General features: G+C 38.1%; 2 protein-coding genes and 1 pseudogene across 2 annotated transcripts; all 3 read right to left on the bottom strand.

The window, feature by feature from the left end:
• Positions 1 to 29952: 29952 nt before the first annotated feature.
• Positions 29953 to 50968, bottom strand: Coq2 (coenzyme Q2, polyprenyltransferase). Its single transcript, XM_046457638.2, has 7 exons — positions 50688 to 50968; positions 45137 to 45303; positions 42321 to 42442; positions 40925 to 41010; positions 38632 to 38765; positions 36207 to 36395; positions 29953 to 34136 (listed from the first exon to the last, which is right to left on the bottom strand). Exons 1-7 carry the CDS (start codon positions 50938 to 50940, stop codon positions 33972 to 33974), a joined length of 1116 nt encoding a protein of 371 aa, XP_046313594.1. The 5' UTR covers positions 50941 to 50968; the 3' UTR covers positions 29953 to 33971.
• Positions 50969 to 62857: 11889 nt separating this feature from the next.
• LOC124101611 (heterogeneous nuclear ribonucleoprotein A1-like) lies at positions 62858 to 63766 on the bottom strand (annotated as a pseudogene).
• On the bottom strand, positions 62858 to 101859 carry Hpse (heparanase). Its single transcript, XM_046457683.2, has 12 exons — positions 101546 to 101859; positions 94528 to 94673; positions 91909 to 92034; positions 80914 to 81087; positions 79542 to 79710; positions 78966 to 79013; positions 78343 to 78436; positions 77769 to 77875; positions 76543 to 76657; positions 74083 to 74201; positions 72685 to 72831; positions 62858 to 67086 (listed from the first exon to the last, which is right to left on the bottom strand). The coding sequence occupies exons 1-12, from the start codon at positions 101758 to 101760 to the stop codon at positions 66927 to 66929; spliced, it is 1620 nt and encodes a 539-aa protein (XP_046313639.1). The 5' UTR covers positions 101761 to 101859; the 3' UTR covers positions 62858 to 66926.
• Positions 101860 to 103482: the final 1623 nt, after the last annotated feature.

Below are 103482 nucleotides of genomic sequence, written 5' to 3'. Positions count from 1 at the left end.
AAAGTTTATGACTGCTTTGCCTTTGTTCGAAGCCCAAGCACTGCGATGAATCTCAGTTCAATTAGTTTGACCTGCCCCCAGAGAAAAAGTCAGATTTAATCGAAGTCTGTGTACTTTGTGCAAACATTTGGTAATGTTCATGCACTATTTTATAGTACCGGCATTCATTTTCTAAGCTCAGTTTTCAACTTTGCTATATGGAGTATTTGGAAGATATTTTGTTCCCATTTGATCCCACAGATCTGTGCTTACATTTGTAAGAATTCTGTACGTGATTTAAAAACAAAAACAAAAACAAAAAAGCCTTGAAACCTTCTATACAATCTGTTAAAAATAAAATGCGGGATTTTATTTATTGGTAGTACTGTTGTGTATTTTTTTTTTTTTGGTGGTACAGGGGTGCTCTACCACTAAGCTACCTCCCAGACCTTTTTTCCCTTTTTATTTTTATTTTGAGACAGAGTCTCATGAAGTTGTTCAGGCCAGCCTCGAATTTATGATCCTCCTGTCTTAGCCTCCCAAATTGCTGGGATTACAGGTGTGTGTCACCATTCCTGGATTAAAGTGCAGTATTTTTATCCCATGGTGTTTTCACCCTCTTTCTTCAGTGTATGGTAGAGACTTTCAAGAATATATTTTTTAAAATTGTGATCATAACATAAAATCTACATCTTGAACATTTTAAGATAGTTCAGTAGCGTCAAGTATTTTTAACATTTTATTGTGTCACCGATCTCCAGACCTTTCCTATCTTACAAAACTGAAAGGCTGTACCCATTAAGCAACAACTCCCATTTCTTCCTCCTTCTAACCTCCGTCGACAGTTTTGATGGTTACTTGTTTTTCTCGTGGTGGTAATGGAGATTGAACCGAGGTCTATGCACATATTAGGTGAGCACTCTACCACTGAGCTACATCCCTAGCCATTTTCAGTTTGAGACAGGGTCTTGCTAAGCTGCTGAGACTGGCCTTGAACTTGAGGTCCTTCTGCCTCAGCCTCCCTAGTCTCTATGATTACAGATGTGTGCCATGGTGCCAGGCTTGGTTTCATATTTTTATTGGACTGGGTTCTAGAAACTCCACCTGGGTGGGTGACCTTAACACATTTCTGGGAAGTCTGAATCCATTGTCACTACATACCCCTACATACTCATAGAAATTGGGGTGGTCATTTGGCTAAACCACAGAATCAGTGATATGATATAATCTTAATCAAAGAAGAAACAAAATTTAGGAGTGTATTCATAAACATCAAAAGACAGTAAAGCAATTGAATTCTCAGACATTAGTTACTTGCCTATGTATAGAAGTTCAGAAGTTAGAGGAAATATAAAGATGATTTATGTCAGGCAGTCATTTGTTCAGGAAATATGTATTAAATATGCCTGAGCCAACCCTGGCTCAGATTTGGCAATTGAGAAAAATAGACCAGAATTCCAGGCTTTAAGGCACTTTGTAGTCAAGGAGTCTAGCAAGATGAAGCTGATCATCAACACATGTTTATTCACTGAAACGTCCTTGATTTCCTGCATGCTTAGGGAGGTCCTTTTTCCTACTTGAGGATGTCCTCAGATATAATGACTTTGGAAGGCAAAGATGTGGTGACTGTATCTTCAATTGTTGAATGACTCATTTTCTACCATATGGTTCTTTCATATTATTAATTACAAAACATTTACCGTGTAAGGAATTTGGTTGATGAACACAATGTCTATTGAGCACTTATGAGTCCCTACTCTCATTTCCTCTGAGGAAAACTTTATCCTCTTCATTTTGTAGATGACAAAGTAGAAGCTCAGAAAGAGTGAGCAACTTTTCCAAAGTCAGGAGGGGACTCAAATGTTCTGGGTAAATTCAGGAGTCCTTTTTACTTGGCTGTATGTTAATCATGGACTAAAAGGTTGTCAGTCACTAAGGCACACTTTCATTGAGCACTCAGTGTACAAGGCAATTGGGCCACCGGAGTGTATTCCAAGAAAATTAGTCCCTTCCTGAACTGACACTATAGTAGGGAAGACAGATATCACAAACAACCACACAACTGCAAATGTGCTGTTTGGCAAAGGGGTGCTTTGGGAGATTAAGACCCAAGAATCCTTCCCAGGCTGCCATTGGGGGTAGGGGTCAGGGAGTGTGACAGATAAGCATTTTCTTTCTGAAAAACAAAGCTTCAGGACCCTGACTTAATTGCTGTAGCCAGACACTGTTCAAGTTTGCTTTGTTCTGTGGGAGGGTTTGGTTACTTCACAGATGGGTTCAACTGAATTGTGGGTAGAAATTCTGATCCCCACCCAGACCAGCTAAAACCGGTTTTGATATTTGCACAACCTGTGAAATACACACTCTATGCAGTTTCTGTTTAAATATACTCTGTTTGGAGCAAAAATTAGAATTAACACCTGGGCAGAGAAGCAATACTTGACCTATAACTTATTCTGTTGGGGCTACTTAAAGAAAAGGAAAGTATTGTCATCTTTATGATTAAAAAAAAATGTTTGACAGGAAGCAAATATTGTGAAAAATGACTTTTAATTTGTTCTTTCCCCCTAAATTGACACAATAATGGGAAAAAAATAACAAGAAAGTACTAAGAAGACACAATTGCAAAAATTAAAACCAACAGGGAAATAAACCCATCTCTCCATTAAAGCAAAATGAATTTAGTTTGTTTGTTTTGTTTTTTGGTACCAGGGATTGAACTCAGGGGCACTCAGCCACTAAGCCATATCCCCAGTCCTTTTTTATATTATATTTAGAGACAAGGTCTCACTGAGTTGCTTAGGGCCTTGCTAAGTTAGTAAGGCTGGCTTTGAACTTGCAATCCTCCTGCCTCAGCCTCTCAAGCCACTGAAATTGCAGGCATGCACCACTGCGCCTGGCTTCAATGTAGTTTTGATTTGCATTTCCCTGATTGCTAGGGATGTTGAACACTTTTCATATATTTGTTGGACATTTGTATTTCTTCCTTTGAGAAATGTTTGCTTAGTTCTTTTGCCCACTTACTGATTAGGTTACTATTATTTTGAGGAGTTAAGCTTTTTGAATTCTTTATATAGTTTGTATATTAATCCCCTGTCAGAGGATTGGCTAGTGAATATTTTCTCTCATTCTGTAGGCTCTCTTCATGGTCTTAATTGTTTCCTTTGCTACACAGAAACTTATTAATTCTTGGTTTTATTTCTTCAGCTTCAGGAATCTTGTTAAGGAAGTTGGTGACTGCACCAATATGCTGCAATTATAGCATCTGCATAATTGGATGTAAAGATCATCATGCTAAGTGAAATAAGTCAAACTCAGAAAATCAAGAGTCAAATGTTTTCTCTCATATGTAGGAGCTAGAGCAAAATAAGGGGAAAAGAAGAGGGGTTCAGATATCATAAGGATATAGGGAAGATGGGTAGAGTAGAGAAAATCTTCACCAGGCTCTCTTCACACTCTTGTTTCTTTTGCTATACAGAAGAGGATCTTCACCAGAACCTGACCAAGCTGGCACCTGGATCACAGACTTCTAGCTTCCAGAACTGTTGTGAAATAAATTTGTGGCTTCAGCTTCCAAAAAAGAAGTGAAAATGGTGGAATTTATGTCATACATATTTTAACACACACATGTGTGCACATGCATGGTCACACACAAAATTCCTGAACGACACCCCTAGGGATCTCAATTCTGTAAATCTGGGACCTGGGAATCTGCATTTTGTCATATAATTAAGGTGATTTTGAAAGGGATAAATGAGAAATTAGAGAAATAGGAAGATTAAACTGTTACCCATACTTTGGGAATGCTCTCGGGAAGTCAAATCACCTTGTGAAATCCTAGGTGACTGAGGGAAACTTCCTGGTGCCCTGCTAGGCTATTCATTAGCCACTTGGTTGATTACTGCGGTTGGGTCACTTGGGACAAAAGGTGCTGTGTTGGGCTCTGGGTGGGGATGCAAATGCTGGTTATAATCTCATAGGAGATGTCAACACAAAGAAGCATAGGGGCTCTTAGTAACTTCTAGTAGTTCAATTTTTCATTTCCTCCCCTGTGCAGAGGACCATGATGCCCAGCTCACAGAGCTGTTGTGGAGACAAAGTAAGATAAAAGAGGTGTTTTTAACTTTTTAAAATGAAAATGACTTTTACTCTTCAGCAGAAATCAGTTGATGTACTGATTTATTCCAGAGAGAAAACTACATCAGGCACAGCAGTTACACTGGAAGTTACTGCACTCTATAAAGTATCAGGGCAAAAGTTTACATCCCTGAAGACACATGAACATTATTACCTGGGAAGATTTTTTAAAATATACACACTGACCCTCTCCCTGAGGAGATTCTCAGTCAGATGGTCTGGGCAGACAAGCATTTTTAGAAAAGCTCTCAGGGTTTTCAACTGGTAGCCAAGGTTTCTAACTACCTGACGAACGTTAATTTTACCTGGTAGGATGGGAGAGGCTTCATCGAGAAGATCTTGTTTGAACTAGACCTTTGAAGGACATGTAGGACTTGGAAAATAATATTTTTGAACTAGGTAATATGCATATACTATTTTTATTTTTTTAATATTTATTTTTTAGTTATAGATGGACACAATCTTTTATTTTTGAGGTGCTGAGGATCGAACCCAGTGCCTCACGCATGCCAGGCAAATGCTCTACGTCTGAGCCACAACCCCAGCCCCTACACTATTTTTTAACTAGATAATATGTATAAAATTCAGAAGTCAAAAAGGATTTACCATGAAAAATATATCTTCCTCTTTTTCCTGGCTCCCTCCCTTGATCTCTCTGGAAGCAACATCTATTATTAGTTCTTATTTATACCAGCAGACTCTTGCCAGTTCTTGTTTATAGAACCTTCCAGGTGCTGCTGTAGTTTGAATGTGTTTCCCAAATGTTCACGTGTGGGAAGCTTAATCCACACATACCTACGTTAGTGATATTTGGAGGTGCCACCTTGGGGAGGTGATTTGAACTAGATAGGGACGTGAAGTGCATCCCTAGTGGTGACATTCATGACTTTATAAGAGGAGGAAAAGACGTGAGCCAATCTGCTTGTTGTTTCACCATGTGATGCCCTCTGTCATGTTATGATGCAAGAAGGTCTTCACCAGATGCCTGTACCTTGATAATGACCTTGCCATCTCCAGCGCTACAGAGAAAATAAACCTCTATTCTTCCTAAGTCACCCCACTCGTGCTATTTAGTTATAGCAATAGAAAATGGACTAAGGCAATTGCTATCAAGGATCTTCTCAGATTGGTCAGGGGACAAAACAAGAAAGGAGCAGGCATTATTTCTGTACCATGAGCTTCCACAAAGTACAGAATCTACACAGGTTTGGCATAGGAAATAAATTCTACCTAAGGAAAAAAAAAAGCAAAAAGTAGACTTTAATGATAGGACTTCTCTCTCTCTCTCTCTTTTCTTATTATTAGTTCTTGTTACAGTAAATTCTGAGCATTTAAAAAAATAAACTTTTTAATTAAGATCATCATAGAGTCACATGTAGTTGTAAGAAATAATAGCAGGAGGTCCCATGTGACTTTTGCCAGAGGAACTTCATTTAAATTTCAGTGCTAATATAGATACTTGAAATCAAATGCTTGGGTATCAGTTTGAAAAACTACTACCCTGAAATTGAGAGTGAAATGGAATGGGAGTGGGGCTGTGGAGGAAGAAATACTTTCAGTTTCCCTCATGGTTTCTGGGAAATCGAAACTTAAATCCTCGTGTGGCGGTGGCACATTTCCAGCTGGGTCTTATTTCTTTGTGGCCTCCTCCCTGGATACTTTTCCCTCTATGTGCTGGGGAGGACAAGCAAGGGAGACCATCTGGGGGAGGGACTTTCTCTAGTGGGTTGAACCCAAAGTTTCTACCTGTGTCTCCAGGTCGAAAAATGAGTGGCGGCCCTGCCCATTCCAAAGCCTGCCTTCCTGGCCTCCCCACTCACAGAACAAACAAACGGAGGCAGCAGGTTTCCAGCTGCCTCTGAATTGTTCCTGGATTCCTCAACAGCATGCGCCTCTGTTAAAAGGGTTTCACAAACAGATCACTTGATAATGCTGTAACTGTAAACTTATTTCTTCCCTGCTTATTAATTTTGGTACTGTGTTGGCAGAAAGGAACACCTGGTCAGAAGCAGGTGGCTGGAAAGGGACTTTAATCTTTCTCCAATGCAATTCATCTCCCACTATTTACCTATGAACGGCATGACAGGTGTCCTGCTGATTGAAAATGCAAACCACCAGGCTTGACGTTCTCTCTGAGAAGTTTTCTAGGTTACGTGTTCCCTCCCTGTGGACAATTTTGGTCTAGCATCTGCTTCTAATGCTAATGTTATTTGTATTAATACATCTATCTAGATACAATAATACATGGTATATTAAAACTTGGGGTTTTTGGCGGGGGCGTGAAGACAGACACATTGGGCTTCATCATGTATGTGATTTAAGGTATTTAAGGCATTCACCAGGAAAGAAAGAATAAAACCCAACTATTGATAGAGATGATTCCAGAGCTCTGTAATTACATGAAATAGAAAACTGCATTATGAGTGAGATTCAGTCACATTATTTTCTCTATTATAATAATTACTTTTTATTAATATAATCTGGGCAGAATGTTAATGTTGTATATGTTCAGTCTCATCTGTGACACATGTGTTATTGTCTCCATTTTATTGTTGGAGTAACTGGTGTTTCTAAAGGTGAAGTTCTTGCATAAGGTCCACATGGCTGGTGGGTGAGACAAAGTTTGAATCCAGATCTGTTTGGCACTGAGTGACTCTAGCTATTTATGCTATGTATAACTGAAAACTTTGGACTCTTCAGAATAATATTTTTATTTTTGTGGTGCTAGGGATCCAACTCAGGGAATCATGCATGCAGGCGTGTGCTGTGCTATTGAGCTACATCCTCAGCCTCAGAATAATGTTTTTAAATTAAAACAAAACAAAGGGAACTACCCTCCTCCAAAGAAATTCTACAGAAATCCATTTATCAATTGTGGCAGGTCATTTTGAAGGTGGGCCCCAGTGGACTTTTCCCTGGGTACCTGTGTTCAAATTTTGAGTTTGTGCTGGACATGGTGACTCCCTTCTGAGGGACAGAATATAGCAGAAATAATAGGATGTCACTTCTGAGATTAGGTTACAAAAACCCTGAATTCTTGGGTTCTTTCTCTTGCTGTCTTTTGGGTTGGTCACACTGGGCAAGACCCTGCCGTGTCCCAAGGCAGGTCTATGGAGAGGTCCACGTGGTAAAAAACTGAGGCCTGTTGACAACCACAAGAGTGAACTCAGAAGTAGATCCTCTCCCTGTGCAGGTGACATCTCGATTACAGCTGCACAAGAGAACTTGACCCTGAACTACTTGGCTAAGCTGCATTTGGATTCTTGACCTACACATAAAAATGTTGTTTTCAATCACTAGTTTTGGGTTATTTGTTATGCAGCAGTAAAAAAACTAATACATAAATACTAAAACATATTAAAATAAAACGAGTTTGGGATATACACATGGTACTTAGGAGTGAGAAAGTATGTTTAAAATATAGGCAATAGTAGAGGATAGGAAAGGTAGTAGAATACAACAGTTACTAATATGGCATTATGTAAAAATGTGGATGTGTAACCGATGTGATTCTGCAATCTGTATTTGGGGTAAAAATGGGAGTTCATAACCCACTTGAATCTAATGTATGAAATATGATATGTCAAGAGCTTTGTAATGTTTTGAACAACCAATAAAAAAAAGAAAAGAAAAAATATATATAGGCAAATTAAAGTTTGAGTTTATATCTTAAGACATGTTGCATGTCATTCTTTTGCAGATATTCTCTGTATCATTCTAATTTTAGCACTTGTGATGTCAAAGTGAGACCCATACTTTCTGGTCTCTGTATTTGATGCTTTGATATCTGGGGCCATGTGAGAGACACTGTCCCTTCTTGGCCTTGCCAGTTACATAGAAATAATAAATGAGTCATCTGGTCACCTAGGAGTGTGACTTTCTTATACAAACCAACCTATCCAGAGCACATACCCCAATTACCTCCTTTATTGGTTTTATACATTGGGCCACTGTCTGTCCAAATCACTCCAGGATGTGTTATCAGATAACAAGGGACAGCCCCTTCTTCCGAGAGCCTGCTGAAATTAAACAAACTGGCTAATCCTGAGCTTGCTTATTCTGCCTTCTCTGTCATGTGTTGTCCCCGTCCCCACCCCAACCATAGAAATAAAAGCCTCTTGCCTACATTTCCACCTGGCTCCCTCTGTCTTCTGAACTACTCCAGTGCTTCTGCATGTCACACACACTCCGGAACTTCCACATGTCACCCCTTTACCCCCTAACCCATGGCATGGTGTTTCCCTTCTCTTGGGATCTGTGAGTGTAACCAACTAACTTATCAATGACAATCATCTGCTCTGTTGGTCTAAATAATATTAAGACCTATATTTTATTGCTTTATTTATTTTACTGATTTATTTTTTGTGGTATTGGGAACAGAATTCAGGAGTGCTCTACTTCTGAGCTACATCCTCAGCCATTTTTTAAAATCTTATTTTGAAACAGGGTCTCACTAAGTTGACTATGCTGATCTCAGACTTGTTATTCTTCTGCCTCAGCCTCCTGAGTAACTAGGATTGCATGTCTATAATACTGCTCCTGGCTAAAACCTACATTTAAAAACAAGGCAATCTGCACATCATAATAGACTTTCAATTTATTTTGATTTGAAACAAGGGTTAAGAATCTGATTTCACAAAGAGGTATTGTTGCAAAAGAAATGACAATTTCCATCCATACATGTCATGTCAACAGCCCAATTGCAGAAAAGCCAAAGAAAGTGCCTGGAGATGGCATGTGAGATGTGTGACTTATTGGGGAAAGCTTACAAGAGATCAGAGACTGTTCCAAGAAGAGTTTAGTAGTGCTAGGCTGAGCAGATAGCACCCACGTCCCTCACTGTGTTCTTCCAAGCAGTGCCTCCTGTTCCTCAAGGTTTTATCCAGTGACAGCTGTTAGTCTGCAGAAGCAGTGATGTCATCAGCATTAGCATGCTCAGTTTGCTTGTATGACTAACATCCCAAGGAGCACTGTCAATTTCTACAGAAAACACTAACTTTCCCTAAATCCCGGAGTTCATAGGAGAAAGTCAGTGTCCTTTGAGATATATGTTACATGGACTTTCTGGCTCTCATTGTTCCCTTAAGGTTAGGTTTTGGGGAACAGAAAGGGGGCATTCAGGGACATAGGTTTTATTGTTCTCCTTTTCTTTAGGGATGATACATACTCATTTTACCAGGTAAACACAGGCTTTTCTGAAGGAATGCCAGAATTATCCAAGACTTTCAAAATTCAGCTCCAATTGAAATACGTATTTTTATCCAAATAACAATAAAGCGATTTCTTCAATATAACATATTAAAAAATTGCCAATTTGGCTGGTCATGGTGATGCACACTTTGTAATCCCAGTGATTTGGAAGCCTGAGGCAGGAGGATCGCAAGTTCAAAGGCAGCCTCAGCAACTTAAGGAAGTGTTAAGCTACTTTGTGAGACTTTGTCTCAAAATAATAAATAAAAAGGATGTCTCAGTGCCTAAGTACCCCTAGGTTCAATCCCCAGTACAAAAAAAATGTAAATTTGTCCAGGTACGGTAGCAAACTTCCAGTCACGCAGAAGGCTGAGGCAGGAAGATCCCAAATTCAAAGCCAGCCTCAACAACTTAGTAAGACCCTGTCTCAAAATAAAAGAAAAAGGATTGAGGACATAGCTCAGGTAAAGGAACTCTGGTTCAATCCCCAGTATCTACCCCCACCCCCCCAAAAAAAGTAAATTCAGGTTCAACTTTGATACTATTACAATAGAAATGAATTCTAAGAGTTTGCAGTTTTCTCTTTTCAAATAAATAGACAGAGATTTTTGTAGATATGAAATAACAGAGAAACAATGTGTATCTATGGGTGAGCAATGTGGAGCATGGGCTATCTAGGCTCCCAGATATAGATATGATGTGCATGTATATGTTGCTCTGTAGCATCAGTGCACAAGAAGACTGCATATGGTCTCTCAGGGGTCTAAAATCCTCAGTAAGTATAAGTAACAAGTGACAAGATACTTCAAGATATTTCCAATAACTTAATTTGGTATAAAAATATTTGTGATTTTTACTGGTTAAAAAAAATCTCATGGGAAAGGCAGCAGAGCACAACAGACACTAGTATGGCAATTTGTAAATCAATGGATGTGTAACTGATGTGAATCTGCAATCTGTGTATGGGGTGAAGGTGGGAGTTCATAACCCACTTGAATCAAAGTGTGGAATATGATATGTCAAGAAATTTGTAATGTTTTGAACAACCCACAATAAAAAATTAAAAAAAAAAATCTCATGGGTTTTGATGGCATCACCAGGGTTTCTTGCTTACATTCATAACTGAAAGTAATGCTAAATTTTATTTTAAAGTTAGTGAAAATAAAGATAGATTTTTCCCATCCAAGTTTCTGGACCAGATTGGAGCCCTATCCTGGAGCTGTGTTCAGCCATTGCCCTTCCTCCCTTTTCCATGGTTAGGAACTAAGACAATAGCAAACTCACCTGTGAGCTTCGTTCTCACGGAAGGACCTAACCATGGCAACACCATGGGAAATATACAAGTCCGACAAAGGATGCAATGAAGGGAAATTAGATATTCTCCTAGACTGGTGGCTTCTCCAGTAGTTTCAGAGCTCACAGGGGGGTCATACCAGGATGAACCTGAGCTGGGGCCAGCAAAAGGAAGATGCTTGGTGGTGATAGAGGGTCACACATGGCCAGTGCCCCATTAAGACCAGGGAGACCTCGAACACCAAAGACCCTATTTAATATATTCCCCTCTTCCCCTATTGTGTAATTAAATATAAAAATATACCAAATCATCAAATAAGTGTATGGTAGTGAGATGAAACTTTGATTTTTCCCCCCTAAGGTGCCAAATTTGATACTTTAGAAAACTATTTAGTTGCATTACAAAAATAATTTTCAGATGCCCCTGCTTTATTACTGGTGTTAAAGTAAATGAAAATAAAGAATAGGACTGAAGAATCCCTGAGCAGACAAAGCTAGTTAAGTCATGGCGGCAACTTTGCCTTGCTTAATTCACAAATAGAAGTGAAACTTGGGCTATTTCTTATAAATGCCTATTTTAAGGTAAAAAGAAACTTAAATTCAACCAATCAGAAGCTACCAACTAATGATGGTTACATAACTAGGAGATTTCCCACCAGGGTAAATCAAATAAGGTACTGTATAAACTGTACCCAAATATTTTCTTTGCTTTTTTCCCATGTTCACCCTGTGAAAGCCTTCCACTTTCATTCCCTCAGGGGACTGCCAAACCGTCTTTAGTTTGGTGCTCCCTGACTCATGCATGAATTGCTCTTTGCTCAAATAAATTCTCTTTTTTGGTGGGGTGGGTATTAGGGATTGAATCCAAGGGTGATTAACCACTGAGCCACATCCCCAACCGTTTTTAATTTTTTTTATTTTGAGACAGGGTTTTGTTAAGTTGCTTAGGGCCTTGCTAATTAATGAGGCTGGCCTCAAACTTGCAATCCTCCTTCCTTAGCCTCCTGGGTTACTGGGATTACAGGCATGGGCCTGTAAACTCTTTAACATTTTGTGCCTTGGTTTACCTTTTAAAAGTGGTCAGAATGCATACTTTGTCTGACTCAGATAATTTGGCAATGGTTAAGGCATCCTAAGTGAAGGCAACACGTGTTCATCTTGGAACCAAATGAAACTCCCCTGCCCAAAGGTGCAGATGGCCCTCAGGACGGGTACCTTGCTAGAATATGTACTCATGGTGAGTCCATGATCTGTTAGGTTTCCAGGAGAAGGAGGGCTGATCCAGGCCCAGCACACAGAGTGAGGTGGCATTTGTGAGATAACAAGGACAACAGATGCCTGCATCATCTAGTGGATATTGAAGAGTGGAAAATCATAGAAACTGATAAATGGTACTTACATCAAAGATTGAAGAACTGCATTAAGAAAGGCCAAGAATAATGTGCAAGTAGTAATAAGGACTATGAACAAGGAATCCCATCCCAGTGCATTTGGCAGGAGCCCAGAATAGCTTGACAAATGCTTTCCTCAAAAGTAGGCATGGGGAGGGACCCAGAATTGGAATTGTGTGTACAAAAGAACAGAGTGATTCTTTCAGATGCTCTAGAAGAAAGGCTCCCACTGGTTCCTCATGGAAAGAATATAGATGTGAATTCTCCAGCTTGTGCTCCTCCCACTTTTCCACTGACATATCCTAAGGACAGAGAAGTGGAAAGCCCCTCTGGGAGGGCAGGTTCAAAGCTGCCTATTTTGAACTCCCTAAATTCAAAATTTCTTTGAAGTGACATGCTTGATTTTTTTTCCATTTTTCTCCACTAATATAACCACATTTGTTTCAGTCTAAAAATGTTTTTACATTGTGCACTACCATGTAGTCATTTCTATAAGATAGATGTGCACTTTACCCACCTTGGCCTCCGACTGCTTGTCTCAGGGGAGTATTTACCCCAGTTTGAGAAGCAGGACCTTGAGGTATTTATATATCATTTATATTAATGATTGAGATATACCTATATGTATTGATATATAAATACAATGTATATATTTATATATAAATTATATATACATTTAGAAATTCTCAACAAATCCTTTTGTTATTTTCATAAAAAAAAACTAGCTGAGCAAAGTCCTGTATGCTTGTAATCCCACTGATGCCAGAGGCTGATGTCAGCCTTAGCAACTTAGCAAGACTGTCTCAAAATATCAAGAAAAAAAAAAGGAATAAGAAAAGAAAAGAAAGAAAGCAACCAGGCTTTACTATCTTGGGTGCATATATGATTACATGGCCAATGTAATTCTACATTATGTACAACCAGAAGAATGAGAAGTTATACTCCTTAGTATGTATAATATGTCAAAATACATTCTACTATCATGTATAACTAATAAGAACAAATAAAATGTATCAAAATAATAATAAATTTATTTAAAAAATATTTTAAAAATAAAAATAAAATAGAGACAATCTTTTTACTAAAGAGAAGAAAAAAGAAAAAAACTGAAGATCTCTAGGATTTGTCTCTCTTGGTTTGGGTGCTATAAAAGTAATGTAGATTGGGTGATTTACAAGCAACAAAAATTTGTTTCTCAGTTGTGGTTGCTAGAAGTATGAGATCAGGGGCCAGAAGGTAGGGTTCTGTTAAGGGTCTTCTCCTTAGTTGTAGACTGACAAATTCTTTTTTCTTTTTCCTCACATGTCAGAAAGAGGGCAGGAGAGTTCTCTGGGGTCCCTTTTCTTTTCTGCTTTCTTTTTGATACTGGAAATTGAACCCAGGGGTGATTTACCACTGATATATATATATATATATATATATATATATATATATATATATATATATATATATATAGATTGATATATAGATATATATACACACACATATATAAATATATATACTTTTAATAAATTAAAATACATATACTTCATATATAAATATATATTAAAAGTGTATATATTTATATATTAAATATATATTTTTAAATTTTAAATATTTACATTTTAATTTTAAGACAGGTTCTTACAAATTGCTGAGGTTGGCCTCAAACTTGACATCCTCCTGCCTCAGTCTCCTGTGTAACTGGGATTACAGGCATATGCCACTGCACATGGCTGAGGTCCCTTTGCTAAGTACACTAATCCCATTCATGAGGGCTCTACTCTGATGACCTCATCACCTCCCACTTTGGTATACCATAATATTGAGGATTAGGATTTCTTTCTTTTTTCTTTTTTGGTAATATTTATTTATTTATTTATTTTTGCATTACAATTCTTAATATACCATTATATCATAATTTATCATCTCTCTGATTATATAAGGTATTTTAACATATCAATTTTGGAGTGATACAAATATGCAATCCATCTCTCTCTCTCTCTCTCTCTGCCCCACCCTCATCTTTTTACATTATAAGATTACACAGATTCCAGAGCTGGGCACAAATGATTGATAATTACAATGAAGAGTTTCACATCCCTACAAGGGAAGCAGTGCCCTGCACAGGATGTTTTCTAAAGGTGGTTTGAAGATATGTCTACAAATATTCTGATATTCTTCTCTTCGAAAGTAAGCCTAGTTCATCTCCCTTTAAATGCAGGTCAAATTTGGTGACTGGCGTTAGTTTTAGGTGGATACATTAGTTTGTTTTTATGTGGCGCCGAGGATTGAACCCAGTGCCTCATGCATGGTAGGTGAGTGTTCTAAACTGGATAGTGAAGTTGGATAAGGTGGCGCTTGCCTGTGATCCCAGCTATTTGGGAGAATAAGACAGGAGAATCTCAAGTTCAAGGCCAGCCTGAGCAACTTAGCGAGACCCTGTTTCAAAGTAAAAATTTTAAAAAAGAGCGGGAGATGTAGCTCAGCAGGGTAACACCTGCCTAGTATGCACCCTGAGTTCTATCCCCAATATTACAAATGAAACAAGATAATGACAACAACAACAACAACAAAATTTAAAGGGATAGTGAGTGACCAAGCTCAGTTATTACTTCTTCCATCTTGCTGTCCTGAATGTGTTCTCTGGGGTGATTGAGTTGCCCTGTTGCAAGGGCACTCCAGCAGCCTGTGGAAATGCCCATGGGGAGATGCTGTTCTCAACAGCCAGTGCTAGTGAGCTGAGTATGGGAATAAATCATCCTCCCAGATTCCCTGCAGGTCAACAGGCCCAGGAAAGCCTTCAGATGACTGCAGCCCTACTCAATATACTGACTGTAAGGGGCTTTGCAGCTGTGAAATAGAATGGAAAATAATACGGAATGCTTTCCAGATTGCACTGTTAAGTGAAAAAAGCAAGTTCAGAAGAGTGTGTCTAGTATGCTATAGCATCTGTAAGAAAAAAGGGGAAATTATGTAATACACACACACACTCACACACACACACACCCCTTTGCAAAACTAAATGAAGAAAGGATAAACCACAAACTAATAAAAATGGTTACTTATGGGGATGAGAGAGGGGGAATGAGAGGGAGATGGCTCAAAGTATATCTTTTTGTATAGTTGTGATTTTTGAACTGTGTAAATGTTTTACATATGCTATAATACAATTAAATAAAAAGAGATAAAGATCAAACTCTAACATTAAATACAACAAATACATGAACCCTAGCTGTATTTGTTGTATTTAATGAGAACATAGTATTATTTCAAGCAACTTTTTAATATTCTAATTGTCTATATACTTAGTGGAATATAGTCTTGGGATTAAAAGAACTACAAAAATTCTTATATGTCTTTTGCTATATATGTGTGTTATTAGTAATAATGATATTATAATTTTGGACTTATTTTATGGACATTATAAAATAATATTGTTACTTAAATAAAATAAAGAAAATAAGTAAATATATTAATGTTTTTAGGAAAAAATTTAATATAAGAGAAAAACAAATATAAACATTAAATAAAATCAGTCAAGAAAAAAATTCTTTGGATTTAAAATTGACTTTAAAATGTCAATATGAACTTACTAATTTTAAAAAATGCTGGGGCGGGTGTGTAGGTCAGGAGTAGATTTTGTACTCAGAATGCATGAGGCCCTGAGTTTAATCTCAAGGTGGAAAATATCCCAGCTCAGTTCACTAAAAGGGTTGAGAGTCTTCTTTCAGGCTAAGCCAATCTCTTTTGGGTAAATGTTCAATCTTTCAGGCATTTTCCTATTCTTCCTCCTACTCTACCAAAGGTGGCATCTGGGAGGGAGAAAATTTGTGCACTCACCTGAGTCCTGCCTGACCAGTCTGCTTCCTCCTATGGCTCTGCATGGTACGATGTGTTCCCTCCTCTTGGAAATAGTAAATTACAAACCATCCTCTCAATGGCCAGAGCCTCCTCTTCTGTTTGCCTCACCACATTTGGGTAATACAACCTGGATATAAGAACAATTGTTAGGTTCTTTCTGAAAGATGTTGAAGGCCTCCAAAAACTAAAGGTAGGTAAGGGCTTTATGTTGTTGCCCCAACATTTGCTAAAAGTTGGCATGTTACTCTGGTATATGGCCTCAGCCTGAATTCTGCTGTGCCTGTCCTTATTAGCAAGCAGGTATCCTGCTCTTACAAGCCCAGCTCAGTCCATTAAGTACTGGATCAATCAAGAGAAGTCAAATCTGCTGTAACAAAGAGACCCAACAATACTACATTGGTTTAAAGTAAAAGTCCAAAATTAATATCTCAAGTTGGCAGGTAACTCTGCTTCAAATACTCAAGGACTAGGTTCTTTCTGACATGATTTTCCACCCTAAACCCTGGGTCTTTTGCTGTCCGCACATTAAGGATTCTTGTAATTCAGATGATGAGAAGGCAAAGAGAACGCATTCTCATGATTTTAAGATGCAGGGCCCCAAAATATAGGTATATACTCTTTTTGTTTTTGCAGTACTAGGGATTGAACCAGGGCTTCACGCATGCTAGGCAAGTATTCTACCACTGAGTTATACCTCCAGCCAAAGGACACATTCTATTACTAACATAGTCTTAGATGAAACTAACATGACCATAACTCTCTATTAGGTGGGCTGGAATTTCTTTTCTTTACTTCTTTTTGACACAATACCTTTATTTTATTTGTTTTTATGTGGTGCTGAGGATGGAACCCAGTGCCTCACATGTTCTAGGCAAGTGCTCTACCATTGAACTATAACCCCAACCCTGGAAATGTTTCATAACCATGTACCTAGGAAGAAAAATCCACCCCTTCCCCTATGCTAGGGATTGAACTCAGGGCCTCACACATGCTAGGCAAGTGCTTTATCTCTGAGCCACATGCCCAGCCCAGGTAACAGAATCTTCATATTCAAGTTAGAGCCTGAGCTAAGAAAACCACTCTGAAAGATATATACAGGCTGCTGGGCTCATACACTCATATACTTCTATACAAATAAGGGTACAGAGCCTCTACAGTATTGCTAATTAATCCATGTAGCTTGAACACCACATGGTTTTCCAGTTAAAAATGATTTCCACCATTCTTAGGCATATTAACAACTAGCATAATGAGGTAGCAGTAGTTGAACCACTTATAGTAGGTCCTCTGGAACATAGAGACTTAAGAAAAACATTTCAGCTACACCCTGAAGAGTATATTCCTAATTAGGGGACTTTAAATGCTAATTTACCATCTCTAGATTAAAATTAACACACACATATCACATTGTACCACTAACAGAACTTGAAAACATTTACACACACACACACACACACACACACACACACACACACGAGCACATACATTGGAAATACAGAAGATGCGGCACCAGCATTGAGATGGGGGTCCATGCCACCTGGTAACATGCAGCTATCACTGTATAAATATTCTTAAGGGCTTCTATAATTTAGGATTTTGAGAAGAAAACAAAAGAAATGAAGAATGACCGAACCCATCCTGTATCTTACAATTCTAGGTCCTAACATCAATTTCCATTTCTCCTCACTAAGGAACTGGCAATCAAGGTTAACCTCTGTGGCCTAAGGAGTGTTTTCCAGATGGCCTGGATCCTGTTTCATATTCTTACACTGCTCTTATCCCACGCTATTTGGGGATGTCTACTTCTGTGTCTGGGTCTGTATTATAAATGAGAAAGTTCTTTTTTGTCTTGACCCTGGTTCAAAATATCATCCTGAACTACTGAGTCCTTATTAACTCCTGTATATCTGATTGCATTGTTCTTTGTGAAAGGGCAATAAAACTGAGAGTGACAAACACTTTTAGTTTCCTCATCTGAAAACTGAGTTGATAGATACCAAGTGCTGAGAACAGCACCTGGCACTCAGTAACACTCTATGGGTGTCGTCAGATCCATAGACTGGGACTTTGAATCATCTCCACTTTATTTTGCTGTAATAACTAAACCACTAGCAAATACTTCTATACTTTAAAGATCACTCTGGGCACATTGCATGTGCTGCCTTCCTTTAGGTAATTGCCAGGGCAAGGTCATATGGCTGCTGGGATTGTTTTGAATCTTGACATTAGTGAGCCTGTGATTCCAGGATCAGAAACATTACTTTTCTCTTGCCCTTTATCTGTTGTCTGCTTTTTAGACATGAAATTGACTTTTACATGAAGTAATAAATGGGTTAGAAAAGGAGAACTGAAATAATTTCTTTTTAAAGAACAAAAGTTCAGTGGGCAGCTGTTGAAAGTTTGAGAGTTCCCCATCTTCCTGCCTTAAATTTATCTGCCTACTATCTGTTCCCCTTAATAACTATAGATTTTTTTTGCTGGTTTTAAAATGTTCTGAAAATTCAGAGAAAATATTTTAAACTTGTTTATTAAAAAAATGGGACTGGGTGGTACAGAATAGAGGACACAGAAACCAATCCACAAAACTACAACTATCTTATATTTGATAAAGGGGCTAAAAGCATGCAATGGAGGAAGGATAGCATCTTCAACAAATGGTGCTGGGAAAACTGGAAATCCATATGCAACAAAATGAAACTGAATCCCTTTCTCTCGCCATGCACAAAAGTGAATTCAAAATGGATCAAGGAGCTTGATATCAAATCAGAGACGCGCCGTCTGATAGAAGAAAAAGTTGGCTACGATCTACAGTCGGTGGGGTCGGGCTCCAAATTCCTCAATAGGACACCCATAGCACAAAAGTTAATAACTAGAATCAACAAATGGGACTTACTCAAACTAAAAAGTTTTTTCTCAGCCAAAGAAACAATAAGAGAGGTAAATAGGGAGCCTACACCCTGGGAACAAATCTTTACTCCTCACACTTCAGATAGAGCCCTAATATCCAGAGTATACAAAGAACTCAAAAAATTAGACAATAAGAGAACAAACAACCCAATCAACAAATGGGCCAAGGACCTGAACAGACACTTCTCAGAGGAGGACATACAGTCAATCAACAAGTACATGAAAAAATGCTCAACATCTCTAGCTGTCAGAGAAATGCAAATCAAAACCACCCTAAGATACCATCTCACTCCAGTAAGATTGGCAGCCATTATGAAGTCAAACAACAACAAGTGCTGGCGAGGATGTGGGGAAAAGGGTACACTTGTACATTGCTGGTGGGACTGCAGATTGGTGCAGCCAATTTAGAAAGCAGTATGGAGATTTCTTGGAAAGCTGGGAATGGAGCCACCATTTGACCCAGCTATTCCCCTTCTCGGTCTATTCCCTAAAGACCTAAAAAGAGCATGCTACAGGGACACTGCTACATCGATGTTCATAGCAGCACAGTTCACAATAGCAAGACTGTGGAACCAACCTAGATGCCCTTCAATAGACGAATGGATAAAAAAAATGTGGCATTTATACACAACGGATATTACTCTGCATTAAAAAATGACAAAATCATAGAATTTACAGGGAAATGGATGGCATTAGAGCAGATTATGCTAAGTGAAGCTAGCCAATCCCTAAAAAACAAATGCCAAATGTCTTCTTTGATATAAGGAGAGTAACTAAGATCAGAGTAGGGACGAAGAGCAGGAGAAGAAGATTAACATTTAACAGGGATGAGAGGTGGGAGGGAAAGGGAGAGTGAAGGGAAATTGCATGGTAATGGAAGGAGACCATCAGGGTTATACAGTGGAGGGGGTAGAGAGAGAGGAGGGGAGGGGAGGGGAGAGGTGGGGAGGGGGGAGGGGGGAGGATGGGAAAGGCAGCGGAGCACAACAGACACTAGTATGGCAATATGTAAATCAATGGATGTGTAACTGATGTGATTCTGCAATCTGTGTATGGGGTGAAGGTGGGAGTTCATAACCCACTTGAATCAAAGTGTGGAATATGATATGTCAAGAAATTTGTAATGTTTTGAACAACCCACAATAAAAAATTAAAAAAAAAATGGGACTGAGGATGTAAATCAGTGGTTGGACACAAGGCCCTGGGTTCTATCTCCAGAATGGGGGAAAACAATGTATGACAGACCTTATGTAATTCTGGCTGTGAGGTTGTGTCACATTAACTATCCATCCATTGAGCTTATGGTAAATATTCTATCATCATCTGATGGGAACTGATAGTAATGGCTAAAAGATATGTAAAACTGAAAGTATAATTTATCAACAAAAATTATATATACATTAATATAACTGATTGTATCCTAAAGTAAAAACTCTCCTTAGTAGGTTTAAAATAGATTTAAATAGTAAAAATTAAATCTGAGAAAACTGTTTCCTTATCCTTCCAGACAATGTAGTTGCTGGGATAGTGACTAGATTGTTAGATTCTGGGGGTCCTGGTTTGCCTGAAATTTTCCTAGTGGTATTACAAAAAGTCCCATGTCCCAGGAAACACCTCAGTCCTGGGCAAACTAGGAGGTTTAGTTGTCCTAGCTAGGAGGAAAGGGGGCCTTACACGCCAAACTAGAAAGGCTCATTGACATAGCAGCCCCACGAACAGAAGGACACCAGGCACCATCTACCATGTTCTGTGGCTTCCTAGGAACCTCTTCTTTCAGAGGAAAAAAGAGAAGCCATAATCATTCCACCTCCCATCCCCCAAACACACCAAATCTAGTGTTTAGCATCTAGATCATCTTGTGTATTCCTCAATGCCATCCAGACCATGGTTGAGGAGTGTATCACCTTGTCCCCTTAAGGAGATAAAATATAGTAATAGTTAAGATGGGGTAGCGGGGCTGGGGATGTGGCTCAAACGGTAGCGCGCTCGCCTGGCATGCGTGCGGCCCAGGTTCAATCCTCAGCACCACATACAAACAAAGATGTTGTGTCCACTGAAAACTAAAAAAATAAATATTAAAATTATCTCTCTCTCTTTAAAAAAATAAATAAAATGATTTATTAAAAAAAAAAAAAGATGGGGTAGGAAGGTTGAGGCTTCACACTGCCTATAGTCACATCCCTGCTCTGCCCCTTCCTAGGTGTGACAACTTTATAATGAGTCAACTTGGCTAGAATGAATGTTTTCTGGGGTTATCCTGCCTGTGTGGCTCTAGGTAGGGAGGCCACCAAACATATTCTTTAATCAAGGACCTCTGTGTCTGTAAATTCACTTAGGTCTGAAACCTGGGTAAAAGGCTATGACTTTTCATTATGATGATTCAAGCAGGTTTTTGGCTACCAGTCCTAAGAGTTTTTCCATAATATAACTCAAGCAATATGCTAGACTGCCTGACTACTTTGTTCCCAGGGACACCATGATCAATTAGCCACTGTCAAAGATCTTTGTGAGCCAAGGGAAAAGATTGGCAATATGACACTGCCACCTGTACTGCAGGTGTGCCCACACATCTAGTCTTGGTGGTTACATATTGCAACTTTGGGGGCTGGGGTTGTGGTTCCACAGCAGAGTGCGCGCGTAGCATGTGCAAGGCCCTGGGTTCGATCCTCAGCACCACATAAAAATAAATAAATAAAATAAAGGTATTGTGTCCAACTACAACAAAAAAATAAATATTAAAAAAATGTAACTTTGCTTCCGCTGCTCTGGGATTCTGTAACCCCCATGCAAATCAGGTAACCCTTCTCAATGGTGACATCTTTTACAATCATACCTAGCTTACAAAGGTGACAACCACAGTTTCAAGACTGAAAGTGCCTTGGTGAAAGACTTGTCTTCTGGGTCTTCTCCTGAAACATGGTTCAGGAGAAGTGTGCAGGTTGCATGTGATTAACCTAGTCCAATATTTCTGTCTCCCAAAGACTTTGGTATCCTTCCATATGGCGATAGTGAAGCTCTCTAGTAAGTACACCCCAGTGAATGAACTTGGCCTGATCTAGTGTTATATTCCACTCTTCGTTCCCTAACATTTTTAGAATGTATGCCTTCATGTTTCCCTGATTTATGGGGCTATATGTAATCTAAAAGTGTAGCACTAGTTATGGATCTGATGGCAATTAGGGTGACTGTGGTAGATTTTGAAAATGAGTAACCCTTTTCTAGGTGTATGCTTCTGATGAGATTATCAGAGGTATTTAAGCAAAGAAAGTTTAGTTTTCCACAGAGTGCAGCTACTCCACAGGAGAGGGAAACTCCAAAACTATAAATTCAATATTGCTGTAATCCGGAAACCTGTACTGTTAAATTGTAGGTTTAATTTTCAGCAATATCAGTCCTTTGGTTACAAGAAATAACAGATGTTTGGAAGACTGTCATGGAAGCTCTCTGGTTCTCCAACAATGACTTGAGCTGAGAGTTAGATTTGAGTTTGTTATTTCTTTTCTATAAGTACTCAAGTGTGCTCAGAAAAATCTCATTCTACTTTTTTTATAGTCCTCATTTAATAGCATTGACAGTATAGCAGCCAATTGGGTCCTTAAGACCGTTTATTGGGTTGGCACTCTATTATAATTAAGCACGTGATAGTTTGATTGTGCTGTCCTTGCATTCCATTTCCCCTTGGCAAGGACCTTAGCACTGTGCTCAAATCCAAGGATATGACCAACAAATCCCATCTTGTAAGTATATCTCCTGGAGTTTCTCCCATGCCAGTTCTGTATCAGTAAGACTTGGTACTAGACCAGAGTCCAAGCATAATTTGAACAGTGAATTTAATATAAAGAATTAACTATAATAAAGGAATGACTATAAGGAGCGGGAACTCTTAAGAATATTATAGGGCTAATAAAAGAACCCAAGGAAGAAAGATACTAGGAAGGGTCTCCTCAAGCTGGGATTCAAAACTTCTTGGAGATGTAGTTGTACCCACTGGATGGTAAACAAATTTGGGAAATTGACCCAGCCCAGAGCTTATCTATAGTTACTGAACGAGCAGGAAACACCCTCTTAGGGACCAAGAGGACTGACACTGGCCAGGAAACCATGATCAAGACTGGTAAATAGGAAACACCCTTTCAAGGCACACAGGCAAGGCTGGCAAATATTCCATAGTATAGAGGAGCAATACTGGTGGGTGGGCCTGTGTAGGGACTCAGATATCAAGGTCTCATTTGCTAACTGGGTGCCTTGAAGCTGGGTGTTACGAGAAAAAAGTAGTCAATGGGCTAGGCTGGGGCTGAGAGCTGGCCAAGGGATTGCCTTGTATGTGCATAGCTGATGCATTAGCCTCCTAGGGCTGCCATAACAAAGTACTACAGACCCAGTGGCCTGAACAACAGAAATTTCCTTCCTTACAATCTGGAGGCTGGAAGTCTCATATCAAGTGTTGGCAGGATCAGTTTCCTCGGAGGGTCTCTTTCCTAGTCTGGTAGTTGGCCTTTTTTACCCAGTGCCTTCACATATGCGTGTGTATGTACAATTCTATGAGTTTTGGGAAACGAACACATACGATTATATAAAACTACTGCAATCAAGATATAAAACATTATATACCAGATTTCCTCACACCCTTTTGTAGTTAGTCACCACTCTTTGGCAGTCACTGATCTGTTTCCTTGTTCCTATACTTTTACCTTTTCTGGAATGTCATATAAGTGAAATCATATAGTACATAGTTTTTTTGAGTCTTGCTTTTTTCACCTGGCTTAATGTACTTGAGATTCTTGCATGTTTTGCATGTTGCTCCATGTATCATCCAAGGTTTGTTCCTTTTTTATTTCTGAGTAGTATTCCATCTTATATTTATGTATAAATATACGTATCACAGTGTATTTATTGTTTATCTATTGAAAGATATTTGTGCTTTCCAGTTTAGAGTGATTATGATTCAAACTACTATCAATATTCGTGGACAGGCTTTGTGTGAATATAAGTTTTCCTCTCTCTTGGGTGAATATTGAAGTGTGATATCCTGAGTCACATAGCCAGTACATAGTTAACTAAAGGAAAGTGCCAAACTCTTCTCCAAAGTGAATACCATTTTGCATGCTCACCATCAATACTTAAGATTTCTAATTTCTCTACATCTTTCCCATCTCTTATTATAATGTGGTATGGCTATAGACTATGAAAACAAGATCAGAAATCTGGTCTTCTTGTTGTTCCTTGAATCTACTCAGTCCATCCCTCTTTCAGCCTTATGTCCTTGCTGTTCCTTCTTCCTTGGAACTTACATGGGGTAGTATAGCCTCCACAGCATTTCATTTTAAAGGAACACTTATCTACACACATATGAAGATCTGCTAAAAACAGAATGAATGAATGAGAAATTATAAAATTGTATATCTTTCCCCTGCATTCTTCCATGTATCCTGAGATCTTAAGTTTTCTATTATTAACTAATTGATCTGTGCTAAAGACTTTCTTATTTGTAATCTAAGTGGCTTTGTTTAGGATATTCAGAGTGTGTATTTTTACTTACCAGAAACCATCATGTATAACCAGAGAAATGAAAAGTTGTGCTCCATTTGTGTATAATGAATCAAAATGCATTCTGCTATCATGTATAACTAATTAGAACAAATTAAAAATAAATAGCTCTATATGTGTAATAAGAATTGTAATGCATTCCAATGTCATATATAAATAAAAAATTAATTAAAAAATAAATAAAAAGAAATAAACACAAAAGATGAGAAAAAAAATACTTACCGGATAGATAAATGTACTCTGGATTTTGAAATTTTAACATTATCTTTATCTTTCTTTGAGAAAATAGTATAAACTGAAAGCAATTTGTTTATGAAGCAGTTCCACAATAGAACCTGACCTCTAGAGCCAGTAGCTCTCTTTCTAGATACAGTGAAATATAAACAAAGTGAGAGTCATGATAATTTACTTTGTTACAGTGGTGCTTAAGGAAACTTAATTGTTAGATTTAATCTTTAAAAGAACAAGTTCAAGTTTTAAATTAGCAAATAAACAAATAGAAATCTAGTTAATATTTGCCTGCATTACTTTCTATTTATTTACATTAAATTTATGCTTTATTAGTAGGTAGGGCAACCCTTTTAAAGTTCAAGGTAATTTTGGCAAGTTCTTCATTTTCTGTTCTATGTTTCCCAAACCTTACTAAATTAAAACAATTTAAGAAACTCAGGCTCCAAAAGTGAATGTTAAAATTGTTTTCTTAAAATAAACCCTAAAAAATCAGCTCTCTCTTAAGCAAATAATTCTTCACAAATTGCTTATGGCAAAGGAAATTGTTCAGAGAGGGGGAAAAATGCTGAAAATGTCTATAAACAATGATAGTATTTACTGGGCACAGATTGTGCTGTTAAGTTTTATATACATGATTCACTCAACAAATATTTATTGAAAGATTATGTGCTAGGCATTATTCCAGGCATTGGAGATAAAGTATTAATCAAAATAGAAAACATCTGTGTCATAATGGAGCTTAAATTCTAGTTGGTGAGGGTAGATAAAAAAGAAAATGAGGTAAACAAATTCTATGTATTAATATGGAGAAAAATACAGCAGGAACAGAAGAAATAAGTTCATGCCTGGTGTGTGTGAAGTTTCAGAAAATGAAGACAGAGGTTTCACTGAGATGGTGATCTTTGTGTTAAGACTGAAGAGGGAGCAACCATGGCAGTATCTGAGGAAGTGGGGGGGGGGGGGGCTGGCCATAGCAGTGCTGGTGGAGGGGAGAGTGAGGGATGAGCCAGCAGGTAACAGGACTGGGCCAGCCATGCTGAGGACTTGGGCTCACACAGGAAGCTGCTGGGAGGTGCTGAGCAGAGGCATGACGTGCACAGGCTTAGGTTAGAGCAGGATCAGTCTGGTTCCTGTGTGAGAACATAGTGAAAGGGGGCAAGGAGGAGGAGGGAGTCCAATTAGGAAGCTATAGCCTGGATTCTGGATGGAAGATGATGACTTGGACCAGGATGACAACCATAGAGAAGGGAAGAAAGGGGATTCTGCATAGATTTTGAAGATAGAGCTTTTCTAATGTTTTGGATAGGGAGTGAGAGAAGGAGAGGAGTCATGGCTGACTGCAAGGTTTTGGCCAGAGAAAGGAAGAATGGATGATGCCACTGCTAAGATGGCAAGGAGACAGGGATGAGAAAGTTTGAGGAATAAGATCAGGAGTTTAGTTTTGGACATATGAAGCTGGAGGTATTTGGCAGTGAAGTAGGTCAGGTTCAAGGAGGAGGTTTAGGCTGGAGGTACACATTTGGCAGTAACTGATGTGCAGAAGACAGTCAGGACTCTGGATGAGATCATTTTCTTATATAATTCCTACATCACCACCATGACAGAGATATTATTTAACCCATTTAGATAAACAAACTGAAGCTAGAGAGGTTTGAATAGTTTGCTCCAAGTTGTATAATAGGTAACCATGTGTATTAAATGTTCATTCTTTTATAATTCTCATGTAGCAATAACTTCTTCTGATTATGAGTAAATTATTTCTCTAGCTTTAGTTTTTTATATGCAAGATCATGAGATAAACAGTTTTCTTTTTCTTTTGGTACCAGGGATTGAACCCAGGGGTACTTAGTTACTGACTCAGATCCCCAGCCCTTTTTATTTTTTATTTTGAGACAGGGTCTCACTAAGTTGCTTAGGGCCTCAGCAAGTTGCTGAGGCTGGCTTTGACCTTGTGGTCCCCCTGCCTCAGCCTCCCGGAGCTGCTGGGATTACAGGCGTACACCACTACACCCGGATAGGAGATCACTGTTTTTCTAAGTGGGCTCTGTGAATCTTAAAAGAAAGAGAGGCTCAGAAGGCAGGTTTCAGCATTTCCACCCAGCCCGAGGGAAATGTCTCTGCCTTTCACCTGTACTTACAATGCTTGGACTTTATGTGAGAATGTACTTGGAAAAAAATTTCCACCTTTTTATCAAAAGTTAGAAAAATTTGCTAGACTAGGTGGTGACCTCTATTACTCTACCAGTTTCATGTTTTTCTTCAATAAGCAACTGGCGCCTGCTTCTGCTTGTCTATACACTGTGCTCTGTTCTTAGTATTCCACTCAATGTTGAGAAGGGAAGGAGGGATAGGGATTTTTCCCATTTTATGATTAAAATGTCAGGAGACAAGAAGCAACTGTATGTCTATGGAGCCATTGTTTGCTTGCTTATCCATGCATCTGTCCATGCATCCATTCATCATCTATCATCTATTTTCACCATCCACCTCTCAATGTATTCATAAAACTGAATCTAGTTAGGAAATATTGATAGTAGCATAAAACTTAAAAGCATGACATACTAGTCTGTTTTGTTCTTATATGGCTGATTACCTTTCAAATCATAGGAGTGTGGGGAGAAAGAACAGTTTTTGAGGTGTGTTGGTTTGGCATAGTGAATTTTAATGTCTCCCCTAAGGGGGAGGAGACATTGCACTACCCACTTTTGATGATATCCCAAGAGATGTCTTGCACTTAGGTACAGAAAGGATTTGATCCAGTCTTGTCCTGGCTTAGAATATAGATAGGCATATATTGATGGTGCCTCAAATTGTTTTGGGTGAGGATGGGGCAGAAGGTGGACAGGGAAGATGTTTGAGAGCCATGGTAAGGGTATGGGTTTAAGAGCTTGATGACTAAGGTAGTTGGTTCCAGGCAGCAAGGGCCTCAAGAGCAGCCTGCACCTTCAGGCTGAGTAGCCACTGCTGTGGCAGCCTCTATATGCCTATTCACAAGCTTCCGGCTCAAACCATAGCTGGATCTCTCTGGGTCCCCTCTGTGAGGTCACTGGCCTGGATGATGTACCTGCTGAGGGGGATGTGGGTCTCCCTGGATGGTCCCAAGGAGGCTTCAGCCTGGTTCATATGTCCTCTTGTGGTCCTCAAGGCACAATGCAAGCCCTGGTAGTGCTCTTAAAATCAAAATTAACATTAAAATTCACTGTGCCAAACAAACATACCTCAAAAACTATTCTTTCTCCCTACACTACTATGATTTGAAAGGTAATCTGCCATGTAAGAACAAAACAGACTAGTATGTCATGCTTTTAAGGTTTATTCTACCATCAATATTTCCTAACTAGATTCTAATTTATGAATACATTGAGAGGTGGTAGATGCTCTCTGGCGCCTGCAGCATCTTCACCCTGACCAGATGGAAGCTCTGCCTAAATGTGGAATCAAATCTTGGATTAGCCGCAGCTACATACCACCTGGTTTATCTTGAATTCTCTCTGGGCTGGGTGCACGAGGAGGATTGCGACTTAAGAAGCCCCCTGTGTCGTCCCAGCTGTCTGCTGCAGGCAGAGAGGCCAGTTTTTGAGGTTTTATTTTGTGTCAAGAAGTTTGTTTAACTTTTTCCTCATGACAATTAAGTGAAATATTATTCCCTATATTTAGCAGATAAGGAAACTAAGGCTTTGAATGTAACTTGGCTGTGGTCACTCAGCAGATTTTCACATCAAGATCTGTCCCACCCTAAAGCCAGTACCTGTGTATCAGTGCTATCAACAGCTTGCAACTAAGTCACAAAAGCTTTCTGTTTGCCAAACTTCATTAAGGTTTCTTTGAATTCGAGAAATTACATTCCTTTCACCTTCTAATTTATAGTTTTATGGTTTTGATTATGCATTGCCACACTGCTTTTCAAGATGCTGTCCTTTATTGCCAATACTAAAGTACAGACAGATCCACTTTACTACATCCTTGCCACCACTGGGTACTGTCATTTGAAAACTTTTTAAAAAAACTTACCTGAATCAAATGTGGTGATGCACACCTGTAATCCCAGCTACTCAGGAGGCTGAGGCAGGAGGACTTCAAATTCAAGATCAGTCAGAGCAACTTAGTGAGACCCTATCTCAAAATAAAAGATAAAAAGGACTGGGGATGTGGCTCAGTGGTGCAGAACCTCTGGGTTGAATCCCCTGCACTAACAAAACAACCAAAAAAACCTTCAGTTGGTTGCTTTAATTTTCAGAACATTGTCTTTTAAATTAATTTGAACATTTCTTCGTGTTTGCTAGCTTGTTACCTTTCACCTGTATAATTCCAAATGAGAAGACACATGTAAGAGTGTTGAAAATGGTGAAAAAATATAAAAACCTACTTGTTAAATGAGTGATTAAATTATACTACATAGATATGGTAATAGCCTAGGTAGCCAATAAATACTGATATTTTTAAAGAATGATTAAAGATATGAGAAAATATTAAGTAAAAAATGTATATACACACACACATATATTGAAAATGCAGTAATTCTTATTTTTTTAAGATAGAAGAGAAGAAAGCTATAGATAACTTTCTGCTTCTTGTCCTGAAGATAAGTAAGGCAATATTGCTATTCTTGGTCATGTTCCTGATAATGAGCAAGGTGTGGCAATTATTATTCAACCTTACAGGAAGCTCTGATATCATTGGTTAAGAAAATGTGTTGCTTCTATTGTGAGGTGGGATTATGACTGTTTTACAATGTGACTTCTTGGCAGCACAAGGATGGTCTAACTTTAGTGCTCTATTGGGGTTTATCTTTTCTTAGAAATGTAATTTCAGATGTTGTCCAAGGATTGATTATGCTCAAAGGAAGACAGGGAAGTCTGGGGCTAGTTAAATGTCTTCCTCTGGTCCTCAATCCTATTCTTTATTTTGGGAAGAATTTATGAAAATGGTAATTTTCTTGCCTTTGTATTTGTGAGGACTACACATAGGTTATCTTGCAAATATTAAAAACTACAAATTATACTGGATTAGCTTAAACATGAAATTTAGAACTAACACCTTTCCAATTTTATTATAAAACCACATTTTAATAATCTGTTACCTAAGATATAACTTTTTGCTTCTTTCATCTTCTTTACCTATACTTTTACATAGTTTTGATCATGTATACACGAAATTATTTTTACTATGGTGCCTCTGTTATAAACTTTAGATGACATTAATGATTTCTAATGGTTGAGCAGGGGATGTAGCTCAGTGACAGAGGGCTTGTCTAGCATATGCAAGGCTCTGGGTTCAATCCCCAGCAACACTAACACATATCTGTCTAATGGTTACAGCTAACAACAGGTCTGGCAAGTGGCTCAAATGTTAGCTCACTTGATGTACAATAAATATTTGAGTGCTTATGGTGTGGTGTATTGGGGACATTTCAGAAAATAAGACAAAGTCCCAGTTGTCATAAAATTTTTATTCTAACAGGGGGAGACAAAAATTTTAAACTCATGTGAAAAGGTATTTATTATCACCCCTATTTGAGCATCTGAACCTCAGAGATCAGAGAATTTGCTCAAGATCATCCCACTAGTAGGTATTAAAGCAATGATTCCAACCCAAGCAGCTGTGGCCAGGACTTGAATTTTTAGCTACTGCTCCACTGGTACTAAGTGCTCTGGGAATTCAGAGGACAGGTCAGTGAGAGCTGGAATAGTTGTATTGGTTTCTTGCGCCTGCTATAATAAATTACCATAAATGTAGTGACTTAAAAGGACACAAACTTATTATCTTATGGTTCTGGAGATCAGAAGTCCAAAAATCAGCTCCATTGGGTTAAAGTCAAGGTGTCTGCAGGGCTGACTCCTTCTTGTATGCTGAAGGATGTGCCGGTTTCCTTTTTCAGCTTCCAAAGGCCACCTTCATTCCTTGGCTCATAATGCCTTTCTCCCATCATTCCAATTTCTTGCTTCTGCTATCACATCTCATACCACAGCCTTTTTGTGTGTGTGTGTGTGTGGGGGGCAGGTAGCAGGGATTTAACCAATGGCTTTCTACCATTAAGACACATCCCTAACACCTTGTTTTTCTTTTATGAGACAGGGTCTTGCTAAGTTGTTTAGGGCCTTGTTAAGTTACTAAGGCTGGCTTTGAACTTGTGATCCTCCTGCCTCAGTTTCCAAAGTTTCTGGGATTATAGGCAAACGTGTGTGACCATGCCTGGCTTATCACTACCTTTGACTTTCCTGCCTTTTTTTAAGAACTGGTGATTATGCTGCACCCCTACATAAACTGATAATTTCTGTATCTCAAGAGCCTTAACTCAGTCATCTGTGAAGTGCCTTTTACCATGTAACATATTTGCCAGTTCTGGTGATTATAATGTGGACATCTTTGGGAGGGTTTTATTTAGCCAACTATAGTTGTGGACACTGGAAGGGCCAAAATTTGTGCTTTGGGACAAAAAGGAAGAATTGCAGGAAAATGAGAGTGTTTCTGTGAATTCCCTTTGTAGATGGCTTTCCTATGCCAGGCTCAGGGCTTCCTGTTAGTTTTATAGGACTGCCATTACAAACTACTACAGATTAGGTGACTTAAAAAGCAAATTTGTTTTCTCACAGTTCTGGATATAAAATGGCTGAGATCAAAGTGCTAGCAGGTTTGTTTTTTCCTGAGGCCTCTATCCTTTGCTTGCAGATGCCAGCTACCTTCTTGCAGTGTGTGTGTGCATGGTCTCTATGCATTCATTTGTCTAGTGTCTAGTCTAGATTTCCTTCTTACAAGGACATCAATCACACTGGATTAGTATACACCCTAAAGATCTCATTTTAACTCAATCACTTCTTTAAAGATCTTATCTGCAAATACAGACAAGGGGTATTTTGAGATACAAGGGGTTAGAACTTCAATATATGAAGTTTTCTGGGGCATAAAAGTCAGTCCATAACTCAAACATATCCCAAATTAGTTAAATGTTAATGATAGCTCAGTTTGGCAGATGAGGACATGGTGCCAGAGGGGTCCTAGCTGAAGACTGCCAGAGTACTCACACCTGGGCCTATTACTCCAGGGGCCTCACCATACTATCTGCTGGCAGAACAGTTGTAATGACAGAGAAGGGCGTGAGTGTGATCTGAAGATAGTGAAGAGAGGCCCTGAGGGTTGAGGTTTGAGGCTGAGTTGGGAAATGGTAGGGTGGGACCTGATTGTGAAGGCCTTTCTAATCTAGGCATTGAGCAAAGTAGCAAAGAAATTCAGGAAGAGGGAGAGGCAGCACATGTGATATCATAAATTTAAGCAAGATGATTGTCCACAATTTATAGAACTCTTTCACTCATTTCTCTATACAGACTCACAGAATCCAAAGTAGATGTCTAGAGCAAGGACTCTATCCATTTAATAGATTTCCCAAGACTGGTGACTCCCACTGTCATTTTATGTCTGGCAATACCCCTCATAATTATACACGGTACAGACAATCTTCACTGTAGATGGATGACAATTGTTCTTTCTGAGCCTGAATTGTTTTGAGTCCTTGATTCTAGAGGCTAATATCCTACTTCATCTTTTTTTTCCTATCTTACTCTTACCCATTTATATTGTTTTTTTTTTTCTGCTTGTCTACTGGAAGACAAAAACAGAAATGTGAAAGAACTAAAATGATCCAGTTAAGTTTTAGCAGCTTTTGAGAGCAAGTGAATCTATGAATTAACTTTCTCTTCTCCTGCCCCGATTCTTCACAAATGGCTGCAAGATTTTTATTGATTCCAAAATTTCTTTCAATTTTTTTCAACTTAGGAAAATGAAACCAATGCCATTCATCCTCCTTTTAACTGAAGTCAATGATAACGGGTTAAGATGGTTAAGCATTTTAAAATATAACATGATATTATTAAGAAAACAAATCAATAGATTTAAATTCTATCTTTTTTTTTTTTAAAGATAGAGAGAGAGAGAATTTTTTTAATATTTTTTTTTTAGTTTTTGGCAGACACAACATCTTTGTTTGTATGTGGTGCTGAGGATCGAACCCGGGCCGTACGCATGCCAGGCGAGTGTGCTACCGCTTAAGCCACATCCCCAGCCCTTAAATTCTATCTTGATCAGTGTAAGAATTAGGTAAAATTAAAGGCAATCATATTTAATTAAAAGTAGGGTACCATGTTCCTCCTTCTTCCTCCTTCAATTCACTGCTACTACAGCAAAGTTACAGCTGCTACTTCTGTCCTAAGTCTTAACACTTTCAATGTTTCATTATTTGCTGGAAAAAGTTAAACAATTTTTCCTATGCTTATTGATCAGTGATGGGAATATGTAAGTGCTCAGTCAGTTGCATTACTGTCACTGTCATCAATATTATACAAGTTAACATTTGTTGCTGCCCACAACCCACATATACAAGTGATTGCCTCTTCATTTCATTGTCCATGATAGTCACTTAAATCAAGTAAAAGGTATTTTAGGTTAACAATAAGTGCTGCAAGAAAAAAGCAACGAAGAGCTTTTTAGAGACAGGAAGTATGGGTAATATCTGTATAAATTTTAGAAACAGTGACTAAGAAAAGCCTCTTTGAGAAGGTGAGGTTCAAGAAAAGACTGGAAGCCAGGTGCAGTAGTGCGTGCTTATATTCCAGTGACTTGGGAGGTGGATGCAGGAAGATCACAATTCAGTGAGAGAAAAGAAGGAAGAAAGGATGGGTAGGGGGGAGGGAAGCGGGGAAGAGAAAAAGACCTGCAGTAAAGGAGTAAGACCTAGTTTTCACTCAAGCAAAGTGAATAGTATATGAAAAGGCCCTAGGGTAGGAGTCTGCCTACACTGACTGAGAACAGTAAGGCACACAGCATGGCTGGAGCAGGTTTGAGTATGAAGAGTAATGAGAGATGAAGCCAGATCATGAAACTCTAGCAGGTAACAGGATTCTGAGTTTGTACTGAGCGACCAGGGGAGATCCTGGAGGGTTCTGGGCAGAGGAATGACATGACCTTACTTAGGTCACTTAAGAGAATTACTCTGGTTGCTGTGTTGGAAACATTCTGAAGGGGTACGGAGAAGAATGATACATTCAAACATGTTTCTAGTTTATAAATTATAATTAGATAATATAAAAAATAAATAGAAACTATATTTTCCTACAGAGACATTCATTTTGATGAGATACACATCAGGGTTTTTCTAAAGTGCCAAAACTCTCATGATTTCCATAACTTCAGATGAGAATTATAATGGGCAGAAGAATGCATCAACTTAAATATCAAGGTCATCTCAAATCTTAAAAGAGTCCCTGGTTTCTGTGACAGGGGAATAATTCTGCTAGCAAATAGATGAATTAAAACCCAGGTAAATATGATATAAATCTTCATCTTTTGGTTCTTACTTCTTTAACATATTGCACCAGATTGCTTATTTTACCTAATTATGTGCTTGCAAGGCCTGAGGGTGTTTTGTCAAAATTTGTTTTCCTAATTCCTAAACTTTATTTGCTACTTTTCTATTTTACTATCTTTATTTGCCTTTGTTTCATCTATCTTCTTTTCTTTCCACAAGTTCCCAAGGACAATCCCTAAAAAAATGATTATTCCTATTGTTCGGTTGGAGGTAAATTTATCCCAACAATCCTCAGGTCTGTGGATGTCTAGGGTGTAAATCTGTAAGAGAAGAACATAATACTGCATTGGTATCTAGTCAGGGTTTTGTAATATAACAAAGAAACAAATCAATACAGAGGAAATAGTAGTCACTGAATTTTAAGTAATGGGAAATACTGTATCCCAAATTGTTTCCCAATGTGGAAAAATCTATCATTATTTTTCACTGAGAATCATCCAAGCTGTGTCCTAAAAACTTCTGGTAAGGGGTGTGTGAATGCTTTGAGAGGTAACTCATACTATTCTTAGTTCTGACTATAGATTGAGCATCCCTAAACCGAATATCTGAAATGCTCCAAACTCCAAAACTGACACCACAGCAGACTTGACATCACAAGTGGAAAATTTGACACTTGGCGTCATTTAACAAACTGCAGTCAAAATGCAGACATATTAAAAACATTTTATAGAATTGTCTTCAGGTTATGTGAATAAGATGTACATGAAACAAAAATGAACTTAGTTTTTAGATTTGGGTCCCATCCCCCATATGGATATGCAAATATTCCAAAACTCTCAAGTATTTCTTGTCTCAAGCATTTCAGATCAAAAGTGTTCCCTATACTCAGAAAGCTCTTCCTTACACAGAGTGATCTGAAGTTGGTTTCCTTGCAACTCTCATCCTCTGGTTCAAACTTTACTCTCAACCAAGGACAAGTCACATTTGGGCAGGACAATTCTATTGTGCAGGGCTGTTTGGTGCACTGAAACAGTTAATACTCTTGGCTCTCAGTGACTAAATGTATGAGAGAACCAGGGATGTCCCTATACATTTCTAAACATTCTTCCCATCCCTACATGGAGAAGGGGATATAGAGAACCTAGAACACAACATACTTTCCCCTCCATGGTAGCCCTGCAAATATGTCATGAAAGTCTCATGTTCTTGTTTTAGTCTTCCCTAGGCATAGGGAACTAGTTCTTCCTCATTATATGGTCTACAGATTTAACATCATGAGTTTCCTTTCTACTCAAATACTAGAAGATTATATCCATCTTAGAACACTGCATTAAGGACTAGACATATGCAGCTGCAAATGTAAAGTGGGTTCCACAGATTCCTTATATTTGTGGTTGTTCTCATAATTTTTGTGTTCCTCTTCCATCTAATATCCAGGTGCTTAAATATTCATGTATATCTATTATCCAGACCAGATAATCAATTGATGATGACAGCCCTCATAGAAATGAGTTATGGCCAGAAGGGGATGCTGAGAAATTCTAAAGAGGAAAATGGTGATATTCTAGAGAATTACCAATTCACATCTTTTAGCTTTCACAATGAAAAAACAATGCCGGAAAATCAGTACATTAGATTTCAGTTTCCTTCATACCATTCCTTGTTGTACAAGTCTTGCCTACACTGACCAGTAACTCATAACAATCTGCCTAAAATAGATCACCTAAGCAAAGGTTCACCAACATCTTGTCAATTCTATTCAAAGAAAAAAAAAAGAGAACACTGATACAAATAGCCAATTTATTAAATTAAAATTAGATTTAGTTCATTCATTTTATAAGTCAATAATGCAGACTTTCACTATAAGCTTGTAGGGACTTGCGATGTGGTGCTGGGTGAATATTTTGAAATTATAATTTCCTTCTTTCTAGGCAGAACCTAGACATGTTTACATGTCATGTCTTACCTGGCACTGGTCTCAATGTCAGTGAAACCAAAACTTCTGAATGATTAGTCTACTAATCATCAATAGAAACTAAGATTTTTTTTTTTTTTTTTTTTTTTTTTAAGTTTGGTTTATCAGTTTGCTTTTAGAGTAATTCAACTCAATCCACAAGTTTCACACACTGCTGAAATTTTCCCAGATGCAGCAGAAGTAATTCCAGGAAAATCAAAGGGGAAAATCCAAGCTTAGGTTTATAATATTTCTCTAAAATAACTTAGCCAAATATTTAATATGACAACTTGGGGCAGGGGAAGGGGCAATTCAAGGTAATACAAATCAACTGGTTGTTTAAGAAGTTCCTTGCTAAACATAGAGGGCACTTTGTTTAAATAATTTTTATAATTTATACCAAGGAAAAATGAGAGAAAAAAGAAAAAGTTCAAACCTGGTGAGCTAGATGGGCTCCGACGGTGGCCAGAGCAGCATAGTATGGTACAGTTTGATCACTATTTACTCCCACTAGGCTCAGCGCCCCCATCATGGCAACACTGAAGCCAGTTAGCCACTGCTTGGTGTTTTCTTGGAACCGCAGTGCTGTGGACTTAAGACCAATCAGAGCATCGTCTCTTTTGTCCTAATATCAGAAAATAATAAGAAATTGTTTTGGGGGGGATTTAACTATATACACAAATTTCATATTTCAAAATGTATAATTTAGCAGTTTTAAATATATTCCCAAGGTTATTCAATTATCGCTAACTTTTAGCTATAGAAGAAAAGTCTTTTAAAGAGCATGCTGATATATCACGACCTGTAAGAGAAGACACTAACATAGAAATATAGACTAATCATAATGAATATGCAGACTGAACCAAATTTACATGCAATACTAAAATCATCAGCCAGCTCTATTCCCATGTATTTTATTTCTTATAACCAACCATAAAATGATTTAAATTATATCACATTACTATATCATGATTAAAACTCTAATTCTTCACATAGCTCCTTTCTACCTCAAAGTTCTCAAATCTCAATAATTTCTTACGTATTTTAATACAGGTAAAATGCTCACTCACCACATAATCACATCCATCCCCTATACTTGTAGCCCAATTCCTTGGCTTTCCCATCAAGTCTTTTCTGTTTATGCACATCTAGCTGTGTGGTCTCCCCCAGTAATTGTATGTTGTAATTAGGGTCACATGATATCAGTGGCTGCATGCTGAACTGTATACTCACCTGCGGACAGTCAGCTACCCGACAGGCTATCTTTTAGGGACCAAATCTAAACTACAGTTAAGTATGGGATTAACCTATTTCTTTTTCTTTCATACTGTAATCACATTCAGGGTAAAAACTGCCTAATTATGTGAATCATAAGTCTCAGTGAGTATGTGGTGTTTTACTAAAGAAGTCAATTTAATTGGAGTACAGTTATTCTAATCACTAGCTTAGTATCTCTCCTAAACTGTGAGTCAAATACTACTTCAGAAATAAGACTGATTACAGATCTGCTTCTCCATATGTAGCAGTAATAGAGTAAAAAGGATGAAATCTAGGTTGAAATACTACAAAAACAATTTTATTAAATCATGACATATTCTTTAAGCAAATAATTGAGAATATATAATCATAATTTCTAAGGAAAATGTTGTTAAAAAATTTTTAAAGTTTATAAACACCCTCACCACATGCGCAAACGGTAATTAATTGTAGTGATGAGTGTGTCAATTAATTTGATTATGGTAATCATTTCACAATGTATATGTATATCAAATTATCACATTATATATCTTGAAAATATAATTTTTTGTCAACTGCATCTCAAGGTAGAAAAAAGCATAAATGTACAAGGTCATAAATAAAAAAATTAAAAAAAGAAGTTTCTAAAATCAAAATTATGACAAAGCATTATCAAGAGCTATAAAAAAAGGGCTGGGGTTGTGGCTCAGTGGTAGAGCGCTTGCCTGGCATGCATGAAGCACTGGGTTCGATCCTCAGCACCACATAATAACAAAATAATGTGTCCACCTAAAACTAAAGATACATAAATAAATAAATATTTTTAAAAATTAAAAAAAGAGCTATAAAAGTGTATACCTTTAATTCTATAATACCATTCATAAAAATTTACCTGAAGACCTCATGTTCATGAACTATTAATGATTTATAATATTTATAAATACTATTTATAAATTGTAAAAACTCAGAAACTATAAATATTAATAGTATTTATAAATACTATTTATAAATTGTAAAAACTCAGAAACAGCTTAAATGGCCAAAATAGACATACTGTTAAATTTAAAATAACTATGGCATACCAAGTTAATGGATATTATGTAGTCTTAACGTGACAATGACAAAGAATCAGTAAAAATGTGCGACAATGCTATCTACCTGTACTAAGTAAAAAAAAAATGACCAATACAACGATTAAAGGTATATAGAGGGGAAGGATTGTATAACATTAAAAATGCAGATTCTGGAAACTGAGTTTGAATCTCAGCTCTGCCACCTACTGTGTGACATGGCCAAGTTATTTCATACATACTTCATACATCTGTAAAATGACAATAATAAAATTACCTTCCTTGCAGGCTATTGTGAACAATAAACTAGTATTTGAAAAGTGTTGAAAATAGTTCTTGAATATAGTAAAAATTACTTAAATTCTTGTAAACAAAACAGACTAGTCAAACTCTTTGGTTAACATACATAAATATGAAACAAGTATTTTGTTGGAGTTATGGAATTGTGCCTTTCTTTTTAGGAAAAAACAACTTTCTCCTTTATTTGGTTCTGATTTTAAGATTCTCTAAAAACAATATATAAACCAAAGTTAAGAAAAAATATTATTTCTTTACCTGATGAGCATATATAGTATCATATATCAGTGTCCACATAACTCCAGAAAAATAAAGAGGCAGGCACACAGATGGATCACAGGAACCCTTGATAGCAGACCATCCAAGTAATGCTCCCCAATTAAAAGTCAGCCCTATGATTGGTAAAACAGAGAGGGGGAAAAGTCAAGATGTACTTCAGAATTCCACATGGAAGGAGAGGGGCATCTGTATATACTAGGTGTTTGCTGTTTTAGGGTCTGAAGAGACTCCTATGTGTTCCTTCATTAAATTCTTTCAGCCGTCTATGGCACTTATTAGCTCAAAATTACCAAAAAGGAAAAAGGCTCAGAATTTAATTAAGAATTAAAATAACATAGCTAATAGAATAATATCACCCAATAAGGTAAATAGGTTTAATGAGAACATTCACCCTGCCTAATAAGGCACCTGGTGTAGTCAGTAAGCAGCAACTACTGGGGTCTGAACTTAGACCTGAAAAACGGAGTTCTTTCCAATACCACTCAACTTCTCCCGTAAATTATAGAAATAAGAGTAGAGATGGGAATACTCACCTATTCTACAAGCCCATCCTCCACGGTGAATGTGAACATAACAGCTCCTAAATCTCTATTTGTAAGTCTGATAACTTCCCTAAGCTTCAGACTAGACACTAACATTCTACTTAACATCTCTGCCTGTGACTCCCTCAGACACCTTAAATGCAACAATATTTTTTCTTAGAAACCCCTTTTCTCCTCTTTTATTGCCTATTTCTATTCAGAAAATGTCCTCAACTGTGGTTCTAGAGTATTCACACATGCTACACTGTACTACAAAGACCTGCTTATCTTTTGTCTTCTTCTCTACTTCCTTAAAGATGGTAAATGTGTTTTGATCATTTTTGACTTCCAAGTACCTAGGATAATTCCTGGCACAGGTAAAAGGAGTGTTTAATAAATGTTAGAAGCAAAGCAACAGCTTTTGAGTATTATCTTGTGGATAGGAAATGCTTAGGCTCCTTCTACCAAAAGACTCCCAGTTAGTTAAGAAGATAATTTTCTACTTTTTTTTTTTTAATAATGAAAATAAAGAGAGCATTCAATTAGAAATCTTAGAAGAAGATAAATAATTCTATCACAACAAGTCAGGCTTTCATCAATTGGCTGGAGTGCCCTTTTGCTCTATTATTTGTTGGAAGAATGGTCCCCAAACCTAGAATCACTCTTGGAATAATCTAGAACATTCTAGAAAAATAGAAAAGTCTAGGAGTAGATTTTTTTGCAATAGATTTTGACTTACTTATTAACATACCTATCTTTCTCTCTTTTCACCAACAAATAATCTACTGAAGACCTGCACTATGCCAAGTACTATATGTTAGATACTGCCATATGTAAAGCATGCCTTAACTTTTAGTTACTTACAATTTATTTTTTATTTTTTTTTAATATTTTATTTATTTTTTAGCTTTCGGTGGTCACAACATCTTTGTTTGTATGTGGTGCTAAGGATCGAACCCGGGCCACACGCATGCCAGGCAAGCGCGCTACTGCTTGAGCCACATCCCCAGCCCTCTTAAAATTTATTAATGGGGAAACATAGGAGGCTGTCAATATATTTTTGTTGAATTAATATTAAAATGAGTAAATGCCACAGTAGAGGGCTATGGAAGTCCAGAGATTAATGCCTTCTTGGGAAGTCTAAGAAAGCCTCACAGAATGGCTACTATCTAAGCTATCACACATACTTTTAATCCTTGTTCTTCTAGAATGCTTCCTATCTCATTCCCCAAATTTTTTAGGGCACCCATATCAATCATCTTTTTACAACATGCCTAGATTTGTCGGAGCGGGGTGGGGGGTGTTACTGAGGACTGTACCCAGGGGCACTCTACTATGAAGCTATATCCTCAGCCCTTTTTGAGATAGGGTCTGGCTAAGTGACCTTGAACTTGCAATCCTCCTCCTCAGCCTCCAGTGTAGCTGGGATTACAGGTGTATGTCACAGGGTCTGGAACAGGGGCAGGCTTTTTAAAAAGATTCCAGAAAATAATGATGATGAGGATGGGGATGATAATTAAATAAATATGCAAGATTTTCTTAGTCAATAGGAATGAATAAATGCCCTCTTTATAATATAAAAATTAATTTGGTTTGGAAAATTCATAACTGACTTGATATTTAATCTCTGTCTCTCTCTATATATATAAATAAATAAATAAATAAATAAATAAATATATATATATATATATATATATATATATATATATGTTGGGAGTATCAAAGGAAATACTTAGCTATTCCAAGCTCACCCAAGGCTAACTGAGGCCAGTATGTAATTCTCTTCATTAGTGGGTAGGTGATGACAAGAAGTAAGGATGCTGCTCCCAGAGCTATACTGAAAACAGGAAAAACAGGATTAATCATTAGAAACAACTAAGTATTTTAACGCATTAGTAATACTAAGTGGAAGATATTTTTATCTTAAGTAATATTTTCTGTTATGTAAAATTTTCTTCCTAAACTTTGACTTTTTCTATTAAAGGACTAATTAGAAAAATATTTTAAGTGTTATTACAAAACCCCAACAAAATAACAACTAATACACATAGTACTCTTATACTTGGCACTATTGTAGGTACTTTACATTTGTTAACTCATGAGAATCTTCACAATGACCCCAGGAGGCAGGAGGCTTTATTCTCATTCCTTTTTACAGATGAGAAAACTGTTACTTCTCAGGAAAAAGAAAGCAACTATGGAACCATAAGATGTTCTTAAATACCCAAATTTCAGCTGGGCATGGTGGCACACACCTGTAATCCCAGCAGCTCGGGAGGCTGAGGCAGGAGGACCACAAGTTCAAAGCCAGCCTCAGCAACAGGGAGGCGTTAAGCAATTCAGTGAGACCCTATCTCTAAAGAAAATACAAAATAGGGCTGGGGATGTGGCTCAGTGGTTGAGTGCCCTTGAGTTCAATCCCAGGTACCAAAAAACACCCAAAACAGAACAAAACAAAAAAACCCCAAGTTTCATCTAACACCATCCCTCCAGGAACAACCTTCCAAAAGTGCTTTTATGCTATCAGGGCAAGACATGTAATTAAGTCCAGTTTCTATAAAGTAATACTTATATGCTGAAACCTCTCCAACTCCAACACACACACACACACACACACACACACACAGCCTTGAGGTATTCTGTAACAGTCTTCTTATACACACATTGTGTCTCAGTTTAAGAGATCTAGGAGTCCTCCCACTTACTTCTTCTGTCATTCATTAGTTACATGAATCTGGGAAAGACACAATTCCTCTTACTGAAAATGATTCTAATCACTCCTGCTTCCATGTACTTCAGATAAAATTATCAGCATAAATCAAACTACATATACATGTGGGTGTATACACACTTATAAAACCCAACAAAGTACCTTGTGTTCCTCTGGGAACACATTGTACAAACAATGAAGGTGGTTCAGAACAAATTAAATGATGATCTCTTAACTCCTTTGGCTGAGAGCATCCTTGAAGCAGATTTTTTAATGTGTGGTGGTTTACTGTATTTATGCTTGCTAACTTACAGATGCTTGTCAGGTAGTCAATAAGCAACTTTGTGATAAAACTATTTCTATTTTACTTTTTTCTTACTTTTTTCATTTCAAAGAAGAGATTTTTATACATGATTATGAAAACACATTTAATATACCTGTAGTAATTCAAACACAGAAGAATACCCAGTGCCAAGGTCAGCTGTCCTCCAAGAAAAACAAAGGACTGAAAAATTGAAATGTCTCCAGCAGCTATCGGACGATTTGCTGTTCTTGTAACCTTAACACATAAAAATAGATATGTTAGCCTCATTTAATGACTCATTTATTTAAATAGTTAATCAAATGTTTGGCCTATGGTAGGCACCAAGGTACAAATATAAATAGAAAGAAAACAACATTTGAAGTACTGCCAAGAATTAGACTGCAACTTGAAACAGCTTTGAAAAGAGCTCAAGATTCCCATCCCCTATTTCCCATCTCCATCTTCATCAAACCAATCAAAGCAACTTCTTTATCTAGTTTTTTTTAGCTACTCAGCATAACAAATACACAAATTCAATTTCCATTAAAAAAAAAAGATGCACCATACTAATGAGAATTCTCAGGAAAGAGGAAACTGCAAGAGATATTAGAGAGGTTAATATCACATGAATGTTTTGAGCACAGGAAGCATTACCCTCAGAATTCAGACATGAGAAAGAAGACATATCTGGGCTCGTAAGGGGGGTGCTTTTGCCAGGTTACTTAAGAATGTGTCTATACATTCAATCAACTATACCCAAATGCTAAGGGCAAAACCACTCTGAAGAATGTGAATAGACAGAGCTGTTAAATAGACAAATTATATATACTAACTGTTCTTTTCCTTCAGGAAATGTGATTATCTTAAATTCAACCACAAATAAAGAATGTAACCAAAAATTTCAAAATTGCCAGAAGTTAAAAATTCAGAATCCGGGATGTAAGAACTCAGCATTTGAATCCATCACTTACTAGCTGGGTGAATTCTGGCAAATGACTTAAGCTCTTCTAGCCTTAGGTTACTTATCTATTAAAGGAAAAATAGGAAGAAATAATAATAGCACCACCTTATAGAGTAAATGCACTGAGGCATGTAAGTATGCAACAAATATTACCTATTGTTAACAACATATTTTTTTTATGACTGATATCAAAGGTTATGTTTTGTAGGGCAAATACAGTCTACTGCCTACCTCTGTGCAGCCAATGAGCTAAGAATGGTTTTTAACATTTTTTAAATGGCTGGAAATAATTTTTTTTAAAAAAAGTAATGTAAACATTAAAATAACATGAAATTCAAACCTCAATGTCTATAAATAAAGTTTTATTGAGAAACACAGCCATACTTTTTTATATATTATATATGTATGCTTTCACACTCTAACAAAGGATTGATTGTTTGCACCAAGGCAACTTGGCCTACAAAGCCTCAAGTATTTACTAACTAGTTCTTTATAGAAAAAGTCTGCCAATTAGATTTATATCATGTTTCATTATGCAATAAAGCAACTCATCCAAAACTGTAAAGATACATCCTAGTTAGAGTACCAGACTTGGATCTTTATTCCTGATATGGTTCTAAAGTTTGAAATTGGAAATAGTATTTGTTTTTGTATTTATTTCAAGATATTATCATTATTCTAACAAGTTAATGAGTGTTCACAATGTGCTACTATTCCAAGAGCCATATCTGCATCCTTTCACTCAATCCTCATAGTCATTCACAAGTTCTTGAAACTACTAATGTTAATGAAACTGAGGAAGAGGCTTTGTAACTTTCCAAGGTCACAGATGCTAAAGGATAGCAGTCAGTCCATCCTAATAACCACATCACTAACCACTAGATAAAGTAGTACAGAATTACCTAACTAAATTTGAAAGCTTCAAATAAACAAGACTCCATCAAGAATAGAGATGATATGACACATTGGTCAAAACATATTCTATGAAACCAGAACATGAAGAGCTTAAGTAACCAACTAGAAGAGCTTAAGTAATTTGCCAAAATTCACCCAGCCAGTAAGTGATGAATTCAAATACTGGGTTCTCAGATCCTAGATTCTGAATTTTGAACTTCACTGGATGCCTGAAACAGCAGAGAATACCAAACCCTAAGTATACTATTCCTTTATGTACATACTGTAGGTAGTTAATTTATAGATTAGATACAGTAGGATATTAACTACAACAATTAAAAATGAATAAAATCATAACAATATACCTTAATAAAAGAGAGTTCACCATTTTACTCAGAATGGTACACAATATAAAACTTACAAATTGTTTATTTCTGTGATTTTCCATTTAATGTTGTACTTGACGTTGGATAATTTAAACCTCAAAAGGCAAAACCAAGGATAAAGGGAACTCCTGTATAACCAATGCTTACGGGACAATTTAGATTAAGATTTGATAAATAAGCATAGTTAGGGCACCACATACATCTCAATGAAAGGGACAGCAGATCTTTTGGACACTAAAAGGTTCAGGAGGGATTTTTCACTTTTACTCCTACACTTTATCTCCTTTACCCTCAGTCTCCCAAATTCTTGTGAATTAGCTTTGCCAAAATGAAGTGCATGGGCTGGGGTTATGGCTTAGTGGTAAGTGCTTGTCTAGCAAGTGTGAAGCACTGGGTTCAATCCTTAGCACTATATACAAAATAAATAAATAAAATAAAGGTATTATGCCCATCTACAACTAAAAACTTTTTTTTTTTTTTTTTTGTAAAATGACGTACAGTTTGCCCCATGCTACTCTTGTGTTGAGGAAGAAAGTAAACTGCACTTTGCAATACCAACTTTTCAAGTGACACTGACATTTCTCATGCTGGCTTTTAGTGAGGACACTAATTGATCCTGTTGCTTTTTATGGCATTCAAAAGTAATGCCACCATGTTATTCTATAGAATTGAGAGAAGCCACTCTGTTATTTTTCAGGATAAAACTACCTTTTTATCGTAGTCATGGTCCCACATGTCATTAATAGTACAGCCTGCTCCACGCATCAGAATAGCTCCAGTGCCAAAGAGGGATAACATGTACCAATCTGGAAAACAACCTGGTTCAGCTGCCAAACCAATGCTCCAGGTACATGGCAAATACAGTAGCCAGGTTCCTAAGCAAAAAATATAAAGACAAAACAGGTACAAACACTCATCAGTTAACTGTTTTTATTTGTTTAAATGCTCATGCTACTGAAGTAAGGAGCACTATAAGCAAAGTAAAAAAATACACGACAGAACTGGGAAAACAAATATTATAAAGGATTGCTCTCCCTAATATGTAAAGAGCCCCTAGAAATGAAGAAGAAAGAGATCAGTAGTCCAACTAAAAATGAATAAAAGATGTAATAAAAGTTTGCACAAAAAGATATACAAATGGCTCTTATTCACAAGAAGAGACACTCAACTTTGAGAAACACATTAAAACTACATTGAGACAACATTTTTCACCTGTAAGACTGGCAAAACCCAAAGTCTGATGACATACCCTGGGAGTTAGACACTCATGTATTTCTGATGAGGTTATAAAATGGTCCTACCCTTATAGAGGATAACTTAAAAACTGTTATGCTATGAATTTGTATAAAACACATCTATGTATAAAACAAATACATATATGTGTTAGTATGTTCACATACTATGTCAGTAGGGGCACATTAGAAACATAATAATTGCTTCTGAAAAGGGGAACTGCATGAATAAGAGGGGTGGAAAACTTATTTTTCACTCTAGCCTGGCAACTTCTGAATTCTGTATCATTTGCACATAATAGCTGCTCAAAAAAGTTAACAGAAACCTCCTTTACAGTTAGTACAATACACTGAGATGGAGTTGGAGGAGAGGAGTTATTCGCATACAGCTATTTGTTATTTGTAACATATGTTACAACTACATGTACAAACAGAGTTAATTCTTAGTATTTAACCCACAAACTAGATGAAATTAAGCAAATAGATTGGGTTATTTGTTTTTTGGTGTTTAGCTTTTGAGTTCTTTATATACCCTAGAGATAGTGCTCTACTTGATGTGTGAGGGGTAAAAATTTGCTTCCGAGATGTAGGCTCTCTATTCACCTCACTGTTTCTTTTGCTGAGAAGAAGCTTTTTAGTTTGAATTCATCCCACTTATTGATTCTTGGTTTTAATTCTTATGCTATAGGAGTCTTATTAAGGAAGTTGGCGCCTAATCTGACATGATGAAGATTAGGGCCTACTTTTTCTTCTATTAGATGCAGAGTCTCTGGTTTAATTCCTAGGTCCTTGATCCACTTTGAGTTGAGTTTTGTGCATGGTGAGAGATAGGGGTTTAATTTCATTTTGTTACAAATGGATTTCCAGTTTCCCCAGCACTATTTGTTGAACAAGAGGATATCCAGTCAATCTACAAATATATGAAAAAATGTTCATCATCTCTAGCAATTAGAGAAATGCAAATCAAAACTACTCTAAGATATCATCTCACTCCAGTCAGAATGGCTGCTATTATGAAGACAAACAACAGTAAGTGTTGGTGAAGATGTGGGGAAAAAGGTACACTCACACATTGCTAGTGAGACTGCAAATTGGTGCAGCCATTATGGAAAGCAGTATGGAAATTCCTTGGAAAACCGGGAATGGAACCACCATTTGACCCAACTATCCCTCTCCTCGGTCTATACCTAAAGGACTTAAAAACAGCATATTACAGGAACACAGCAACATCAATGTTTCTAGTGGCATAATTCACAATAGCTAAACTGCGGAACCAACCTAGATACTCTTCAGTTGATGAATGGATAAAAAAAAATGTGGCATATATACACAATGGGTTATTACTCAGCAATAAAAGAGAATAAAATCATGGCATTTGCAGGTAAATGGATCGCATTGGTGAAGATAATGCTAACTGAAGTTAGCCAATCCTATAAAAACAAATGTTGAATGTTTTCTCCGATATAAGCTGACTGACTCAAAGTGGAGTAGGGAGGGGGAGCATGGGAGAAATAGATGAACTCTAGATAGGGCAGAGGGATGGGAGGGGAAGGGAAGGGGCAGGGGGTTAACAAGGATGGTGGAATGTGATGGACATCATTATCCAAAGTACATGTATGAAGACACGAATTTGTGTGAGCATACTTTATATACAACCAGAGATATGAAAAATTGTGCTGTATATGTGTAACAAGAATTGTAATGCATTCCACTGTCATTTATTTAAAAAGAATGAAAAAAGAAATTAAGCAAATAGATTATACAGATAAGACTTTACACATGAACTTCAATAGATATTCTACTTTAAAAAGAAAGCCTGTCAACTAATGTTTGGATATGGTGCCAATTAGATAAAACTCTGAGTTTTCTTCCCTTATTCAGGAACAAGAGAAAAAGGATTCTGGGATAAATGAAGATAAAATCCTGCAAAAAAAAAAAAAAAAAATGGCCAAATGACCAATGTTCCCATAATCATTTATGAATGTAAATTTATTCATTTATAAATATTTATGAAGCACACATTTGTGCTAGGAAACAGGAATACAATGGTGACCAATAAAGAGCTGCTTTCTGCCTTCATAATGCTTATAAATCAAAAGTAAGAAATTAGATGAAAGACTAATCCAACAACTATACAGGAACAAGGTGCTATAAAGGGATAAAATAGAACTACCCAAGTTATTTGGGGAGGAGGTGAAGAAGAATCAGGGAATCTTTTCCAGTGGGTGCTTAAACTCAGAGCAGAAAAGTCAAGGAGAGGCCTCAAGCTAAAACTTGCGACATGCCCAGTCCAGTACCTGAATTCAGATTGTCCTGGAGAGATTCATATTTAGTGTATCCCACCTAAAATAATAACATTAACATTTACTGAATGTTCACAAAATGTCAGGCAGTGTTTCAAATATTTTTTATACATAAACTCATCCAAACCTCAATAACATCCTCATAAAATAGGTTCTATTAGTAACTCTATCTTACAGATGAAAAAACAGGAAAACAGAGGTTAAGTAAAAGATAATAGGTTTGACTACTTCCTTTACCTTGGAGCCGCCAGTAGAATTTGCAAGGAATAGAGATATTGCTGACACTATCATCCTAGCCTAGAGAAGAAATAATTACTTCACAGCTATTATTTACTGGTGCAAGTAGAACTGAAGTTTCTAATAAAAAGAAAAAAAAATCGAGATCAGGTCTGAGAAGAGATGGGCAGACCAAAGTGCTTGTAAAAAGAGAGCCTAATATTCATTCACTACTTGTGGGTTAACTTTAAGAAAACATAATCACCCATAAATGCAGTAAAACAAAAAATTACACTGCCAATTTAGTGGAAAGAGCGCCACCTACTGAAACTTCTGTTGAAAGAGCGCCACCAACTGAAAAATGTTGATTGACCCATTTTAAAGAAGTTATTATAATATCTTCAAAAACAATGAAATCTACTGCTTTATGAAAGTATCAAAATGTAGCTCTAAAAAGTAAAATAATGCATACAAAATTTCCTTACAGGATAACTTAAATAAATAAATATTAAACCAGGAATTCTTTCAATTATTGTCCCTGGCATATGTAAGGGCTCAAAAATGTTTGTTGACTGAACTCTTTTTAAGTTTCCTGAAAAATTCTGTAATCATTTTATTTAGACTCAAAAGATGTATTGTAAGGATGGTATCTTAACGTACATGACCATAAACACAACTTTCTCTAATAATTACTTCTGGCTTATATTTCTTGAGTCCTTGTTATATGCCAGGCACTTCCTGATAACCTTATGAAATTGTTGTTAGTATCTTCACTTTATAGTTAAGAAATCTAGCCCAAAGAGGTAAAGTAGTTTAACTAAGGTCTCTCAAATGTGTGATGTAGAGATCCAAATCTAAGAGATCTGGCTCCAAAACTTGCTCATAAATTGTTTATAGACTCCGGTTACATGGCAAAATGTTCAGTCAGTAAGATAGAAGCCAGAGGTTTAATTATGGAAATAGTAATAATGGCAGCTATTGGTCTTTTTAGAATGTCTGTAAATCTCTCATATAGTTCTGTGATGCAGAATCCAAGAACAGAACTAACAGTGAAGCTTTAGATTAGAACTGGGCTTAGAAATTTATGCCTATAAACCTGAATCTGGCCCCCAAATGCAAGGGGGTCATTCCAACAATGACAGGGCTATACCTATTATTTAATATATTTTTTACTTTAATTGCTGTTATGATTCAGCTATCTGATTCCAAATAGGAGTACAAATCTAGACAAAACAAGCCCTAATTGGGGGTCTTGAATGGACAAAGGCCAAGTGAATACATGTAGGCATTCAAATGTGTTTCCATACCCTGATATGGCAAATGTCAACATCCACATTAGCTAGAATACAGCCTTATCCTCTTTCTCCTTGTTATTCATCTTCTTTAGTCCAGCCTTGTCTCCTGCAATTTTCTATACCCTCTTGGGAGTTGCAGGTGAGGCTCATACTCTTATTGCTCCAACACTCCACCCTTGGATCTTTGCAAAAATATTTCCCCCACCAAGACCTCTTTCCTCCTCTGCAAAATCAAAATATTCTTTGGAGTACAATTTCTTCTTAAAACTTTTTGAAGTTTCTTTTTTTTTTTCGAGACCCAAAGTAATTTCTCTATTTTTTTCTGCAGCACTGTACTACTCCTATTTGATCCCATACTTCCCATTTCATCAAGTATCTTTTCCAAACATACCAGATATCCTCGAAAGCAGGGAGTTTCCATAGCTCTTTCTAGCCCTATGGCTAGGGCGATGTGATAAGAACTTATTAATTCAGTTAATACTATTGCCAAAAATGTTCTAGAGAGTAGACAAGAGCTAAGTCCCAGGTATACGGAGCTTATATTACATTAGAGGAGTCAATAAAATAAGTGCATAGAGATAGTTAATGGTGAATGCTATTGGAAAAAAAAAAGAGGTAGAGAGTGAGGTGGTAGGTGTTGAATAGGAGGTCTGGGAAATCCTCTCAGCGGGCGATTATAAGGTCCAGAAGGGATGTACCAACTGCCTTCAAATGTACTAAATCTTTTGTTACGGATGACTGGGCGGGGGGGGGGGGGGGAGTAAGTTCAGCACTGAACCGCTAGGTTCTGGTCTGGGTCTGATGAGGACCCTTAGTTTCTTCAGTGTCTTTAGTATTTGCCTCACAGGATTGTGGAGAGGATCCATCTCTCTAGTAACTGCAGAAGTGCTTCAACACTGAAAAGTTGCAAATGCGGGGCCACGAGAACGCAATGCTTCGGTAGATTCACCATTTACACCAGTGGGATTTTTTTTCTTCTTGCCTGCCTCTGGGACTCAGGGTGAAAGTCGGCTGGTCCCTCCGGTGACCGTCCCGATCCTATAACGAGGTGACCCGTCCTAGAACACACGACACCGAGGCGCCAAGCCGGCTTTCTGGTGCTCATTTTCAATACGCCCGGGCGGGCCACCGCGGAGAGTTCCGAGGGGTACACTCGGAGACCCGCGGCCAGCAGAGCCCCGGGCCGCTCTTGCGCGCGCCCGGCAGCACTCACCAATGGGCTTGTCCAACCGCATGAGGCGCAGATAGGGCTGCACAGGGCGGGGCGCCGAGCTCACGACCGCAGCGGCCGAAAGGCTGAGCGGGCGCCGGTGTAGCTGCGGTGGGGCTGGGGACAGCCAGTCCCCTGCGCGGGGCGCGCCTGCTGTGTGCGCCACTGCCAGCGCACGGCAACTCGAGTCCCGCAGCCATGCCGACGCCACGACCCGCAGGCCCCGTGCAAGCACTGCTCCCCGAAAGCCCAGCATGGCGCTAGGGAGGCCGCGACGCCGGGCCACGTCATCTTCCAGCGTCGGCTCGTGGGCAGGCATGCGCGGTGGCGTCAGGGAAAACGACCGTCCCTCCTGAAGCAGGTGGGTGGCCTTCAGGGTCGCTTTACCTTGTGAAGGGGTGTGTGGTAGTACATTCCTGTTATCAGTTTTCTCAATGGATGTGAAAGGAAAATGTTCATTCACATGGAACAGTTGTACCCAGAGAAAAGTTGAGAAAAACTTACCAAGCTTGAAATTTTAATTTGCATCCAGATTCTTCCCTTTTAAATCTAAATGAGCACCAAGTAGCCAAATAAATCCAAGAATGTAAATTGAAACTGTAGTCAAGGTCAAGGGACGTTCATTCCAACAGCGAAAACCTTAAATTTGACAGTCGTCCAAAAGAACTCCTATAATGGGGAAGTAGTGAAAGTGTGTAATTCCAAGACCCTGAAGCTAGAACATCTGGTCGGCACACTTAATTGTGTAGTCTTCTACACTGATGGATGCAAGACAGTTTACGTGTGATCCCATTTAATCTCTCATTGAGTGACCCTAGGCAAGTCACTTATCTGGAATTTCCCATTGTCTGGAATTTGCACCAGGGTCTCTCTTGATTTAAAATTCAAGAAGCGTCATGAATGCTCTTTCCATCTTTGGGGGGAAAATGTGATAAAACAGTTATATTTTTATAATACCGTCAATCCTAAAATGCCAAACTCCAGGAACGAGGAAAGCTCTAAAATGTCAGCCCTTGCTGACTGCAGACACAGGGTGTAGGCCTTTTCTACCTCTCCTGCACCACGTAAAAATCAGTGTTTTGCTGGACAGTCTTTGCCATAGAGGCACAGGAGTTTCTGTAGCCCTATCTTACTAGGAAACAATCTGGAGCTCCTGAGGCTGCACTGGCCCTGAGATGAGAGTATTCTTTGGGGATTTGAGTCTTCATGGGGAATCCTGTGGGCTTGGGGGACAAGGACCAGCAGTGCTGGGGGATACCACCTGACGAGCTATCCACTCTTATCCATGTGTTTCAATTCCTCCTCCTCCTCCTTTTTTTTTTTTTTTTTTTTTTTTTGGTGCTGGGGTTTGAACCCAGGGCCTTGTACATGCAAGACAAGCATTCTATCAACTAAGATATATCCCCAGTGCCTTCTTCAAATGGCTTCTCAAACTCAATGAAGATGTTGCCTTGGCCTTTGGAAACATTCTTGCCTTTGGTAATTCTTGGCCTTTGGTAACACATTCTTTCTGTTAGTCCAGCAGCACTTAGATGATCCCCAAATGTGGGAAATATCCATGTAATATGATTCTAGTTAAGTTTCTTCAAAGCCTCCCATTTTCACAGATTTAGGGCAAAGGGTTCACCTTTCTCTTTCTTTTTCATCATTTTTAGGCAACTGATATTTGGAATGAGGTTGCTGTCTGTTGTCCTGTCACTGGTGAGTTGAAACTGGAGAAGATAGGAGGAAATAAGGACTTCTAGAGTGGCTAGGCTTTGTCCTTCAGCTTGATGCAGAAATGCTGGTCCCAGTTCCAGTCAACAGGAATGCCCTTACATGGGGCTAAGCCTCTTTGGTTTCCTTGGTGACTGCCTTATTTTATCTTATTTTTGTGGGGTACCAGGGGTTGAACTGAGGGGCACTTAACTACTGAGCCACATCCCAGCCCTTTTTTGTATTTATTTAGAGACAGGGTCTCACTGAGTTGCTTAGGGCCTCACTAAATTGCTTAGATTGGCTTTGAACTTGAAATCCTCCTGCCTCAGCCCCCTGAGTCACTGGGATTATAGGCGGTACCACCATATCCAGCCTAAGTGACTGCTTTATTGTGTGTGTGAGTGTGTGTGTGTGTGTGTGTGTGTGTGTGTGTTGTCAGATCAGGCGAGGCGGGCAGCGACCAAAGGAGGCAGATTTAAAAGGGCCGCTGAACAGGCTTTATTGAGACTCACTTCCCTGCGGAACTTCATCAGACCCACAGAGTGGACAGGGGAAGGGTCTGAGGAGAAACCGCGTGGAAGCTCGACCAGACTGGACTTTTATGGGGCTTACTGCAGGAAGGGAAGGGCTTGGGACAGGAAAAGGTGTTTTTAGGGTCCTTTGTCCCATTGGAGTTGGTCAGGGGAGTTGGCTGAACTCCAGGATTGGCCAGGGGGTCCTGCTGATTGACAGGCGTTCTGCCGGCACCTGATTGATGTTCTTTTCCTGCGGGGGGTGGGGGGGGCTGCTTTGTTCTAAGTCACCACTAAATCGACACTAAGTCGCCACCACTGACCTAACTTGTGTGTGTGTGTGTGTGTGTGTGTGTGTGTGAGAGAGAGAGAGAGAGAGAGAGAGAGAGAGAGAGAGAGAGAGAGAGAGAGAGAGTGCCTTATCTTTAGCACAGTCTTTACACTTGCCATCAGAGTGGCTTCTGTGTTTGGTAAGCCCCTAGAGTTGGATGATCTTGGAGGATTGAGGTGGTGGTTGAGTTTCTGAGTTTGCTATTTTGTGTGATTACACTGTACTACTGAAATTTACATGCAAGAGCAGCATCTTCCCATTCCCACTTCATGGGCCTTTGAGATTGTAAATAAAGCCCTTCAACTATAAAACATTTTTTCTCAAAATACTTATAAAACTTTATTTAATGGAATTTTTAAGTAATTTTCCTTTTGTATTTTAGTAATTTATAATATGTTTTTCTCATTTTGATTGAAAAATTCTTAAAGCCAGGGACTGTAAATAACTAAATATAATAAAATATTCAGAGCATTCTTATTTTATGAAAGCACTGTGTTTATTATATAGAGAATGAGTCTCAAGGAGCACAAAGACTAGAGAGGAAAACATTGTTTTGCCAACAATATTCTCAATTCTTTGATTATCTGTTACCAGCTGGCTGTCCTACAATTTAATTTGGACACTAACTGCCCAGAGTTATTAAGGTTCAATTCTACAAGACCATCCCTTACTTCAGACCCCAGCCACAAATGGGTCCCTATGTTACCTGCACTTCTGCCTGGCCAACTACAAATTTGGGGTTCCTGTGACCCTCACTCAAGGTTTGATAATTCTCTAGAAAGTACTACATTTATGTAGAAAGTACATTTATGATTATAGTTTACTATGAAGGATACAAATTAACAGACAGATAAAGAAGTACATAGGGAAAGGTTCAGAAGGACCCAAGCACAGGAACTTCTGTCCCCAAGAAATCAGAGTATACAAGCTTCCTGGTACATAAATATGGTCACCATCCATGAAGTTCTAGCCTCATTATTCAAACATTTTTTATTGGCGCTATATTATATAGGCATGATTGATTAAACCAATAGCCACTGGTGATTGAATTCAATTTCTAATCTCCACCTTGAGAATGAGGGGTGGGATTGAAATTTTTAAGCCTCTAATTTTGAGGATGACCAGGCAGGATGCATCTTGGGTAACCTTATTCGAATAAACTCAGGTATGGTAGAAAAGAGCTCCTTATAAATAATAAAGACTTTCTGATCGCTGGGGATATTCCAAGGATTTCTAAAGCTCTAAGCTAGGAATAAGAGACAAATACTGCTCCTAACCCAAATATATATACGTGTGTGTGTGTGTGTTTTGAATATTTCCATCTACCCATTCATTCATTCATCCACAACTCCCAAGGTACCAGGAAGACTGGAGCATAGCTCCGTAAGTATTGACATTTCAAGGAGGGGTGAGACTCAGAAGCATGCAAGTATCTCTAGATCACAAAAGCTGGACACAAATGGAAGTCTATCTTGCCCTAAAGAGATTTTATTTTTATTCCTAAAAAGTTAGCTTTGAGAGCCCAGAATTCTTTGGATCGCATCTCCAACAAGCAAAGGACTTTCCCTTTTTGTGAGGTGTGAGAAGAAAGCTACCTCTTTTTCCTGCATGCAAGCAGAGAACATCATATTTCTTCTCTCCTCACCTTTGGAAAAGACTTTCAAATTTGTACAGATACAACATTCAACCTGGTTTTGACTGCATTGCCCCAGGAGTGAGAAATATGGTATGGGGAATCATACAAGCAGTATTTGCTTTCTAATGTGAATAATAAATCTGTCTCATCTAAACATGTCATATTTACACTCAGGCTAAAATTAATAAATGTTTAAAATATAAGAGAGAACAAAAGCATGGCCTATTCTTAGACCCATAGTTATGACCTCTCGCCCACGTCCTGCGCAGGCGGTGAGAATGGGGTTCCCCTCAGTGGAATGAGTTGGCTGCGAAATAAAAGATAAGAAAAATGGAACAATGAAAAAAACCACAGCACACAGAAAATATTTTCAAAAAGTGGGGGCAGGTCGGGCAAGCCGACCACACCAATTGAACTTCTAGAATAAATGGCAAAATGGAGCCTGTGCTTGCTTTATTTATGTCAGGGAATATCAAAGCCCTCCCATAGAATGTTCTTCACCAAAAAAGGTTAAAGATGGGCTGTCCAGTTCCCAACATCTCCGGAGCTACTATGAAGGATCTTCCTAGTAGAGTGAAGATAAAGATCATGTGCCTTTGGCAATCTCTTGCATGGGAGAATCATGAATAATTACCAAAGTTATCCCTAAAATCTCCCTGGCTGCCATGAAGAGAAGACCCTTGAGTAATTCACAGGTGGCTTCCCACAATGATGTTTTTTCCTTTTTTTGTAGTGGGGATTGAACCAGGGGCATTTAACCACTGAGCCACATTCCCAGCCCGTTTTTATATTTTATTTAGAGATAGGACATCTCACTGAGATGCTTAGGGCCTCGCTAAATTGCTGAGGATGGCTTTGAACTCACAATCCTCCTGCCTCCAGAGCCACTGGGATTACAGGTGTGCACCACCATGCCCATCCTGTAGATATATTTCAAGAAGAGTGTTGAGGAGCAAGACACAGGAAGATTGTGAGTGTCTCACAAGAAATCCATCATATAAGGATAGGCAGAGAAATACAGAGAAGGGACAGCCAGAGAGAGAAGTAGAAAACTGGGAGAGGCTGTATCAAGGAAGCCAAGTGAGAAGATGATTTCAAGAAGGGAAAGTGGTCAACAGTGTCAAAGATAAGAATTGAAAAGTAACCACAGAGCATATCTGCACTGGGATGTCAAGCAGCAGCTGGCACAGGGCCTTTCACAAGGTAAGAGTCGATTCATTTATTCAAGTTGGGAGAACAAGGCCAGAATTATGAACTTCTGAATTTTAATTGTTATCAACACCATTGTAAATATGTATTACATATTCTATGAACCTGAATTTTTCCCATGACTACTGAGTAGAGCCTTTATATAGGAAGCTTTCCCAGCTCTCTTCTCTTGATATATTATGAACATTTTCTCTGTCACTATGTTTTCTTCCAAAAAATGGATGTTATTGGCTGCAAAATAGTCCTTTATTTGAATGTACCATGATTATTTAACCATTTTTTCCTTAATACTCAGGCATTTAGATGATTTTCATCTTTTACTACTATAGATAACTTTTCCCTTTGATTATATTCATAAGTAACTATCCAATCACACTATTGCCTTGGGCTATATTCCTAAATATAGCATCAAATATTTGTTTCTACTCAATTGTATGGCTGACTTTCATAAAAGCTTTAAGAATGCCCTAAACTACAGTGCCTTGGTAAAAGAGTTCAAAGCGCCATAAGAAAGCCACAGAGATGTTTAAAAAACTGACAGAGCATGAAGTCAGAGGTAAATCTGGCAGAGCAAATAGATGCTGGGTACACTGGCTGGATGTGAACCACAGACACAAAGGTCCAGTAACTCACTGTGTAGACAGCATCCAAAGACAGGACTGGTCAGGTAATTTTTTAAAAAAGAAAAATGAGTGCAACTACAAAATTGACAAGCTCTAAACACACAAAATTTCATAACTGGATTTGGCAATTCTCATTTTCACGGAGCCACAAAAGCCACGCTAAAAGACAGAATAATTTTGAGCCTATATGATATTTTGTAGAAAATAAATGTATAGGATTGGTTAAACAGAAACAGAAGGGTATAGGCTCAAAAAGTCTTACTGAGGGGCTGGGGCTATAGCTCAGTGGTGCTGGGAGCCATTAGCCAAGTAGGTATGACAATTTCCTTGCCAGCGTACCCCATGTTGCTGACATGTTGCAGTGACATTGAATGTACTTAACCTTGCTCAAGGACCAAGGCAGATTAGGGTGTTCCCGGTTTTAAGATAATCTTGTTTAGGGCGTTCCCAGTTTAGGTTCCAGGTTTAAGGTTTAAGATTATTCCTGCTGGGAATAGGGCGTATCCTGCTGCCTGAGTTCCCCTTGAGTTCTCACGGGATTCAGACAGTATATTTTGGAGATAGAAGCCCAGTGGAGGGGGATTTGGGAAGAGAACGTGGATTTCCCCAGAACGTGATTGTAGACGGCTGGTGTGAGTTCGGGAATAAAGAGTTGCTGTTTGAATCTACAAGCTGTGTGGTGGCTCGTGATTGTGTGCCCAGCCAGACTGCGGCATTTGTGCCCAGCCAGACTGTGGCATTTGGTGGCCCGTACGGGGAACTTCTGAATCTTAGAGGTAAGTGAAATTTCTCACCCTTGAGGAAGAGAGAAAGAATGGGTGAACATTTCAAAAAACAACGTGTTATTGTTTTGATTTATTTTGTTTTTATTTCAAGTTGCCTGTTCCTAGAACTTTCTCAGGCAAACTGGGGAAAATGGTTGACTCAAGGTTTGAAGTTATTCGCCTCCGAGGAAGAGAAATTGTTAGAGGAAGGAGGCACCCCAGTAAGACCAAGAACAATTAGGGCATATGTTGATACAATACAAAAATGTAGCCCATGGCTTTTTAAAGATGAGTTATTAAGTATATTAATGAGACCATCATGGTATCCTGTAGAAGGATTTTTCTTCAACAAGAAAGAGATGGCTAGTTCTGTTTACTACACTTGTCTAAGATCTTGGTTTTTACAGACATCTGATTAATTTACAAAGCTAAAGTGTTAAAATATCAACCACTAAATATGAAATCAAGTACTCTTTACTTATTAAGTTCCATAAGGTAATATATTTAAACATTATGTGTGTTTTCCTAAATTGGTAAATGGAAAAAGGTTTAATATTGCTTTGTGTCTGTGTCTTTGCTAAAACAAGGTTACTAAGTGTTAAGATTCTATCATGTGTAATTTATATACAAAGAGTAGAAAAATTTTCAGTTGGGTTTCAATTATAGTATTATAGTGTCATAAGAAACATGAAAGTCTTTCATCTTATTAAAGTGGAGTAATTTGTCTAAATCAGAAATTTTATAAGAGTTGTTTCAAAATGTGAATTTATAAAAAGGGTTAACGGTTAAAAAAGAGATAGAAAAAGATTCAAGATGTGGAAATATATTTTAATATAAAAGGTTAAAGGAAAAAGAAATGTTTCTAGATGAGATAATCTCTGTGTGGTAAAGTAAAAAGTTGTAAAATGCCATTTAAAAAGATTTTGAGGAAACTAGACTTACTTTAAAAGCTTGAGAAAGGAAGAAAGAAGAAAAAGGTATTTGTACATGGCAGATTGAGACAAAGCTTCTCAATGGAGTTAAAAAAAAAAGCCTTTGGTTGAAGGGCAGCCATGTAAACTAACATTGAAGCGATTTAAACAAAATCTAAGCCTCGTTTAAAAGAGTGAAGCTGTAGGTGGTGAAAAAGTACATTTAAAAGTACAGTATAGATGATAATTAAAAGGCTTTAAAAGGTTAAATTGAAGGTGGTTAAAATGCCTTCATGATGGAGGAAAGAAGCTTAATCTTAAAGGCATTACTTTAAAAAAAATGGGAAGATAATAGGATAAAAGATATTTAGATAAAGAAGATTAAAAATTTAAAGTGAAAAACTTTAAAGACAGAAGTATAGAAAGTTAAAAAGAAAAAAGATAAAGAAGATGTAGAAAGATAAAAAAATGTAGGAAGACAAGAATTTTAAACCCACAAAATAGGGAAAAGAAAAAAAACTAGGAGGAAAATAAGCAACTAAGGGTAAAAATACAAACCTTAAAAAAAAAAAAACTAGAAGATAGAAATAAGATAAAAAATGGTTGAAAATATCAAGTAAGGTATTACAGATAGAAAATGCAAAAAGCTAAGACAACTATTAGATACAGACATACTTATTAAAGCAAAAAGAGGGAATTGGAAGGGGGTATATATCCCCCAAAGATAAACTTAAAATAACGCTTTTTACACTAAACTTTTTAAATTTGGATTCATCAGGACTTAGTGCTGCGGAAAGACATATGTATCCAAAAAATGTACATAAGCCTAAGGTACTTTGGAAAGATATTCTAACAGGACAATGGAAAGGTCCTGACCCAGTGATTGTCTGGAGTCGGGGTTTGTTTGTGTTTTTCCACAGGGAGAACAGCAGCCCATTTGGATTCCAGAGAGATTAACTAAAACAGTTTCTACAGATCGAAAAGAAGATGATTTGACTCAAATCCATAACAGCTGATATCCAGAACTCCAGCTTGGCCATTCTTACATCTGCGACAGTGATTAACCAGGATGCTTTTTTCAATAGCTATTTTATTATTGCATTTTTCCACATCATAAGGTTCTATTTTTATTTTTTGAGCTCATACAAACCTAGGTTAATGTTTTTCTGATCAGTTTTATTTTTTGACTGTGGAGTTTTTAAACATTGCAATGGAGATTTCACCTAGGTAAAGCTACAAGGCCTTTACTATTTTCTTATGTGTTGTACGTTTGTGTACACTCTTGTGTTTTGTGTTGTATGTCTGTATGTGCGTATGTCCATATTTCTTATATGAGGAGCGCTCATGAAAAAATGGATCCGAATTATTATTATTTTTTTATTCACGTGATTTAAATGGTTTAATTTAAATTATGTAAACAGCTGTTAAGGATTGTTTTTAAAGGTGGTTAACAGATCTGTTTGTTTACTAATTTAAATTAGGTAAAAAGCTGTTAAGGATTGTTTTTAAAGTAGGTTAACAGATCTGTTTGTTTACTTTCACCTTTCCTTTTCATTATATTTAATAATTCTTTTCAGGATAATGTCTCTTTAGCATCATTGCCAGAATTCCTATCTCCATCCCAGTGCCGGTGAAGAACTCAACAAGTAATGCTCAATCAAAGAGTCAACTTACTTTGGGAGGAAACGGATTTTGGGAGGAAATGGACATATTGATAGATTCCTCTGCTTTGAACTGCTTGCAGAACTTGCCTGGACTATGTAACTATCGTTTGGTGCAGCGCAATTGTGGTAATGCTGGACATATCTTTGCTGATGGTGTCACCAGTGATGCAATTTTTCCCAAGGAGCCGTCAATTGGCTTGGTGTCGTGGCATTTCTGTATCCTCCTCCCTTCTGCTAGTGATGGTCTAAAATTTGGGGGCCAATGGCTTATGCTGGACCGGTAGTCAGTGACGGGTATGATCCAATTGCAGTGGTATCAACCTAAGACAGGAGGCTGACGCCTAAAGGTCAGTTTTCCGATGACGGGTAAGAACCATATGTTGAATTGGACAACCTACCAGGCACGGTCCATAAGCCACATTAACCTCACTCCCCCACTGGCACCAAGGCCAAATTTGGGGGCCAACAGAGGTGAGGCAAAGAACCTCACCCCCCCACTGGTGCATAGACCTATCCACAAGTATGGCTGTATGCTGGACCGGTAGTCAGTGACGGGTATGATTCAATTGCAGTGGTATCAACCTAAGACAGGAGGCTGACGCCTAAAGGTCAGTTTTTCCCATGACGGGTAAGAACCATATGTTGAATTGGACAACCTACCAGGCACGGTCCTTAAGCCACATTGCTTGTTGTTTAATTAATCAGAAGGGGGGAGATGCTGGGAGCCATTAGCCAAGTAGGTATGACAATTTCCTTGCCAGCGTACCCCATGTTGCTGACATGTTGCAGTGACATTGAATGTACTTAACCTTGCTCAAGGACCAAGGCAGATTAGGGTGTTCCCGGTTTTAAGATAATCTTGTTTAGGGCGTTCCCAGTTTAGGTTCCAGGTTTAAGGTTTAAGATTATTCCTGCTGGGAATAGGGCGTATCCTGCTGCCTGAGTTCCCCTTGAGTTCTCACGGGATTCAGACAGTATATTTTGGAGATAGAAGCCCAGTGGAGGTGGATTTGGGCAGAGAACGTGGATTTCCCCAGAACGTGATTGTAGACGGCTGGTGTGAGTTCGGGAATAAAGAGTTGCTGTTTGAATCTACAAGCTGTGTGGTGGCTCGTGATTGTGTGCCCAGCCAGACTGCGGCATTTGTGCCCAGCCAGACTGCGGCACAGTGGCAGAGCGCTTGCCTACCATGTGTGAAGCACTGGGTTCAATCCTTAGCACCATCTAAAAATTAAATAAAGGTATGCTGTCCATCTACAACTACCAAAAAAAAAAAAAGTCTCACTGACATGAGACAAATGGTTCCCCTGAGGAACCATTAAAGTTTAAGGAAACTTTAATATCATTACATTTAATATTCATTAATAACTGTAAGAATTTATTTATTCATAAAACTATCCACCATTCAAGGAGCTAGATATCAAATCAGAGACTCTGCACCTGATAGAAGAAAAAGTTGGCTCCGACCTACATATTGTGGGGTCGGGCTCCAAATTCCTGAATAGGACGCCCATAGCCCAAGAGTTAAATACAAGAATAAACAAATGGGACTTACTTAAACTAAAAAGTTTTTTCTCAGCAAGAGAAACAATAAGAGAGGTAAATAGGGAACCTACATCCTGGGAACAAATTTTTACTCCTCACACTTCAGATAGAGCCCTAATATCCAGAATATACAAAGAACTCAAAAAATTAAACAATAAGATAACAAATAACCCTATCAACAAATGGGCCAAGGACCTGAACAGACACTTCTCAGAGGAGGACATACAATCAATCAATAAGTACATGAAAAAATGCTCACCATCTCTAGCAGTCAGAGAAATGCAAATCAAAACCACCCTAAGATACCATCTCACTCCAGTAAGATTGGCAGCCATTATGAAGTCAAGCAACAATAAGTGCTGGAGAGGATGTGGGGAAAAGGGTACACTTGTACATTGCTGGTGGAACTGCAAATTGGTGTGGCCAATATGGAAAGCAGTATGGAGATTCCTGGGAAAGCTGGGAATGGAACCACCATTTGACCCAGCTATCGCCCTTTTCGGTCTATTCCCTGAGGACCTTAAAAGAGCATACTATAGGGATACTGCCACATCAATGATCATAGCAGCACAATTCACAATAGCTAGACTTTGGAATCAACCTAGATGCCCTTCAATAGATGAATGGATTAAAAAACTGTGGCATTTATACACAATGGAGTATTACTCAGCACTATAAAATGACAAAATCATGGATTTTGCAGGGAAATGGATGGCATTAGAGCAGATTATGCTAAGTGAAGCTAGCCAATCCTTAAAAAACAAATGCCAAATGTCTTCTTTGATATAAAGAGAGCAACTAAGATCAGAACAGGGAAGAAGAGCACGAGGAAAAGATTAACATTAAACAGAGACTAGTGGGGGGAGAGAAAGGGAGAGAGAGAGAAGGGAAACTATATGGAAATGGAAGGAGACCCTCATTGTTACACAAAATTACATATAAGAGTTTGTGAGGGGAAAGGGGAAAAAAAAACCAAGGGAGAGAATTAAACAACAGCAGATGGGGTAGAGAGGGAAGATGAGAGGGAAGGGGAGGGGGGATAGTAGGGGATAGGAAAGGTAGCAGAATACAACAGTCATTAATATGGTATTATGTAAGAATGTGGATGTGTAACCGATGTGATTCTGCAACTTGTATTTGGGGTAAAAAATGGGAGTTCATAACCCACTTGAATCAAATGTATGGAAGATGATATGTCATGAACTTCATAATGTTTTGAACAACCAATAAAAAAAAAAGGATTTGATAGAGTTAAAAAAAAAACTATCCACCATTGGTAATAGCTTGCTCAACAATAATCTTATAACTTTTACTTATTTTATTTTTAAAATAGACACATTTATTCAACATCATAATTAGACTATTACATTTAGCAATCAACAGTATGGGTGCAAAAAAAAATGAAGTCTACATTAAAACCTTTTGTTGGAATACTACACTTTCCACAGAACAGAAACTGAAATAACCTGCTATACAATTAGTTACAAATACAGTCCTCGAGTTTTTTGCCCATACACATGAGCATTGTCTAACTCATGTCTTCTTTGTGGCACAGAATCCCTGACATCACTATGCTTGGCTGAGTTCACAAATCTGTTGTAACCTATATGTTCCCTGTCATTTACCGGGCTCTTCTCTCTTGCTAATCTTTGTTTCCTGGCAGTATTAAAACCTTCTGCCACTGCTACAGCTACTGCTGCTGCTGGAATCTGCATAGCCACGTTGGTTTTGTAATTTAGCAAAGTATTGGACTCCACCACCATAAGGTCCAGAGTTTCTGCCTCCAAAGTTTCCACCCTTCTTGGGTCCAAAATTTTATGACTGGTGTAATTGTCAAAATCTTTGTTGCTTCTACCACCTCCAAAATTGCTTCCATCTTTACCAAATCCATTGTAGCCATTGCTACTGCCACCATATCTACCATGACCACTAAAGTTTACTCCATAACCAAAATTATCATTTCCACCAAAACCACCTCCAAGACCACCACCAAAGTTTTCAGAACCACTTTGATCTCTTTGGCTAGATGAAACACTAGCCATGTCTTACTTTGACAGGGCTTTCCTCACTTCACAGTCGTGGCCATTCACAGTATGGTATTTCCAAATGACAATCTCATCCACAGAGCCATGGTCATCAAAAGTTACTAAAGCAAAGCCCCGCTTCTTTCCGCTGCCTTGGTAAGTCATGATTTCAGTAACTTCTATTTTACCAAGCTGTTCAAAAGAATCTCGTAGTGATGTTTTTCAGTGTCTTCTTTAATGCCACCAACAAAAAGATCTTTTTCACAGTTAAGTGGGCCCCAGTCTTTGGAAATCTTGAGACAGCTCTCTTTGACTTTACAACTCTTCCATCACCTTGTGTGGTCCTGCATTCATGGCTGCATGCATTTCCTCCACAGTGACAAACCCAAAGCCCCTGGAGCACTAGTGTTTGGGTCTCATTACCACATAGTCCGTGAGTGTTCCCCATGGCTCAAAATGGCTTCTCAGTTCTCATCAGTTGTTTTGAAGCTCTGCCCTCTGATGAATAGCACCTGCAGCTGTTCAGGCTCTTTAGGTGACTCTGATTTAGATATGAGACTTTAATGAGGCTTGGCGTCATCCCTGGGCAGAAATAAGCTAACAAACATATCCTTAAAAGAATTTTAAAGAAGTAGTAAACACCACCTTCTTAGGTTTGAAATGTTAAATTTTCCTGAATATTCCAAATCAAAATACCATAGCTTCGTTTCAAACTTGAATGCTCTTTTATGTCATGAAGAAGTCATCTGATTGGTTACTGTGTGCTGGAAAATGTGCTAAGCACAGGAAATGCAAAGATGATGAAGATACTATAACTGTTTCTTGTAAGCTTCAAGTCAAATGAGACAGACTTATGGATACAATTAAAATGCATCATAAGTGCCATAAATGCTGTGAAAGCAAAGAAAAATGAAAGCTACCTGAATGACTGAGGTATTGAAATTGATGTCTGAGCTGGTCTTCATAAACATGAATGTTCGCTACCTGGAGAGGACATTAGAATAGTTAGGAAGAGAGAAAGAACAGCATAAATGATCTGGGAGCAAATATGCAAGAGTATGTGGGTTCAGACTTCTCAACTCATATCTGCTTGGAGAACAGAATTCATGAGGAGAGTGACAAGTGTTAGGACTGAAGAAATAGGCAGGTGCCAGGTTATGGAGTATCTTATGTGTGTGTAAGAAATAGGGAGCCATTTAAGAATTTTAGGTCAGGGTGAATAACTAGGTAATTCCTAGAATAAATTCAAGGCCTAATTTTTCACTTGTATTATGAAGTGGAAGAGGGGACAAGGAAAAGAAACAAGACTCTGCCTCAAAACAAAAAATAAAAATGACTGGGGATGTAACTCAGTGATAGAGAGCCCTAGGGTTCAATCATTAGTGGAAAAAAATAAAAATAAAAAAAGAGACAAGACCGGGCTTTGATCATGATTAAATACATATGATGAGATATGATGGGCCCTTCTTTTCAAAGTCAAGTACTTTGGTGTTGGGAAATGTGAAATGACTAATAAAGGCAGGAGTTATAAAGACAATGATGAAGAAAACAAGATTTTCAAATATAGGAATCTGTAGGCTTTAGCTTTATTTAAAGAATATTAAGATTATAAAAATTACTGTATTTCAAAGGTGAAAATATAAAAACCACTTACATATAAAATTTAAGAGTACTGAAGCATCCAAACTTTTTAAGTTCTAGCTTTATAAATTTACTTAAACTTTATTGAGGCAACATTCATAGACATAAATATAAAGAATAGTAATCCTTAAGAGGATTAAAATACAGGGGGAAATAATACATTTTGCCATTGATAAAAAGCACAGAACTATTTTGTGCAGTGCTGTGGACTCTTACAACCTTCTCCACTGCAAAGAGGACCATGCAGAGTCAATTCATGGTTATTGCCAGTGACTGGAGAAATGGCTACATGACCTATTCCTGACCAATAAGACATTAGCAGACACAAGGAAAAGTTTACTGGGAGAACCTCTGAGAAAGAGTTCTTCAACTCTTTACAGAAAAAAAACCTGTTTTTCTTCCTCTGGTTGCTACCAGATCTGAATGGATCCATGGAGGAGCTAGAGACATCGTGCTATAAGCCCAGGAACAAAGCTAACACTAAAGATGGCACAACAGAGAGAGGGAAAGGACCTGGATTCCTGACAGACTCTTCCCTACTTGAACTTGCTGTTGTATGGAATTGTCAATTTCCTTATTATCTAAGCCATTTGAATCATGGTTTCTCTGTTACTTGGAGCTCAAAGTCTCCCAACTGAAACAAAAACAGCTGAGAAAAAATAAAAATTAGCAAATGGTTATGATGTACTGGATGTTATCTAAAATTTTTCCTTTTAGAAAATCAATCTCATTTACAGTCATTTTAAAACTTCATTGGAAGTTTACATAACCCCTTAACCTCTGTATTGTTCAATACTTTGACACTCATATCTGACAATCTGTCCTCTCACAAATGATTGCTGACAAAGGCAAACAGAAGAGAAAAAGAGTAGCAGCTGAATCTATCTCTTGTTAAGGTGCAAATAGATAGTTTCTATTTTACAGATGACTGCAAGGTTGTGGCAGGAAACTCTTCCCCATGGGAGCCCACAGAGATGGCACATGAAGGAAAGAATGTGACAATCTTTTAACAGTCTTTAAAAATAAAAACAAGTTAACACTTTCTTAAAATGAATAATACATCCTTCACTTATTTGCCTCTTGGCCATATTAGGAACATTCATATACATTGGGGTTGGGGGTTAAAAGGGATTGAACTCAGGAGGCACTCGACCACTGAGCCACATCACCAGACCTATTTTGAATTTTATTTAGAGACAGGGTCTCACTGAGTTGCTTACTGCCTTGCTTTTGCTGAGGTTGGCTTTGAACTTGTGATCCTACTGCACAGCTAAAGTTATAGGTGTGTGCCACCACATCTGGCTATATTTTTTTAATAAACTTAAAAATAGTGCATGCAGTGTGCTAAATATAGTGTTTGGCACATGGTATTATTAGCTATTATTATTAGCAGTGCTCTACTTAGCGATCAAAATACTATGCTAAATGTAGCATAGTGTCCCAGTGTCTTTGGAGCTCCCACTCCAAATTACTTGATTTGTAATGAATCTTCTTGCTTCCTACAGTTTGAGCTTCGCTTTATTCATCAATGCACTTGATTTTTTGTTTGTTGTTTTGGTTTTTGGTGCTGGGACTTGTGCATGCTAGGCAAGTGCTCTACTGAGCTACTACTGAGCTACACCCCCAGCCCTTATCAATTACACTTGAAATATTTAACCTCAGGCCTAGAACCAGCTTTTCTTTTTTATATACAAGCAGCCACTTTAGCATTTCTTATCACAAAAAACCCATATGAGAAAGGTGGCAAGCCTAGGGAACTTCCTGGGCGGAGAGGTTTTTCTGTCAAAGCTGGCAGTGTTTGCGCATCCACCATCTTCAGAGTTTGACCATTGAGTTCAACAGTTCTGCAAAGAGGAAAGATATACCTGAGTTACCCAAGCTGTGCATGCCCTATAACCCCCTTCAAAACTTGTGCAATCCTTTTTAGACAATTTTTTTTTGTTTGTGGCAGCTTATGTTATATAACTTGTATTTCAACACTATGTCAGTGAGGTGTGATCTATCTTTTAATCACAGTGGTAGAGAAGAGTAGTTGGAACAAAGACCATATGACCTATAAAGCCTGAAATGCCATCTGTCCCTTTCCAGAAAATGAAACATACAAATCTATACTAGGCAATATAATGGAGGGATAAAATAAAAAATATGACATCATTTCTGGAGTTGTAGCAATTGTATCTCATGGAAAATAATTGATTTATATATATATATATATATGTGTGTGTGTGTGTGTGTATACTTTACATATGTATACATATATGATATTTCTTATATAAACATATGTATATATTTACACACACACACACACATATTTTAGGTACCAGGAATTGAACTCAGAGTACTTAATTACTGAGCCACATCCCCAGCCCTATTTTGTATTTTATTTAGAGACAGGGTCTCACTGAGTTGCTTAGTGCCTCACCATTGCTGAGGCTGGCTTTGAACTCACCATCCTCTTGCCTCAGCCTCCTGGACCACTGGGATTGCAGGGGTGAGCCACATAAAAAATGACAGTCAATAAAATTTCCTACTTGTAACTTTCATTTAACTGTATAATTCCCTTCTCTCCCCAGGAAGGATACATTCATTTTCTTAGGTATTTAGGTAGAATGTATTCTGCTATAGTGGAACAAAATCAATTTTATTTAAAATTTATGTTTTCTGTGTTTTTTACTATTGGAATTAAAATTTAAAACTGAGCCACATCTCCAGCACTTTGTATTTTTTAATTTTGAGACAGGGTCTCTCTAAGTTGCTTAGTGCATTGTTAAATTGATGAAGCTGGCTTTGAACTTGAGATCCTCCTGCATTAGCCTCCCCCGCCTAGCCATTGCGATTTCAGGCATGCACCATGGCACCTGGCCATACAGTATTAATGAATAAAATTTAGTCTATTTTAGTTCTACTTATAGTTACTTTCATAATTCTAAATTATGCTTATATCTGTATCTTTTTAAAATGCTTTTTTATTAGAAAAAAAATTAGCACTATTTATTTATTTTTTGCTGTGCTGAGGATTGAACACAGGGTCATGCTAGGCAAGCACTGTATCACTGAGTCACATTCTAGCTCAAGTTAGCACTTTTTATTGTTGAAAACTTAGAAGACTAATGTCAGAATTACATTTATATCATAAATGTAATGTATGTAATGTACCTAGAACACTTATAACTATATCTTGTATACAATGAGCACTATAAAATTATTATATATGATCATTATTCAGATAAATAAATATAACAAAAGTAACTTGCTAAAATGTACTTTTAATATTTTGATGTATATTTATTCCATATTTCTGTTTGTATATTCTCACATATTTTACGTAAGTAAAAATGATATAGTGTACATATTTTCTTAAAACTTGATTCTTTTCCCCTTCATCCATCCTCATATTTGTTGAAAATTTTAACATTCATTCAGTCATTTTATTGGATACACAGGATTCCATGATATTGGTACATTAATTTATTTATTTAATCCTCCACTGATATATATTTTCCTGTTTCCAAGTAGCATTACTATATATTTTTCATTATTAAAGATCTCTCACTCCCTGTCATTACTAAGGATCAAGGAGAAGAAAAAATGGTCTCTATATAACCTGGTTAGATGCTTAGCTCTGGATTCAGTAATTTAAGACATATCAGTAACACACTCAGGATTGTGCCCAACACTAACAAGCCTGCATTGTAGTTGAAGTCAGTTCACAGGTGTCAGTTTTTGTTTTTTAACATCTATATCATAACAATTTTTAGATGGGGGTAGGAGAGGAAATTTCATGACCATCATCAGGAAACCACAGATAAAAATAGGTCTTAAAAAATATTTCTAAATGATAGAAGTTAAGAGTCTGTTCTGCATGAAATGAAGGTCCTGGCATGCCTACTCACAAATGTTCCAGAAATGCTTTTGGTTATTCTAGACGTGCTTTTGGTGAAGGTAGTTTACTACCTCGGCTTAAAGGTAAACCTGATCATTGTGAATTAATACTGCTATAAGTTGAGGAACATAGCAAGATACTTATACCATCAGGTTATATTGTTTAATTAATTATACATATATCTAAAAGATGCTGTAAGTATACTCAGTGTAAGCCTAAAGTATGCTGATTATTTCCACATCAGGCTGGGCAAGGAGAATAGGTATTTATTTGGGGATAGCAGCTTGTTTCATATGCTCATTCATTTTTATTTATTTGGTTTTTGGTGTTTGGGGATTTGAACCCAGGGCCTCATGCATGCCAGACAAGCTCTTTACCACTGAGCCACATCCCCAGCTCCTGTTTCATATTTTGAGGATGGTAACATGAAGATAAGGTAATAGAAGACATATTTGTCAAGTTTCAGGAAAAATAAAGTAGGGAATGAGCAAGCAACAGATTTGACAAAACTGGGGATAACAGGAAAAAAATATGAGATAAATATAAAATACTGCTTTTATATTAAAAATATATTCATTCAAATATTAATTAAATACTTATAAGTCAGGACTCTCAATAGGAACTATACAAAGGTTGTTCAATTAAAAAAATTATTTTTTAGGGTTGTCATTGCTTAGCTCTCTGAGGTCATTAATATGAGCAAATATACTGCATACGCATCAAACTTATCTGGGGTATACTTTGTTTTTTCTTTTTCTTTTTGTGGTACTTGTGGTCAAACCCAGGGTCTCTACCATTCATTTTTAAATTTTATTTTGAGTCAGGATCTTGCAAAATTCCCCAGACTGATCTCAAACTTGTGATCCTCCTGCTTCAGTTTCCCAAATAGATGAGATTACACAATGCACCAGCTCTGGGATTCTTCTTGTAAAATATAAACAAAGAAAAGTGGAAGTAATATGTATTCATTAAATAAAAGTGAGGAGAACAAAAAATTTTCCATAATTTTACCAGTTTTCCAATTGAAAAGCATGAAATATGTGATCAGAATGCAACAGAGTCTGCTAAATACAACAACAACAACAAAAAATCACTTAAGAAATTGGGCATATTTAGCTTGGAGAGAAGACAATCCAATCATCCTTCAAACATGTGAGAGTTAACCTGGGGAACATTAGATATTTAGCATCACCCCAGATTATGGCTGACAAACTCAAATGAGCCCGGGGCCAAGGAGAGTATATATTCAAGACCAGCAGGACAGGCATAGGGCAACAGAGTCAGGAAGGGATAATGCAGAACTAAAAAGCCAAAAATAGACAACTAAATGATCCACCTAAATAGACAACTCTAATCCAACTCCAGCTAAGGGAGAAAACTAACACAGGGTTGCTGGAGTATTCATTTTTTAGGGGTTAGGGAGTACCGGGGATTAAACTCAGAGGTACTCAACCACTGAGCCATATCCCCAGCTCTATTTTGTATTTTATTTAGAGACAGGGTCTCACTAAGTTGCTTAGTGCCTTGCCATTGCTGAGGCTTCCTTTGAACTCATGATCCTCTTCCCTCAACCTCCCCAGCTGCTGGGATTACAGGCGTGCACCACGGTGCCCCACAAGTATCCATTTTAAAAGAAAAGCTAGAGGGAATGTAGCTCAGGAGTACAGTACTTGCTTAGCATGCACACGGGTCTGGGTTCTATCCCCAGCATTCACATACTTGTGTGTGCGTACAAACACACACACACACACACACACACACACACAAACCAGAAATTGATATATTTTAGTAATCGTCAATTCATAAATGTTGCAATTAACTTAAAAACAAAAATTAATAGAGTGCATGCCAACCTCCCCTACCAGAAAATGGTTGCATATGTGGGAATCCTCTACAGGCATAAGGTAGATTTTCCAACCTCTGTTCTAGGGAATAGAATTAAGAACAAAGTAAAGATACAGAACACAGCTGCCTTTAGGAGGTTGTGGGTTCCAACTGAACTCAAAGAACCAAACTGAGCTGAATGGCCTTGGATGAGTCTCCTAAGACACTTCCACCTCTACAACCATTAGTTATTTCAGAAAGCTTTTTCCTTATCAGCATCAGACATGAATATGCTAAAAAGGACTCATTTTGAAAGCATCTAAATGAAAATAGAGAAAAGTATTTGTTATCTAAATATGCATTATTTATTATTGGGGGAAAATGGTTTGAACAGTAGGAAAATGGTCAAGTAAACCATGGTATTTTATAAAACATGCAACCCATTAAATATATCTACAAAAACCATGTAGAAAGAGACTTGGGAGCTGGGTGCAATGATAAGCACCTATAATCCCAGCAACTCAAGAGGATGGAAGCTCAAGGCCAGCCTTGGCTCAAATAAAAAATAAAAAGGGCTGGGGACATAGCTCAGTAGTAGGGCTTCAATTCCCAGTATAAAACACACACACACACACACACGCACACACACACACACGGATATGGGAAAACCTGTAGATCTTATAGATCCTCTTTTTTCCTGTGAGAGGTTATATAATTATAGTATTTACAAAGGCATTGGGCGGGTGGGGGAGGCTGGGGTTGTAGCTCAGTGGTAGAGCACTTGCATAGCACATGTGAGGCACTGGGTTCAATCCCCAGCACCACATAAAAATAAATAAACAAAATAAAAGTATCATGTCCACCTACAACTAAAAATATATTTTTTTTTTAAAAAAAGCACTGGGGAAAATAATGGAATGCATGGTACCCAATGTAAATATTGCTTGTTTGTGAAGGATAGGATTTTGGAGAAAGTAGGCTTACTGTACTTTCTCATGTTCCATTGCTAATACTCACTGAAAACATCACACAGATAGCATTTGTGAAGATGGGAGATGATGGTAATATTACAAACTGTTCATTTTTTTTTTGTTCTCCACTATGAGAATAGTCACTATGAAAAGAGATCCTTCCAACACATACAAGACAGAATCTTAAAATGTTTGTATACCCAGCTCTGCAAGCCTCAGCCATTCTTTGGTACTCTGTTGAATATGTGCTTTTATAAGATGTATTGACTGGGTTTTAAAACCAATTCAAATAATCCGACTAGCAATACATTTCTAGCCATTTTGTCTTACTCTAACCAACAAAAAATTATTTTAATGCTGTAAGAGCATCACACCCAGCTCACATGGAATGGTATGATATTTTGTAGCAACCCACACATACTTAATAACAATTATATATAGGTATGTTTTGCTTTAGAGACTGTGTTACCAAGAATTATGTCATTTCAGAGGAAATAATCTAAATGCATTGAGTGGATTATGATTATCTAGTTATTCTGAAACACAAACTATCCTTTAAGATAACTGCTGGTTTGTGTTCAAATCTTTCACTTTGGACTCTCTGAGTAAGTTATGCTTGTATTTATAAGTATCCCTGAATATTAAGAACAGTTAGAATTTGAAATAGTTGACTTTTTATTTTTTGCCCCCTCTCAAAACTCTCTATTCTGATAAACACCAACAAGTTCATTAAAAGTCTGAAATGAACAAGGAAAATCACTCACTTGGAAAGTAATCCATCAGGTCCTGAAGGTTTTACAAGGTACTTATCCACTTGTTTGTTAAATAAGTTATATGGTAACTGCAAGCGCTTGGTGACGTTATAGAGGTTTAAGGCATACAGAGTTAAATCTCCTTCTTTATATCTTGGGCTAAAAAGCAAATAGGTTAATTTAATAAAAATATTTATCTAATTTAAGCAATTAAGAACTTGATTACAAATATGATCATGGATACTAAGTATCAGCATCCATAATGATGATGGGACTATTAGTATCTTCTTTTTATAATATTAGACCACACATGTGGTCCTTTTCTGAAAACATAATTAAAAATATTGCTCTTGGGAGCTGGGGGAGTAGCATGTGTGAGGCATTGGGTTTGGTCCCTCGGACAGAACAAAAACAGAAAAAATATTGCTCTTCATACTACCATTTTTGGAGCCAGACCTCTAAAATCTTTACTAATTTGTCAGACTAAGTTGTTGGAAAGCCAGATAGACCACCAATTTTTAAGTATAAGAAGGCTAAATGATAAAAAAGTAAATTTCATGAGTTCATATGAATTCAAATTACAAACTATATAAATAGCATCTCTTCCTATCTCTATGAAAAGAATGAAATAAACAGGAAAAATTAATCTATGGACACATTTCAGAATTCATCCATTCAAACCATTCCCTTACTACTTCCTAGTGGGGCCTCTACCCTCCACAGTATTTCCAGTCACAGAAAATGGGAAATGGAGGTGGATTTTTTTGCTAGAATTAGTATTAAAGTACCTTTCTATCAGGATGATAGATTGAAACTGAGAAGAGAAAATCCCTGGGATTTAGGAATATTGTTTGCTACCTAAAGCCCCACTGCAGGACTATAAAAGTCTTTCTAGGGCCTCTCAACTCTAGAAACTATGGTGGCAATTTTGAAATTAAGATTGTTGTTTTTATTGTTCCCTTTCTTTTGATTATTTTTCTTCTTCTTCCTTTGTGTTTCTTAGGTATGCTAGGAGATAAATACATTAAAATTGTTTATTCATATTAATTCTCACTTATATTTATACTCATACACCTTTAATGAATAATGCTTATACAAAAGTATTTATATTTTCTTATATTTTTACTATCCTTATATATTAAAACTTGGTATATTTCCATTATAGATTATGACAATTAAAATCATTATCTAAATTTTTATTGACTGTAAATGCCTACATTTAAGCAATTTTTTGAAGTTAGATTCTGATATCATATCACCATGAATGTAAAAAAAAACAAAGAATGAAAAGGACCAATGACACAGCTTCGACCCTCTGTGTAGACAGATAGCAACAGGGTGTTAGTATAGGATGTTATGTGCTTATGGATTAAATCTTGTAGGTTGGCTAACAGCATGCTTCACACTTACTGGTTGGCGTTTGTGCAGTGAAGGTACACTCGAACTTTGCTTCTGTCTGGGCCTTTCACACTTGCCATGAACACACTGGTGCCAACCAATTTTTTGAACAGGAGAGACAGCCAATAATCCTAGTTGTGGTGGTTGGGGAGGGCAGGGTCAAAAATAGAACTTTACTTATTTTATTAACAAAACTAGTGGCAAGCAAATAGCTATCCTACAAAGAGTAGAACTGTTATCCTGCATATATGTAAATAGGATTATTTCTTTCCTCCCTTCCTCCCATGTGATCCTTCCTTTCCTTCTATATGATTACCTTGAATCTGAGGGAAATACATTATTTGCAGCTTTGTGTCCCTAGAGGACTTCCAAAATTCAGAGAGTCATAGCCACAGGAAGACATATTTCAAGAATGCAATCAATTGCTCAGAAAGTTTAAATATTCTTGGTTGTCTTTCATCCAAGAATTCAAGGTAAAGCTCAAACCAGAACTTTTTTCGGGGTAGTGGGGTGTACTGGGGATTGAATTCAGGGGTGCTTTACCATTTAGCTATATCCTCAGTCCTTTTAATTTTTTATTTCAAGACAAGGTCTAGCTAAGTTACTGAGACTGGCCTCAAACTTGTAATCTTCCTGCTTCAGCGTCTCAAATTTTTGGGATTACTGGTGTGTACCACCACACTCAGCTTAAACCAGAAATTTAAGACATACACATCCACAAATACACACATACACAAAGAAGATTTTTTGAAATAAAACTTCTAAGACAAAATTAATTTCCTTTAAAACCTGATAACCCTCCTAATAAAACGATGGGTTAAGCAATAATCATTATCTATCAAGATCAAAAGAAGAGAGAAACATTAAGTACTTCCAGACAGAAAAACACGACATCATCTGTGAGGAATTCTTGCTCCCTCAAAACAGAGCTTGAATAAGTTCACGTTTCTAGGTATAGCTAACAGTTTACAGGAAATGGGAGCAACAAACATGCTAAATGATATGACAGGAATAAATTTATTAAAATCCAGAATGTGGGAAACACTTTTCAAATAACCCACCTAGTTTCTTTAATTGATAAATTACATGGACAAAAGAGAGAAAAGAGAACCTAAAGTTGAACAAACATAGAGACATATCAACCAAATGCATTAGGCAGACCTTGTTTGGATTCTGGTTTGAATAATAAACTATTAGTAATATTTTAGACAATAAGGAAAATGTGAAACACTGATTAAATAGAACTATTCAAATAACTCCCTCAAGAATTTTTCTTAGAAAACAGAAATCCTCAAATCCATTTTAGATGATAGAAATCAAAGTCATACTTCTCAGGGTTACATTTCTATTATCCTAATATTTATGTATATAAATATGTACATATAAATTAGGATAACAGATGTATAAGATGTATATAAATAAAAACTAGGATAATATGTATGTATATAAATTAGGTAAATATGCATCTATATAAATTAGCACTATATCTTACAGGTGGCACTTTGGATAAACAAAGCTATATTTCCTCACTTGGCAACAGATACAGTTAGAGATAGGATGAAAATGAGACTTCATTCATAAATATCTTGAAGCTGATTAACAAATATTCAATTCTTAGAGTAAGTTTTTTAAAAGAAATATATGGCACTGGCTCATTTTAAAGCTAAATAAAATATGATTTCATGATATAAAAATTTTGTGAAGCTTTGGGCACTATAGAAATTTTAACTTTGATTTGTTTCACAAACTTTTTTTTGGGGGGGGAGGGCAGTGCTGGGGTTTGAACCCGTGGTCTTTTACATGCATGGCAAGCGCTCTACTACTGATCTACACCCTCAGTCTTGCAAAACAATTTTAGATAAAAGTTTGTTATCTTGTGAGATGAGTCATAAAAATTTCAAATGACCCTTTTTAAAAAGCATATCCAGGGGCTGTGGTTGTGGCTCAGTGGTAAGAATGCTTGCCTAGCATATATGAGGTACTGGGTTTGATCCTCAGTACCACATAAAAATAAATAAATAAAATAAAGGTATTGTGCCCATCTGCAACTAAAAAAAAAAGCATATCCTTGGTCAGGTGTGGTGGTACACGCCTATACTCTCAGCAACTTGGGAAGCCGAGGCAGGAGGCCAGTCTCTGTAACTTAGTGAGGCCCTGTCTCAAAATAAAAAATAAAAAGGACTGGGGCTATGGCTCAGTGGTTGAGCACCCCTGGGTCCAATCCCTAGTACTGAAGGAAAAAAAAAGTGCATCTACTCTATGCTTCAAATGACCTGCATTAAAAAGAGTTAATTCTGGCTCCTGATTTCTTTTCTAGTCACACTAGTTTCCTTCCAACTCATCATCCCACAATTTGACTATTTATTGTGAGGACTGTCTATAAATACAAGGGATTAGTATTGTCAACAGATAAGAAGGGCTCTGAGCATACTTTTATCTTCTCATAAAAATAGAAAAATAATGGTCACTTACAGGCAAAGGTTCGAAGTTTTCATCTACTAGGTGGTAGTTTCCAGCTCCAAAGAGAACCTGCCTCATCACCACTTCTATGCCCATCTGGGCTGACAGGCCCAGTTTATCCAGCCACCTGGGGCAGAGAAACATCCAGCTTTGTTTAGGTTTGAAAACAAAATCCCTCAATTCTAACTACACACAATCCTGATTTATTATTTGTCTATTTGGGAGGAATTAATGGGAACTTAGATGAGTGGCATTAATTATACAGAAGCCATTCCAATGAAATGCACTGTGTGCAGAAGCACATCCTCCCTCACGTCTCCCCACACCAGCAAGATGACACATCCTTGAAGGCCACTAACTTGCCAGGAGTCCCTTTCAGGGCAAGGCAACTTCTACAAAGCAGAGGAGACAAATTCCCACCCCAAGAGACAATTCCTCATCCTGTGCCTGACCCCTATAAACACACTGTGAGAGGGCTGAAGAAAAGGCTGTAGCCAGCAGAGATAAAGATGGAGAATAAGTAGAATCACAATTAAACTCTTAGGACGTCTCCTATCATACCCTGTCTGTACCCCCACCATCTACACCCCAAGTCTTTCATTAATGGTAAAACCAATGCCTCCGTTCTTCTCTCTATTCTTATATTATATCATAAGATTATAACAATGAAGAAAGAAGTGGGTGGGGAGAGGTAGGACAGGAGAGGAAAGAGAAAAAATCTCTATGAGGACACAGAACTACAGATAAGCATACTCAGGAAGTTATATACTGAATGTAAATACACCATGGTTTAAAGCAATCAAGTTTCTGGTGTTGGCTAGTGAGGTGATTCAGCAAATCTTTAACTTCACTGGCAGCCCTGCGCTGTGACCTTATATTTTAGACTCTAAACTTCTTGGGAATCTATAATACAGCTAGATACTCTAAGCATGCTTCTCAGAGCCAGCACTCCCGATGCTTGTTTTACAGGGAGTGTTTTTACATGAAGGACTCCTGTGACATATTTCTAGGCCACAATTAAGGAATATAATGTCTAAAACCATTCATCCTTTTAATGATTAATTTGGGACATTTGTTAAAGAGGTCCAACAAGCTTTAACAAGTGATTTTCTTGCACCATCTGGCACAAATTTTGGTGCTTCAGCCACAAAAACTGTCTTTGTTCTGGTTTTGGCTGACACTAACAGGATGGAGAATGGCTGCAATCAGATCCCTGAGGCCAGTGCAGTTTCACTCACATAAAGCCAGCTGCAAAGGTGTTGGACAGCAAGGGTGCGCCTCCCCCATACGCAGAGCTCGTTTCTCCTAACCAGACCTTCTTGCTAGGCCTGGTCTCCTTAACCACCTATGGGAACAGGAGAGTCTCCATGGTAATTGCAGACAAGCTGACCAGTTGTGGTGTTGAAGATTAACAGCATCCAAAACCTTGAATTTCCAGACCCATCTGTCCTACACAGTTACAAAATAGTTCACAGTCATTTAGGTCTTAAACAATTTTCTTTTATTGGAATACTAGGGTATGGAAGGAATATAAATATTCAGTATTATAGTCTATGGTAGTTAATTATACTTAAGACTATTGGAAGTGTTTTTTAAATTTGTTCTTTTTAGTTATAGTATTTTTCATTTCTAATAAATATAAATGAGTAAGATCCAATGCTGGGGAGGAAACCAAAGGCTGAATAAAACAGTGCTTATTCTCCAAAATTAGAAAAGAAAACATGTGAATATATATACCTATGAAATTTAGAACTAACTAGACTACAAAAGAAGAACTCTGGTTTTATATAAAAAACTTTAAAAGACTATTACCTGGAAAACTTTTTGCACGGATAAAATAAAAGTGTCCAGCACATCAGGGTTTAGAAAATCTTCTTCGGTAGCAATGCGTCCATTCAAATAGTAGCTAAATTATTCAGAAAATATTCAAAGAAAAATAAAAAACTTTATCTTCTGCTCTAAGTCAATTGCCAACCTTGTTCTCCTTCCTATCTTGCTCATCCCCATTGTTAAAAAATTTTTTTTAAAAGGCAGAGATGCCATAAAGGAAGGACCAAGATGAAAAGGGAACAAGAGGAAGAGACCAGTCTATCAAAAAACTAGAAATCAATTCCTTTGTCTTAAAAGGATACAGTCACAAGTACAGGCACTTCTGGATTTCCTGTTTTTTGGCAAGCAATTGGTTTTAGCTACTTTTATATTGTATGTGTTGGTTGACAGTATACCTTGATCTTTAAAGATACCACACTATTTAAAATAACATTACATTTTTCTTTTATTCTTCTTAAAGTTCTAGTACACTGCTTGAGATACTATTTGTTTCTTATCTGAACTATAAAGCTAGTTAGCAGTTAAGTGGAGATAATTTTTTTGAAAACGGCAGTAAGTAAAAGTAGCATTATTTTCCTAGTATTAAGAATAGAAGATATACTTACTGATGCCACGTAACCGAATCAATCACTTCTCCACCAGCCTTCAGGAAACTAGAACAAAAATTCTATTATGTTCTCACTTCCTCATATAGATGTACAATGTTTACATAGGGGTTTTATTCCCTAGAAATGGCTTGTTATGAGTTAGATTCAGACAAACACAAAAACTACCTAATTCTGACAACAAATTTTTTCATAGGTGCCAACTAGGTGCCAGAATTCTTGGTATTCTAAGCCAATATTTCCTCTTTTAATAAACCATGTAGGCAGGCAGCAAATTGTGTAATAACAGGTGGTCTGTTGGGGATTATCCCCAGAAGATTTTTTGTGTGGGGAAGTGAGAGATATCAGGGATTGAACCCAGGGGCCCTTAAAAACTGAGCCACATCCCCAAACTTTTTTATGTTTTATTTTGAGACAGGATCTCTCTAAGTTGCTTAGGGCTTTACTAAGTTGCTGAGGCTGGCTTTGAACTTGTGATCCTCCTGCCTCAGCCTCCTGAGCTGTGGGGATTACAAGCATGTGGCACCACACCTGGATATTGTTAAGAAAAGTGGTTCTGCATTCTCTAAGTCTTACCTCCTTAGCATTTTAACTGTGTTTCCTCGAGGCTGACCCACATCAGGACCATAGAGTTTTGCATTTTTGAAAGTGGAATTTCTAAGAAGTTTGTGCAGCTCAATAAAATCTTCTCCTAACTGTAATCCATCAATGTAAATCCCAGACTTCTTCCAGAAACTGTTAGGTTCTGAAAGACAGCAATTGTCAAACTAATCACCTATCTAGACATTTTTCCTAGCTTTAAAAGCTAGAATTTGCTTTAAAAGCAAAAACACAGCAACATATAAATGCAACAAACATTTTCCAAATTGCAAAAACTTACAATTCAAAGTGAAGAAAAGTAAAATCACAGTTATTAAAAAAGATTTTTTTTCCATAAAAATAAAATGTTAATTGCATAAATGAAGTATGAGGAGGGTATTGAACAACTTGAAGTTAATAATATTAAACCATTTGGAAAATAGTCTGTATCCAGTATTAAATAAGAAGGAAGAGGAAGAGGAGGAGGAGGAAAATTTGAGGCAGAGAGAAGAGATCAAATGCTTAGCACAATGCCTACCACGGAGCATGTGCTCACTATGTTACATTTCATTTTCCATTTTATAATCAGTTTCATTGGGTAATGCATAGAAAAGTACTAGATTTTGAAAAAAAATAGAACTAATCATTAACACTTTAGTTGGAATTTATAAGTTCCTTGCAAAAGAGTGAAGAAGGAGACATTCAGGAACTTGATATGGGTAATATTTTATGGCTGGCAACTTTTAGTCATCTTGAGCAAGTAATGAAAATTGGGACAGGGTTGCTGAGATTAACTGACAAATGGAAAAACAGAGGAAGGAGGGGCGGGGGGAGGGAAAACAAATGGCCTACTTCACAGTTTTGCTGAGTCCAGCCTGCCAAGCATAATAGGTCTAATAGACTCTGAAAATCTCAAGGGAACCTGGAGCTGGGAAGGTTGCTGGCTTTAATAGTTTGCCTCACCTCAAATATAGCATAAACTGGGACTAGTAATGTATTCTGGAATATATAAGACTTTTCTTCCATATATAGTTTCACAAGTTGCATTGCCCACCCTGACCCCCCATACTGGGAATTGACCACAGTGATGTACTAACACTGAGCTACTGAGCTACATCTCTTGCACTTCTTATTTTTTATTTTGAGATAGGGTCTCACTAAGTTGCCCAGGCTGGCCTAAAACTCGCAATCCTCCTGCCTCAGCCTCTCAAATAGCTGGAATTATAGACACGCATCATTGTGCCCAGCTCCCAAAAGTTGCATTGTTGAAAACCTGCAAGAATGTGCTAATATTCAAAAGAATGTCATAAATAGGAACAAATAATGCCAAAGGGGAATCTCCTTATTAAAAGTTTCCAGGGGTACTCACCATTGCCTAGTTCCCAAGAAATGTTGTAATTCTTGGAAGAGCAGTAGTCCAGGAGCAACTGAGCATTAGAACTATTCCACTGCAAATCTGCTGTTCTTAGTAATGCATTTAGACCAAAGATCAAGTTCAGTCCTGAGCAATTTGCAAAACTATACAGCATATCCACTGAGCTTCCTAAAAGAAAAATATTACGGTTTAATGGTTAGATCAGCAACATAATGAAGAATACCTCCAGATCTGATCTTCATAATGAGTATTATTTGTTATCAAATCAAAGGAATTCCATTACCAATAAATGACTATAATTTTGTCTATGTTACAACAAAATTGGACAGGAAAATTAAAAAAAAAAATCTTACTTCATTTGCTTCAGCTTTTGGAAGTCCTTGGAAGATACAAGAAGTTCTGCTCTGGCAGTAAGATTTTGCTCAAGTGACAGCAGGTGAATTGGGGACACCACAATTTATGGCTCAATGCTCAATGCTCAATGTACACAGGCTGGACCATCATCAGTTAGTATAAACCCCATTTTCATAATCTGAACATCTCTACTCAAAACTGAATACAAAATATTTGGGTACTTTAATTATATTTAAAACATTTTTAAAATTCCTGGATGACTTATTAATTTAAAATAAATACAGTTTTACATTAAAAAATGGTCTAGGGCTATAGGGCTATGGTTTCCAAATTATGTGTCAAGATGCCCTAAGGAGTCATAGCAAATCCATGGGTATGCTTCTAAGATGTAGCAAATAAAAGTACAGGACACCTAGTTTAGTTTTGAACTTCGATGAGTAATGAACAGTTTTCATTACATGTCCCATATAATAGATAAAAAATAATTCATGCTAAAAAAGAAAAAGAATTATTGTTATTTTTTCAAAATTCAAATCTAACCAGGCTATTCTATTCACAGGGGAACTGCAGAATCTCTAAAGCTTACAAGGGGAAAACACCAACATAACAAAACATAATAAAAGTTATTACTATCAGGTTGTTTTGAACTAGCAATTGAATAATCAAAACTTAGGTATATTGCTGGGCACAGTAATACATGCACAAAATTCTAACTTCTCAGGAGATGAGGCAAGAGGTTAACAAGTTCGAAACCAGCCTGGACAATTTAGTTTCTGTCTCAAGAACAAAAAAAGGGGATTGAGGATATAGTTCAATGGTAGAACATTTGCCTGACATGTGCAAAGGTATTCTCTGTGGCTTAGGTATGCTGTTAAAAAATTAGAGTCATAAACGCCATAAGTTTGTGATTTTCTGTACTCTGCTTTTTTTTTTTTAACCCATTAGCTAGTTTATAAATCACCTTTTGAGAGTGGCAACAATTATGATATGCATAAGTCCTTGGGATTTTCATGTATACTTCAAGTCATTTGTTATACAGCAATTCACTTTTGAACCCCCTAGTTAAAATATCTTTTATCTATTTGGCAAATTTATACCCTTTCTCTTTAAAATGGGCACTGTGTTTGTTTTGTTTCTAAGTCTTTGGCCTGAATTACTTGGATAACTACAACAGTGAAATCCTAGATTTAAAATACTGCTGATAAAGGCTGCTGAGCAGGAACAACTCTGCAAGCTGTGTCACCTTTCTATCACTGTGGAAAACACTTGAGAAAACACATCCTAAAGGAGGAAATGCTTATTTTGGCTCAGATTCAGGGGTTTCAATCTGTAGCGAAGCAGAACATTGTGGTAGGTGTGGCAGAGCAAAGGTGCCAGAAGGGAGGAAGAGAAGACAAAGGAAGAGAGAACAGAGAGAGAGAGAGAAAGAGTGAGAGGCAGCGGAGGGAGGAGAGGAAGAGACCAAGGGCAAGATGCACTCTTCAAAGGTCCACCTTAGTGACCCCAAGTTCAACGAGGCCCTACCTTCTAAAGCTTACACCACCTCTCAGCCCCAACAGCTGGGGTCAAGCCTTCAACACATGAGACTTTGGGAGGTATTCCAGATCACAGTTATAATAGGTGTTGTGATATTTGCTGTGTTGCCCACTTCCACAGAACTGTGGTGCCAGACATTAGGGTTTGAGACGCTCTTGTGTCCTGTAGCACAATGCTTTACTAGATCTTAGGGTCATAGTTTAAGACAACATGAAACTTGACCTGAACAGACACCTCTCAGAGGAGGACATACAATCAATCAACAAGTACATGAAAAAATGCTCACCATCTCTAGCAGTCAGAGAAATGCAAATCAAAACCACCCTAAGATACCATCTCACTCCAGTAAGATTGGCAGCCATTATGAAGTCAAACAACAACAAATGCTGGCGAGGATGTGGGGAAAAGGGTACTCTTGTACATTGCTGGTGGGACTGCAAACTGGTGCGGCCAATTTGGAAAGCAGTATGGAGATTCCTGGGAAAGCTGGGAATGGAACCACCACTTGACCCAGCTATTGCCCTTCTCGGACTATTCCCTGAAGACCTTAAAAGAGCGTGCTACAGGGATACTGCTACATCGATGTTCATAGCAGCACAATTCACAATTGCTAGACTGTGGAACCAACCCAGATGCCCTTCAATAGATGAATGGATAAAAAAAAAAGTGGCATTTATACACCATGGAGTATTACGCAGCACTAAAAATGACAAAATCATGGAATTTGCAGGGAAATGGATGGCACTAGAGCAGATTATGCTAAGTGCAGCTAGCCAATCCCTAAAAAACAAATACCAAATGTCTTCTTTGATATAATGAGAGCAACTAAGAACAGAGCAGGGAGGAAGAGCAGGAAGAAAAGATTAACATTAAACAGATACATGAGGTGGGAAGGAAAGGGAGAGAAAAGGGAAATTGCATGGTAATGGAGGGAGACGCTCATTGTTATACAAAATTACATATAAGAGGTTGTGAGGGGAATGGGAAAATAAACAAGGAGAGATATGAATTACAGTAGATGGGGTAGAGAGAGAAGATGGGAGGGGAGGGGAGGGGGATAGTAGAGGATAGGAAAGGTAGCAGAATACAACAGTTACTAATAGGGCATTATGTAAAAATGTGGATGTGTAACCGATGTGATTCTGCAATCTGTATTTGGGGTAAAATTGGGAGTTCATAACCAACTTGAATCTAATGTATGAAATATGATATGTCAAGAGCTTTGTAATGTTTTGAACAACCAATAAAAAAAAAAAAAAGAAAGTGCCCTGGATCCGTGCTATCATTTGAATCTTAAATGTATCTCAAAGGCTCCTCTATTAAAGACTTGGTCTCTAGGGTGGTGCTATTAGGAGGTGGGACCAAGTAGAAGGTCTTTAGGTCATTGGGTGCATTCTCTTTATAAAGGGCTAAGGAAAATATTAAGAGATCTTCCTAGTTCTTGTACCTACCATGCAAATCTAAAGAATGCAGACTTCTTGATGAGTTTGACTCACTCAGAGGAACTCAGAGACATTCACTTATCTCAAGGCAAACACTCCTTCCCTTCTGGGATCTGGCCAGCCCTTGGGGGGATGAAGTGTCCTTGAGGGGATCACTAGATCATGCAGGCTGTTATAAAGGAGATTTCTTCATTCTAACTTGTATTTAAAAAGCCCCACTTGGAATAAGACTTCAGGCCAACTATTACTATAGTTGGGGCTATGTAAAACTGCTCTGGGGTTCTCCAGCTACATGACTTCAAGTGTTGGTGTTTCTCCAATATGATGATATATTTTTCTTCTCTTTCTCTCTTACCTTTCATGTTATTGCTAAAATAAATGCTATCTTGCATAAAGAGAGTGTCTTTATTAATTATTAGATCTGACCTGCCAAATTTGGTTGCTGCAAACACACATAACACTTTAACATTACATCTTGAAGGGAGCTGTGAGACCCCAGTCTCTTCCTCTTTCTCTTTTTTACTTCCTGGTCATGAGGTAAACAATTTTGCTCTACCACAAATTCCTTGACATTGCCATAGGCACCCCCACCAGAAACCTGAAAGCAATGTGTCCACCTAATCAGGGACTGGAACCCTGAGTCAAAATAAAGCTTTCCTCTTTGTAAGTTAGTTTTCTCAGGTATTTTTTTACAGAAATTGTAAGACCTAAGACCCAGGTCCAGCTCTCCCACCTATAGACTATAGTATGATTGGGGCAATATTTTTATCCTACAGAACCTACAGAACCTCTTGACAATCCTGGAACAAGCACCATCTCATGCCTGCCCGATAAAACCAAGGTTGAAGAATCACATGTGAAAATTGTTCTTAAATCATAAAATACCCTTACAGGTATAAAGTACACTATTGCCTAGCCTCCAAAGATTATGGCATTTCAAAAAGTCTGAAATTCTTGCATTTTAGAGAATTTATCCAACTCCTACTCTATCCTCTCACTATTTCTTCATTCTTCTAAATGCACTTTGAATTTACGTGGTGTGAAATTCTATTATACATCTCCCTATAACATAACGAACAGTTACATATTCTAAAACAAAGTCTATATTTCTGGGTTCAAATTCATTCTTCAAATAAAAAAGAAAAAGAAAAAACACCCAGCTCACTTCCTCCCCCAAATAGAAAATACAGTAAGAATACTCACAACTAATTATCCTATTATCAATTACTTTCTAAACTCTTATCTCTTACTATATGGGACAGTGGATAGATCCCTGGGATGAAGATAACCTAAAAGACACTTTAAAAAAATATAACTGACTCTTTCCCTTGCAATGTACCATGTAAATTCACAGGAAGGTGTCTAACATCCAGCATGGGAGAGGGCGTTGGGGTGGAGGAGTGGAGTGATGAGGAAGAGAGGAGGAGAAAAAGGAAAGCAATGCATGAGATCATAAATATGATGAGTGTAATAATTTTTTCTGTAGTCACACCTAGAATTACATCTGTAATGCTGCTGCTTTTTCCTGCCCAAACAGGTTTACAGTGTGAGTCTATATTATATCATAATGTTTTCAACATCTTCTACTTAAATAGAACATACCATCTGAGACCACCTGTGTTAGAAAACTTACCTGTATCTTCTAGGACATCTATCTTAGGATGTAGGCCACTAACCAAACAATTAACACACCCTTGCCACAACAGACTGGCACTATCCCTTCCATTGCATGATGTCCCCCAAGCCACTAACCATTCCCAATCCAAGCCATGGATCCAGAACAATGTGTGGAAACACTTATTGGCTTCTAAGATATTTGTCATTATAATGAGTAGCTGCCCAGATTAAACATGGTAGGTTTCTATCTATGTTTCCATGACATGAAGACTAAAATTGAGAATTTCAAAAAGAGGTCAAATATTTCTCAATGCAAATGGAATATCTGTATTGGTTATCCATTTTAGCATTGCCAGCATGATGGCTGGAGTTATGCTAACCCAGCTGCATAGTTAGCAAAGGAAGTATATTCAGTTGCTGTAGGAACTATAAAGGTCCAAGTACCAAGGCAGGTAAAGATGTTAGATACCTAACACCTTGATAAGAACAAGATCATGGAAGTGAAGGAAGCTTTTTTAGAAAATGAAAATAAACCAGTAAAATTTTAATATGACTTCCCTGCAATTGGGAATCCAAATTACCTAATACCATGGGATCTTCTCCTAGCAGGCCTGTATCATGATTTATTACAAATGATACCTTACCAGGAGGATTGCAAGTTCAAGACCAGCCTTAGTGAGGTCCTAAGCAACTTAGTGAGACCCTGACTTAAAGTAAAAAATAAAAAGGACTGGGAATGTATCTCAATAGTCAAGTGCCTCTGGGTTCAATCCTCAGTATTCCCCCTAAACAAACAAACTACAACAACAAAAGAGCAGTCAGAGAAATGCAAATCAAAACCACCCTAAGATACCATCTCACTCCAGTAAGATTGGCAGCCATTATGAAGTCAAACAACAACAAGTGCTGGCGAGGATGTGGGGAAAAGGGTACACTTGTACATTGCTGGTGGGACTGCAAACTGGTGCGGCCAATTTGGAAAGCAGTATGGAGATTCCTGGGAAAGCTGGGAATGGAACCACCATTTGACCCAGCTATTCCCCTTCTCGGACTATTCCCTGAAGACCTTAAAAGAGCGTACTATAGGGATACTGCTACATCGATGTTCAAAGCAGCACAATTCACAATAGCTAGACGGTGGAACCAACCCAGATGCCCTTCAATAGATGAATGGATAAAAAAAAATGTGGCATTTATACACAATGGAGTATTATTCAGCACTAAAAATGACAAAATCATGGCATTTGCAGGGAAATGGATGGCATTAGAACAGATTATGCTAAGTGAAGCTAGCCAATCCCTAAAAAACAAATGCCAAATGTCTTCTTTGATATAAGGAGGGCAACTAAGAACAGAGCAGGGAGGAAGAGCATGAGAAGAAGATCACCATTAAACAGGGACAAGAGGGGGGAGGGAAAGGGAGCGAGAAGGGAAATTGTATGGTAAAGGAAGGAGACCCTCACTGTTATACAAAATTACATATAAGAGGAAGTGAGGGGAAAGGGGAAAAAAAACAAGAGAGAGAAATGAATTACAATAGATGGGGTAGAGAGAGAAGATGGGAGGGGAGGGGAGGGGAGGGGGGATAGAGGATAGGAAAGGCAGCAGAATACAACAGTCACTAATATGGCAGTATGTAAAAACGTGGATGTGTAACCGATATGATTCTGCAATCTGTATACGGGGTAAAAATGGGAGTTCATAATCCGCTTGAGTCAAATGTATGAAATATGATATGTCAAGAGCTTTGTAATGTTTTGAACAACTACTAATAAAAAAAAATTAAAAAGAGAACTTACTACTGTAGATTTCTGGTAGTTTATTATTCCTTTAATGGTACCTGAGATAGCTCTGCTTTGTGTTGAATTCAACAACAAATCATGCTTATTAAAATTTCAGAGTAGTTTCCTCTCCTCTTAAGAACACACAAAAATGTTTAGAGAACACTAGCTATTAGCACATAAGCTATTTTCTGAGATATGTGTGTGTGTGTGTGTGTGTATGTGTGTATTTAAATGTAGTACACAGTAAATCTGACAAACATAAATAATCTATTTTAAGTAAGGTACAGGCATACCTTGAAGCTATTGAGCATTTGGTTCTGGATTATTGCAATAAAGCAAATTTCACAATAAAGTGAGTCACACACATTTTTGGGGTCTCCCAGTACATATAGAAATTATGTGTATGATATGCTGTAGTCTATTAAGTGTGCAATAGCATTAAAATGTACATAGTTTAATTAAAAATGCTTTATTTTGGGGCTGGAGTTGTTCTCAGTAGTAGAGCGCTTGCCTAGCACATGTGAGGCACTGGGTTCGATCCTCAGCACCACATTAAAAAAAAAAAAGCATAAAATAGAGGTATGATGTTCATCTACAACTAAAAATATTCTAAAAAATACTTTATTGTTAAAAATGCTAATGACCATCTGAGCCAACAGCAAGTCCTTTTTGCAGGTGGAGGATTTACATTGATGTTGATGGCTGCTAACTTGTCAGGGTGGTGGTTGCTGAAAGCTGGGGTGGTTGTGACAATTCCTTAAACTAAAACAAAAATGAAGGCTACCACATCGATGAACTCTTCTTTACATAAAAAATTTATCTGAGATACACAATGTTGTTTGATAGCATTTTACCCAGGAAGGACCCTCTTTCAGGACTGAAGTCAAATCGTCTCTCACCCTGCTGTTTTCATGTTTGTTTTACTAGAAGTTAAACCCAGGAGCTCTCAACCACAGAGCTACATTCCTGCCCCTTTTTATACTTTTATTTTTGAGAAAGGGTCTCAATTAGTTGCTGAGGCTGTTCTTGAACTTATGATCCTCCTGCCTCAGCCTCCTAAATTGCTGGAGTTACCAGTATGTGCCACCAGCCACCCTACCTGGCTCCTGCTGCCTTTTAAATCAAGTTAATGTAATATTCTAAATCCTTAGTTCAACACAATGTTAACAACATCATCTTTAGTAAGATTAAGATTCCATCTTAAGAAATCACTTTCTTTTGCTCATAAGAAATAATTCTTTATTTGTTGAAGTTTTATTATGAGATCACAGAAATCACATCACATTTCCTGATTCTACTTCTAATTCTTTTCACCACATTGGCAGTTACTTCCTCCACTGAAATCTTGAACCCCTCAAAGTCATCCACGAAGTTTGAAATAGACTTCTTTCAAACTCCTATTATGTTGCTATTTTGACTTCCTTCCATGAATCATGAATATTCTTAATGGTATCTTGAATGGATGTTATATTAGCAGGCATGAAAACATTAATCTCATTATGTATACATCCACATCACAGCTCTTGACCAGGTGAAGTCTGTCCCATCAACTGACTCTTTCTTGCATGAAAAATTTATTTGAGACACACAATGTTGTTTGATAGCACTATGGTGACCAGGTGCATTGTCAATGAGCCATAATATTTTAGGAGAAATCTCTTCTTTTTTTTTTTTTTTATGGCTCTGGGGATTGAACCCATAGGTGCTGTTCTACTGAGATACATCCCCAGCCCTTCTTTATGCTTTATTTTAAGACAGAGTCTTGCAAAGTTGCCTAGGCTTGCCTTGAACATGTGATTCTCCTGCTTAAGCCCCCCAAATAGCTGGGATTACAGGTGTGCACTATCACACTCAGTAAGACAAATCTTTTTTTCTTGAGCAATAGGTCAAGCAATAGCGCTAATGTTGAGCTATTTCACTTATAGAGCATAAGCAAGATAGATTTAGTATAATTCTTCAGGGGCCTAGAATTTTGTGAAATAGTGAATGAGCCTTGGCTTCACCTTAAAGTCACTTTTTGTATCACCCTCTTTCAAGAGAGCCACGCTCCTTTGAAGTTTTGAAGCCAAGCATTGACTTTTCCTCTCTAGCCATGAAAGTCCTAGATGACTATTTTCTTTAAGTATAGGGGGCTCTTTTGTCTACAATGAAAACCTGAGGTTTAGCAAAGCCACCTTCATCAATGATCTTAGGCAGATATTCTGGATAACCTGCTGCAGCTTCTATCAGCATTTACTGATCATTGTGCACTTTAATGCTATGGAGATGCTTCTTTCCTTGAACCTCATGAATTAATTTCTGCTAGATTCAAATTTTTTTTTTTGTCTGCGGCTCCCTCAGTCCTCTCAGCCTTCACAAAACTGAAGAGAGTTCAGGCTGGATTAGGCTTTGGCACAAGGGACTGTTATGGCTGGTTTGATCTACCCACACTGCTAAACTATCCATTTCTTCGTATCAGTGATAAAGGTGTTTTGCTTTCTTATCATTTGTGTGTGCACTGGAATAGAACTTTCAATTTCCAACAGTGAGTTGTCCATTGCATTCAGAATTTGGCTGCTTTCAGCCTAGCTCAGCTTTGATCTTTCTCACCAAGCTTGATCATTTCTAGTTTTTGGTTTAAAGTAGGAGATGCCTGGCTTTATTTTCACTTGAACATTTAGAGGATTCTGTAAAGTTATTAATTGGCCTAATTTAAACATAGTTGTGTTTCAGGGAATAGGGAGGCCTGAGCTGAGGGAGAGAGATGGGGGAACAGCAAGTCAGCAGAGCAGTCAAAACATACACAACACTTATCAATTAACTTTGCTATCTTAAATGGGTATGGTTTATGGCACCCTAAAACAATTAAAATACTAACATCACTGATCACAGATCACCATAGCAAGAACAATAAAACTTTAAAATATTTCAAGTTTACCAAAATGTGACACAGAGATATTAAATCAGCATGTGCTATTGAAAAAATGATGCCAATAGACTTGCTTGATGCAGGATTGTCACAAACCTTCACTTTTTTTTTTTAAAGTTGACATTTGTGGAGGGCAATAAAATATGACTATGATTTTAAGAAATGTTAACTAACCAAATAAAGTTATGATAATATATATTTTTAAAAGCCAAAAGAAGACAGTTTTAGAGTATCTGAGCACATGATTATCTTAATTGAGATTTAGAGTGACATCAGAAAACATCAATTTCAGATAAAAATACATTGCATAGTTAAAGATAGCTTGTTTCATTTGCTTTAAAGTCCTGTGTGGTAATGATGTCCTCTTTTGAAGACTTAAAAAAAGTGTTTCAATGAATGGAAATAAATTCCTGCTTAGATGAGAAAGTAGCTTAGTGGCCAACACCGGTATAAGTCAGGATTGCCTGCCTAATGATGTATATCACCTCTTCCCATGGACTCCCTTATCTGAAATGCCTGGGACCAAGTGTTTCAAATTTTAGAGTTTTCTGGATTTTGGAATATTCGCATAGGCTTTACCAGTTGAGAATGCTTAATCTGATTGATACTCAAAAAATTTTGGATTTTGGAAAAGTCTGAAGTCTGCATTTTCAGATTAGAGATTATCAACCTATAGGAGTTACTTCTGGCAAGGGAAACAGATGAACAAGTTGTGAATGATTTTCACATTTTACATGAGGAATATATCCATGTCTTCCTGTCTCCTTAGTTCTTTTTTTTTGCGGGGGGGGGGGGCGGGTAAGGGGATTGAACTCAGGGGCACTTGACCACTGAGTCACATCCCAGCCCTATTTTGTATTTTATTTACAGACAGAGTCTCTCTGAGTTGCTTAGTGCCTCACTTTTGCTGAGACTGGCTTTGAACTTGTGATCCTCCTGCCTCAGACTCCCAAGCCACTGGGATTACATGAGTGTGCACTGTGCCTGTCTCCCTAGTTCTTGAGAGTAGTAACAGTCATTCATTATTAGTTCATGAATCTTTGGCTAGTAGGCAAAGTCAGATAAAAAGGAAAAAGCCAGAAATAAAGTTTTGGGTTCAATATTTCCCATTAACTCTTCCTTTTTATTTTTGGTGCTGTTATTGAAACTGGGGCCTTATACACGATAAGTGTGTGCTTTACCACTGAGCTACACTCCCAGCCCCAGCCCCTCCCATGAACTCTTGATAACATTTAAATACTGTATAGCTTTCACAACTGTTGTGGGGCTTACTAGACTCAAACCCAAATTTAACCTAACCAAATACTTTTGTGGCCAGTACACCTGCCGGGAGACTTTTGTTCCTTACTTGAGTAGGTGCTGCTCTTGAACTTTTTCTGATATTGTTCTCTGAGTAGCAGCTGCTCCTGGAAGGGCCATTCCAACTGTAACCTTTTCTCCACATCAGAAAGGAGCAATCCAGATCTGCAAATATCTGTGGGTGAAAAAGAGAATTAGAGAATGTGTGTTTGTTGTAATAAGGTTGAAATCCTACACACGTTTAGTTAGCTATTACATGACTAAAGCAGCATAATTAAGTTTCAGGTTATTGGGTAAGAGATCAGAGAACAATATGTGCCAAATTTGCCAGCTTACCACCCACCATACACACACACAAAAAAAAAACTCTAAGAAGAATGTTCCTAAGAAACACTGGACATATTGGACATACACTGGTCATAGAACACTGGATATGGCTTCAAGTTATTTAAATAATTCAAAAGGTAAAATTACATATAAGAGTTTGTAAGGGGAAAGGGGAAAAAAAACAAGGGAGAGAATTGAATAACAGCAGATGGGGTATAGAGGGAAGATGAGAGGGAAGGGGAGGGGGGATAGTAGGGGATAGGAAAGGTAGCAGAATACAACAGTCACTAATATGGCATTATGTAAAAATGTGGATGTGTAACCGATGTGATTCTGCAACTTGTATTTGGGGTAAAAATGGGAGTTCATAACCCACTTGAATCAAATGCATGAAAGATGATATGTCATGAGCTTTGTAATGTTTTGAACAACCAATAAAAAAAAAATTAAAAAATAAAAAAAATTAAAAAAAAAACAAAAAAAAAAAACCCCAAAAGGTAGCTCAGAAGTATGAAATTACCAGGGGACCCTAACAGAAAACCTAGTTCAGTTCTGTTAAGGTTCACTTTAAAATATATAGTAGACATTTATCATACACGGCCTCTGTCTACTTCATAGTGATTTCTTCTTGCTATAATGAAGATAGGCCTGGCCAGGCGCAGTGGCTCATGCCTGTAATCCCAGCAGCTCAGGAGGCTGAGGCAGGAGCATCAGGAGTTCAAAGCCAGCCTCAGAAAAATCGACATGCTAGGCAACTCAGTAAATCCTGTCTCTAAATAAAATGCAAAATAGAGCTGGAGATGTGGCTCAGTGGTTGAGTGCCCCTGAATTTAATCTCTGGTACCCACCCAGCCCCCCACCAAAAAATGAAGATAGAGATTATTGACTTTTCCCCCCTCTACATTTGATACCATCCAAGCTTCTGGGACCACAACCCATGTACTTGGAAAACCTTGCTACTAGGCTGGGGACCCTGTGTTTCTTTATCACAAGGCAGCAGGGCCTCTGGGTGCTTGCTGCCAGGGCGTTTGACTGGCCAACCACTTCCTTTCTGGGAACCTGCACATTGTGACTTGCTGGCAACTGGGCCTCCTCTATCCCTGCACTCATAAAGGATGTTTCAGAGGAACTGGGATAATCCCAGTGACAACCCTCCCCCCAAGATAAAAAAAAAAACTGGTGACAAAAGGACAGTTTCCTGCCTAAAAAGGTTTAGAGCTTTTGAAGGCATGTGACTGCTGGAAAGGGCCAAATCCAAACGATTCCAAAACTCATTATTCAAAGAGAATCCCCTGCCTTTCTTCTATTTTTTCTAATTACCACTCACTTAATTTTGGTCCAATGTCCGATTAAATGTTCTAACTACTTCCTAGCTGAAGAAAATAAACAAAAGGAAAATATGTAATACATAAAATAATTAAATATTACTCATTAATATCGGTATTAGATACACATTATCATAATTTGTTGATGTATATATTTATCAATTGCTCAGACAGCGATTTAACTTCCATTTGACATCTAGTGGCACTTCTGAAAGACCCAGGACAATCTTCAAAACTCCATTGGGCAGGTTTCTCAGGTGAAGCCACACACTTTTTTTTTTTAAACTTATTTATTTATTTTAATTAGGTATTTATGACAGCAGAATGCATTTTGATTCATTGTACACAATTGCAGCACAACTTCACATTTCTACGGTTGTAAATGATGTAGCGTTGCACCGTATGTATAGTAGCCACACACTTCTAATATCAGAATCACTTAACTAGTTCGTTAAACTCAGACTCTAAGGCTGGAGCCCAGAGATCCAAATATTCAGATTCATAGCAAGTGATATGAACAGCCAAAAATGGTTGAGAACCATTGCCCAGGAAATCAAGTTTTTTGAAACCCATTTGTAGAAGCAGAGTGTATCTCTGTACCCCTTGTTAGATCTTCCTTCCACATTCTATTTCCAGAATAAATGTGCTAAATTTAAAAAAAAATCTATTGCTGTGTGGATATATTAAGCTGGAAATAGCCTCTTCAGTTTGTCACCTTTTTGCCCATGTGCTCCCTCCAAGCAGCCCTGTCCTTTGGCTACAACCACTGTCCTATTAATAGCACAACTCCTTCTCAGTTATGCTCAGCACACCTTGTCTGTAAGGTTCCACAGTCATGAAAAGATCAAATGAGGAAACCTGTCCATAGCTTGCTCCTGTCATTTAGGCACCTCCACAGATCAGTTGGGGTCCTAATCTCTTGTGAATTTATAATATGTGAGCAATAACACTTTTCTCCCAGTATTCTCATGACAGACACAAGTTAATTAAAATATAGAATCTTTAAAAAGTTTCACCCTGGTTGACTTGAGATTGCCAGTAACTTCTTTCTTCAAAGGTTGGTTCCTTCTTGGGATCAAAAATTAGGAAGTCTGTCTTGGTGCCACCAAATCTCAGGTATGCAGGAGACAAACCTCTGGCCAAAGTACGAAGCTTTGGAGAACTGTTATGAAGACAAGCAAGAAAGTATAATTATTTTTTCCAAGACAACCTAGTCAAATGTTTTTACTTCATTTTCTTTTGAAAGACTTATTTCTGGACTTCTAACTTGGTAACTTGCCTCAGGGATAGAGAGCAGTGGATACATTTAGGACATATTTACACATAGAAATTATAAGTTTAGTTATTAATTCAATGTTGAGGAGGAGGCAAGGGTTTATCTTGGGAAATGAGTTGGAAGATGGTAATATCATTTGTTGAGATAAAGAGTTGGTAATAGATTGGTGATAAGGATGAAGGAGAAAACAGAGAGAAGGTTTAGTTTTGTAGAATTTGAAATGCTGAAGTAACACCAAAAACCTTATTTCCATCTAGCCCTTGACCAAGTGTGTCTGGAATTCAAGCGACACATCTAGGCTAGGGATACAGATTGGTGAGTATAAAGATCAGTGACTAGTAACCCCTAGGGCACAGGTCCCAAGACATGGCCTTAAAACCAATGTGAGGAACCTGCTCTGAGAGAGTCACTCAAGACTGACACCATTACTGCCTTTAGCTAGGCATTGACTCTAGCTCTTGGTATTGTGATTATTTGGTGATAGAAAAACTCATTTAGATTCATGTAGCTAATATCTGTAAGCAATTGAGATTTGACAAGAGATTGGTCCTCTTTGGGAAATGGAAGGAAAAACTAGCATCTGGGAAAGGAGCCCAGGCATTGAAAGATAGTCTGGGTCAGATACCTGAATGCCAGAGCTGGTGCACAAAGGTTCGAACTATATCACCTTGGGGAGCTCTTCGCCACATCACCCTGCCTTATTTCCTTCACAGCATTCACCACTCTCTCAAATCAGCCTCATGTATTTCCTTGGTTTCCTATCTAGCCCAGCCTCACTTCTGATGCAAGCTCCCTGACAGCAGGGGACCTTGTTTGTCTGGTTTATCAGACTCTCCCCAGTATTTAGACAAATGTCTGGCACACAGCTGCTACTTAATAAATATGTGGTAAGTGAAAGAACAAGGGAGGCTAGTCTGATGAAAGAGGAAGGAGACCAAACAAAGATTATATTCTGAACAAAATGAAATTAAAACCCAGTGCTTTGGCTGTTGCTCCATAAAGGAAATCACGTTTCAAAGTTTTGGTATTAAGTCTCCTTTGCACTGGAATATTTCCATGTTTTGAGAATACAATATTGATGCCTTCTGACAAAAACATATTTAATACAGCTGCAGAACTTTTCCATAAAAACAAAATTGATCAAAGGTACAGTATTTCAATCATATGTAGAAAAAAGGAAAGGGAAAAATAGCTCCTACTACAATGATATGGAAATAATGAAAGAATATATAAAAACAGCTGCAGCTATTTCGTTTCCAGAGCAGTTTGTTAGGGGGAAAACCCAAGAGTCTGCAGTTGTTTTTATTTTAGCTTTTGTGCAAATGTAAGTTGTATATCTTTGACACAAAGAGCAGAGATGGTTTATTAATATGCACCAAACATTAAGCAATATTTTTCCATTTCCAGATTTAGGGGCCACACTGTAGATTCCAAAGAGAGAAAATATAGTTGGAACAAGTCAGATTTGGGAGTTTTATCAGGAAGAACAATGGCTCAGGATTTGAGATTACTATCACAAGAGGAGTTTGGGTGATAAATCAAGAAGGACTATGCCAGGTGCTGTGGTGCATGCCTGTAATCCCAGAGACTGGGGAGGCTGAAGCAGGAGCCAGTTACTTAGTGAGGCCCTAAGCAACTTAGTGAGAACCTGCCTCAAATAAAAAACAAACAACAACAAAAAGGGCTGGGGATGTGATTCAGTGATTAAGGCCCTGGGTTCCGTCCCTGGTATACACACACACACACCCCCCCCCAAAAAAAAAAAAAAGTAAAAAAGAAGCCCAAATCATGGGCTGGGTTTGTGGTTCAGCAGTAGAATGCTCGCCTTACATGTGCAAGACCCTGGGTTCGATCCTCAGCACCACATAAAAATAAATAAATAAAATAAAGGTATTGTGTCCAACTACAACTAAAAAAAATAAATATTTAAAAAAAGAAGCCCAAATCAAATATGGAAGAAGTAGAGAGAGGAGGAAATTGTTCAGTGGAGGTACTTCCTTACTCTTACCATAGAATAAAGGGGCTGAGAGGATATGGAGATGAGAAATCTGAATTGAAGTTTCTGGATGTTGGAAGATCACTAGTGATGAAGAGCACTGAGGTGTGCTCATGAAATTCACTAGATGAAGTGGTGTGAATTAGTGTGTGCTGCCAGGCCAGCTCTCAGGAAAGTGCCCTGATTTTCACTGTTTGCAATTTCCACCATGACGTTTATGCCACAGTGATGTAAAAATCCCCACCATTTCAAGACAGCAGTATGATGTCACTGAATGCAGAGTTGAGAAGAAATGAACTCATTTTGTGAGCTGGTGCAAGCTGCTTACCACACTGAATGAAGAGTATCAAATAATGTGTAGGGTGAAGAAATCAAGGGAGAAGTGTATTCAGATGGATTTAAAGGCATCCAGGATGATGACGGGACTTGATGTTAGAGAGGAAGCTGGGAGATCAGTGCCAGTCTTTAATCAATAAGGAGAAATAAGAGGGGAGCAGAGTGTTATGACAAGGAGCATTGCATGAGAACTAGAACCTCACACTGGTGTCATGACAATCATCTCTAATATGTGTCAGCTTAGTCCAAGTTGAGTGTTTTAAGCATGTTGCATAGATTTTTTTTTTCACTTAGTCTCAAAATAACCCAATGAGGTGGGTGTCATTATTATCCTTATTTTGTAGATATAGAACCTGAACAAAAGGAAATGAAGTTAACTTGTCCAAGGGAGTAAGTCAAAAGGAATTTGAACTACAGCAGTCTGCGTTCAAACGAGTGGGCTGTTACCTAGAAGCTGTGTGGGGGAACAGGAAAAGGACTGGAGTGTGGGAGAATGTGCAACCTGAATTCTAAAGGGTTACAGGGGAAGAGAATGTCTTCAGGGAAGTGCCATGTTTTTAGTTGGGCAAGGGGGTGGAGGGAATATTCTGAGGACAGAAAGGGGTCACTGTGCAAAGGAACACAGTGGAAAGGTTCAGGAGGGAGGGGAACACTAAGAGCTCACTCAGGGGAACAGCGCTTCTCAGGGATCAGAACTGTCATTGTTCTTAGCTCTGTCTCTCTTTCCATAGTCATTTCCACCAGCAACTGGCACATGGAGGATCTGTGGCTCTTTATACATCAGTTATAAAAACGTGCATTTCACGGTGATAAGTATTTTTCCAAATATGAAAAAGCAACTTTGTTAATGATGTGGGAATCTAATTGTTTTTATTTTATTTTTTTGATACCAGCGATTAAATCTGGGAGTGCTTAACCACTGAGCCACATCCCCAGCCCTTTTTTTATATTTTGTTTAGAAACAGGGTCTCACTGAGTTGCTTAGTGCCTTGCTAAGGTGCTGAGGGTGGCTTTGAACTCAGAATCCTCCTGTCTCAGCCTCTAGAGCCACTGGAATTACAGGTGTGGATAACCATGCCCGGCAGAAATCTAATTGTTGAAAGTTATTATTAATGAATATTTATTAAACTGGCAAAAAACAAAAAAGATGAACTTTGCTGAAGAAAAAACAGATTACTATGACAAGCAAGCACACCTGCAATGTTAATATTATTCCTATTCAACAGCACTTTTGCTTTGTAATACTTATGATTTCTTATGAAGCACAGTACTCAGCTATGCATTGTTTTATCTTGCATGAGGGAATTATGCTTCTGCATGTGTCTTGACTCAAATGTAAGCACTCTCTAATACAGTAGCCACTTTACATATGTTAGCAGTCTAAATTGAGAAGTGCTGTAAGCATATAAAATGTAGATTTTGGAGATGTGGTTTGAGAAAAGAAATGTCAAATACCTCATTAATAATTTTATATCAATTACAGTTATAATGTTAAAAATAATCAAATCAATAACATAATTATTAAAATTAATTTCACCTGTTTCTTTTTACTTCATTTATTTTTGTCTTTTCCTTTTTTTTTTTTTTGGAATTGGGGAATCAAACCCAAGGCATTTCATATGCGAGGCAAGTGTTTTACATCGCAGCTACATCCCAGACCTCTTCTTACTTTTTAAAATATAACTACTAGAAAATTTAAAATTCCATAAATGCCTTGCAACACGAAGCTCACATGAGATTTCTATTCCACATACTATTTCTAAGGCCAGGTCCTTTTTGGAGTTCTGCGCCAAGTCAGGCTGAGGAAATATTCTGGTTTGTTGATTAATTGCCTCTAGGAGGAGAAATTACAACTTCTATTTTTCAATTCTAAATTGTTTCTATCATTAGCTTTTTGGTTTTATGTATCAGAACACAGATGAACCTGTTTGCCATTGTGGGAAGCCAGAACTGCAACATCTGATGAAATTTACTTAGTTCTGCTTTCCAGGACCTTAGAGGTTTTTCGGTCCTGATTCCCTAGCATCTTTGTGTCAGTGCTTCTTTTCCGTCTCTCAATTTGTTTCTGGACAATCTTTTTCTAACATGTTCTGTCCCATTTCCTTTAAAAAATAAAAATTGCTTTGCTTTCTTTTTGTGTACTGTTGTCTCTGTGATCAAAGTCTACTTTCAAACTCTGCTTTCATTTGCTATCTGGCTGATCATGGCCAAATTATTTAATCTCCCCGAATCAGAAATTCTTCACTCTTAAAATGGGAATGATAATCATACTCATCTCATAGTGCTGCAGGAAAGACTAAATGAATTCAGATTAGGAAGGGCCTAGAACAGGGCCTGGGAAACTGATCAGCGCTCAGGAGGGGTCAGCTCTTGTACTGTCCTCCTTCCTTACTTAGTTTTCAGCTGTTCAACTCTTGCCAGTCTTGCCCATGCATCTTTACTTTTAAGGAATTGGGATAAAATAACAACCAGCTCAACCTTCTCTACAACTGTAAACAGACAATAAGTTTAGTGTCACCTTCTGAGATGACTGTCCGCCACCCCAGGCCCTATGCTAACCACCCTGGGGAGATTTAGCAGCGAAGACTGAGCTCAGGAGAAGGCGCTCCTACCTCTACTAATCAACTGAGAACAGTGCAAGCAGATGAGTAACCTGGAAAGAAGCTTGTATGGAGAGGAATTGTTTTTATAAATGCACACAAACACAACCCAAAATCAAAATGTAAAACAAAACATAAAAACACCAAACCAGGTTGTTTCTTGGATTTTCATTATCCTCTAGTCTCCAACAAAAAGGGATTGGGGTAAGAGGGAAGAAAGAGTGTTATGGGAAGCTAAGAGATGTGTTAAGAAGAGTAAAGGTATCACTCTTACTAAATTGTAACCTGGAAGTTCTGTGTTCGGGGTGGAAATGCTAGTTCACTGAGGTGAACTTTACTGCAGAGTGTTTGACCCTGGATCCTAAAAGTTATACCATGTTTTTTTTTTTGGACCTGTTTCTCCAAAGGGGATCCCTACCTGCACATTCCTGGAGAGGGAGCGTGGTATCTGCTAGCTGTGGCAGAAGAGGACTTCAGTCCTCACATTTAAGTAAATGGACACTTACTTCATCATGTTTTCAGTGAGCTCCCCCATCCCCCCCGTCAGGCTTGGGGTCCTCAGATCCAGAGGCCTGCGTTCAGCATTTCTCCAGAGTATTCTTCCCATCCTCCATCCAGCTGCAGCCAGGTGTCAACTTTCTATCCTTAAGGGGAAGGGCAAAAAGCGGGGCCCCTCCTCCCCACAAAGGGGAAAAGAGACACAGAAAACTGCTGAATGGCTACGCGAACACTATTTCCCAGGAAGAAACAAGGAACTTAAATACTCCAAGTCAAACATTGTGCCAATTACTTATCATATTATCAAATTTTCATAATAATTCTATGAGGCAGGCTCTAGAAAATCTATTCTACAGATAAAGAAGCAAAGACTTGGAGTGGCCAAGCTGCCCATAAAAACCGAGTCTCCTTGTTTTACACAGTTGGGAGTCGAGACAAGGTGTTCTGCCTGTCAATCTTTTAACCACTAACTAGACCACCTGTGAAATTAGCAATGGCCTAACAGTGTGGGCTCAGGAAGGGCAAGTCTAGGCCTTTGACCATGGTGAGATGATGGACTGGTCAAGATGTGGTCATCTCTGGAAGCTCCTATGGCCTAGATGACCTAGGACTGTCCTTGTAGCTGTTCATCTTGTGATCAGACTGAGGCAAAAGCAATAAACCTGCAACAGGTGCATTTCCACAGGTGAGGAGGAAATAAACAAACAAACCATTTAAAACTGTTAAAGCAGCACCACATTTTGCAGTTTCATTTTGGAGAGACATCTTTTTATTAGGGCTCTGAGTCGCTGGGGTAGTCTCCGAGGACTCACTTATCTAACATTTAAATTTTTAAAAGAAATAAGTAACACATATTCTTCTCCTTTGAGGTCTTTTCCGTCTGATTTTTTTAAATTTATTTTTTAAAAACAAAATCTTTCTAACAGCTTTTAAAGGACCACAAAACCTGATCCACGAGCTTATTATTTATTTATTTATTTATTTATTGTATACTGCACAAAAAATTCAAACAGCCCTCCAGGGGCACTTGTCTCTGTCCTCTCCAGCTAGCGGGGTGCTAAGGCAGGTGGGTAGTTTCTTTTCCAAAAAATTTCCATAATACTTGTGCTTGGTTGTCGTTCAGCCAACACGTGCTGAATGAATGAAGTAAAAATGCGAAAGCTGTCTGCAACCGGCTGGAGAGGGTGTGTGTGTGTGTCGTGGGGGAGGGTGTTCTCAAGACCAAATGTAAAGTTGTTTCACCGCAGAAGAGAGGAGAGTGGCTGGCCCGACTGGCGGGTGTGTCGGGAGGCCAGGAGAGGGGACAGGACCAGGAGGCTGGCGCTTACCCCAGGAAGGTGAGGAACCGCGGGTCGGTGGCCAGGTTGGCGTCGATGGTGAAGGACAGGAACGCGGGACTCACCAGGTGCAGTGGCCGCTCAGTGGAGAAGTCCAGCTCCACGATGTCCTTGGCCTGCCAGGGTCCCGCCAGGGCGCCCTGGGAGAGAGGACCGAGCGGCCCCAGGAGCAGAAGGAGCAGCCCCTGCTCGGAGCGCAGCAGCATCTCGGGCTCACCTGGGTGCTCCACCCGCAAGCGGCTGCGCAGCGAGAGTCGACAGCTCGCGCACTTCCTCCCGCCTGGCCACCGCACCCTTTTCTTCTTTTCTCCACCGTCTCACGCCCTCACCCCTCCCACTGCGCCCTACATCCCTCCCACTCCTCCCCTGCATCCCTCCCACTGCTCCCTCTTCTCTCCGCCCTGCCATCCCCGGTCACTCCCATTTCCTTGCAGGCTCTCCCCTCGGTGGCGGTCACGTCCACTTACGAAATCACCCACACTCATCCTGAAGGGTGCGCAGATGGCTAGGATCCAAGCGCCTACATGGCTAGGAGGGAGCGCCCGGGAAGGAGTGCTGAGCATCTGGAGCTGAGCGCCCTTAGGGACAATATTCTGCGCCCTGTGGGGGAAACAGGGTCGTTTCCCTCTTCCAGGTCCCATCCAGATGGCGCTACTTCTTCTGAACGAACCTTCAGTTGAGCATTCCTCATTTTCCCTCCCATTTGGTTTAAACACTGGCTTGTCACTTGAGCTTACCAAATAGGATTAACCCTGTGTTCTCGGGCCAGGAAGCTATTTCTCAGGTATCTTACTTTTTGCTTGAAAAACCTGACCAAGTTTGCTTTGGCTAAACTGTACCCAGAAAGAGATCAACTCTCAACAATTCTTTATCAACTTAGGTAAATAGTATTTAGTGAAGTCTTAGAGATCCACTAAATACTACTACTACTAATAATAGTAATTATGATTATTTATTATTAGTAGTATAATTATAATTACTTATTATTATTATTGGCTCAGAGATCTGAAATGGAGGAAAGAAGCCCCCATATAATTGTGATGTACTGACTACCCCTTGGATTTGGAGACTATGCCAAATTTCCCCTCTATGCATATATCTTTCAATTTTATCCAAACTTTCTTTAGTTTTCCTTTGATGTTTATGTTGATATATAATTATAGCAAGCAACAAGCACTTAGTGCTTACTATATGCCTGATTGTGGGAGAGGTGCTTTACCTGTGTTACCTCTCATTCTCACAACCTTGCTAAAAGCACATTTTTTTCTCATTTTACACATGAGGCCTCAAGCTCTGAGACAGCAACTTGTCCAAGTGTCAGAGCTGAGATGTGAATGTAGTTACACACCCTGGATGACAGCCGCCTATCTGCTGAAATGTAATTTCCTCAAGGAAGCTCTCCCTGAGTCTTCAGGCAAGCTGGAGTCCCCCTGTAATACTTTCTCATAGCATACTGAGCTTTTGAGAACCTACCAATTTGTTAGTACTGTGATTTTGCTCAGCATTGACCTCATCTACTGGGTTATAAACTCCTTGAAGGCAAAGTTAAGGTTTGTCTTGTCTACTGTGCTAGCCACAGCCCCTGCATGGCACCCTGCTTGGCACTTTGTAAGCATCCAATAAATATCTGCTGAGAAAACCCTTAGCAATAATAAAAAAAAAAGGATTGTTTTGTAGTGTATATCAGATTTACATCAACCTATTTCTTAAGCAACTTTAAAGTTATGCATAGCTAATTTTGCAATCTGAATCAGGTTCATATCCTACAATGACAGTGTACATATGAAAAAATTCATATATAATCACCAAGCTGTTCAGGGGGTACAATTCTATGACAGCAGATGTGGAGTTGGAAAAGCAGACTAGATTCTTTTTTCTACCTTTGTCATGACATTGATCCTACATTCCACTCAACATCCCTGCCTCTT

The sequence above is a fragment of the Marmota monax genome, unplaced genomic scaffold (genome assembly GCF_021218885.2).
Source record: "Marmota monax isolate L192 unplaced genomic scaffold, Marmota_monax_Labrador192_F-V1.1 WCK01_AAM20220418_F8-fsc00128, whole genome shotgun sequence".
NCBI classification, from domain to species: domain Eukaryota; kingdom Metazoa; phylum Chordata; class Mammalia; order Rodentia; family Sciuridae; genus Marmota; species Marmota monax.
This window is presented reverse-complemented; position numbering and strand designations above follow the sequence as displayed.

Coding starts and splice junctions, on each gene's coding strand:
- Hpse (XM_046457683.2), bottom strand. CDS start 101,760: ATGCTGCTGCGCTCCGAGCAGGGGCTGCTCCTTCTGCTCCTGGGGCCG. Junction 79,711..80,913: donor TTCTTGGGAACTAGGCAATG/GTGAGTACCCCT, acceptor GCTGTCTTTCAG/AACCTAACAGTTTCTGGAAG. Junction 72,832..74,082: donor CACTGCACAAACGCCAACCA/GTAAGTGTGAAG, acceptor TTTGCTTTTTAG/CCCAAGATATAAAGAAGGAG.
- Coq2 (XM_046457638.2), bottom strand. CDS start 50,940: ATGCTGGGCTTTCGGGGAGCAGTGCTTGCACGGGGCCTGCGGGTCGTG. Junction 45,304..50,687: donor GCGGTTGGACAAGCCCATTG/GTGAGTGCTGCC, acceptor TTTTTTGCTTAG/GAACCTGGCTACTGTATTTG. Junction 34,137..36,206: donor GAGCCCATCTAGCTCACCAG/GTTTGAACTTTT, acceptor CTTCTCTTACAG/ATTTACACCCTAGACATCCA.